Source organism: Lathyrus oleraceus, chromosome 5 (assembly GCF_024323335.1).
Source record: "Lathyrus oleraceus cultivar Zhongwan6 chromosome 5, CAAS_Psat_ZW6_1.0, whole genome shotgun sequence".
Lineage (NCBI taxonomy): Eukaryota > Viridiplantae > Streptophyta > Magnoliopsida > Fabales > Fabaceae > Lathyrus > Lathyrus oleraceus.
The window spans coordinates 161863079-162007257 of record NC_066583.1 but is presented as its reverse complement, the minus strand read 5'-3'; the positions used below and the strand labels follow the sequence as shown (position 1 = coordinate 162007257).

General features: G+C 38.3%; 1 protein-coding gene across 1 annotated transcript; it reads right to left on the bottom strand.

The window, feature by feature from the left end:
* Nucleotides 1-13762: 13762 nt before the first annotated feature.
* Nucleotides 13763-15430, bottom strand: LOC127079423 (uncharacterized). The gene is made up of 3 exons (XM_051019805.1): nucleotides 15151-15430; nucleotides 14269-14589; nucleotides 13763-14172 (listed from the first exon to the last, which is right to left on the bottom strand). The coding sequence occupies exons 1-3, from the start codon at nucleotides 15428-15430 to the stop codon at nucleotides 13763-13765; spliced, it is 1011 nt and encodes a 336-aa protein (XP_050875762.1).
* Nucleotides 15431-144179: the final 128749 nt, after the last annotated feature.

Sequence of the window (144179 nt, the reverse complement as noted above, 5' to 3'; positions counted from 1 at the left end):
TGTTGTTGAGATTAGAACCATTATCAGTAATGATTCTTTCGGGATACCCATAGCGACAAATGATTTCTTTCTTGATGAAACGGGCAACCACATGTCTGGTGACATTCGCGAACGATGCTGCTTCGACCCACTTGGTGAAATAGTCGATGGCAACAAGGATGAAGTGATGCCCATTGGAGGCGGTTGGCTCAATCTTTCCAATCATATCGATGCCCCACATAGCAAAAGGCCACGCCGAAGACATCACAGTCAAAGGATTTGGCGGGACATGTACCTTATCAACATAAATTTGGCATTTATGACACTTCCGAGCATATTTGAAACAATCATATTCCATGGTCATCCAATAATATCCCGTTCTCAACAATTTCTTAGCCATTGCATGTCCGCCGGCATGAGTACTGAAGGAGCCTTCATGAACTTCCTGCATTAACATGTCTGCTTCGTGTCTATCCACGCATCTGAGCAAAACCATGTCGAAGTTCCTCTTATACAGCACATCGTCTTTGTTCAAGAAGAAACTGCCTTCCAATATTCTCAAAGTCTTTCTATCATTGATGGATGCCCCTGCAGAGTACTCTTCATTCTTTAGAAAGCGCTTGATGTCGTGATACCAGGGCTTGTCATCAACTACCAATTCAGCAGCAAACACATAGGCGGCCCTGTCGAGGCGCATCACATCAATCTTGGGAGCATGGTTCCACCGAATCACGTTGATCATGGAGGATAGAGTGGCAAGAGCATCTGCCATCTGGTTCTCATCACGAGGTATGTGATACAACTTTACTGTTGTGAAGAAAGTCAATAGTCTTCTCGTGTAATCTCTGTAAGGGACCAGATTGGGCTGGAGGGTGTTCCAATCACCATTCACTTGATTGATCACTAGAGCTGAATCTCCGAAGATGTCTAGAGTCTTGATTCTCAAATCAATGGCTTGCTCAATACCCAAGATACAAGCTTCATACTCAGCTTCATTATTTGTGCACTCAAAAGTCAGACGAGCGATGAAAGGTATGTGGGCACCTTTCGGAGTAGTAATGACAGCGCCAATTCCACTTCCTCTGGCATTGACAGCCCCATCAAACAACAAAGTCCACTTTTCGTCTGGATCAGGTCCCTCCTCAACAACTGGCTCTTCATAGTCTTTCATCTTGAGGAACATGATGTCTTCATCTGGAAAATCAAACTTCATTGGCTCATAATCATCAATCGGCTGCTGAGCAAGATAGTCTGACAGAATACTCCCCTTGATGGCTTTCCGGGATGTATACTGGATATTATACTCTGTCAGTACCATTTGCCAACGAGCAACCCTTCCGGTGAGAGCTGGCTTCTCGAGTATGTACTTGATTGGATCCATCTTGGAGATCAATAAGGTTGTGTGAGTCAGCATGTATTGTCTCAATCGCTTAGTAGCCCATGCAAGTGCACAACATGTCTTTTCAAGCATTGAGTATCTTGACTCGCAGTCTATGAATATTTTACTCAGGTAGTAGATGGCATGCTCTTTCCTACCTGTCTTGTCGTGTTGACCGAGAACACAACCCATGGAATTGTCTAGTATTGTCAAATACATAATCAGCGGTCTCCTTGGGACTGGAGGCATAAGGATATGAGGATTCTGTAAATACTCTTTTATCTTCTCGAAAGCCCTTTGGCAATCATCATTCCACCTGATAGCCTGATCTTTTTTCAGCAATTTGAATATTGGCTCGCACGTGGCTACTAGGTGAGAGATGAACCTTGCAATGTAGTTCAACCTCCCTAAGAAACCACGGACTTGTTTCTCTGTTCTTGGCTCAGACATTTCCTGTATCGCTTTCACTTTGGTCGGATCCACCTCAATCCCTTTTTCACTAACAATAAAACCCAACAGTTTTCCAGATCTCACCCCAAAAGTACACTTGTTCGGATTAAGCCTCAACTTGAATTTTCTCAAATGCTCAAACAATTTCTACAAATTCACCAAATGTTCCTCTTCGCTCTGAGATTTGGCAATCATATCGTCAACATAAACTCGATTTCATGATGAATCATATCATGGAAAAGAGTCACCATCGCTCGTTGATATGTTGCTCCGACATTTTTCAGACCAAACGGCATCACCTTGTAGCATAAGGTGCCCCATGGGGTTATGAATGTTGTCTTCTCCATGTCTTCTAGTGCCATCTTAATTTGATTATAGCTAGAAAAGCCATCCATGAAGGAGAATACCGAGAACTGAGTTGTGTTATCTACCAAAACGTCGATGTGAGGTAATGGGAAATCATCTTTAAGACTAGCTCTGTTCAGATCCCGGTAGTCAACACACATTCGTACCTTTCCATCCTTCTTAGGTACTGGAACGATATTTGCAACCCATGGCGGATAATTTGTGACTGCTAGAAACCCTGCATCCAACTGTTTTTGCACTTCTTCCTTTATCTTGGCAGCCATCTCTGGTCTTGTTCTTCTGAGCTTCTGCTTGACCGGAGGACAACCTTCTTTGAGAGGCAAACGGTGTACCACAATATTTGTGTCAAGCCCTGGCATGTCCTGATAAGACCAAGTGAAGATGTCAACATATTCTTGAAGTAATTCAATCAGCCCCTTCTTCACATCGTCTTCCAAAGCAGCCCCTATATTGATTTCTCTCTTGGCGTCCTCGGTGCCGAGATTAATCACTTCAACAGACTCTTGATGCGGTTGAATGACCCTTTCCTCCTGTTTTAATAACCTGGCAAGTTCTTCAGGGAGTTCACAGTCTTCATCACCCTCTTCTTCAGCTTGAAAGATTCGATTTTCAAAGTCGAAGCGAGCCATAGCAGAACTGTTATCAATAGGACCGGGTGATGTGCATCTGCATGAGTGATGGTATGTGCTTATGAGTGTGAACAAGGAATGAAAACTAAACAAAACATTTCCAAATATATTTTTTTGATTTTTGAAAACTGCAAAAATTGAAAGACAGTGAACAAAATATTTGAATGCAAAAAGACGTCATTTATTTATGATAAAAAATGCCGGTATTTGCATAAATGAGCCCTACAATGAGTCATTACGCCTTGGGCGGAACGTAAGACTTGGATATACATGAATAAACAAAGAAAATTACTCCTTCAGAAAAGTGACTTGGACAATCTCCTCAAAAGACCAATTGTTGATAACTTCACCTGGGATCCTCGGATGCACCCAGTTATCGATGTCGCAATCTCTATCCCCATCTTCATCGTTGACCGCAGAGACCTGGCCATACTGAATGATACCAGCACTGGAGAAAGTAATCGGCCCCTGACAAGTCTAAAGTGTTGAAGTTGTAGAAGTCAGAGCTGGCCGATACCCAATCCCGAACTTGTCTTCTTTCATTGGTAACATCAACAGATGTCCCCAACCGGGGGCAACGCCCGAATCTACCAAGGCGTGTGCCTGCTTGAAGGATGAGATAGAGGCACCCGCTTTAACTTCTTCCACCGGAGATGCATCCTTGATCTGAACTGCCTCAAAGGCCTGACATAGGGTCTCATAAAATTCACCTTCTACCTCTACATACTTGAATGTGGACAGGTTGCTGACTAAAATGTCCTCCTCACCACAAACGGTGATAATTCACCCGTTGGCTGGGAATTTAACCTTCTGATGTAAAGTTGAAGAGACTGCCCCAACGTTGTGGATGTTATGGGATATGCAAATGCACTGACATGTTTATCAATTCCAAAGGGCATTCTACCCCCTTGATTCCAGTCTCACATTTGATAAATAGTGTAAGAAGAAAACCCCGACTAGAATCAAGAAGAAGATATGAACCCCTAGTAATGGATGAACATGTGTTAAATGATGTGAATGCAAAATGATGTGATGCAATGATGTGAATGCAAAACGATGTGATGCAATGCAGTGACATGGGAATCAGGATTGCTGGATCCGCTTGAATATCTGTCGGGTTGCACTGTGTGAAGAGAAACCCACTGAAGAATATAATACAAGATCAAAGCTCTGCTCCAGAAAACCGGGTCGGTTGGAGGTTAAGGTTTCCTGAATTTAGCCCGCCCCTCACTAGTAGGTTCTAAGAACAGAAGTTTGTCAACTTCGGCCCTTCGGTCGAGAATAATACGTTTACCACTGAAGGTTTGGCATTATTACGGGATAAAAGACCTCCATTGACTCCCCTCAACAGGACATCCTAATAGAAAGTTCCCAGTCTCGGGGTCCTCGGATTGATCAGCGAGAATGCACCCACCAGAGCTAACATAAACGCGTCTCGAAGGAGAGGCCTCGACTGAGTTCTCGGGAAATGGTCACTAGAGTCGACGATTTCTAGAGGAACATCTACCGTTATGGAACACCCATAGGACATAACATATCCAAAAGAAACCTCGTCTGGATGTGGGTCTTCATGAACGACTTAACGTAGCAACACGCCACGCAAGCCTCATGACTATCCACTCTAAAACCTGTGTGTACACTCAAGCCTGGGTAATGGGCTTATCTCTCATAGAACACCCCATCCCAACAAACAAACCAACGGCAGAGCCAACATATACAACAATGATATGTACACAATGCAATGAAGCAGGTAAATGCTGAAAAATAAATAACTGTACAAAAGAATGAACACCCAATAAGCAAACAACCTACAAAAGCTAGGAGGGACTCGCTCAGGGAAACCAGGATCCCCAACAGAGTCGCCAGCTGTCGCAACCTGAAAAAGGAGATGCGAAAAAACAACCGGCGAGAAAGAAATGACAGAAGAGTCGCCACCGTGCGTTATTTATCCCAAAGGAGGGAAAGGAAACGCTCGAAGTAAACCTGGAAAAAGGAAAGGAAAAGACAAGGTCTCGCAACCAAATCTTGGGTTCGGGAGTCGATTATGCGAAGGGAAGGTATTAGCACCCCTACACATCCGTAGTACTCTACGGGATCCACTCTTGTTGTTCTTGTCTAAAGGGCGTGGGTTTATCTAATGTACTATCTACTAAAAGAAGGGTCAAAAGAAAATGACTCGCACGGATGTCGCATCCACTGCATACGTATCTCATATGAATATGAGAATTAGAGTCTTCGTAGCTCGGCTACCTATGGGTTAAAGAGGAGTGTGCTCGCTAAGACATCGCGTCTTATGCCTACGTATCTCATCTGGAATGAGAATCAGAGCAAACCGTAGTTCGGCTAACTACGGGTTAAGGGTTGTGTTTTTTAGATGAACAACGTTACTACGCAATCTACCGGATGCTCGACCTTTGGAGACTTACTCGCCTGTAGTAGAAGGAGTTAACGTGTTCTTAGGAGAGGAAAAATCAATGAGTTTGTTTGTGTTTTAGGAATGCTCATGCAAAAAAGGAAGTCCTAGACGAAGGAACAGTGCTACCTTAATTGACATGCAAACGAGAGACTATACGAAGCCTAGAAATCCTATGGGGAGACGATCACACCATACAAACAAACATGCATAAAGTAAAATGCCAACAAGGGGGGTCAAACATATATGGGTAGGGCTTTAGTCAAGAGGGGTCATATCAACCTCGACAAACAAGCAATGGAATAGGTAATCAAATGGGCTCTTAACCACTGACATTGAACGTCAGGGTGAGCAGATCAAAAGGGTAATGAGGATAAGACCTCATAGCTCTTAACCCTGGATAGGGTGAGCTCATGACAAAAAGTGGGGATTCAGAAAGGTGGAACCCTCTCTACTGACTGACCGGACAAAAGATCTTGGGCTTTTGTTCTGAAGCATCGACACGTAGTGCGAGCATAAAGAACGACACATTGAATAACGGGGGATTGATTACTCATCCCTTTTATCCGTCAATTGCCTCTTCAGGGAGGTCTTTAGCACTGATGCCTCTTCTTGGAAGTCTTTGGGCACAAAAGTAAACAAACAAAAGAAATCATTGCCTCCTATTGAGGTCTTCCAGCTAAGAAAGCGGTAAAATGCGGGAAAGATAAAGGATCAAGAGATCTACCACACAGATAAAGATCCGAAGTAATAATAGCTAAAGAAATAAGAAACCCAGATATCTCTCGAGCTGGCACCATCAAAGAAAGCAAGTCAATACAGGTAATCGGAATAAATCTCCAAATGGTATCCCACAAATAAAGTGGAATGCCAAGCAAGCTATCCTTTCAGGAGTCATGTGAGCCCTCACAAAAAACTCAACAAACAGGTTAGAGTGACAAGATGGGGCGTAATCAAGAGTTGCCCCAAATCAAAATGTAACCACATGAATCATGCCATTAAAATTCACAAAAAGAGCTCACAAAAAGCAACCAAGTGTAGGAGGCCTAAACCTCTGGTCAAACACATGCATCAAAAAGGTATCAAAATTCAAAGTCAGGGGGCCAGGATCCACACATCAAGACATGACATACATACTAAAACATGTGCCCACATGCAAAACCTAACGATACCCACCCTTCCAAATTCACCCATAATACCTCATACATTCAAAAATTTCAGGTTGAAAGTATAAAGTAGTGAAAATAGGGCATACCTGATTGGGGAGGACCGATTGAAATTAAATTGCACCGTTGGCTTTGCAGAACAATCTTAGGGTTTATATGAGAGGGAATTGGTTCTTTGCAGATGAGTTTCCTTCAGTCTCTGGAGGTTGCTCTGAATTACTTAGAATCTCTCTAGCTATTTCTCTTCTGGGGTTAGGTCAGGTCTTTTTTTTGAGATGGAAGTCTAGAATTTATAACCTGATTTTCGTGGCTTTGTGGGCTCAAATGAGAGAGGTCCAAGTCCAGGATTTTCTGTTATATTTTAAAACGCGTGCGCTTCTCCTAGCGAAGGATTTGCTCGCCTAGCGAGCATGACAGTTCAGATTCGCTAAGCGAACCCTACTGCTCGCCTAGCGAGCATGACAACTCAGGCACAGACTTTTTCTCCTTCAAGATTAGCGTTTTGAATGATGAATAGACCCCATTTGAACATGTCGGAAGTAACTTAAGTCGTTCCCTTGTGTTTACTGCTCACCCAGATAGAAACCACAAAGTGTCTTGGATGATATTCAAGCTTCTTGGATCTAATTCTGATTGACATGATGAAATGCAATATGAAATGTAAAATGACCTAAAAATGAATGCATGAATGAGGGCTAAAACATAATCCCATGCTTCCAGGAAAAATGAAGGGTAAATTTTGGGGTATTACACTTCTTACTAGCCCATCCACTCCTCTCTTGTATAGGAATGGGTCATCCCACAAGTAGAACCTGCAACCATGAACAAACGTTTTCTTGTTAGAATCAAAATCATTAGGGATTACACCGCCACCAAATAATTCGCGTAGTCTGCAAACCACGGGATACCGATGACAACGAGGATATGTTCATCAGCGAACTCATCCTTTATCGGTCTCTGTAAGACCCCAATTTTGACCCTAAGATCCCTAATGCAAATTCATCATAAGCATTAACATTATGATCATACCTTGGCATCCTCCTTACCCCTCCTTCATTGGGTTTGTTTTGAGAGAGATCACCAAGTACTTTGTGGTTGTATCATACTTGTAGATTGTCATTTTACTAACTAAAATACCAAAAATATGTCTTTGCATTTGCCTAACTCTTTTGTAGGTAGCGCATGATATCCATTGATCTATCAAGTTCATATCTAGGGTTTGAGACCCTCATGACAAAGAGAACAACCATGAATTGATTCAAGAATGGTTATGAGCATCATATATGAGTCCCAATGGTTACTACATGTTATATTGATCAAGTTTTCTTCAAGAGTTTGAGGGTGATTAGTCTTGGAAACCCTAGTTTGACTAGGTATCTTGAGTAACTCCTCCAACAATCTATCTCACCAATTGATCAAATTTCTTAAGGGACACTTCAAATTTCATCATCTTATGCATATATGATCTACCATGAGCCTATAAAGTCAAGATAATTGAAGATTAGCAAGTTGGTTGATGGTGGTTGTCCAGATGAATTCATCTAATCAAAACTGGGTCTCCCTACCCTATCTCCTAAACGTTTCACCATATGAATATTATTCCAAGAGAAACCTTACTCAAAATGACATTCCAAACAACTTTCATGTTGAGGTCTAGAGCTAATTTTTCTTGGAAAATCATTTTCTATGTTGAAACATTATAGGTCATTTTGTCTAAACCCTAATTTGAAACTCAACTTCCCAAGGCTATAACTTGCTCAATTTTTATGAGATGAAAGATTTCCAAGTTGAAAAATTAAATTCAAGAGGCCTAATTCAACTTTGATGTTTGGAGTGAGATCTAATTCAACATTTTTGAGAATGTGATATGAGGTTACATTATATGTCACTTTTGACCTATACCATTGATCAAGTGGTTTTTCCAAACTTCAAAAATGCATAACTATATCATTTAAAATCTAAATAACATGAAATTGGTGACCATTTTGAAGGACTTTGAGATAGCTACAACTTTTGTGAAGACACTTTTCTCATTTGAAGCCAACATGAAAAGTTAAGAAAGGTGGAATATTGAGACCTTGACACTTAGAAAAATTTCCAATATGTTAAAATTTCCAAACTTCCACCTCAAAATTCTTCAATTTCCAAGCTTCAAATGGAAAAGTCTTGAACATGAAAGTTGTTCCTCTTGATCTAGCCTTTCCTAAAAGTCCAAGTTCATCCATTATGGACAAGAAATGAATAGGCTGTGCATGGCTTGAACATGGTATCATCATTTGGCAAGATTGAACTTCAAACATCCGTGCACAATTGCCTAGCATTCCAATATGACTTCAGCCTTGCTTACACTCAATTATGGATCAGATAGAGTGATTTCATGGGTCTGTACACGCCCAAACGCTCATGCATCACACATTGCTAATTTTGGAAGTTCATTTCAAGTGTGCAAATATCAACTGAATTGGCTATAAATAGAGCTCCATATGCTTAGAATTTCACAGACATTCGCACTATCTTTGTTCCCAAACCTTTAACCCTCTCATTCCAAAGGATAATCCTGAGAATTTCACTTGAAATTGAGTTTGAATTCTCACTGTCTTGAGATTCAAAACTCCAGGGATCCAAGACCTTTTGAGCATTCAATTCTTCTTCTGCAAGCATTTGGAGTGAGATCAAGCACGAGCCAAGGCAAGAACAACTGAATCCAGACCTACATTGAAGGTATTTTCAAGAAATTTTAATCTCTTCGATTCTCTCTAAATCTTGCTCAATTCTCTTGGATCCTTGGTTGTTTGAAGTCCTACCAATGTAGACAAGAAGATTGAGTTGCTTTGAGGCCAAATCGAAGCAACTCAGTTCATGTACCTCAAATTTCAACTCCATGTATCTCTCAATATACTTGGAGTTAGGATGAATTGAGGCCAGATTCGTGCTCTACGCCATTTTTCTTTCAGATCATGTCCTCCTTTTTCATTTTTTTAATGGTGATGAGTGAACCAGTCCGACCAGGGTCGCCGGAGAAGACGACCGGCCTTTGGAACGTCGGTGATATGCTGGTTTGGTTCTGAGCCTTTGGATCGATTTGAATTGTTTTAATCACGAGTGTGCATTGTAATTACCACGCGTGCTGCTCAGTTGATTAGAGACCACATGGAACGCGCGTTGGTGGCCACTTGATCTACCACCTCAATTAATGAGGGAGATCATGTGGTCCATGTTTTTTCTGATTATTTAATTTTCATTTTAATCCTTTTATTTTCATTAATTCATATTAATTTTAATATTGATCCAAAAAATATGAGAGTTTCACCAAAAAAATTCAAATATTTTCCTCTTTCATATTCTGAATTAAAATGTTTTTTTGGATCATTATTAATATTTTTCATGATTTAATTGATTTTTCATTTGTTTTTAATTGTTTAAAAATACTTTTCAATGTCCAAAAATTGTGAAATTTTTTCTCCAAGGTCCTTTGACCTTGTTTGACCTATGATAAATCTCATTGCCATTTCTTTGGTGTTTTGATGAGCTTTTAGGAATTGGACAAACCATATGTAATTTAAATGCCTTATTTTAGTACTTTTAATATGATTAAATGCCAAATAATTTTGTTGACCAATTGTGATAAATTGTTTGTGTTTGACTATTGTTGTTGGGTTTTGGTCAAGGTTAATTTGACTTTGTTGAGTTAATATCATTGGATTTAGGGGATTTGATGGAATGTACAAAATGAATGGATGATATTAATTTGGTAAAAGTACTCCTTTGACCAATTTGTGTTTTGATCCATTCCCCTCCCACTTCATCTTATTCCCCTTCTTCATTCATTCATTCCATTTGGCCTATGATATTTCAAAATCCTAAGGCTAGTTGATTGAAAAATTAACATGAGTATGGATGAGATTAGGCCACACCTTTTGCATATTCTTTTTGTGTGTGGTATGTTTCATGAGCATAGTTCATAATACTATGTCTCTAACATGCATTAACATCAAAATTCTATTGCCCGACCTCAAATAGTTGTGACTTCTACATAAGTCCAATTACGATTGCTTAACATAGCGCTAAATTTGTGACATAAAAGACATAAGCATTCTAGTTAGTGAGATTGTAAGTCTCCCCTCTTTCATGGTATTGTGTGGAAACTTGGCCTTTTTCCTTCCTTTGGAAGATGTCTTGGTTCAAGGATCCATGCTTGTGATAAGTGGGTTGAGTGTTCGCCAAAGAATGTCTTAAAATGAAAAGAAAAAGCAAAACAATATTAACTTCTAACCTATTAACTACTAACTTCAAGCCCTTTACTTTAATGCAATTTACTTTTAGCATTTTATTTCATTTGCCATTATTCATATCATTCTAATTGTTTATGTTAATGCAATTTTCACTTTGTCCATTTGGACCATATTGTGTGATATATTTTGTGTGTGTATACTTTGCTTGTTTGTGTGGTCTTTGACCATTAATGTACATAATAACAACAAAAACCATAAAAAACTTTTGTGTGGACTGTTGGCTTGATCTTGGACAAATGGACTTAGAATCTTGGCAACCTTCCTATGCTAAAGGACTTGGCCAATGCCAACTTATTAAGAAACCAAGTGCTTTCAATTTGAAACTTCATCTGATACATCATTCAAGATCTCTCTAAGTTCATCTGCAATATAATCATTGTGAAGCTGTTATTTTGAACCTGTGACTTATGAAATTCATCTGTTACAAGGGCTATTTTGAAGAAGATCATGGAATGGATAAGCTTGGATGTGGTCTTCTTTATTTGCTGCCTTGCTCTTCAAGGTAATATAATTGTGCATTTGTGTGTTGCTTGATTCCCAAAGTCCAAGGGAATTCTGGGGTTCTATTGACATTTTTGTCTATTGGATTGCTACCCATTTGGTCAGATCTTTTCAACTCTAAAATTTTAATTTTGTACATAGGGTAGTCTCTTCATCTTCTCCCCATTTTTTTCATTTCAAAATCTCTCCCTCCTTTTTCAAAAGCCTTCTTTGATTGAACTTATTTTGTTCTAAACTTTGACCACTTTTGCAAAAAGATAGAAACTTTGGCCTTATGCCATTGCATTTTCAAACTTCTTTTATTAAATCAAACTTGTAAATAAACTTAACTATACTTGACTTAAACTTTCAAAAAGCCAAAAAGAACTAACTCAGTCAAACAATTTTCAGGCCTTTGTGCATTTCAAACTTAATTTTTGTTAAAAGCAATGCATCCACTTTGAAATTTGTATCACGAACTACGAGGTTTTGATCCCTCATTTTATGTTGGTACGTAGGCACAAGACCGAAGGTCTTGCCAAACACAAAAATATAATTAATGAATTCTTTTCTCATCCCCACAATCTGTTTGTTTGTAAACATCACTTTATGCCAATTACATATGCACACCAAAAGGGCTCCCTAGGAGTACCTAGTACACTTTGGGTGCTAACACCTTCCCTCTGTGTAACCAACCCCCTTACCTGTAATCTCTGACATTTTATTAGTTTTGATTTGAAAACTTCTTACTCTTGAATTTTGTTCGTACTTTTTCCCTTTTCCCTTGGAAACAATAAAAGCGCGGCGGCGACTCTTGTTATTTGATCTCTAGCTTATCCATAGCTTGATGATCATGAATTTACGCTACAGTCTCTTCTCTTCCGTTTCTTCAATTGGTGGCATTCGGATAAATGATCCGCTACTGTGTTTTCACATCCCCTTTTGTCCCTAATCTCTACATCAAATTCTTGGAGGAGTAAGATCCACTTGACAAGCCTCGGCTTAGAATTCTGTTTAGCAAACAAATATTTCAAAGCGGCCTGGTCAGTATAAATGGCTACCTTCGATCCTAACAAATATTGCGTGAATTTGTCAAATGCATAAACCACGACCAATAACTCTTTCTCAGTAGTTGCATAGTTCATCTGTGCAGGGTTTAGCATATGACTAGCATAATAAATGACATGTAACAAATTCTCTCTTTGTTATCCTAGAACTGCCCCCATAGCAATATCACTAGCATCGCACATGATCTCAAACGGAAGAGACCAATCCGGGGCAATAACAATCAGTGCTGAAATGAATTTGTTCTTCAATGTATCAAAGACCGTGGTGAATTCTTTGTCGAACATAAAATCCTTATCCTTAACCAATAGATTGGTCAATGGTTTTGCAATTTTTGAGAAAACAACTTATGAACCTGCGGTAAAAGCCCGCGTGTCCCAAGAAACTCCTGATACCCTTCTCATTAATAGGAGATGGAAGCTTAGATATCACTTGCACCTTTGCTTGGTCAACTTCAATTCCTTTGTAGGAAATTTTGTGACCTAATATTATCCCTTCTCGCACCATGAAGTGACATTTCTCCCAGTTCAGAATTAAATTTGTTTTCTGGCACCTGTCTTAAACAAGAGAGAGGTTAGTTAAACAATTATCAAATGAGGATCCAAAGACTGAAAAGTTATCCATGAACACTTTCATATGCTTTTCAAGCATGTCATCAAAGATGGAAGTCATGCAGCGTTGGAAGGTGGCTGGAGCATTACACAACCCGAATGGCATTCTTCGGTATGCAAACACGCCATACAGGCATTGGAATGCTATCTTCTCTTAGTCTTTCGGAGAAACTGCAATCTGATTATACCCGAAGTATCCATCTAGAAAATAGTTATAATCATGTCCAGCTAACCTTTCCAACATTTGATAAATAAATGGAAATGGGAAGTGGTCCTTCCTTGTCGCTATGTTCAACCTACTATTGTCAATGCACACGCGCCAATCGGTAATTGTCCTAGTAGGGATTAACTCATTTTTTTCATTCCTTATTATGGTGGTACCCCTTTCTTTGGGACCACATGCACCGGACTCACCCAAGGGCTGTCAGAAATAGGATATATAAGACATGCGTCTAACAATTTCACCACCTCTTTCCGAACTATTTCTTTCATTGCTGGGTTGAGTCTTCTCGACGGTTGGACCACTAGTTTGTGGTCTTCTTCCATGAGAATTTTATGCATGCACACAATAGGGATAATACCTTTCAAATCCTCAATTTCCCATCCAATAGCATTTTTTTATTTTTTTAGGACTTGGATGAGCTTCTTTTCTTGGATATTCTTTAGGCTCGAATTTATGATAGCAGGACATTTTCCTTCAGAAACGAGAAAGACATATTTGAGATTCTCAGGAAGTTGTTTCAAGTCCATTCCCTTCTTGGGCTCTTTATCCTCCTCATTAGTTTGAGGCATTCGTAAATCTTCCCATCGGTGTGGTCAAGATCCTTTCCACGAGGGTTGTGCGTCCATCAAGGCCAGCACTTAGGATTCCCCGTTGTCCACTTCTTTATCACTGTCGAAAATGGACAAACTCAGTACTCTTTCCAAAGGTAACTATGGTGCATTCAAAAGACTATCATACGTCATCACTTGATCCAGATCCTCTATAGTATGACTGGTACAAATATCATCTTTGTACTTCATGGTGTTCCGAACATCAATCTTTAATTCCTCCTCATAAACCTTCAATGTCATAGTCCCCTCTTTTATGTTAATCAAGCATCTTCCCGTCTCTAAAAAGGGTCTCCCAAGAATGAGAGGGATCTCTTCATATTCAGGCATTGCTAGAATTACTAAATTCACCGGGAATCCAAACTTGTCAATTTTCACCAGAACATCTTCAACAATACCATACGGTTTCTTGACCGAATGATTGGCGAATTGGAGTGTCATCCTGGTATCTTGCACAACCCTTATACCAAGCTTCTTGTAAAAGGATAATGGCATGAGACTCACACTAGCTCCTAGATCAATAAGAGCTTTGTTGAAAGACCTATCTCCAATGGTACAAGGAATAGTGACCGCTCCTCAATCTTTCTTCTTCATTGGAATCTTCATACCCTGCAAAATAGCACTGCAAGTTTCAGTTAGAATAATCGGGTTGGTGTCGATGGCACACTTCTTAGAAATGATGTCCTTCATGAACTTGGCATAAGTAGGCATTTGTTCAAGTGCCTCCAATAGCGGAATGTTAATCTCTAGTTTCTTGAACAACTCCAGGAACTTTTCAAATTTTTTATCATGTTGCCCCTTTTTCTTGTTTCTAGTGGGAAAAGGAAGCTTAATAACTGGTTTAGGCTCAGTGAATGTTTCTTTCACTACTGGTTTCAGTGCCACCAATTCTTCCCCCAGTGCTTCATTTTCTTTGATCTCAAGATCCACTTAGATCAATTGATCTTCCTCTTCATCCATCTCCTTAACTACTTCATCAGATTTACCACTTCTTGTTCTCACAACGCTCACATTATTATGCTCTCTAGGATTTGTCACAGTTGCACTAGGTAGAGCACCTCATGCTTTAGAACTCGAGGCTAATTGTTGTGCTATTTTCCCCATTTGGACTTCAAGATTTTTTATGGATGTTGTGGTGTTATTCTGATTGTTACGGGTTTCTTCATGGAATTGAATATTATGAGTTGCCATTCTTTCAATGGCAATCTCCCAATCAGCTTTCTTAGGGGCTTGTTGTTGCTAATGTTGTTGATATTGAGTTTGGTATTGACCGTGTTAAGGAGTGTTCCCTTTCTGGTCTGTCCATGAGAAGTTGGGATGATTCTTCCAACCCAGATTATACGTGTTGGAATAAGGATTATTCTTCTTCAAAAATTTGATTTCCTCCACTTGGTGAGGAGTTGCAAAACAATACACCGTTTGGTGCAGACCATTACAAATCTCACAACAGACAGTAGGAGTCGGTTGGACCTGTGCCACCTGTTAAGTACATATATTCACCGCCTTCAGCTTCTTCTCAACTTCAGTAGCTATAGTATCTTCGATGCGGATTTTATTAGTTTCTAGATTTAAATAGATAACCCCTTCTAGTTTACTTTGACATCTATCGTACAACTCCAAGTGCTCTATAGCAGCAATAACTTCAATGATCTTTTTGATACCGGTGGCTTTTGAGAAATTAGTAGAGCCACCGGCTGCGATATCAATCAACTGTTTGGTCTTTATGTTGAGACCATTCACAAACATCCACATCTGTTCGGTTGGATCCATATTATGAGTTGGATAGGCGACCAAGACTCTCTTGAATCTCTTGTAGATGTCTCCCAAAGTTTCCCCGTCCTTCTGCTTAAAATTCAGAATTTCTTACCTCTTCCGCATAAAAACCGATGTTGGAAAATACTCATTCAGGAAGGCTTTTTCCATCTCTTCCCAAGATGTGATGCTACCGACAAGTAGAGAATATAATCATTGTTAGGCTTCTTCCGCTAAGGTGAACGGGAACATTCTTAACTTCTTAGCTTCTTCAGTGTGACCATCAATTTTTAGAGTGTTGCTCATGGTCAGAAACCTCTGCATTGCTTGTTTGCATCTTCATTTACCTTTATAGTGAAATGCTTCATTTCCAGCTGATTAATAGTACTAGGAGGTAACTAGAAATTAGCCATGTTCACTGGTTGGTTGATAATTGTTAATCTGTCCGTTGGTGCATTTGCACCTGCGTAGTCACCCAACAGTCTTTCTGGTGGAGGTGGATTATCTGCCATTGTTTCAATCTTTGTCTCTCTAAACCTGAATTTGAACCTGAATGAATGGAAGGTTGTTCTTCGCCTGATTCCAGTCTTGCTAATCGAGCTTATCTGAGTCTTGCCCGCAAAGTTCTTTTGATTTCTGCGTAAAAAGGAAAATCAGCTGAGGCCTTACCTCGCATACAAATATCAGACACAAATTAGTTGATATTAATCGATATTAATTATTAAAATAACAAAAAATAAATTTTAGTTGCAGAGCAACAAAATTTCAATTTAAATAATTTAACCTTTATATTTGGTAGTCCTCAGCAACGACGCCTAACACTTGATCGGGAAAATAGCAAGTGTACTATTTTGCCAATGTTGTAATAATAAGAATGTTTCCCCAAAGATCGATCTCGAGGACTGCTCAACAATACAGATTTAAATTGTGACTCAACTGAACAAAAAAAATAATTGGGGTTTTGTGAAAAGTAAATGTATAAGGGAATAAGAAAAGAAAACAAAATAAATATTTTTCACAAGTTATAATAATAAGCCAAGGATGGTGTATGAATATCTCCTATAATGACCTTGAATGTATATCTCCTTAAACAATATAAAATGTGCAATTACCGGATCTTAAAATTGTTTCCTCCTAAGACCTCAAAGGGAAACTGCGCACCTCGAAAAAATGGGGATACGTCTTTAAAGCGAAGCGCAATCGCACGCTCGCAATGATGGACTGAACAGAGTCGCCACCGAACTTTATTTATTCCCAAAAATGGGAAAGGGAAAATATCGATAAAACCCCTAAAAGAAAGGGTAAGATATGGTCATCGCAACCAAATCAGGGTTCGGGAGTCGATTACGCAAGGGGAAGGTATTAGCACCCCTCACGTCCGTTGTACTCAACGGGAACCATTAGGTCAGTTGTGTGCGTTAGTGTTAATTGAAATGTTAGGCTTTTCGAATTATTAGGTGGGAAAGAAAAAAAGGATGAGAAGAGAATGTTTTTGGATTTTTGACGAAGGACTAAACCTAAGTTTTTTATTAGTGGGCCTGACAAGATTTACAAATCCTGCTCCTACGTATCTCAACAGAGAAATCAAGGCTTACATAGTTCTGGGTAGAAAAATGTTTGTTTGTTAGTGGATTTTAGCGAAAGCTATACTGTATTAATCGACGAAAACATTGTTTTACCCAAAACAGATGAGGAGTGGACGCATACCACACATCGAACGGATTTATAAATCTACATTCGGAAAAGCGTCACTTATCTCGACTCAACAATCGTGGCCGAAACATTGTTTTGTATCACTTAAGACAATATATCTTTCATTTATGAAAAAGGTTTTCTGATTAGTCGTACGGCGGCGAGAAAAGAGTTTGATTGGTTGGATGTATTTTGAATGATGGCGAGGACTTGGATGAGCGAGATATACATCTCGAATCCTAGTCTCAGGAGTGCACGGTATACACCATGTTCCATTTCCATCTTTATTGAAAAAGTATTAAGGTAGGAATTAGGTATTTTGAAGTTTGAAAGACGAGTACTTGTGACCTACAAACTCTTACAGCTTGGGTCTAATACTCGGGACTACGTCTGGACATTCCACCCAGGCAGTCTGTTTCTTTCCAATATTGCTAAGAAAATGATTCGATTATTTATGAATGTTTTGGAGGGAAGACGAATATTTATGGCTTGCAAGCTCTTAAAGCTTGAGCCTAATATTCGGGATTACAACTGGATATTCCCTCCAGGTAATCTTTTTCTTCCAACTTTATTAAGAAGATGGTTTGAGATATTTACAGGTGTTTTGGAGAGAAGACGGATATTTATGGCTTACAAGCTCTTACAACTTGAGCCTAATATTCGGGATTACGACTGGACATTCCATCCAGGTAACCTTTTTCTTCACGTTTTATTTAGAAAATGATTTGAATATTAGAGTGTTAAAGAGAAGACGAATATTAACGGCTTGCAAGCTCTTACAACTTGAGCCTAATATTCGGGATTACGACTGGACATTCCATCCAGGTAATCTTTTTCTTCCAACTTTATTAAGAAAATGGTTTAAATATTCATAACTATTTTGGAGAGAAGACGAATATTTATGGCTTACAAGATCTTACAGCTTGAGCCTAATATTCGGGATTACGACTGGACATTCCATCCAGGTAATCTTTTTCTTCCCGTTTTATTTAGAAAACAATTTGAATATTAAATTAAAACAATTAAAGTACCGAGGTTTGAAATTATTGAAAGTTAAGTTGATGTTGCTTAAGAGCTCATTGTAAGAAGGCCCAAGAGTAAGCCATGTGAGGTTGATGGCGATGCTTAAAAGCAATCGACTTACAAGGGTATGAAAATGGACTCGACATTGAATCGAGAAAAATGTGATTTTAATAGTTAAAAATGGTTTTGAATGAATGATGAAATTAAAAGAAATCAAATTTGTGCTATCAAACAATAATGAAACTATGAGTATAATAAAGCATAAACATAAAGAACAAAATGAATGCTAAGAAAAATAAAGTGCTTCATATAGGTATCGAACTCACTCCACTAAAGACCATGAAAACCAAACCCCTCTCCACCAAACCACTTATGATTAGTTATCATTTTTATGCTAATTTGGATAAATAAACCAAGGTAAATTAAAAATTAGAATTAAAATAAAAAACTAATAAAAAAGAAATCTGTTGGACTACCAATAATTAAACCCAGCCGCTTGGCTGTTGGGTTTTTCAATGGGAATATGAATTGAAAAGGAGGAAATATTTATTAACTATTTAGGAAGTTTAAACAAAAATTTTAATGGTTTCAAAAACTTATTCTGTTTAAAACAAATTAAAGAAAAAAATAAATTGGAATAGTAACAAAATCGTTCTCTCCCAATCTCACTTTTCTCTCACACTCTCAACAATCGCCTTCCCCAATCTCATGAATCTCTCTCACTCACTCTCAGCAAAGCTCACAGTCACGTCTCTCTCAATCTCACTCACACCAAACCCTCTTACGCTCCTCACCTCACGTTCCCTCAAACCTCAAGATTTTTCTCTCTCGCTCTCAACCGCTATCCCTCAACCTTTACTCTCAACAAGTCTCTCTCTCGCCCAAACAGCGTGAAAGTTTGAAAGGAAGCTCTCCTTTGCGGTGAATCGGTAGCTCAGGTAACGACCGAATCTCCTTCCTTCGCCTCTTTCAATCGATTTCTTCTCTGGTTTGGGGATTAGGGTTTACGCTTTTGAGGTTTTTCGCCGTTAATTTTTTTCGTCACACTGATTCGCTCTCTCTTATTTATGCTCTGCTGATTAGGGTTTCAAATGGTGCCCTTGTGTTCTAAAGCGTATCTCTGTAAAATCCTCTTTTATCTGCTCAGTTTGGATTGGTCTGTTTAATGCTAAAACCGAAAATGGTATTCTGAACTCAAGCTTTCTTCTTCGCTTTTGTCTCAACTCTATTTTGGGTAATCTTCTGAATTTTACTGCCTTGCTGAGTTAATGTGTCCTTTTACTGCAGTGAAACACGATCGAATGAATGGAGAGGGTGTCTTTGCAATGCATTGAGGTTGGTGTTGCTTTACGATGAGTGCAAGTCCTTGGTCGAGCTTAGCTTTGACTTTTCTTGTGTTAATGCTGTAATTTTATGTTGAAGTGATGAAGTTGCCTTGTTCGAGTAACAATTGGATTAGTTTGGGATTTTGGTCTGCTTATGGTGCTCAATGCTCTCACATCACGACTTATACGGTACGAGACTCCGTGGATCAAGCTTCTTTCTTTGGTTAGTATCTGTTCCTTATCACTTGTCTTTAACCCCGCCTTTCACGTTTATTGCCGAGTCGGTGAGCTTATGAATAATTGTTGCATCTGATGTTTGTGCAGAATTCTTCCGGATTGCAAGCCCACGAATCCTCTTCCAACATGAACATTCAAAATAAGTTCGGCAGAACTGCTATTACCCATTGCTCGGCAGCAGTCGTCGGGCATACCCAAGACTGCTCCAAGTTGTGAACATAACTCTGAAGTGTTACCAACTTTTTCTATCTAACTACGAATGTCTTCTGCACATAGGTTGAGTCTTGATTTGGCACTTCCTAAATTATGAGCATGGAATGCCCTCATGGCCTGTTGTACTAAGAAAGAAACTCTTTCCATAGACACATCTTTGTATATAACCGACTCGTTATTCTCTGTTGCTTCTTCGCCTTTGTTTAAATTAACAGACCTTTTGATCCTAGTAGGACCTTCAATAAAGCGATCGACTACATCTTGAAGGTTGTCATCGGGCTCAATCTTCTACAGTTCATTGCCATAATGTTTTTATTTCAGATTTTTTTTATGCACATTTTTTGGACCTTTTGCAGATGTGGACACAGTCACAGCAGCAACAACTAATTCTAACAAAAATGCATCAGCTATATTGCTTAAGAGGAAGCCTTGATTTGGAAGCTGGTTGATGAGCGGAGTTTCTATTTGGCATTGGTATTGTTGTTCTGCTCCCTCATTCATCCTCTAAAGCATCGTCAAAATCATCATCATTTTTGGAAAATGCTGGTTGATCATTACTACTGCTGTTTTTTCTTTGGGATTTTCTTTGATTGTGACTTTCGAAAATGTTTAAACCAGGCTTAATTTGAATATTTTGTTGTACAGGTTTTACCACATTTGCATTAGAACCTTGACTCAAGATTGCCACAGCAGGCTGAGCCATGGGAGTTGCTGGTGAAAAACCGAGCTTGCAGTTGACTCCACTAATTGATGACACCAACCTGGTTTTTTCCAGAGGAATACATTGGAGCAACAAGAAGAATTTGAACCAACGGTGAAGAAATCAGCAATTGAGTCACATTTTTGAAAGTGCTTTTGAAGCATCAGCAACATTTTGTTCGCTCTTGGAGAGTACCAAGCCAGCCTCATAGTCCCTTCTTTTACACCCAGTTGCAATCCAGCTTGATTTGAACAATAATGTATGTTTATAGAAATCTCCATGTATGAAGCACAATGAACGTGTCCCCCTCTTGTAATAAAGATTCGAGTGCCAACTGTTTTTTCTTGTAAATTAAGTATGCCTTGGACAAACTTATGTTTTGTAAAAAAATATGACATTATTGTGAATGAAAAAGTTAGCTTCTCTCGTAGCAAGTCAAAAGAAGCCTTTCCTTGTATCTTCAGGACTTCATGTATTCAAGTGGTGATGTTTAAAGGTTACGAGTTAATCCACTTGCCATGGGAACGATGGTTATGAGTGAGTGGATGTGGCAAAAATGAATGAAGTAATTAAAATATGAATGAGTATGTGTATGGATGAATGGAAGCTTTTCAATGTGAATGAAAAATGTGAATGCAAATTTGAACATGATATATAGAAATATGAGATGGAATATAGATGGAATCTCCTTGAATTAAGATCGAAAGGGAAAATGACGTAATTGAAATATGAATGATTATGTAGAATTCCTTCAATATTAATGGATTTCCTCTTTTTTTTTAAGGTGAATGAAGCAAATATGAATGTAAATTTGGAACGTGAAAAATATAAAAAATAATAAAATAAAAATAAATATGAAATAGTAAATATGATCATGAATGAAGGATATGAAGGTGAGTGAAGAAAGAATGCAAACGAGTGATTGATGGGAAGAAAATTTCAGGGCCAAAATCGGGGTATGACAGAAACCTTTGATCATTCATTCTAATCTTTAAGCCCTTAGGCGATTAAAACGAAACCATGTTGTACAAATCAACAAGATGAAACCGGTAACCATAGGGTATCCCTAGCCCTAGGTGATATCTACTACAGTTTCACTGAACAAAAACCTTAACAATTGCAATCCCACAAATTGTTAACCACGTAACAATCCTTATTTTTCTGATAAAGAAAGCATTACAAACATTGCACAGTGAAATTGACAAACAAACATAATATATTAAGGAAATTAACAATTCAGAGTCATTACACGGGCAATTCAGGGACACCCCCTGGGATTGGGGGGTTTAGCCACTCATATTATTCAAATAAGATACAATATAAGATATAGACATTACAAAAGTGAGGGAATCCCGTTGATCTTCGATCACATCTGCTCTTGAAGGACCACCGTTCTTCGCCGCTCTTGATCGCTTTAATCTTTATCGTATCAAATTTGTCTCTTTGTCAAAAGTCCCGTTCTCCGTATACAAAAATCACCTAAATAGTTCCTGATCACATTTTTGATGTAGCAAAATTCCAAAATACCCTCCAGGATCAGCCGTGCCAAAATACAGCAACAACTAGAAAATGAGGTGTCCAAGCCAACACTGGTCGTGTCAGATAACACGACCAGCCGTGTTGGCTGTCTGGAAACAAGGGCTAACACGCTCCTTCCAGGGTGTCTGACACAGGCCGTGTCAGCTGACATGGGGACCCTTGTCAGCTCCCTGTTTCTCTTCTCCTGACACGGGCCGTGTTGGGCAACACGGGTGGCCGTGTCAGGGCTACTGTATCGTCAAATTTCCTCTTTCGACGGGCCCAGAACTTCTGATTCCCTTGGCGAGTCCTTCGGTATTCTTGCTTACACCTCAAACCAGTAAACTACCATAAGGAGACATAAAATGGAGTATAATGACGCAAACCAAAGATAATCAACAAACTGAAATAAAAATGAAAACATCTAATTTACTAAACAGTACAACAAAACAGGTAGAATAATGTGTTACCGACTTTGTGAAATTGTGTCGAATGAGTGAAAGAAAACAAGTAGAATTGGAGACCGATCACCTATCAAGACATGCCTGGGTTGGATTCTGATATTGTGGAGCACAGATTGCCGTTGAAGCCAGAATGCCCACCGGTCAAGCAGAAGTTGAGAAGACCTCAGGCTGATATGGCAGTTAAGATCAAAGAGGAAGTGCAGAAGCAAATTGATGCTAGCTTTCTTGTTATCTTTGAGTATCCGCAATGGGTGGCCAATATTATACCTGTTTTTAAGAAAGATGGAAAAGTCTGCATGTGTGTCGATTATAGATGTTTGAATAAAGGTAGTCCAAAGGATGATTTTCTTATGCCACACATTGATATGTTGGTAGACAATACAACTAAATTCAAAGTCTTTTCATTTATGGACGAATTTTCCAGTTATAATCAGATCAAGATGACACCTGAAGATATGGAGAAAACCACATTCATTACACCCTGGGGAACATTTTGTTATAGAGTGATTCCTTTCGGTTTAAAGAATGCTGGTGCAACATACCAGAGAGTTATGACCACTCTTTTACATGATATGATGCATAAAGAGATTGAAGTTTATGTCGATGATATGATTTCCAAATCAAGTGATGAAGAAGAACGTGTTGAACATTTATTGAAGCTATTCCAATGTTTGAGGAAGTACAAACTCCGCTTGAATCCCAATAAGTGTACTTTTGGTGTTTGTTCTGGTAAGTTGTTGGGCTTTATTGTCAGTGAGAAGGATATTGAAGTTGATCCTGCCAAGGTCAAAGCAATACAAGAAATGCTTGCGCCCAAAACTGAGAAGCAAGTCAGAGGTTTTCTCGGCCGTTTGAACTATATCTTAAGATTTATATCGCACATGACTTCCACATGTGCGCCTATTTTCAAGCTTCTTCAGAAAGATCAGTCTTGTGATTGAACCGAAGATTGCCAGAAAGCGTTTGACAATATCAATGGGTATTTGCTTGAGCCTCTGATTTTGTCTCCGCCGATTGAAGAAAGACCTTTGATCATGTATTTGACTGTGCTTGATGAAAGTATGGGTTGTGTTCTTGGTCAGCAAGATGAATCTTGAAAGAAAGAATACGCAATTTACTACCTCAATAAGAAGTTCACCGACTGTGAGACTCGGTATTCTATGCTTGAAAAGACATGTTACGCATTGGCTTGGGCTGCTAAACGTTTGCTCCAGTATATGTTGAATCATACTACTTGGTTTATATCTAAAATGGATCCAATCAAGTACGTTTTCAAGAAGCCTGCTTTAACTGGGAGGATTGCCCATTGGCAGATGTTGTTATCCGAGTATGATATCGAGTACCGATTTCAAAAAACAATTAAGGGTAGTGTCTTGGCTGACCATTTGGCTCACCAAATAATTGAAGATTACCGGTCAGTGCAGTATGATTTTCCTGATGAAGAGATTCTGTACTTGAAGATGAAAGCTTGTGATGAACCATTGCTTGAAGAAGGGACAAGACCTGGTTCCCGTTGGGGCATGGTATTTGATGGAGCTGTTAATTCATATGGTAATGGCATTGGGGTAGTGATCATTACTCCTTTAGGAACTCATTTTCTATTTACAACTAGATTGACTTTCAAGTGTACAAACAATATGGCTGAGTATGAAGCTTGCATTATGGGGCTTGAAGAGGCCATTGATCTCAGAATATAATATCTTGACGTCTATGGAGATTCAACTTTGGTTGTGAATAAAATCAGAGGTGAATGGGAGATGAATCAAGCCGGTTTAATACCATATTGAGACTATGCGAGGAGGAATTTGACTTGTTTTACAAAGGTCATATCCCTCGAGATGAAAACCGAATGGAAGATGCTCTTGCAATGTTGGCTTTAATGATTATGGTGAAATTTTGGAATGAAGTCCCCAATCTGTCTGTGATGTGTCTTGATAGGCCAGCTCATGCATTTTCCGTTGAAGAAATTAAAGATGAAAAGCAGTGGTATTTTGATATCAAATGTTTCCTCCAAAGTCAGAGTTACCCGTCTAGGGAATCTTTGAAAGATAAGAAGACTTTGAGAAGGTTAGTTGGTAATTTCTACTTGAATAATGATGTGCTTTACAAGAGAAACTTCGATATGGTTTTGCTCAGATGCGTGGATAGACACAAAGCAGAGTTATTGATGACTGAAGACCATGAAGGTTCCTTTGGTACTCATTCCAATGGACATGCTATGGCTAAGAAGATGTTGAGAGCAAGTTATTATTGGCTGACAATGGAATATGATTATTGCAAGTTTGTGAAGAAATTCCACAAGTGTCAAATTTATGCAGATAGGATTCATGTTCCTCCAACACTGTTGAATGTCATTTTCGCTCCATGGCCCTTCTCCATGTGTGGAATTGATATGATTGAGCCCAAAGCTTCGAACGGGCTTCGTTTCATTCAACTGACTACTGATTACTTCACAAAGTGGGTTGAAGCGGCATCGTATGCAAATGTAACCATGCAAGTTGTTGTAAGGTTTATCAAGAATCAGATTATATGCCGTTATGGTGTGCCACGCAAGATCATTAGTGATAATGGATCGAACTTGAACAATAATATGGTGGAATCTCTTTACAAAGACTTCAAGATTGCACACCATAATTCTTCTCCCTACAAACCCAAGATGAACGGGGTTGTTGAAGCTCCATATAAGAACATCAAGAAAATCATTCAGAAAATGGTGGTAACCTACAAAGATTGGCATGGGATGCTCCCATTTGCTTTGCATGGGTACCGTACATCCGTCTGTACTTCAGTAGGGGCAACCCCTTTCTCTCTTATTTATGGTAGGGAAGTTGTGCTCCCCGTGGAGGTTGAGATCCCATCATTATGTGTCTTGATGGAATCCAAGTTGATAAAAGCTTAATGGTGCCAGACCAAATATAACCAACTGAATTTGATTAAAGAGAAGAGATTGAATGCCATGTGTCATGGTCAGTTGTATCAACAAAGAATGAAGAAAGTTGTTGATAAGAAGGTCATGCCTCGTGTGTTTAGAGAAGGTGACCTTGTGCTCAAGAATATTTTGTCTTTCAAACCAGATGCTAGGGGCAAATGGACTCCTAATTATGAAGGCCCATATGTTGTGAAGAGAGCCTTTTTAGGCGGTGCTTTGATTCTTACAACTATGGATGGTGAAGAGTTCACTCGTCTTGTGAATGTCGATGCAGTTAAGAAATACTCCGCCTAAAAAAAAGAAAAGAACAAATCGCTAAGTTGAAAACCCGAAAGGTTGGATTAGGTAAACATGAGTGTCTTGGTGGATTGAAAACCCGAAAGGGAAATCCAGGAAAAGTTAGAGACATAAAACAGAAAATTTATCCCGATAGATTGAGTACCGCACCTTGGGGAAATCTAGGAAAAAAATAGGGATTATGGCAAGTAACTGCCTTCGGTTGGTCCGGATCATTAGACGCAGTTTTTAGCAAGTCGTTTGGTTCTGTTTTGTCATTCTCAACCAAAACCAAGAGCACATCAGATATTGAAGTTGGTAGGAAGAGTAGTGATCATTGTATTCAATGTAGCCAGTTTCCATGTAAATTACCATTTTCAACTTTTGTAAAGATCTATGGAGTCTTGTCATTTATAGGCTACCATCCTATTAAATAAAGTTAAGCTTTTTATCCAATTGTTTCTACTCTTATTTATTTTTCAGTCAAAATAAAATCGAATTCTTATGATGATAATTTTGAAAGGGATTACTAAGTTAAAATCATTTTTTTCTTAAGAATATAAAAGCAATTACTTTAAGAACAATTGATTTCAGCAATATCAACAACAGTCTGAGAACATGTAAGCCTTGACAATGCAAAGCCTTGTTGGTCTTCCCCAAGCAGCTGGTTTGGTGTTTTTTCCCAAACAATTCATCATTTATCCCCAGTAGAATGGAGTTGTGGATCAGTCCCTTTTGAAAACCATTTCCCCTAGTTGAGTAGCAGAGTTTGAACCCTCAACAAATGGCTCAGAACTTGTACATAGTTTTATCTCCTGTATTTCTAGAAGTATTTCATTTTCAGATACCGAAGATCTCTTGTTCCCGGCAACACTTGATTTTGAGCAACGTTTGGTCCCCTGCGAAGTTGTCTCCCATTTGATATGGTTTTAACCTAAAATTCCCGTAGAGTTGAATCCTCAACAGATCTTTTCTCTCTCTCCCCCCATCCAGGATTGAGTTATTTAGAGATAGATGATTTATTTTTCATCCCCAACATTTTTCTCTAGTTGGTGTTTCCATCTTGTTGAGATTAGCCGAGCGTTGCAGCGGTGATTTAAATATGGGATATTTGTATCCTTTGTGATTGTTTTGTTAGCATAATTATAATCATATACATACATATTCATGCATAAAGAACAACATAAGATATTTTCATTATACATTTTATTGCATTTGATTTCATATTTTTGATCCCTTGCTACAGTGATATTATTCCCCATATAAGGATTGGTGTGTCTGTCCTACTTTAATTGTAGAGTGTCAGTTCTTACAAAAGAAAGAGTTTAACCTTTCTTATTTCCCCACTGAGTTATTTCCTCGTGGATGATTATTGCTTCAGTTTCCTCCCCAGTTAACTATCTGGATGAAATCACTCCCCTTGAGTTATATCCTCATTGGGTCGAGTCTTTGTTTGACCGTTTCTTGCTAGTTACTACCTAGATAGATAGTTTGGTCCCTTGAGAATATGTTACCCAATAACTGGTAATAGTCTTCTCAATTTTTGAGTATATTACTTTTTCCCAATACCCGGTAAAATGTAATCTACTTCCTTTGCTTTTTCCAGCAGATTTGTTTTCACGTTTCCCTAGGCAGTCTATCCTTGATATCTTCATCCCAACCAATGATGGATATTCTCCCTTTGTGGTTTTATACCCAATAAAAAGGTAGTTCTAATCCCTATTTCATTCCCCAGAGAGTTAATCCTTTATATTTTCATCTTAACTGATGACGAATTTTCTCCTTTTTGTGGTCTTTTGCCCAGTAACTCGCAGTTGTAAATCCTACTTTCCCCTGCTGAGTCTATCCTTGATATGTTCATCTTAACTGGTGACGGATATTCTCTCTTTGGTATTCTATCCCATGACTAATAGATATAATTCCCATTTTTCCCCGACAGTCTATCTTTGATATGTTCATCCTAACCGATGACAAATATGTTATAAACCCTATTTGATATTTTCCCCGGCGGAATATTCTTACCCAATAACGGGTAATGAATAAACCTCCTTTTTCTCAACGAGTTATCCTTGATATGTTTACCCTAATCGGTAACGACTAATCCTCTGTCAGAATATATTATCTCCCTACCCAGTAACTGGTAATAGATAATATACTTCTGGTACTCCTGTGTTGAAGTTCATTCTTCCCCAATTGAGTTTGAGTGCGTATTTCCTTAGTGAAGTCGCCAATCCCCTGTTTGGTTCAGGTATTTTAGTTTTGTTCTAGTTTACCTGTTTCCCCTGCAGATTTTCCCTTATCCCCAACCGAGTCCTTATCCCCAACCGGGTCTTCATCTGAACTATTGGACTTAGGATTGGGCAACATTCTCAATGCAAAATAGGACTTGGCCAATTCTAACATTCTGAAACCAAGTGATTGTGAACCGAGCCTTCATCTGATGTAAGCCTTGGGACCCTATATTTATCTATTGCTTTGTCTTGGTGCTAATTGTTATTTTGATCTTGTGTGTGATGCTTTCTTCTGAGTTGATCAAAGGAACATTTCATCTGATATATAAGAAGACAGAGAAGACTGATAGCTATGAGATTTGCTTGCTTGGATGTGGCTATATTTATTTGATGCCTTGATATTCTTGATGTTTGTATATTGCTATTTTCTTGTTGATTATTGCTTGCTTCGAAGTCCAAGGGAAAATGAGTTTCTATATGACATTCTTGTCTGTTGGATTGCATCCCATCGGTCAGATCTTTTCAACTCTTAACTTTTAATTTTATGATTAGGATAACCTCTTTATCACCTCCCACTTCTTAAATTTCAAAATCTCTCCCCCTTTTCAAAAAAATTCTTTGCGCTTGATTTCAAACTTAGACCTTATTTCAAGTAGAAACTTTGGCCTTATGCCATTGAATTTTTGAACTTCTTTTTCTTAAACAAAAGTTGTAAATAAATATAATCATATTGACTAAAAATTTCAACAGAAAAAAATAAATAACAACATAATTCAAACCTTTGGCCCTCTGTGCCCTCCTCAATTAATTTTTTTGTTAAAAGCAATTTACTAACTTTGAAAATTTTACCATGAACTACGAGGTTTTGATCCCTCATTTTTATGTTGGTACGTAGGCACAAGTCCGAAGGTCTTGTCAAACACAAAAATATAATCAATGAATTCTTTTATCATCCCCACATTATATTTTTCTCAAACATCTTTTATACCAAAAACACATACAAACATAAAAAAGGGCTCCCTAGGAGTACCTAGGACACTTTAGGTGCTAACACCTTCCCTCTGTGTAACCAACCCCGTTACCTATAATCTCTGGCATTTTATTAGTTTTGATTTGAAAACTTCTTATCTTTGGGTTTTGTTCGTACTTTTCCCTTTTCCCTTGGAAACGTTAAAAGCATGGTGGCGACTCTGGTTTTATTGACGTCAAGCTTATCCATAGCTTAGTGGTTATGAAATTACCGCTACAGTTTCCAGGCTCTTTGCATTCATGACATGATGCTTCCTTGCTGGGTCTGCCTCTGGAGGTTGAACTTGGACATTCTCCTTTCTGTCTGGGCCTTCTGAATTTTCTTTGTCTTATTCTCCATAGTTGTTTGATTCTCTTGGAAAGAAGAGATAGTTCTTCTTCATCATCAAAATCTTCATTCTCGGAGTCATCGTCTTCTTCTTCAGCTTGAAAGGATTTGTTCCTTTCTAGATTTCTTCTTTCTGATGTAGACTTTAGAGTAACATATTTGCTTTTCTTCTGAGGTTCATCTTCTTCTAGCTCTATTTCATGTCTTCTGAGAGAGCTGAGAAGTTCTTCAAGACTTATGTTATTCAGATCCTTGGATAACTTCAGAGCAGTAACCATAGGTCTCCACTTCTTGGGAAGACTTATGATTATCTTCTTTACATGATTTATTGTAGTGTATCCTTTGTCCAGAACCTTGAGTCCTACAACTAAGGTTTGGAACCTTGAGAACATTACTTCAACAGCTTCATCATCTTTCATTCTGAAGGCTTCATACTTATGGATTAAGGCTAGAGCCTTAGTCTCTTTAACTTGATTATTTCCTTCGTGAGTCATCTTCAAAGAATCAAAGATTTCTTTGGTAGCTTTCCTGTTGGTGACCTTCTTGTATTCATTGTAGAAATTGTGTTTATTAGAATGGTTATTGCTTTATGGTGATTCTTGAAATCACGCTGTTGATCATCACTCATTCTGCTTCTTTGAATAGAGATACCAATTGCATAAATGGGTGGTTCATAACCATTTGTGACAATATCCCAGAGATCACCATCATTGCCTAGGAAGAAACTTTCAATTTTGTCCTTCCAGAAGTCAAATTTGTCTCCATCAAAACTGGAGGTTTTGTGTTGCAGCTATCTCTATCATTTGTGTTATCCATAAACTTTTTCTCACCCTGGGTCTCTCTACACGGTTAAGTGTTTGATTCAAAAATCAAGGACAAAGTCTAAGCCTTGGTACCAATTGAAGGTAGAGAAAAACAAGAAAGGGGGTTTGAATTGTTTTCATAATAATTAAAAACTTTTTGCAACACCACACACACAAAGATAAATGCTAACAACACAAGGATTTTATCATGGTTCTCTTGAAAATCAAAGCTACTCCAGTTCAGTCGACCAAGGTGATTTCGCCTTCAATAAGGACTTAATCCAATAATCTCAACAAATTACAAAAACGTCTAAGATTTTAACAATCTCTTAGCCCTCTCAAGTCTACAAACTTAAACAAGTCACTTGAGGAATATCAACAAATTTGGAGAATTACAAGAGTTTTATCTTAACGCTTCTAGATAAGCAGTATGAAGGCAAGTTAAGAACAATGAGACAATAACCATATAATATGAGTAATAAGTCTTGTGTGATTACTGAATATTACAATGAGGGATATGAATATATGTTATGGATTGAGAGTTGTAGATCTATGTGTTATGTAGACAAGTATCTTTAGCATGTTGTGATGAGGCCTTTATATAGTACTTTGGCATGATACCGTTGGAGGGAAATCATTGGAGATTTCTTGCCAACTATGGGAATTAAAGGTATTAACTTCCTTGTACTTTCCATAGTAGTCTTCGAAAAGAATCCATAATTTACTTAAATAGAAAATATACTTAGAATGCTTATTGATTAAGTTTTCTGATCCGGTGATGTCAGATAGAGTGTTAAGCGTGAATCAGAGTGAGCGGAGTCAGAGTCTTTGAGCAGAATCTTGCAGTCTTCAGATATTCTCTTGAATAGTCTTCAGATAGATTCTCCTGAATAGTCTTTAGATGTTATCTTGAATAGTCTTCAGATGTAGAGTTAAACAGTCTTCAGATATCAGAGTTGAATTGCAGCGTCAGATTCTCTATGTGATTGCTTCTTAGAAGTGTTCTTGTTCAGAGTAAGATCTGTTTTCTTCGTGCTGGTTCTGCTTTTCTGGACTATATCAGATGCTACATATTTGTCTCCTTGTTTCCTTAGATTCATTTTACCTTAGAAACCTACACACTTAGAGAAAATTATTAAGGTACCAAATTGTTTCATTCTTTGTTATCATCAAAACTTAGAGATATATTGCAGAATCAAAATCTTGTTCTAACACTGTTGATTTTGGACGGCGGCTCCGATCTTCTATATAGAAATGTGAGGTGGACCTGCATGGTTAGTGTAAGACCTCAATTTTGACCCTAAGATCCCTCATGCTATCTCATCACATGCATTGGCTTTGGAATCACACCTTGACATCCTCCTCACCCCTCATTCATTGGGTTTATATTGGGAGATATCACCAAGTACATTTTATTGTATCATACTTTGTTTTTTATTATTTACTAACCAAAATACAAAAATATGTCAATGTATAGTTTGTTGCTTTTGTAGGTAGTGTGTATGTTCACCTATGCTCCATCAAGCTCATATCTAGGGTTTAAGACCCTCAATACAAGGAGATCAATCAAGAAATGGTTCACATTGGTTCTATACATCATATATGTATCCCTATGGTCTTCACATATCATTTTGATCAAGAATTCATCAAGAGTTTTAAGCTTGTTTGCCTTGGAAGCCTTAATTCATCTAAGTATCTTGTGTGACTTCCTCAACAAGTTTATTCACCAATTGATCAAATATTACAACGTATAATTCATATTACATCATATTAAACATATATGATCCTTCATGAGGCCCAAAAGTTGATATAATGTCAAGCTAGCAAGATGGTTTATGGTGGTTGACCAGAGAAAGTCAACTGGTCAAAACTGGGGTTCCCTAGACCCTATCTCCTACAATTTTGGTCATATGAAAATGATTCCAAGGGAAAAGTTACTCCTTATGACATTATAAACAACTTTTATGTTTAATTCAAGAGATAGTTTTTCTTGGAAGGTCATTTGTATGGTGAAAGATTATAGGTCATTTTGTCTGAACCCTAATTAGGAGGTCAACTTCCAAAACATATAACTTGCTCAGTTTTTACGATATCAAAGCCATTAAAATTCCATGATAAAATTCAAGATGTATACTTCGACTTTTATGTTTGGAGGAAGTTAAAATTCAACTTTCAAATGCATGTGCCAAGAGGAAACATTATAGGTCATTTTGGGCCACTACCATTGAACAAGTGATTTTCCTCAACTTCTAAAATGCATAACTCCTTCAGGAAAAATACAAATAAGGTCAAATTGGTGACTAAATTGAATAGGTTTGAAATATATACAACTTTTATGAAGGAACTTTTTCAATTTGAAGTACATAGCAAAAGTTATTCAAGGTGGAAGAAGTGAACATTTGACTTGGTACTTAGAAAATTTTCATTTATGTTTGATTTCCCAGACTTCCACCTCAAAGTTGATCATGATCCAAGCTTCAAATAGAAAAGTGTTCAACATGAAAGTTGTTCCCCTTGATCCCACCTTTCCAAAAAGTCTAATATCATCTCATTTGGCCAACGAATGAAGGACTTGCGCAGGGGTGTAATGCATGGTACCATTTGGAAGCATCTCATGACCAAACTCATTTCAACATTGCATGGCTTAATACATTGCTTTCAGCATGACCTATGCCAATTTTGGACCTTTTCAAATGATTCATTGGGCTTTGTACACGCCCATGCAAGCTCAGGATACAAAGTTGCTAATTTTGGATTTCAAATGGAAGTGTGTGGAAAGCATGTGATAACCCTATAAATACATCTATAATGAGCTCATAACTTTATCAACACCTTGCCGAAGCTTTTCCAGAACAATCCAAACCCTCCATTTCATAGAATTCTTGAAGATTTCAATTGAAATCGAGTTGAATTTCATCTTTTGTTTTGGAAATTCAAACTCCAAGAATTCATTTCCCTTTTTTCATTTCAGTTGATCACTGCAAGCAAGAGGAAGAGAAAGCAATCAAATCCAGATCAAGATCAAGATCAAGTGAATTTGAAGAAACTCGAAGGTGATTTTTTAGAAACTTCATCTCTTCGATTCTCTCTCAATTATTCACCAATCTTTTTGATTTTTGGTTGGCTGAAGTCCTACGAATGTAGGCAACGAGATTGAGTTACTTTGAGGCCAAATCGAAGCAACTCAGTTCTTGATCCTCAAAATTCGAATCCCTATATATTTTTCTATACTTGGAATTAGAGAAAATTGAGGCCATATTCGAGCTCTTGAGCATTTTTTTCTTTGAATCCATGTCCTTGTTTTTTATTTTCATGGTGGTTGGTGGTGGACAAGTCTGGTGATGTCCACTGGAGAAGAAGACTGGATCCCTAGCTCCGGTGGTATGTTGTCATGCCTCACAACCATCAGATACGTTTAAAATGATTTAATCCTGGCCTTCGCTTCTGATTACCATGCGTGTCCATGCATTGACTAGGCAACATGATGGAGTGAGTATTTTATCCATCATATCTGCCACCTCAATTAATGAGGGAGATCTGATGGCTCTCTGATTTTTCATTTAATTGTTTTATTTTGTTCAATTCATAATAAATTCATTTTTAATCCAAAAAATATGGGACTTTCACCAAAAATCTTTAAATATTTTTATCTTTCATTTTCTGAATTAATATTGTTTTTTGGGTTAACTTTGATATTTTTCATGAATTAAATGTTTTTGTGCATATTTTTAATTGTTTAAAAATACTTTTGACTTTTCAAAAATCATGATTTTTTTTGTCTAAGGTCCTTTGACCTTGTTTGACCTAGGATAAATCTCTTGGCCATTTATTTGGTGTTTTGAAGAGATTTTAGGTTTTAACCAAATGAAATTGAATTTAAATGCATTTTTAATTTGAATTTTTAATTGATTAATTGTGTAAAAATTATTTTGAGCCATTTTTATGGTTTTTTGATGTTTGACTATTTGTTTGGGCATTGGTCAAGGTTGATTTGACTTTTGTTGGATTAAAATCATTGGATTTAGGGAATTGATGAAATGTATATTTCATCTTCCAAAATGAATGAATGATTTTAATTTGATAAAATTCCTCCCATGACCAATTTGTGTTTCTCTCATCTCCCCTCCCTCTTCATCTTCATCCCATTATTTCCCATCCCTCTTATTGACCAATGAAATCTAAAGATCCTAAGGCTAATTGGTTCATCAATAACCTTGTGTTAGATGAACCAATACAAGTATGGATGAGATGGGTCCATCCATTTTGATCTTTTCTTTTAGTGTGTGGTATGTTTTTAGGAGTTTGGTTCATTATACCAAATCTCTAACATGCAGTAGCACCTAAATTTTTATTGCCCGATCTCAGATAGTTGTGACTTCTAAATGAATCTAATCATATTGACTTAAAATTTAATATAAAAAAAAGAACTAACACCCATGGAAACTTTTGGCCCCTTTGTGCCTCTTTTAAACTTAATTTTTGATTAAAAGAAATCCACTCATTTGAAATTTTTACCACGAACTACGAGGTTTTGATCCCTCATTTTCATGTTGGTATATAGGCACGAGTCCGAAGGTCTTGTCAAACATAAAAATATAATTAACAAATTCTTTTCTCACCCCTACACTCCATTTTTATAAAACATATTTTATACCAAAAACACATACACGCATATAAAAAGGCTCCCTAGGAGTACCTAGGATAGTTTGGGTACTAACACCTTCCCTCTGTGTAACCAACCCCCTTACCTATAATCTCTATCATTTTATTGGTTTTGATTTGAAAACTTCTTATCTTTGGGTTTTATTCGTACTTTTCCCTTTGCCTTTGGAAACAATAAAAGCACGGCGGTGACTCTGGTTTTATTGACGTTAAGTTTATCCATAACTTAATGGTCATGAATTTACCGCTATAGAAATTAAGTGGCGAACCTGCTGAGGAGTAGTCCTCAGTGGCTTTATCCTACCTTTTTATGTGTATATAATTGTATATTTGATGTTTGTATATTTGTTTGTTTGATATAATCTGTCTGTTGTGCTTGGTGATCTCTGAGTGGTGAGATATGTTCTAACCCAAACTTGAGTGCAATTAAGATAGGAGGATGGTATAATCATGTTTAACTTGTGTGGAGTAGTCCTTAACAAGTTGGATTGAGACCCATCTACTCAGTGGAGACCCTTTTGGAGTTATTAATGTCACACAAGTCATTTGTGGTAAGGCATTACTTTCTCTGATTTGGGGTCCGAGAAGTTGAGGACCATAGAACATTTTACCCAACTTTGCATATTTAATACGTAGTGCAGAGACTATTCAGGTGTAGACTTGATAACAGGTGTTACACGATACTACACTGAGACGAGTTTCTCTTGAGAATATTATGGGTTGATGAGTCAGTCATCCTAACTTGTAATATTCGATTGATGGAATTAAGACTCTGGGAACTTTTTAGGACATGATCTACAAGTTTTTTTATCCTTAGTAACTCCTTTAGGATGGTTATTAACCTGACTCCAGGCTCGTGACTCGCAACAAACCCTTTAGTTCTTGGTTGATCCGATCAAGCCTTGTCAATATCAATGGAACTTGGGTGTTAATAAGGTGAAAACCATAATCCACCAAAATGGATGATTGATCTTGACAATGACTTGATCCATCCCTTGACATTTATTTGTGTTTGCCTTATGTGTGATCCCTTATTTGTGATTGTTGCATTCATACATTCATCCGCATCATAACATTCATCACAAAAATAATTTCAAGGAACGGAGGTCTTATTTGCAAACATTTTCAGACCATGGATTATGGACGAAGGAACACTAAGAAGTACAGTTTCAGATGTCCTGATTTGAAAGATCTAAGGAAGTTATCATCTTTTGTATTAGATCCATTGGACTTCAAGAAACATCATGGGAAGCTTTTATATGTGTTGTCTGTTGATGTGGTGTAAGGACTCCTGAGTGTTGTTGTTTAGTTTTATGACCCTCTCTACCGGTGCATCAGTTTTCCTGATTATTAGCTTATGCCTAAGTTAGAGGAGTATGCCCATCTCTTGAGAATACCTGTTTCTGACAAGGTGCCTTTTAGTGGATTGGAGGAGATTATCAGATCTCATATCATAGCTGAAGCTCTTCATCTGAAGAAGTCTGAGATTGAGACTCATTGGGTAAAGAAAGGAGGATTGTTTGGGTTGACTTATGAGTTTCTCATTGGAAAAGCTACTATCTTTTCTCAAGCCGATAGTATGGATGTTTTTGAAGCCATCTTTGTGTTGTTCATCTTTGGTGTAGCTTTGTTCCCTAACATTGACGGGTTTGTTGATGTTAACGCCATTAGAATCTTCTTGATCGGGAATCCTGTGCCTACTCTGTTGGGTGATATGTATTTCTCTTTGCATTTGAGGAATTCTAAAGGTGGTGGGACTATTTTATGCTATGTTCCTCTTTTGTACAAGTGGTTTATTTCAAACTTGCCTTAGACGCCTGCTTTCTTGGAGAACAAACAATGTCTACGGTGGTCTCAGAGACTTATGTCTCTCACTAATTATGATATTGTTTGGTATGATTTTGCATTGAGTAATATGGATATTATTTATAGTTTTAGTGAATTATCTAATGTGCCCCTCATTGGTACACAAGGAGGAATCAACTATAACCCAACTTTGGCCCGTCGTCAACTTGGGTTCCCCTTGAGAGACAAACCTAATAACACTCAGTTGGAAGGTCTTTTCAATTAATAGGGTAAAGATCCCTAACATTTGAAGAAGAATATGATACATGCTTGGCATAATGTGCATAGGAAAGGAAGATAGATTTGGAACTTTGGAAGCTTACACTACTTGGGTGAAGAAGAGAGATTTGGAGCTGAAGATGTCGTACGCTTGTGAAAGACCTATGCATTTGGTTATGGATGAGCCATAAACTCTCCCTAACCAAGATGTAGAGGAGTTAGAAGACGCATTCACCAAGATGAAGCAAGAGAAAGACATGTGGGAAGAGCGGTTCCATGCTTGGAGCCGAAAACATGAGGAGTTGCAGCTTGAGTCGAAGGAAAAAGACGCGCTTATTGAACTTCTTGAAGATCGAGCGATAAAAAGATCGAGAGAGGCAGAGGGTCCATATTCCTCTAGTATGCCTTAACCTTCCGGTGCTTGGAAGAAGATTCTTGATCAGCTTGTCCTTGAGAAAGCTCAGATAAAGACATCTTTTGGGTCCGAGATTCGATGCATCCGAAGGAAGTACATGTCTGCAACCATATCATCTGAAATTGTTGCTAGGGGATCCTGTAAGACCCCAATTTTGACCCTAAGATCCCTCATAACATCATAACATTGCATTTGCATAGCCTGAAGGATCATAAGCATCTTGGCTCCTTACCTTTAAGGTGGGATCTCTCTTGTGAGTGGTTTGAGATCACTAAGCATACTTGAATTGTATATTATTGTTTTTATCATTTTATTTACTAACCAAAAGCACAAAAATATGTCACTAACATCTTTTGTTTGTAGCTTGAGCAGTCACAAGGTCTAAAGCTTCTAGGAGATCCTATGTGCATTGATATGGTCAAGAGAAGATGAAAGCAAGCATGACTATGGTTCTCAAAGCTCTCATCCATCAAATATGCCTCCCAAGTATCCCAATTCATCATTTTGATCAAATCAAATCAAAGGGTTTGAGGCTTGTTTCCCAAGGAAACCCTGATCCATCTGTTCTTCAAGTGTGCCTTGCTCATGAAGCAACCTCAACCCATGGTCAAATAAAATTAAGGGAAGTTCTTTAATTCATCATTTCATGCATATTTTAACTTATTTGAGTGCCCTCAATCATCAATTCATCAAGATATGAGTTTTGGACTTGAGAAGTTGATCAGTCAATTCATTTGACTATTTGGAAATGCACTGAGACCTAACTTTTTATATGTTGGTCAAATGGAGATGACCCCAAGAAAAATATTGTTCTTAAGGACAATATGAACAACTTTCATGTTCATTAAAAATTTATTTGAAGCTTGGAAGGTCATCATCCATTCCAAGACATTATAGGTCATTTTGACTGAAACCCTAATTTTGGGTCAACTTCCCAAGGACATAACTCATTAATTTTTCATGATTTGGAGTTGTGACCAAATGCATTGGAAATATTAAGGTGTCTAATTAAAATGTTATGTTGAGAAAAATTGCAAAATCTCAAAAGAAATACATGTGATAATGCAAAACATTATAGGTCACTTTGGACCAAATGCATTGAAATGTGAAAACATCCAACTTCAAGTGCCCATAACTGCTTCATTAAAAATCCAAATGATTCAAAATTTAAGTCCAAATTGATTGTATTGAAACGATCTACGACCTTCATGTTGAAGGTTTTATCATTTGGAGCTTGCATCATTGAGAACGAAGGGCTTGAACTTTGGCTAAATTTGAAAATTCCACATATGCATGTTTTGCACCCTACTCTTCAAGTTCATATTTCACTAATTTCCAAGGCCCAAATGGAGTTTTGATCAACATGACATTTGTTCCTTATGCAATAAGCTTTCCAACCATTACTCATAAGGTTGCATTTTGATTTTGGACATGGCATTTTCGAAGGCTTCAATGTAATAGTGCATTTTGTGAAAATCATTTCAATTGCCATGCATAAGCTCATACAGTCCAATCTGCACGTCCATTCTCATTCCCTTTTGCATAAGCTTGCAATTCCAAGTGGAATTGGGCCCTCTATGCGCCTGTACAGGCCCATGCATGGAGGCACTTTCCATCCATGCGCACGATTTTGATCATGCTTGCAGCTCCCTTCATCTATAAATACAAGGCCTTGGCTTCATAATTTCTCAACCTAAAGGCGCCCCAATTGCTGCTGAACTCAAAACTCAAACCTCACTAAAGGAACTATCTGATTTCCATTCAAATTTTTCAGATCTGAATTTTGATTTCATTGATCAATCTTCAGATCTCAAATTCCTAAACCTTCTCTACTTGATCCATAGTGCTTACTGTTTGCAAAAGAATCCAAAGATCTTGATTCACATCCTTGCAATTTAAAGGTTTTCTTCAACTGAATTTTGCTTCGAACCAGCTTGTATATTATTCCATTTGCCTTGTTATTGTGTGATCTGAAGTCCTCTGCATAGAAGCAACATTATTGTGCTTTCAATTTTTGAAAATCATGAAGTTCACTTGAACACCACATAATTTTCACTTCTGATTTCTCTCAATCTAGAGATCTAGAGTGGAATTGAGTGGTACAGGGGTGATGTACATCACCCTAACTTTCGAATGATGCTTGGATCGTGCCATTTGATTACCATTTTTTCTCTGCAACTTTTGAACGTGGCCGGAGCTTGGCAGGAGAAGACGGTGGCGCTGGCCACCGTCTGGTCTCCAGATTTAATCTGGATCGTTCATTCATTTTTCCAGATGCAATCACGTGTGTTCATTGTTATGACTTTTCATTTGGCATGGTGTGATGCGTTTGACCCGCGTGTATGGGGAACACGCGCTTCTTAGCCGTGTGATGATCCACGTCAATTAATGAATCACCATCAGACGGCTCACGCTTTTTTTTTATTTTTCATATTTCTGATTTTAATTTCTTTTATTTCTTTTAATTCCATTTTATTTCTAAAATTCATATCTCACTCATTATTGGTCCAAAAATTATGGGACCAATTTCATTCTTCTCCTTTTAATTTCTACTTTCTAAAAATGATTTTTAATATTTTTTATTTTATCATTTGATATTTTTTAGTAATTTTATCTTTTCTGGTTATTTTTAATTCATTTTAAATAGTTTTTGATACTCAAAAAATACAAAAATATTTTTCCAACCTCTTTGAAGGATGATAGATCTATGAAAAATATTCTCATCAAATGATTAATTGATTTGAGATTTATTTGAGATTTTAGTTCAATTAGGTTATTTTTATGCATTTTTTATTTATTTAAAATAGTTTCTGACTTTTAAAAATGCTGAAATTTTTTGTCAAACTTTGTTTGACCTTTTTGAACTTGGGATAATTCACTCGGACTTTTCAAAGTTGATTTGACGTGAATTTGAAGTTTGACCTTTCTTTATTATTTTAATTCAAGTTTTATTTTAAATATTAAAAATGCCAAAAATATTTTATTTGTTTCTTGACTTCTAGTCTTTATTTTGCCTCTGTTTTCTATTGTTTGACCTTGATCTTCTCTATCTTTGGTCAACACTTATTGATTAGTACACTCCATTTCCATTAATGCACTTTAAATCTTCTTCTTCTTCTTCTTCTTCTTCTTTTTTTTCTTTTTCTTTTTGATCAATGAGTTAAAGATTGGTGGTTAGCATTGATACATGGAGGTTTAATCTTCCTTCATTCAAATCTAATTCATCTTGATCATAGGTCAAGTGAATGACTTTGCATTAAGGATAGATTGCTTCCTAAATCATGCAAAGAACCTAAATCAATACAAGATCATTTCTCATCTTCTTTTGGCATGGCAAGTTGTTGGAGTTTGATTCACTAATCAAGACCTCTAACTTGTGTTGTTGCCTACATTACTATTGACCGGCCTCAGATAGTTGTGACTTCTACATAAGTCCAATTACGATTGCTTAACATAGCGCTAATTTTGCCTTATGGCACACTAACTACTAACATTAACCATTAACCATTAACATTTAATTCTTGCTCTTTACATTTATGCAATTTACTATTCTTGTACATATTATTCATTTGCTTTTCCCCTTTGCTCATTTGAGCACATGTTTATGTTAATGCAATTTGCCTTTTGCTCACTTGAGCACATAATTGTGTATATATTATTATGCTTGTATTTTGTTTTGATTGTTGTGGACCAAATGCAAAGAAATGGACAAATGGACTTAGTTTCTAGGACTTTCCCTATGCAAATTGGAGTAAAAGGACCTTAATATTGAAGATGGATTAGAAGGACCAAACCTCTAAACTCACTCTTGTCCATTCTTGATTTTCTTCATAAGACTCTTTGATGTGCTAACTAAAAATGCTTCAGTTTACACAGTTTACCTGACTTATTTACGGTTAAATAGTGGAATGTCTAGCATAAATGGTGACTGATCACAACCCCAAACTTAGCTTGTTGCTTGTCCTCAAGTAACATTTTATTACTATCAAAGATCATGTCACCCTAAACTTACTGTAAAACAGTTCTTACCACAATACTGCTGAAATCTTTCGCACTGGACCTCTTGATGTTTTTCAGTTTTTCTGATTCTTCCACATAACCAACGAGCTAGAAACTCTTTCCCTCAGAGATATGACTTTACCTGTCAGCTTATATCACACTCTCACCAAGTCTCTCTGGGTTAAAGTGTTATCACTCTCAAATCACAATATGCAATATCAAATCAGAAGTTTGAATAAATTCTCTCATCCTATCAACATGTACAATCACACACACTTTTTGAGGTCTTTTAGGGTTGTAACGGGGCTTTGGTTTAGGTAGGGTATGAAATTGGAACAACGGTTTTTGGGTCTTTTGGTTCAGAGTACATGAAATCATTCTCTCACTATGTTTCTTTCCTATTATTCCTGTAGGGTTTTGCAATCCTCTTTTCCTTTTATCTATAGTGAATGTAGCATTTTTCAAAAGCTGTTCTTTTATTGTTTTTCGCTTTTCTCTTTCTTTCTTTTCATGTTGTTGTTGTTTTTCTCTTTTTTTTTTCTCTTTTTTTTTCTTTTATACGACATTCACTTACTATTCACGTACTGCAAAGCTACCCCAAACTTAAAGGTTGCTATTCCAACAGCAACCCCAAACTTAGATAGAAACGTAGAGATGAAATCAATCCTCACATACTCTGAACAGGGTAGGATAGGTACAAGGTCATGGCTTTAGAAAAAACGGGTATATCAGAAATAAATGATTAACAGGCTCAACAGGGTAGGATAGGTACAAGGTCATGGATCTAGAAAAAAAAACGGGTATATCAAAAATAAATGATTAACAGGCTCAACAGGGTGCAACAATGGATAATAATAATAGATGGGATGGCTAGAAAGGCTCTAGGTGATAAACAAAAACATGCCTCAGTGTGTGTATTCGTACAGCTAATAATAACAAAAGAACATACGCAAACCAAGATTGATAAAGACATACCTGATATCTCTCATATGATGATAAGTGTTCTGATCTCACCAGGACGGGTTAAGCTGACTTGTTCTATCATACCTCTGAGTTCAAAGCTCATGCTCGTGGTTCTGATGTTAATCTTAACCAGTGCGTCCAATCATAAACAACAGTATCTACAGTCAGGGGACTGAAAGAGAGAACGCCCAAGTATTTGGTGTAAGTGATCAAGATAACCAATAGCCAGACATAGTCACATATCTAACGAAATAAACAGGAAACTGGAGGTAAACAAAATCAAATTCATTAGATTAGGACAACCCATAATAGGTGATCATATCAAAGAAAAAGAAAATAAAAACTGAATAAACCAAAAAGAAAAATACACAAAGAAATTTCAAACCTCCCTTGGGTTGCCTCCCAAGCAGCGCTTCGTTTAACGTCGCATGGCTCGACGGGACACCTCATACTCAGATGAGTTTAACAGTTTCAATTGGTCCCCCTTCACCGGGATCATATGGTTTCAACCTCTTACCATTAACCTTGAAGGTGTCACCATTCTTCTCATTTAAAACACCAATACCACTTTTATGTTTCTTCAGTACCTTTTCATCTTCTAATCCTGGTGAAGCTCTCAGATCCTCCCACCTGCGTGGGTTGTATTTCCTCCAAGAGGTTTGTGTATCCAGCATAGCAAGCACTTCTTTTTCTTTTTCCTCATCCTTCTCCTCCATCTCTCTGACCGACAGACTAAGAACTCTTTCTAACGGTAATTCAGGAAACTTTCTTTGAATTGTGCTAGTTACAATTTGATCAATCACTTCCACGGAGTGGTTTGTACACATGTTCTCTTTATGTTTCATAGTATCTCGGACATCAATTCTGAGCTCTTCATCATACACCTTTAGGGTCATGGTACCTTCCTCCATATCTATATTGCATCTCCCTGTTTCTAAGAAAGGTCTGCCCAGAATCAGAGGTATCTCTTCATCTTCTGGCATTTCCAAAATTACAAAATCAACAGGAAAAACAAATTTATCAACTTTGACCAGAACATCCTCAACTACCCCAAAAGGTCTCTTCACTGAGTGGTCAGCAAATTGAAGTGTCATTCTGGTATCTTGAACATTTCCAATTCCTAGCTTCCTGTAAATAGACAAAGGCATAAGGCTAACACTAGCCCCCAAATTAATCAGCGCCCTTTTAAAGGACCTATCTCCAATGGTAAACGGGATGGTCACAGAACCTCTATCTGGCTTCTTCACTGGAATCTTCATACCCTGCAAAATAGCACTACAAGTTTCAGTTAGTATAACAGGGTCAGTGTAAGTGGTGCGCTTCTTGGAGATGATGTCTTTCATGAATTTCGCATAGATAGGCATCTGCTCGAGTGCCTCAGAGAATGGAATATTGATTTCTAATTTCTTGAACAACTCCATGAATTTCTGAAAATTTTTCTCATCTTGCTTCTTCTTTTTGTTTCTTTGTGGGAATGGAAGCTTAATGATGGGTTTTGGTTCAGGGAGCTTTTGTTGTACCACCGGCGGTATTACAATTTCTTCCTCAGGTGGTGTCTTGTTTTCTAAGATTTCCAGGTCCACTTCAAGCAACTGATCTTCTTCTTCATCCTTCTTCTTACGATCTTCAACAGATCTTCCGCTTCTTGTTGTTACCGCACTCACATTATGGTGCTCCCTCGGATTTGTCACTGTTGCACTAGGTAATGCGCCCGGTGTTTGAAAATGTGTTATCTGTTGTGCTATCTGACCCAATTGAATCTCCAGATTTTTAATGGATGCATTGGTGCTCTTCTGATTATTCCTGGTCTCCTCCTGAAATTGCATATTCTGAGTTGCCATCTTCTCTATAGCAATCTCCCAATCCGCTTTCTTCGGTATTTGTTGCTGATAAGGTTGCTGTTGCGATTGATATTGTGGTTGGTAAGGTGGTTGTTGTTGTGGAGGTCCTTGGTTCTGAATATTACCTTGCTGATCTTTCCAAGAGAAATTAGGATGATTTTTCCACCCCGGATTATATGTATTTGAGTAGGGATTATTTTGCCTCAGGTAATTTATAGCTTGCACTTGTTCTGCGGTTGCAACACAATGCATGGTAAAGTGTGGTCCACTACAAATCTCACAAATCATGGTCGGAACCGGTTGAACTTGAGCAACAGTCTGGGTACCTAAATTCATCGCTTTCAATCTTCTTTCAACCTCAGCAGCAATCTGCTCTTCCATTTTCACTACCTGATTTGCTAATTTCAAGTCAATTTTTCCCTCCGGTTGATTCATAGTACGGTCATATAATTCCAAATGCTCATTCGCTGCAATAGCTTCGATGATCTTTTTGATACCGGTTGCTGTTGAAAAATTAGATGAGCCACCAGCAGCTGTATCAATGAGTTGCTTAGTTCTCATCTTCAGCCCGTTTACAAAATTCTGCATTTGTTCAGTTTCATCCAGATTATGTGTAGGACATGCAACTAAACATCTCTTGAATCTTTTGTATGCATCTCCAAGTGTCTCTTCGTCTTTCTTTTTAAAATTCACAATGTCATACCTCTTACGGATATACACAGAAGCAGGAAAATACTCGTTCAAGTATGTTGTTTCCATTTGTTGCCAAGTAGTAATGCTTTCGGCGGGTAGGGAATAGAACCATTCCTCAGCATCCTCAGATAACGTGAATGGGAACATGACCAATCTCTTTGCCTCTTCAGAATGCCCATCAATTTTTAATGATGTAGTCATAGTCAGAAACCTCTGCAGATGCTTGTTTGCATCCTCATTGATCTTTCCTGAAAAAGGTTTGCTTTCCAACTGACGGATAGTTGAGGGGTGTAACTGGAAGTGAGCAACATTAACAGGTTGGTTAACAATGGTCAACCTCACTGCTGGGTTATTCTGTCTGCCATAGTCACCTAAAAGTCTTTCCGCTGGGGGTGGGTCTGTAGCCATGTTTACAGTGTCTGGTTGTGAAGTTGTGTCTGACTCAGATTTTTCGGAGTGAGCAGAGACTGGTGTGACAGGTGTGGCCGGTTCTTCGGTGTCAGAGTTTGCCAGTTTCTTTCTTCTAGCTTCTCTGAGCTTTGCGCGCAATGTTCTCTCTGGTTCTGCGTCAAAATGAAAATTAGCTGAGGCCTTACCTCGCATACACAGATTAGACAGAAATTAGTTATAATAACAATAAAAATAAAATTAAATAGTAAACAAAATTTTGGATGCAGAGCAACAAAATTCTAATTGAAAATAAATTAATAAACTCTATTATCTTTGGCAGTCCCCGGCAACGGCGCCAAAAACTTGATTTTCAACCCCTCTGGTCATTTGCGTATGCTACGCGTACTGGTAAGGTCCATATGCGTATCATGTAAGGCCATACGCGTATGGACAGCAGGTTCTCCAAAAATTGATTTTTTCTTCCGTTTTCTTGCTCGGGCTCAATTTCGCATCTGACGTTTGATTCCCTGAGCTTCCAAACTAGTTTTTTACCTGCTAACATACCCAAAAGTGTAAAATATCCTCAAGAAACTCATAAGTAACAACACACTTTATATTATAGAATTGAGCTTATATCTAACTAAAAATGCTTCAGTTTACACAGTTTACCTGACTTATTTACGGTTAAATAGTGGAATGTCTAGCATAAATGGTGACTGATCACTTGTATTTTGTTTTGATTGTTGTGGACCAAATGCAAAGAAATGGACAAATGGACTTAGTTTCTAGGACTTTCCCTATGCAAATTGGAGTAAAAGGACCTTAATATTGAAGATGGATTAGAAGGACCAAACCTCTAAACTCACTCTTGTCCATTCTTGATTTTCTTCATAAGACTCTTTGATGTGTGTGTGCTTTTGTGCTAGGGGGTCCTATGAGGACTCAACTTGAAGAATCATTTCCATGTTCATCCAAAGTGAAAGATACAAGAGGCATTGGGGATCTTCTAAGAAGCTTGTTTGATTATGTTGATTGCTTGAGCTTACACTTATTTTGCTTGCATATTCCAAAGGATGGGAGCTACTTGGATCATCAATATGATCTCAAGAGAGGAACTCCATTTGTGGTCTTGTTTCTTATCCCTTATCTCTTGTATGATTAGGACTTTAGCCATTCTTCTTCTTCCCTCCACTCAAACCCAAGCCAAAACTTTTATGTAAACATTTAACACTTGTTTTCAAACATTAGAAACCTAAGACTTATGCTTTTGATTTTCAAACTCCTTTTCACAACACTTAATTTGAATTGAACCTTTAAATTAACTTTGACCATATTTTGTAAATACTTTTCATTGGTAAATATAACTCATTCAAATACTTTTGTGGTTTCAATGGCCACTTGTCTTAATCAAACTTTTTTTCATAACCTTTAGCTATTAGGTTTGAGTTATCCTTGAGGTAGATATAATACTCACCTATATCCTTAGTGATGGACAATGAGTCTTCCATGCTTATTATAGGGTTAATCCCTCACTAGCATGTTGAAGTTATCCTCACATGGTGGATTTGTAGTTTTAGGTTGAGTTTTCTCCCTTGGATAACAAAAGACCTTAAGGCTTTTGGACCAATCAATTCACCAACTCATTTTGAGATTTTTACCCCGAACTACGAGGTTTTGATCCTAATCTTTTTTAAGATGGTACGTAGGCAATGGGTTTATCCATCCAAACACAAAATGTAAATAACTTGTATATTCTCTTCTCATATCTTCAATCATGTTTGCATAAATAAATTTTCACAAAATACCAACCTTACAACAAATGTGAAAAGGGCTCCCTAGGAGTACCTAGGATGTTTTGGGTTCTTAAAACCTTCCCATTGCATAACCAACCCCCTTACCCCGAACTCTGACATTTTTACTAGTTTTTGATTCGATAAAACTTTTAGGTTTTTGTTCGCTTTCTAACCATTGCTTTGGATAAATAGAAGTGCGGTGGCGAACCGACTTGTATGGTTTACCTTAGATTTAGTCAATATTTATAATGGTAATGAATACCCCACTACAGATCCTTAGGATGATTAGTTTCCTTTTCTCTTGTATTTGTACTTTGGTTTCTGAAATTGTACTCAGTATAATCCTTCAAAATTTTATGAATAAAAAGTGATTCTATAGTCAATCAAATTGTCATTGCTATTATTATTTGAATATATTTTCAAATAAGAACTTCATGTGTTCCTTGAAAATCAAAAAAATCAAAAACATTGCATTTCATGCATCATTTGCATATCAGGTTTTCTTTTGCCAGATTGTCTTATTGGTTATTCTTCTATGCTTTAGCCAACTTGACTCACCGATACAACACTCGAGCCAATCAACCTAAGATCATGGAACATTTAGAACAAGAGAATAGAGAACTAAAGGATGAGATTTCACGGTTAACTACCATGATGGAGTTTGTTCTTGCTGCGTAGAATCAGTCTTCACCAACTCTCGTAACTCCTCCCAGAGGACTGTCATTTCTGAGGTTGCTACCTCAACTGTTCCCGTTGCTGCTGGACAACCTGGTCCTTCCATGCCTGCTGGATTCCCGTGGGGAATGCCACCAAAATTTATGCTTGAAGGGTTTGCACCCACCTTTGTTCCTATGCCGACATCTAGCTCGGTCATGTATGTGCCGCCACCAGTTGTTTAAACTTTGCCTCGTGTTGAGGACACCATCTACCATTCTGAGTCGTCTGAGGGCCCAAATGTATATGAGAAGATGGATGAAATAAAGGATCAGTTCCTTGAGCTGCTAAAGGAGTTGAAAACATTGAGAGGAAAGGACCTGTTTGGTAAGAGTGTTGCTGAGCTCTGCCTAGTGTGGAATGTAAAGATCCCGATGAAGTTCAATGTCCTTGACTTTGAAACGTATAAGGGAAATACTTGTCTGTTAAGTCGCCTTGTCATGTATGCCAGAAAGATGTCAACTCAAACTGATAACGATCAGTTATTTATTCACTACTTTCAAGAAAGTTTGACTAGTGCTGCTCTGAGATGGTATATGGGACTAGACAGTGCAAGTATTCGTACGTTCAATGATCTGGGTGAAGCTTTTGTTAAGCCGTACAAATACAATGTTGACATGGCGCCTGATGGAGATCAGCTGAGGTCTATGTCTCAGAAAGATAAAGAGATATTTAAAGGGTATGCTCAGAGATGGAGAGAACTTGCTGCTCAGATTAATCCTTCGTTGGAAGAGAAAGAGATGACAAAGATTTTCCTGAAGATGCTGAGTTTGTTTTATTACGAACATATGATTGCCAGTGCCCCCAGTGACTTACTAAAAGGGTAAACATGGGGATGCGGTTAGAAGAAGGATTTCGTGAAGGACGTCTGCTCAAGGAAGAAGCGTCGTCCAATAAGAAGTATGGGAGTGGTTTCTCTGGCAGAAGAGGCCTCATGTCAGAATGAGTTCTCAACTACGTCAGCAATAACATCAAGTTTCTTCAGTGATTCCTGTATTTTCTAACAATTCCAATAATGAATCTATTCCAATTCAACAACAACAACGTCAACAACAACCGTAACAAAGAACCAACTACAACAACAACAACAATAAACCACAAAACTTTGAGACGAAGAAGGTCTCTTTTGACCCCATTCCTACGTCCTACACAAAATTATATCCATAATTGGTTCTCAAGAACCTATTTAAACCCAACAATCCACCTCAAATTCCTGAGCCACTTCCATGGTGGTTCAAATTTGAACTCCTTTGTGCCTTTCACCAGGGAGCCTCTGGCCATGACATTATGAAGAGTGGGATGGTGTCCTTTGAGGACCATGCACGTAATGTGAAAGCCAATCCATTACTTGCTCATGGTAATGCTACTGTCAACATGGTGGATGGTTGTCCGGGAAATTTTCGAGTCTTTGATGTATGACATGTCCGTAGGTCTCTGGTGGAGATGCATAGAACACTATGTTTGATCAGTGATTATGAGCACGACCATGATGGTTGTGCAATCTGTAGTGTGAACCCTCGTGGGTGTATGATCATCAAGACGGATATCCAGAGGTTGATGGATAAGAATGTAATCCAGATTCAACAGTCGAGGGATATAGATGATGTGAATGTGATTGTTCCTATATTCAAGACACCTGAGCGGGTAGTGATTCAGTTTGATAGTAGCAACAACAACAATGTTTTTAGATCGATATCGCCATTAGTAATACGGTTAGCGAGCCCTATCTCGTATGCATCCGATAAAGTTGTGCCTTATCAGTATAATGAAACGATAATGGAGAATGGCCAAGAAATTTCGTTACCCGTAGAAAATTTTATGGTAAATATAACTGATATTGCAAAGGTGACCCGTAGTGGTCGTGTCTTCGGTTCGATATTTCTGAGGGAGGTAGAGGATATTTCAATCAGTAAGAAGGTGGATGTGCCTGTGGTAAATCCAGTTAGTGCTCCAGTATGTCAGTCTGTTGAATCCAGCAAGCTGAAGCCTAATGATGATTGTAGCGGGAAATTCATGATCATCAAGCTATTGACAAACTAGAGATCAATTAACAAGAGTCGCCATCGCGCTTTTGTTGTTTCCAAGGGAAAAGGGAAAAAGTACGAACAAAACCCAAAAAGTAAGAAGTTTTCAAATAAAAACTAATGAAAGTCGGAGATCACAGGTAAGGGGGTTGGTTACACAGAGGGAAGGTGTTAGAACCCAAAGTGTCCTAGGTACTCCTAGGGAGCCCTTTTTGTGTGCATATGTATTTTGTACAAAGTGATTTTTACAAACAAATAGAATGGGGGGGTGAGAAAAGAATTCATTAATTATATTTTTTGTGTTTGACAAGACCTTCAGACTTGTGCCTACGTACCAACATAAAAATGATGGATCAAAACCTCGTAGTTCGTGATACAAATTTCAAAATGGATGCATTACTTTAAATAAAATTTAAGTTTGAAAGGCACAAAGGCCTAAAAATGGTTTGAATGAGTTAGTTTTTTTTGGATTTTTGAAAGTTTAAGTCAAGTATAGTTAAGTTTATTTATAAGTTTGATTTAAGAAAATAAGTTTGAAAATGCAATGGCATAAGGCCAAAGTTTCTATCCTTTTTTGCAAAAGCAGTCAAAGTTTAGAACAAGAGTAGTTCACACAAAGAAGATTTTGAAAAATGGAGGGAGAGATTTTGTAATTAAAGAAAATGGGAGAAGATGAAAAGACTACCCTATGTACCAAATTAAAAGTTTATAGTTGAAAAGATCTGACCAAATGGGTAGCAACCCAATAGACAAGAATATCAATAGAAACCCAGAATTTCCTTGGGCTTTTAGAATCAAGCAATATACAAATGCACAATTATATTATCTTGAAGAGAAAGGTCATCAAATAAAGATGGCCTCATCCAAGCTTGTCTATTCCATGATCTTCCTCCAAAATAACCCATGTAACAGATGAATTCCACAAGTCACCGGTTTAAAATAACAGCTTCACGATGATCATGTTGCAGATGAATCTTAGAGAGATCTTCAAAGATGTATCAGATGAATTTCAAATTGCAAGCACTTTGGAGAACTCTCAATCCACTTATCACAAGCATGGATCCTTGAACCAACACATCTTCCAAGGGAAGGAAAGAAGGCCAAGTTTCCACACAATACCATGAAAGAGGGGAGGCTTACAATCTCACTAACTAGAATGCTTATGCCTTTTGTGTCACAAATTTAGTGTTATGTTAAGCAATCGTAATTGGACTTATGTAGAAGTCACAACTATTTGAGGTTGGGCAATAGAATTTTGGTGTTAATGCATGTTAGAGACATAATATAATGGATTATGCTCATGAAACATACCACACACAAAAAGAATATGCAAAAGGTGTGGCCTAATCTCATCCATACTCATGTCAATTTTTCAATCAACTAGCATTAGGACTTTGAGATGTCATATTCCAAATGGAATGAATGAATTAAGAAGAGGAATGAGATGAAGTGGGAAGGGGATGAATGAAATCACAAATTGGTCAAAGGAGGACTTTTACCAAATTAATATCATTCATTTATTTTGGGAGATGGAATGTACATTCCATCAATCCCCTAAATCCAATGATATTAATTTGACAAAGTCAAATCAACTTTGACCAAGGTCCAACAACAACAAGTAAACATAAACAAATTCATCACAATTGGTCAACAAATTTATTTGACATTTATTCAAATTAAAAATATTAAAATAGTGCATGTAAATCAAATAAGGTTTGTCCAATTCCTAAAATTTCATCAAAACACCAAAGAAATGGTCATGAGATTTATCATAGGTCAAAGGACCTTGGAGAAAAAAATTCATAATTTTTGGACATTTAAAAATATTTTTAAACAATTAAAAACAAATGCAAAATCAATTAATTCATGAAAAATATTAATAATGATCCAAAAAATAATTTTAATTCAGAATATGAAAGAGAAAAATATTTGAAAATATTTGGAGAAAGTCCCATATTTTTTGGATCAATATTGAATTTAATATGAATTATTGAAAATAATGCAATAAAAATGAAAATTCAGAAAATCAAAAATACGTGGACCATCTGATCTCCCTCGTTAATTGAGGTGGCAGATCAGATGGTCCCTAACATGCATTCCACATGGTCTTGAGTCAACAGCGCTGCACAAGTGGTAATTAAAACCAACGCTAAAGATTAACACAAAAGGAATGGATCATGTGGTTTAGAGTCTTGCCAACGCATCGCCGGAGCCAGAGCTCCGGTCATCTTCTCTGGTGGACCTCACCGGACTGCTCCACCATAAACCATCACCAAAATGAAAACAAGGACATGATCTTAAATAAAAAATGAACTCCAAGTATATTGAGAGATACATGGAGCTGAAATTTGAGGTACATGAACTGAGTTGCTTCGATTTGGCCTCAAAGCAACTCAATCTTCTTACCTACATTGGTAGGACTTCAGACAACCAAAGAATCAATAGAACTGAGCAAGAATTTGAGGGAATCAAAGAGTTCAAAATTTCTGGAAAATACCTTCAATGTATGTCTGGATTCAATTGATCTTGATCTTGCTTGTGCTTGATCTCACTCCACTTGCTTGTAGAAGAAGGATTAGATGCTCGAAAGGCTATGGATTCCTGGAGAACTGAATTTTAAAACATTGGAAATTCAATCTCAAATTCAAGATAATTTTTCAGGCTTATCCTTTACAAAGTGAGGGTTTGAGATGAGGGATCAAAGTCGGCACGAATGTGTGTGAATTTCTGAGCAATTGAAGCTCTATTTATAGCTGAAACAATTGATAATTGCACACTTCAAATCACTTTCCAATTTTGGCAAATGGTGATGCAAGGGTGCATGGGCGTGCACAGGCCCATTAAATGATTGCTTGAGATCCACAAATGAATATTAGATATTCTAAATTGAGCTTGGATTGCAAGGCAAGTTTGTATTGATGTTTGAAGTTTGATCCTTGCCAAGTGATATCACCCTGTTTATGCCATGCTCAGCCTATGCATTTCTTGTCCAAAATGAATGAATTTAAGCTCTTTTGAAAGGTGAAATCAAGAGGAACAACTTTCATGTTCAAAAATTTTTCATTTGGAGCTTGGAACTTGGAGAAATTTGAGGTGGAAGTTTGGAAATTTTTGACATATCAAAAGTTTTCTAAGTGTCAAGCCATATGTCTCAATATTCCACCTTGCATAAATTTTTATATGAGCTTAAAATGAGAAAAATGTCTTCATAAAAATTGTAGCTATCTCAATGAACTTAAAAATGGTCACCAGTTTCATGTCATTTGGATTTGAAATGATAGAGTTATGCATTTTTGAAGTTTGGAAAAATCACTTGGTCAATGGTATAGGTCAAAAGTGACCTATAATGTAACTTCATATCACATGCTCAAAAAAGTTGATTTAGCTCCCACCCCAAACTTAAAAGTTTAAGTAGACACAATGAATTTGATTTTTCAACTTGGAAATATTTCATCTCATGAAAATTGAGCATGCTATGGCCTTTGGAAGTTGACTTTCAAATTAGGGTTTAGACAAAATAACCTATAATGTTTCAACAAAGAAAATGATTTTCCAAGCAAAACTAGCTCTAGGTCTCAACACAAAAGTTGTTTCGAATGTCATTTAGAGTAAGTTTTCTCTTGTAATAATTTTCATATGGTGAAAATTGTAGGAGATAGGGTCTAGGGAGACCCAGTTTTGATTAGATGAATTCATCTGGCTAACCACCATCAACCAACTTGCTAACTTCCAATTCTCTTGACTTTCTTGGCTCATGGTAGATCATATATGCATAATATGATGAAATTTGAAGTGGCCCTTAAGAAATTTGATCAATTGGTGAGATAGCTTGTTGGAGAAGTTACTCAAGATACCCAATCAAACTAGGGTTTCCAAGGCAAATCACCCTCAAACTCTTGAAGAAAACTTGATCAATATAGGAGGTATAGATCATTAGGACTCATATATGATGTTCATTACCATTCTTGAATCAATTCTTGGTTGTTCTCTTTGTTCATGAGGGTCTTAAACCCTAGATGTGATCTTGATGAATCAATGAGATCATGCTCTTCCTACAAAAGAGTTAGACAAATACAAAGACATATTTATGGTATTTTGGTTAGTGAAATGATAAAATAAAAGTATGATATAATCACAAAGTGCTTGGTGATCTCTCCCAAAACAAACCCTATGAAAAAGGGGTAAGGAATATGCCAAGACATGATCCCAATGCTAATGATTATGATGAAATTGGGGTATTACAGCTGCCCCTATTTAAGGACATTCTAACTGAGGAGGTGAAGGTTAAAATCTCGGCTCGACTCAGTAGAATGGGCTTAAATAACAACATAGAGAAACAAATTTTGGTCCCTGAGAGACCTCATGATGCATATGATGTGAATGCAAAAGGTCAATTCTTTGTGGGGGAATATTGCCACAAAGGAAAAGAAATCTGAGAGACCGAAAGTCTGCAAGAGTATAATGCATTCCATAAGGAAAACTCACTGGGGAGACAGAGACTCTGGGGGATGAAAAAGGAGTTATGCGTAGGCCAGGCTACGACTTAAAACTACTGGGGGACTCGAGGGATTTCACAAAAATATGGAAAAGACTCAGTTGGGGAAACAACATCATCTGCAGGGGATACGAATAAGTCAGGATAAAACTGAGGTACTTGAATCATTAAAGGGAAATCGATTTCACTAAGGAAATGCGCACTCAACTCAACTGGGGAAGAAATAAACTTCAACACAGGAGGAACATAAATCTACTCTGTTACTGGGTATGGAGATAATAAAGATATGACAGAGAGAACATCTGTCATCGGTTAGGATGAACATATCAAGGATGACTCGCTGAGGTTTTTAGGAGAGGGAATTCATTACTGGTTACTGGGTAAGAATAACCTTGCTGGGGACAACTGCAGAAAAATAGGATTTACAACTACCAGTTACTGGGTAGAAGACCAAGGGTGAGAGTATCCGTCATCGGTTAGGATGAACATATCAAGGATAAACTCGACAGGGAAGAAAATCCATCATCGGTTAGGATGAACATATCAAGGATAGACTTGCCTGGAAAATGTCAAGGAGGATATCCGTCATCGGTTAGGATGAACATATCAAGGATATACCAACTGAACAAAAGGGGAGGAATTACATCAATCGAAAGCTGGATTGAAAACCATCGGAGAGAGAATCTGTCACCGATTAGGAGGAAGATATCAAGGATTATCTCTGCGAGGGGACAAAGTAGGATTTACAACTACCGGTTACTAGGTAGAAGACCAATCAAAGAGAAAATCTGTCACTGGATAAAGTGAACATATCAAGGATAGACATTGAAAAGGGGAGCAAAAATAGGGATTACATCTATCAGTTACTGGATAGAATACCAAATAAGAGAAATTCCGTTACTGGTTAAAGTGAACATATCAAGGATAGACTCCGCACAGGGGAAAAAGTAGGATTTACAACTACCGGTTACTGGGTAGAAGACCGAAAGTGAGAATATCTGTCACTGGTTAAAGTGAACATATCAAGGATAGACTCCTACGGGGGAAGGAAAGATATCCGTTACCAGTTAAGATGAACATATCAAGGATATACTTCCTGGGAACTCTACTGAGGAGAAAAAGAGTACTTTTGTCGGGTATTGGGCAAGAAGTGGAAAACTGCAAACTAAGAAGAATATTACTAGTTACTGGGTAATAGACTCTTAGGGGACCAAAATATTTATCTAGGTAAGAGCTAGAAAGAAAACGGTCAATTAAGACTCAACCCAATGAGGATATAACTCAAGGGGAGTAATTCCATCCAGAAAATCTACTGGAGAGGAAACTGAAATAATAGTCATCCACGAGGAGACAAACTCGATGGGGAAACAGAGAAATGTTAAAGTCTTTCTGCTTAAGAGGCTGACACTCTACAATTGAAGGAGGACAGACACCAGATTTGGTATGGGGATAAAGTATCGCCATAACAGAGAATGAGAGTCTCAAACAAATCAAATATGAAGATGCAGTATATGCAAATTATGAAATTATATGAATGTATATGTATATGTATGTATGATGATTATGCTGACAAAACGATCGCAAAGGATACAGAGGTGTCGCAAAGAAATTGAACCACCGGTACAATCTTCGGTCAATCCACAAAATATGGAGACAACTATTGGAGAAGAGAGAGATCAACATCCAAAAGGCTCAACCCTAGCTGAGGATGGGGGAGATCTGCTGGGGAAAGAACATCCAATATGTGGGGAATTTTAGGTCAACACCATAAAACAACGGGAGACAACCCTTCAGAGAAACAATCAACAAAGTTGCACACAAACCAGGAGGAAACTCTGACTGGGAGCAAAATGAGTGGTGAATAGTGGAGACCCCAAAACGATCTCTTGGGGAAGATCAACCATCTCTGAAGATCTAACCTGCTGAGGAGATACGAACTTTGCTGGGGATGTACAAACTCCGCTGGGGATGGCAGAATTTTTATCGGGGAAAACGACACGTCGCAGGGTATCTGGATCAACCAAATCAGCTGGGGATAAAGAAATTCCACCGAGGGTCAACATCATCGAGGAATTGAATCAACACTAATGTCTAGGGATACCCAAAGGATCAACTGCTTCGGGCACCTTTGATGCTTCGCACTTAAGGACTCGTTATCCATTGAAATGCTGTTGATATTCCTTTTACTTGCTTTGGAAAAATTCTTACTTTTATATTTTTAAGAAAAAAACTTGATTTTTATTTAGGAATTTAATTTCAAAATGATCATAAAAAAATTTAAAACTATTGGCTAAAGTAAATAAGAGTAGAAATAATTGGACAAAAGCTCAACTTTATTTAATAAAATGGTAGTCTGTAAATGACAAGACTCCATAGATTTTTATAAAAGTTAAATATGGTAATTTACATGGAAAAGTCTAAATTGAATACAAATGACCGTTAATCCTTCTACCAACTCTTGACATCCACTGTGCTCTTGACCGCTGCCGGAGATGAACTGATGTCAACCCTTGTGCTTAAACAAACCTTCAAAACACTAAAGACCAGCAGAATGCAGTTACTTGCCAAAATCCCTAATTTTTGCATAAGTTCCCCCAAGGTGAGGTACTCAAATTATCGGGAAATTCTTTCTATTTTATGTCTCTAATTTTTTCCTGGATCGGCCTTTCGGGTTTTCAATCCACCGAGACGCTCATTTTTTTGCCTGAGCCGCCCTTTCGGGTTTTCAACTTAGCGAGATGTTCTTTTCTTTTTTTAGGAGAAGTATTTCTTGAATACATCTGCATTCACAGGACGAGTATACTCTTCACCATCCATAGTTGTAAGAATCAAAGCACCACCTGAAAAGGCTCTCTTAACAACATATGGGCCTTCATAGTTAGGAGTCCATTTTCCTCTGGAATCGTGCTTGAATGTCAAAATCTTCTTGACCACAAGGTCACCTTCTTTGAACACTTGAGGTTTGACCTTCTTATCAAAAGCTTTCTTCATTCTCTACTGATACAATTGACCATGACACATGGCAGTTAACCTCTTCTCTTCAATCAAATTCAACTGATCAAACCTGGTCTGACACCATTCAGCTTTAGTTAACTTGGCTTCCATAAGCACACGCAATGAAGGAATCTTAACCTCTATGGGGAGCACTACTTCCATACCATACACAAGAGGGAAAGGGGTTGCCCCTGCTGAAGAGCGGACGGACGTATGATACCCATGCAAAGCAAATGGGAGCATCTCATGCCAATCCTTATATGTTACAACCATCTTCTGGATGATCTTCTTGATGTTCTGATTCGCAGCTTCAACAGCCCCATTCATTTTGGGTCTGTAGGGAGAAGAATTATGATGTACAATCTTGAAGTCTTTTTAAAGAGCTTCCACCATATTGTTATTCATGTTTGATCCATTATCAGTAGATACTACCTTTAATCGCCTTCTGAGCTCGATACTCAATATCATACTCAGATAACAACATCTGCCAACGGGCAATCCTCCCAGTTAGAGAAGGCTTCTCAAATATGTACTTGATTGGATCCATTTTGGATATCAACCAAGTCGTATGATTCAACATATACTGGCGTAAGCGCTTAGCAACCCAAGCCAAAGCACAACATGTCTTCTCAAGCATTGAGTATCGGGACTCATAATCAGTGAACTTCTTACTCAGGTAGTAAATAGCATATTCTTTCTTCCATGACTCATCTTGCTGACCAAGGACACAACCCATTGAGTCTTTAAGAACTGTCAGATACATAATCAATGGTCTTCCTTCCACCGGCGGAGATAGAATCGGAGGTTCAGATAAATACTCTTTAATGCTATCAAAAGCCTTTTGGCAAGCCTCGGTCCAATCATGAGACTAATCTTTCCGGAGGAGCTTAAATATTGGTGCACATGTGGCAGTCATGTGGGATATAAATCTGGAAATGTAATTCAAGAGGCCAAGAAAACCTCGGACTTGCTTCTCAGTTTTGGGCGCAGGCATCTCTTGTGTTGCTTTGACCTTTGCAGGATCAACCTCAATACCTCTTTCACTGACGATAAAGCCCAATAACTTGACAGAACGGACTCCAAATGTACACTTGTTAGGATTCAGACGAAGCTTATACTTCCTCAACCGCTGAAAAAGCTTCAACAAGTGCTCTACATGTTCAACTTTCGTTCTTGACTTAGCAATCATATCATCAACATACACTTCAATCTCCTTGTGCATCATATCATGAAACAAGGTAGTCATAGCTCGTTGATACGTGGCTCCGGTGTTCTTCAAACCGAAGGGCATCACTCGATAACAGAATGTTCCCCAAGGTGTGATGAATGTTGTCTTCTCCATATCCTCGTGTGCCATTTTGATCTGATTATATCCGGAAAATCCGTCCATAAATGAGAAGACCTTGAATTTAGTTGTATTATCTACCAACATATCAATATGCGGTAGAGGGAAATCATCTTTCGGGCTAGCTTTATTCAAGTCTCTATAGTCCACACACATCCGGACTTTTCCATCTTTCTTAGGCACTGGCACAATATTGGTCACCCACTGAGGATACGTAGAAGTCACCAGAAACCCCACATCAATTTGCTTCTGAACTTCTTCTTTGATCTTCACTGCTATATCGGGATGAGTTCTTCTGAGCTTCTGCTTCACAGGCACGCACTCAGGCTTCAGAGGCAGAAAATGTTGCACAATATCTGTATCTATACCAGGCATGTCTTCATATGACCAGGCAAAGACGTCGACATATTCTCGTAGTAACTCAATCAACCCCTTCTTAACAGACTCTTCCAGGAGTGCCCCAATCTTCACTTCTCGCACACAATCTTCAGACCCCAAGTTGATTGTTTCTAGATTCTCAAAATGCGGCTGAATGATCTTCTCTTCATGCTCAAGTAGACGAGTAATCTCGTTAGGAATCTCTTCAACATCATCTTCTTCCGCCTCAAATACAGGGAATTCAAAGTTAGGAGATGGTGTTGGATCATTATGTTCAATGGGTTTGATTAACCTGCGTAATAATTTCGAATATAAAAGAGACTTTAGAATTCAAACAAAGAAAATCATTATGCAAATGAAAAGATTGATTTTATTCCTATTTTTGGGGTTTTATGTGATCACAAATTTCATGCAAAAGTGAAAAGGCAAAATAATTGGAAAAACAAACATTTAACATGAATTTATTGAATGAAAATATCGTTGTATTTATGCGCCAACAATGTCATCACTTCTCCTTTTGGCATGGGAGAAGGGTCTTTAAACATAATGAACATTACTTTGACTTATGGATAATTGTCGGAATATCAACAACGACGCAATTATTGCAGATCCCTCCAAGGATGATGAAATTTCCAGAATCCTCTTCTGCATCCTCTTCCAGAATGGCAGCAGCCTCTTCAACTTGACCGGTGTGGATGAAACCTCCCCTTTTGAACAGCCCTTGCTTGTTGAAGACCCCAGAAGAATATCCTATGCTAGCCCGGGACTTGTTGTCTTCCTACTCAATCATTTGCCCCAAACCAGCAGTTGCGCCCTGCTCAATGGCCAACTTTGCATCTTTATAGGAAGCAAATGAAAGAGTCCTCTTCTTAATAGGTTCAGCAATAGATAAAGCTTGGAAGGGAGTTCAAACTTCATCCTCAGCATCTATATAAGAGAATGAAGACAGATGGCTAACCAGGAGAGCTTTCTCTCCCCCTGCCACTACCAACTTCTTATTCTTCACAAACTTCAATTTCTGGTGTAGGGTGGATGTCACAGCGCCTGCCTCGTGAATCCATGGTCTGCCTAAGAGACATATATATGATGGGTGAATGTCCATAACTTGGAAGGTAATCTGGAAATCACTTGGTCGGATTTTGACTGGGAGATCAACCTCACCAATCACAGTTTTGCGAGACCCATCGAAAGCTTTCACAACCACTCCACTTTGCCTCATGGGAGGCCCCTGATATGATAACTTCGTAAGAGTGGACTTTGGCAATACATTCAATAATGACCCAGTGTCCACCAGCATATTCGACATGGCATCATCCTTGCAGCTCATGGATATGTGTAATGCCAGGTTGTGGTCTCTTCCCTCCTCGGGGAGATCAACGTCACAAAAACTCAAATTGTTACAAGCGGTGATGTTTGCAACAATACTGTCAAATTGCTCAATCGTGACGTCATGATCCACATATGCCATATCCAACACTTTCTGTAAAGCTTCTCGGTGTGGTTCTGAATTCATCAGCAAAGATAATACAGAGATTTTGGATGGCGTTTGTAGAAGCTGATCTACCACGTTGTACTCACTTCTCTTGATGAGCCTCAGCATCTCATCGCAGTCTTCTTTTTCCTTGCCACTCGGGCCAGCAGAAATAGGAGTTCTCAACGTAGAGGCAGGGTTAGCAATAAGTGCCGGATTCGGAGCGTTCACAGCATTCCCAATCAGGTTTTCAGTATAATCAGCATTGTCATTTCTTCGAGCGTCAGCTTGCGGCTTCGGCGGAGCCGAGAAAACACGACCGCTGCGGGTTAGGCCGCTGACATCGGCAATATTAACAACTGATGAAGAGGGAAAGGGCACCTCTTTCCCATTCTCCAATGCCACAACATTATAGCGATAGGGGACCGCCTTCTCAGAAGAGTACGGTATAGGGCCGGCTGGCTTAATAGCCAGAGCAGGAGAAACCTTCTGCTTGCTACCATCATACTTGATGACAACAGGCTCAGGTATCCGGAATACCGGAGAAAGTATGTTGACTTCGACAGCATCTTCATCAACATTTATGTTTTGAAGGATCTCAATGACTCCTTCATCCAACATTTCCTAAACATCTTTGCGCACCTGGCGACAACCTCTCTGATTGACAGAACAGACTCGACATCTATCATGGTCGTGCTCATAATGGCTATAATCACATAGCAAACGATGCATCTCAACTAGAGATTGTCGAATATGACTGACATATTTGACTTTATACTTGCCAGGACAGCCCTGGACCATATTGACAGATTTCCCATGCTCGGGCAACAGATTTTTCTTCACATTCGGACCTACGTCCTCGAAAAATAAAATCCCGCTTCTCACAAGGTCTTGCACCTTGGTCTTCAAGGGATAACAATTCTCCACGTCATGTCCGGGAGCACCAGTATGATATACACAGTGAAGCTAAGGTTTGTACAACCACTGGGGGTTAGCAGGTACGGAGGGAGGGTCTCGCGGAGTAATTAACTTTCAATCAATCAAAGAAGGATAGAGTTCAGCATAAGTCACCGGAATTGGATCAAAGGTGATCCTCTTCCTCTCGTAGTTGGTGCTGGTGTTGTTGTTATTGCGAGGTTGGTAGGCCTGTTGTTGTGGACGTTGCTGTTGTTGCTGATATTGTTGAGATTGTTGTTATTGGTATTGTTGGGCTTCTCTAAAAATAGGTGTTATATGAGCCACCTAATGTTGGTTGTTAATGGAGCGGGCAATCTTCCTCTTCACAGAGGGTTTTCTCTTGATATGGGAAGACACGACATGTGCCTCTCCCTCTTTCTTCTTTGCAAAGCTTCCATATATCTTTGCTGAAGAGCCTTCATCTCGAGTTAAACATCCTTCACGGACCCCCTCTTCCAGTCGCATTCCCATATTCACCATCTCGGTGAAGTCTGAGGGAGCACTGGCTATCATCCTCTCATAGTAGAATGAACTCAAGGTCTTTAAAAAGATCTTGGTCATCTCTTTCTCTTCAAGGGGTGGCACTATCTGAGCTGCCAACTTGCGCCACCTCTGGGCGTACTCTTTGAAGGTCTCTTTCTCTTTCTGGGACATTGCCCTCAGCTGGTCCCTATCAGGAGCCATATCCACATTATATTTATATTGCTTGACGAAGGCCTCGCCAAGATCATTGAAAGAGCGGATGTTCGAACTTTCCAGACCCATGTACCACCGGAGAGCGGCACCGGACAGACTGTCTTGGAAATAGTGGAGGAGCAATTGGTCATTATCAGTTTGCGTCGACATCTTGCGAGCATACATCACAAGATGGCTGAGAGGGCATGTGTTTCCCTTATACTTCTCAAAGTCAGGTACTTTGAATTTAATAAGGATCTTCACGTTGGGCACAAGGCACAACTCAGCAGCACTTTTACCAAAGAGGTCTTTCCCCCTTAGAGTCTTCAGTTCCTTGCGAAGCTCAAGGAATTGGTCTTTCATATCATCCATCTTCTCATAAAAATCTGGACCTTCAGATGGTTTAGAATGGTAGATGGTATCTTCAACTCTTGGTAATGTGTGCACAACGGGAGGTGGCACTGAAAGGACCGGGCTAGATGCCAGCAAAAAAGCAAGGGTAGGAGCAAAACCCTCTGGCACAAAATTGGCGGGCATTCCCCATGGGAACCCGGCTGGCATAGGTGGTACAAAATGGGTTGTTGCAGCAGGCACAGTAGAAGTCACGATCTCAGAAATGACTGTCCTCTAGGGAGGAGTTGAGGGTGTCGGAGAAGACTCGCTCTGAGCAGCCATGAATGACTCCATCAGGGCAGTTAACCTGGCTACTTCCTCCTTCAGCTCGTGGTTCTCTTGTTCCAAATGATCCATCTGTCTCGATGAGTTGGCTCTGGTGTAGTACCGGTGAGTCAGCTTGTCTTCAAAATAAATGAAGAGCACAAAGTTAGACCATAGGACAAGAAGCCTGGAACAAAAGCTGCTTATGCACATGATGCATGCAATGCTTGTGCATATGATTTGTTTTTATTTCAGAGGAACTTTAGAGTTCTATTTGCAAACGTGGAAATATCAAACATTTATCACATATGGAAATACAATGTCAATAATATCTGGGAAATGGTTTTACATTAAAGAAGTACAGATTGGTAAATATAATACAAGAGAGAAGGAAAATGATCATCCTATGGATCCCTAGAAACAATCATCTAAAGCTCGAGAGACTGGAAGATAAGATTCACGAAGCCTCTTCACCTCCTCCTCGTAGGTTGCTTCCATATCTGCCTTCTCCTTGGAGAGTCGATCGTACTTCCTCTTCCAAAACCTGGACGACTGAGGAAGTAGAGAAGTCCACGCATCATTAGGATCATCAATAACCTGATGCTCGAGGAATTCTATCAAAGCATCCTTCTCCTTAATCTGCTGAAGCAACTCCTCTCAACTCCTTTAATCCTTGGTCAGGGAGGGTTGAAGGCCCAGCCGTGACCAAAGGTGTAGGTCTCGGATACTCGTAAGGCATGAGGTACTCAGAAGCTCTCCTCCTAACCCAAGCAATATAAGGCTCCATAGCGACACAGTTCTTCGGACCTAGCTCCTTCCTTCCTTTCCTATGAATCTTGCGCCAAGCGCAGACCATCCTGCTCTTCAAGCCTTGGGGATCTTTACCCTCCTGAAAGAACACACCCTCCAACAGAATGTTATTGGGTTTATCCTTTAGGGGGAACCCAAGCTGACGACGTGCCAAAACAGGGTTGTAGTTAATCCCACCACATGTACCAAGAAGAGGCACATTGGAGAATTCACCACAAGAGTCTATAATCTGCACACCATCATACACACGGTTGTACCAAAAGATATCATCATTAGTGAGAGACATGAGTCTCGTGGACCAACGTAGACATCCTTTGTTCTCCTTGAAGGTGACCGTCTGCGGCAAGTGAGAAATAAACCACTTGTACAGCAGAGGCAAACAACACACAATGGTACCACCCCCCTTTGCATTCCTCATATGCAAAGAGAAATAAGTGTCACCCAACAGAGTAGGAACAAGATTAAGAGTAGAGAAAATCCTAATAGCGTTCACATCCACAAACTTGTTGATGTTGGAGAACAACACTACCCCATAGGTGAGAAGTACAAATATGGCTTCAAAGGCGTCCTCACTCATGGCCTTCCCATACATAGTAGCTTAACCAATGAGGAAGTCGGAAGGGAGACCTTGAATTCCACCTTTGGTAGTCATATGAGCACCAACCAGAGACTCATTTATATGCAGCATGTCAGCTATCTCTTGAGAAGCAGGAATACTCTCTAAGCCACTGAACGGCAACTGGTCTAGAATAGGTATACCCAAAAGGTAGGCATACTCCTCAAGCGTAGGCAAAAGCTGGAAATCCGGGAAAGTGAAGCAACGGTACAAGGGATCATAAAACTGCGCCAATACACTCAACAATCCTTCATCCACTTGAGTAGTCAGAAGAGAAAGAAGCTTCCCAAAACGAGCTTTGAAACCCAAGGGATCTAATACATAGGATGTCAAACTTCTTAACTCTTTCAAGTCGGGTTGTCTGAAACTGTACTTCTTCGTATTCCTTCTTTGCTTATCCATGTCTGAAAATTTGCAAATAGACCTCTTAAGTTCCTTGAACATTTTCTTATCATTGATGATATGGATGCACATGGGTGCATGAATGCATGAATGCAACAATCACACTCAAGGATCAAGCAAAGCACACCAAACAAAGGTCATGGGATGGATCATATCATCCTTAATATCAATCATCCATTTTGGTGGATTATGGTTTACACCTTATCAACACCCAAATTCCATTGATATTAAGGATGTATGAACGGATCGACCATGAATAAAGGGTTTGTTGCAAGTCACGAGCATGGAGTCTCGGTTAAGAACCACCCAAAGGGAGTGTACTAGGGTTTAAACCTGCCAAACATGTTCTACAAGAGGTTCCCATAGTCATCATCCCATCCTTCGTATATTATCGGATAAACGACTACTCGTATTCCAAAAATATTCTCAAGAGAGACTCTAATGAGTGTAGTATCGCGTAACAATCGTAACAAATCTTACACTTGAACGACTTTCGCACTACATCCTAAGAATAGGCCAAGATGGGTTTGGTAAACTAAGGTCCTTGGCTTCTAAGGTCTATATTGGAAAGAGTAATGTCTAACCACAACTACTTGTGTGACATTATTGATCCCAACATTACCTCCACCTAGTGAATGGACTTGCAAGTCAACTTGCTAAGGAATAACTCCACACAAGTCAACAAGACTATGCCATTCTCCTATCCTAAGTGCACTCGAGTTCGGGTATAGAACTCATCTCACAAAGATCACCAAGCATACAAAGAATTAATATTCAAGCAATTCAATTATTACATACAATACAGTAATCCCAAATTGCACAAAAAATATGTCACAAAACAATACACAATACAATACAACAAATATGAAAAGTAGGCAAAACCCACTAGGCAAATGTCTCCCCAGAAGAGTCGCCACTTTTCTGTAGTGGGGTATTCGTTACCATTAGAGATAGTGGGGTACCTAAGGTAAATCATACAAGTCGAGTCGCCACCGCACTTCTATTTATCCAAAGGAATGGTTAGAAAGCGAACAAAAACCTAAAAGTTTTATCGAATCAAAAACTAGTAAAAATGTCAGAGATCGGGGTAAGGGGGTTGGTTATGCAATGAGAAGGTTTTAAGCACCCAAAACATCCTAGGTACTCCTAGGGAGCCCTTTTCACATTTGTTGTAAGGTTGGTATTTTTGTGAAAATTTGTTTGTGCAAACAGGATTGAAGAGATGAGAAGAGAATATACAAGTTTATTTACATTTTGTGTTTGGATGGATAAACCCATTGCCTACGTACCATCTTAAAAAAGATTAGGATCAAAACCTCGTAGTTCGGGGTAAAAATCTCAAAATGAATTGGTGAATTGATTGATCCAAAAGCCTTAAGGTCTTTTGTTATCCAAGGGAGAAAACTCAACCTAAAACCACAAATCCACCATGTGAGGATAGCTTCAACATGCTAGTGAGGGGTTAACCCTATAATAAGCATGGAAGACTCATTGTCCATCACTAAGGATATAGGTGAGTATTATATCTACCACAAGGATAACTCAAACCTAATAGCTAAAGGTTATGAAAAAGTTTTGATTAAGAGAGTGGCCATTGAAACCACAAAAGACATTTGAATGGGTTATATTTACTAATGGAAAGTATGTACAAAATATGGTCAAAGTTGACTTAGAGATTCAATTCAAAATGAGTATTAAGAAAAGAGAGTTTGAAAATCAAAAGCATAAGGCTTAGGTTTCTAATGTTGAAAACAAGTATTAAATGTTTGCACAAAAGCTTTGGCTTGGGTTAGAGTGGAGGGAAGAAGAAGAATGGCTAAGATCCTAAGAAATGCAAAAGGTGAGGGATAAGAAACAAAACCAGAAAAGGAGTTCCTCTCTTGAGATCATATGGATGATCCAAGTAGCTCCCATCCTTTGGAATAAGCAATCACATAAGCATAAACTCAAGCAATCAACAATCAAATGAACTCTTGGAAGGTTCCTCAATGTATCTTGAATCTCTCTCTCTTAGGAGCTCATGTAATGGTTCCTCAATTTGGCTCAAATGGCAATCCCTAGCACAAAGAAACACACACATCAAAAGGTTCTATTAATAATCAAAGAATGGACAAGAGGGTGTTTAGAATATGGTCCTTTCAATGTTCATCTTCAAGCTTTAAACATTCTAAAGGCATGAGGCCTAGTTGCTCTTTGACATTTAAGCATTCTAAAGGCATGAGGCCTAGTTGCTCTTCAAACTCCATTAGCTTGGGTAAAGTCCTAAGATCTAAACTCCATTACCTCGTAGTTCGGGGTAAAAATCTCAAAATAAGTTGGTGAATTGATTGGTCCAAAAGCCTTAAGGTATTTTGTTATCCAAGGGAGAAAACTCAACCTAAAAATCACAAATCCACCATGTGAGGATAGCTTCAACATGTTAGTGAGGGGTTAACCCTATAATAAGCATGGAAGACTCATTGTCCATCACTAATGATACAGTTGAGTATTACATCTACCTCAAGGATAACTCAAACCTAATAGCTAAAGGTTATGAAAGGTTTTGATTAAGAAAGTGGCCATTGAAACCACAAAAGCATTTGAATGAGTTATATTTACCAATGAAGAGTATTTACAAAATATGGTCAAAGTTGACTTAGAGATTCAACTCAAAATAAGTGTCATAAAAAGAAAGTATGAAAATCAAAAGCATACGGCTTAGGTTTCTATTGTTTGAAAACAAAGGTTAAATATTTGCACAAAAGTTTTGGCTTGGGTTAGAGTGGAGGGAAGAAGAAGAATGGCTAAAGTCCTAATCATACAGGAGATAAGGGATAAGAAACAAGACCACAAATGGAGTTCCTCACTTGAGATCATATTGATGATCCAAGTAGCTCCCATCCTTTGGAATATGCAAGCAAAATAATAGTAAGCTCAAGCAACAATCAAACAGGTCTCTTAAGAGATCCTCAATACATCTTGTATCTTTCACTTTGGATGAACATGGCAATGGTTCTTCCATTTCAGCTCTCATAGAATTCCCTAGCATAAAAGCACACACATATCAAAGAGTCTTATGAAACAAATCAAGAATGGACAAGAGTGAGTTTAGAGGTTTGGTCCTTCTAATCCATCTTCACATCAAGATCCTTTTACTCTCATTTGCATAGGGAAAAGTCCTAGAAACTAAGTCCATTTGTCCATTTCTTTGCATTGGTCCAGAACAATCCAAACAAAAGCACAAGCACAATAATATATATATACACAAACTTCACATCATCCTCGGAATCCAAGTTGACTAACTCAATCTGCTCTTCGAACGGCTGAATGGTCTTTTCATCTTGCTCAAGAAGACGAGATAATTCATCATTCACTTCTACATCACTTTCCTCCTCGGCTTCAAACACAGGGAATTCAAAATTTGGAGAAGGAGAAGGATCATCGTATTCAATGGGGTTAGTAACCAACCTGCATAATGATTTGATATTTTGATTTTAGAGAAGTGAATTTGTGACCAAATATTATGCAGATGGACAATATTATTGTTTATTTATGTTTTTTTGTGATTACCATTTTCAGAATAAAGCAAAAAGTAAAATAAAACATCATAGATGTAGATGAATAGAATTAATTTTATTAATGATCAATTTGAAAATGCCCAAACAATGTTCCCTTCTCCCTTAGGCATAGGAGAAGGATTTTTTTAAACATGTAAAAGCAATTATTTAGATCGATGCAAAATAACATGAATATCAACAACGGTCCAATTGTTGCAAGCCTTTCAATACGTCACAAAATTGGTGCAGTCTTCCTCTTCGTCATCCTCTAGCACAATAGCTAAGTGTTGTTCCTTGCCATGAATGAACCCTCCGCTACGGAAGCTAAGTTGCATATCTTCAGACCTTGTGGTTGACGAACCTTTCTAGAACCCTAAACCGGTTCTGCCTTTGTTGTCGGAGACCTCTACCATGCGCCCCCACTGATCAACATTGCCTTCTTCCATAATCTTCTTAGCATCTTTCAATGAGGACATAGGTGCCCCAACTCTCTTTTCAACACCAATAGATAAGGCTTGGAACGGAGTCCCAACCTCATCCTCAGCCTCAACATAAGATAAAGATGACAGGTGGCTAACCAACAGTGCCTTCTCCCCGCCAACAATCACAAGCTTCCCATTCTTCACAAATTTGAGCTTCTGGTGTAAAGTTGAAGTAACGGCTCCTGCCTCATAGATCCATGGCCTTCCCAACAAGCAACTGTAGGCCGGGTGGATATCCATTACTTGAAAAGTAATATGAAAATCATTCGGACCTATCTTAACTGGAAGGTCCACTTCACCAATAACTATTTTGCGTGAACCGTCAAAAGCTTTGACAATTACACCGCTAAACCTCATAGGCGACCCTTGGTATGATAGCTTTGACAGAGTTGACTTCGGCAGCATATTCAGCGACAACCCGATGTCAACAAGCACATTTGACAAAGCATCCTCTTTGCAATTCATGGGGATCTGCAAAGCCAGATTATGATTTTTGCCCTCTTCAGGGAGTTCTTCATCACAAAAACTGAGATTATTGCAAGAAGTGATGTTAGCCATGATATGATAGAATTGATCCACTATAACATCATGTTCCACAAAAGCTTGTTCCAGAACTCTCTGTAGTGCTTCTCTGTGCGCTTCAGAATTCATGAGCAGAGACAACACTGAGATTTTTGAGGGGGTTTGGACTAGCTGCTCCACCACATTGAACTCACTTCTCTTTATCAACCGAAGTACCTCATCATCATTGTTAGCTTTCACATCGCTGGATTCACTAGACTTACCCTTTGAAGTACTAACTGGATCTACAACAGGCGCTTCCACCTTCTTTCCAACAACTAATTCTTCTTTATCCTTTGGGAACACCAACCCAAACACACGACGACTACGGGTCACCTTGGTAACATCAGTAATGCTCACCACTGAAATAGTCGTAGGCAACGGGACCTCTTGACCACCTTCTATCTTTGTAGCATTACATTGATGCGACACAGCTTTATCAGATGAATACGGGACTGGACCCGCTAACCGTATAACCAACAGCGATATTGATCTATTGCTGACATTGTTACCATTACTGTTGTCGTACTGTATTACCAATCTCTCTGGTTGCTTGAAAATGGGCATTATGACATTCACATCATCATCTACATGACGGGATTGAACAATTTGAATCATGCCTTCATCCATCAGTCGCTGGATGTCCCTTTTCATAACTTCACAATCCCTCGGGTTAACACTACAGATAACACAACCGTCATGTTTACAATCACTCACCAAACAAACATCCTTATGCATCTGCACCAAGGATCTTCGGATAAACCGCACATCAAAAACTTTAAACTCTCCAGGAAAACCATCCACCATATTCACAGAAGAGTTCCCATGAGCGGGCAATGGATTTTCTTTCACATTCGGCGCACGGTCCTCGAAGGAAACCATTCCACTCTTCATCAGCTTCTGAACCTCATACTTGAGTGGGTAACAGTTCTCTATATCATGTCTGGGTACTCCTTAATGAAAAGCACAATGGAGCTCTAGCTTGTACCACCATGGAAGTGGTTCTGGAATCTGCGGCGGGTTTCTTGGTTGGATTAGGTTCTTGAAAACCAAAGATGGGTACAAATTTGCATAAGTCATAGGAAATGGGTCCAAGAGACCTTCTTCCTCTCAAAGTTTTGTTGATGATGATTGTTGTTATTATTGTTGTTGTTGTAGGTGTTTGTTCATTGTTGCGGTTGTTGTTGTTGACGTTGTGGTTGTTGAATTGGTGTTGATTGTTGATTAGAAAATACAGGGATAACTGAGGATACTTGATGATGATGTTGACGGGAGGTGGCATAGACATGACCGGGCTAGATTCCGGCATGGAAGCAAAAGTAGGCGCAAAGCCTTTAGGCATAAAGCTGGATGGCATTCCCCACGGGAATCCGGCAGGCATAGTGGGTGCAAAATGAGCGGTAACAGCAGGCATGATAGAAGTAGCCACCTCTGAAATAACCGTCCTCATAGGAGGAGTTGCAGGCATTGGAGAAGCTTGACTCTGAGCAGCAAGAACTAACTCCATCATGGCAGTCAGGCGGGCGATCTCGTCCTTCAGCTTTCTATTTTCTTGCTCTAGATGCTCCATAATTCTGAGATGATTGGCGCGGGTGTTGTACCGATGATTCAACTTGGCTAAAGCACAGAAGAAACACCAATGAGACATTTGGCGAAAAGGAAACCTGCTTATGAAAATGATGCATGAAATGCAATGCTTGTTCATTTATTATTTTTTTATTTTCAAGGAACTTACTATATCATTTGCAAATACATATATATATCAACAATTTCAATTTTTATATGACCCAAAATCTCTTCTCATTTATCTAATTGGAAGGAATGCACTGAGTACAATTTCAGAAACCAAATGAAAAATACAAGAGAAAAGGAGACTAGTCATCCTAAGGATCCCTAACAACAATGTTAGAAGCCCTAGCTGAAGGCGTGTACTTCCTTCGAATGCGAAGGATCTCGGTCTCAAAAGAAGCTTTCATCTGAGTCTTCTCGAGGACAAGCTGATCAACAATCTTCTTCCATGCAACGGAAGGCTGAGGCATGCTAGAAGATGAAACCTCTGGCTCTCTCTGTCTCTTCGTCACTCGGTCTTCAAGTAGCTCAATAAGTGCACCTTTGTCCTTAGACTCCAACTGCAACTCTTCATGTTTCTTGCTCAAAGCATGAAAACGCTTTTCCCACATATCTTTCTCTTACTTCATCTTGACGAGCGCGTCTTCCAACTCATCTATATCTTGGTTAGAGAGAGTTAATGGCTCAACCACAACCATAGACATAGGTCTTTCACAAGGATAAGGCATCTTCAACTCCAAAGCTCTCTTCTTCACCCGAAGAGTGCAAGCTTCCAAAGCTACACAATTGCACGGACCAAGCTCAGATCTTCCCTTCCTATGCACATTATGCCAAGCATGCACAATCTTCTGCTTCAAATGTTGGGGATCTTTACCCTCTTGATAGAAAATACCTTGTAACAAAGTGTTATTAGGTTTTTCTCTCAAGTGGAACCCAAGTTGACGACGAGCCAAAGCAAGGTTGTAGTTAATTCCTCCTTGTGTACCAACGAGAGGCACATTAGAGAGTTCACCACAACTATCAATAATCTCCAAACTGCTCAAAGAAGGATCATACCAAACTATATCATCATTAGTTAGAGACATAAGTCTTTGAGACCACCTTAGACATTGTTTGTTATCCACAAAAGCAGGTGTCTTAGGCAAGTGCGAAATAAACCACTTGTACATAAGAGGAATGCAACAGACAATAGTTCCACCATCCTTAGAATTCCTTATATGCAAAGAGAAATATATATCACCCAACAAAGTAGGCACAAGATTCCCAATCAAGAAAAGTCTAATGATGTTAACATCAATAAAATCGTCAATAATAGGGAACAAAGCCAATACATAAATTAGCAACACAAAGATAGCTTCAAAAGCGTCCACACTACCAGCTTGAGCAAAGGCAGTGGCTTCCTTGATGAAGAAATCAGATGGAAACCCAAATAACCCTTATTTCTTCACCCAATGAGCCTCTATCTTAGACTTCTTCAAGTGAAGAGCTTCAGCAATAATACTAGATTGGGGAATCTCCTCCAATCCACTAAAAGGCACTCTACTAGAAACAGGTATCCCCAAAAGATGAGAATACTCCTCCAAGGTAGGTACAAGCTGAAAATCTGGGAAAGTGAAACAGCGGTAGAGAGGATCATAGAACTGCACTAGCACACTCAAAAGTCCATCAACCACATCAGCATACAAGATAGATAGAAGCTTCCCATGACGTTGTTTGAAGTCCAAGGGATCTAATACAAAATATGCTAGCTTCCTTAACTCTTTCAAGTCGGGACATCTGAAACTGTACTTCTTAGTGTTCCTTCGTCCACAATCCATGGTCTGAAAATATTTGCAAATAATACGTCAATCCCTTGAAATTTTTCGTGTGATGAATGTTATGATGTGCATGAATGCATGAATGCAAAAATCACAAATAAGGGATCACACACAAGGAAAACAAAGGTCAAGGGATGAATCAAGTCATTGTCAAGATCAATCATCCATTTTGGTGAATTATGGTTTTCACCTTATCAACACCCAAGTTCCATTGATATTGACAAGACTTGATTGGATCAACCATGAATCATGGGTTTGTTGTAAGTCACGAGCATGGAGTCTGGGTAAGAACCATCCCAAGGGAGTGAACTACGGATAAAAACCTATAGATCATGTTCTAAAAAGTTCCCAGAGTCTTAATTCCATCTATCGGGTATTACAGGTTAAGATGACTGACTCATCGATCCATAATATTCTCAAGAAAAACTTGTCTGAGTGTAGTATCACGTAACAACTGTTATCAAGTCTACACTTGAACAGTCTCTACACTACGCCCTAAATAGGCTAAGAGGGGAAAATGTCCTACGGTCCTCAGCTTCTCGGACCCAAATTAGAGATAGTAATGCCTAACCACAAATACTTGTGTGACATTTCCAAATCCAAAAGAGTCTCCACTGAGTAGATGGGTCTCAAGCCAACTTGTTAAGGACTACTCCACACAAGTCGAACATGACTATACCATCCTCCTATCTTAATTGCACTCAAGTTCGGGCTAGCACTTATCTCACCATTCATTGATCACCAAGCACAACAAGCAGATTATATCACACATACATATATACAAACATCACATATATACAAATATATACACACAAAAAGTAGGCTAAACCCACTGGAGACTACTCCCCAGCAAAGTCGGCACTTAATTTCTGTAGCGGTAAATTCATGATCATCAAGCTATGGATAAGCTAGACATCAAATAACAAGAGTCACCACCGCGGTTTTATTGTTTCCAAGGGAAAGGGGAAAAAGTACGAACAAAACCCAGAATTAAGGAGTTTTCAAATCAAAACTAATAAAATGTCAGAGATTACAGGTAAGGCGGTTGGTTATAGAGAGGGAAGGTGTTAGCACCCAAAGTGTCCTAGGTACTCCTAGGGAGCCCTTTTTGTGTGCATACGAATTTGGTAGAAAATGATGTTAACAAACAAATAGATTGGGGGGATGAGCAAAGAATTCATTAATTATATTTTTGTGTTTGACAAGACCTTCGGACTTGTGCCTATATACCAACATAAAAATGAGGGATCAAAACCTCATAGTTCGTGATACAAATTTCAAAGTGGATGCATTTCTTTTAACAAAAATTAAGTTTGAAAGGCACAAAGGACTAAAAATGGTCTGAATGAGTTAGTTCTTTTTGGATTTTTTTTAAAGATTAAGTCAAGTATAGTTAAGTTTATTTACAAGTTCGATTTAAGAAATGAAGTTTGAAAATACAATGGCATAAGGCCAAAGTTTCTATCTTTTTGCAAAGTGGTCAAAGTTTAGAACAAAATAAGTTCGATCAAAAAGGATTTTGAAAAGGAAGGAGGGATATATTTTGAAATTGAAGAAATGGGGAGGAGATGAAGAGACTAATCCTATGCACAAAATTAAAAGTTAAGAGTTGAAAAGATCTTACCAATGGGTAGCAATCCAGTAGACAAGAATGTCAATAGAAACCCAGAATTCCCTTGGACATTTAGAATCAAGCAACACACAAATGCACAATTATATTATCTTGAAGAGCAAAGGCATCAAATAAAGATAGGCACATCCAAGCTTTAGCCATTCCATGATCTTCTTCAAATTAGCCCATGTAACAGATGAATTTCACAAGTCACAGGTTGAAAATAACAGCTTCATAATGATCATGTTGCATATGAACTCAGGAGGATCTTGAATGATGTATTAGATGGAGTTTCAAATTGCAAGTACTTGGTTTCACAAAAATTGGCATTGGCCAAGTCCTTTAGCATAGGAATGTTGCGTAAGTTCTAATTTGATTTATCTAAGATCAAGCCAACAGTCTACACAAAAGTTTTTAGGGTTTTTATTGTTATTATGTACATTAATGATCAAAGACCACACAAACAAGCAAAGTATATACAAACAAAATATATCACACAATATGGTCCAAGTGGACAAAGTGAAAATTGCATTAACATAAACAATTAGAATGGTATGAATAATGGCAAATGGATAAAGACAAAAATTAAATGACATTAAGGTAAATGACTTGAAATTAAAAGTTAGTTGTTAATGAGTTAGAAGTTAGTATTGTTTTGCTTTTGCTTTTCATTTTTTAAGACATTCTTTGGAGAACACTTAACCCACTTATCACAAGCATGGATCCTTGAACCAAGACATCTTCCAAAGGAAGGGAAAAAGGCCATGTTTCCACACAATACCATGAAAGAGGGGAGACTTACAATCTCACTAACTAGAATGTTATGTCGTTTGTGTCACAAATTTAGCGCTATGTTAAGCAATCATAATTGGACTTATGTAGAAGTCACAACTATTTGAGGTTGGGCAACAGAATTTGGGTGTTAATGCATGTTTGAGACATAGTATAATGGATTATTCTCATGAATCATACCACACACTAAAAGAATATGCAAAAGAGGTGGCATAATCCCATCCATACTCACGTTAATTTTTCAATCAACTAGCCTTAGGACTTTGAGATATCATAGGCCAAATGAGATGAATGCATAAAGATTAGGAATGAGATGAAGAGGGAATGGAATGGATCAAAACTCAAATTGGTCAAAGGAAGACTTTTACCAAATTAATATCATCCATTCATTTTGGGAGATGGAATGTATATTTCATCAATCCCCTAAATCCAATGACATTAACTTTACAAAATCAAACCAACCTTGACCAAGGCCCAACAACAAGAGTTAAACTCAAACAAATCATCACAAATGGTCAACACAATTAATTGGCATTTATTCAAATTAAAAATACTAAAATAAGGCATTTAAATTAAATGTGGTTTGTCAAATTCCTAAAACCTCATCAAAACATCAAAGAAATGGCCATGAGATTTATCATAGGTCAAACAAGGTCAAAGGACCTTGGAGAAAAAATTTCAGAATTTTTAATGACTTAAAAGTATTTTTAAACAATTAAAAATAATCACAAAATCAATTAAATCATGAGAAATAGTAATAATGATCCAAAAAATAATTTTAATTTAGAATATGAAAGACGAAATTATTTGAAATTTTTTGGTGAAACTCTCATAGTTTTTGGATGAATATTAAAATTAATATGAATTAATGAAAATAAAAGAATTAAAATGAAAATAAAAAAATAGCAAAAAACGTGAGCCACTTGATCTCCCTCATTAATTAAGGTGGCAGATCAAGTGGCCTAGAACGCGCGTACCATGATGCACGCTAGTCAACTCATCCACACGCCTGGTATTCACAATAGAAGCATGAGATTAAAACGTTTTGGAATGATCATGTGGCTCAGAACCTATCCAGCACACCACCGGCGTTGGAACTCCGGTCACCTTCTCATGCGAGGCTCACCGGACTGGTTCAGTCATCACCATCACATAAATGAAAAAGGAGGACATGATCTGAAAGAAAAAATGGCGTAGAGCTCGAATCTGACCTTAATTTTAACTAACTCCACATATATAGAAAGATATGAGGAGTTGAATTTTGAGGTGTGTCAACTGAGTTGCTTCGATTTGACCTCTAAGCAACTCAATCTTCTTGCCTACATTGGTAGGACTTCGGACAACGAAAGATCCAAGAGAATTGAGTAGAATTGAGAGAGAATCGAAGAGATGAAGTTTTCTGAAAATTACCTTAAATGCTCTGCAGTTCTTGATGTTTCTTGCTCCAAACACGATCTGATCACACTTGAGAAGCTAGCTGGAAGTGATTAGAGAGGTTGCAAGGCTTTGGATCCTGGAGTTCTTGAATCTCCAACAGTTGAGATTCAAACTCAAATTTCAAATTGAAATTTATCAAGTTTTCCTTTGGAATGTGAGGGTTTCAATGGAGGGAAAAGCTGGCGCGCAAGGTGTGATTCAAATGAGCACAGAGGTCATGTATTTATAGCATGAATGAATGATATTTGCACACTTCAAGTTTTGTCTAATTTTATCAATGTTGATGGCACGAGCGCATGGGAATATGCAGGCCCATGATGCAATGCGAAAAGGTCCAAAAAGATTCCAAATGAAGTCTGAATGGAAGCTTGATTGGAAAGGCAAAGTGAACTGGAGTTTTGAAGTTTGATTCTTTCCAATTATGCAGCCATGTTAAAGCCATGTGCAGACCTAGCAAACCTCATCCAAAATGCATGAACTTAGGTTATTTGGAAATCTTGGATCAATGGGAACAAGTTTTATGTTCAACACTTTTTCATTTGGAGCTTGGAACATGGAGAATTTTGAGGTGGAAGTTTGGAAATTTCAACATCTTTTAAAAAATTTTAAGTGTCAAGCCATATATCTCAATATTCCACATTTCTTAACTTTTTATGTGAGCTTCAAATGAGAAGAGTGTCTTCATCAAAGTTGTATATCCTTCAAATACCTTTAAAATGGTCACCAATTTCATGTCATTTGGATTTGGAATGATAGAGTTATGCATTTTTGAAGTTTGGAAAAATCATTTGTTCAATGGTATAGGTCAAAAATGACCTATAATGTTTCAACATAGAAAATGATTTTACAAGAAAAACTAGATCTAGGTATCAACATGAAAGTTGTTTGGAATGTCATTTAGAGTAACTTTTCTCTTGGAATCATTTTCATATGGTGAAAATTGTAGGAGATAAGGTCTAGGGAGACGCAGTTTTGATCAGATGAATTCATCTGGCCAACCACCATCAACCAACTTGCTAACCTTCAGTTATTTGGACTTTCATGGCTCATGGTATATCATATATGCATAAGATTATTAATTTTTAAGTTTCCCTTGAGAAATTGGATCAATTGGTAAGATAGCTTGTTGGAGAAGTTACTCAAGATACCTAGTCAAACTAGGGTTTCCAAGGCAAATCACCCTCAAACTCTTGAAGAAAATTTGATCAATATAACATGTAGGAATAAATGTAACTCATATATGATGCTCATTACCATTCTTGTATCAATTCATGGTTGTGCTCTTTGTCATGAGGGTCTCAAACCCTAGATATGGACTTGATAAATCAATGTGATCATTACAAAAGAGTTAGGCAAATGAAAAGACATATTTTTGGTATTTTGATTAGTAAAAAATGATAATATACAAGTATGATACAATCACATAGTGCTTGGAGATCTCTCCCAAAACAAAACCCAATGAAAGAGGGGTAAGGATGATGCCAAGGTATGATCCCAATGCCAATGCTTATGATGAAATTGCATGAGGGATCTTGGGGTTAAAATTGGGGTCTTACACCCGACCTCTGATAGTTGTGACTTCTACATAAGTCCAATTACGATTGCTTAACATACTGCTAAATTTTGACCCAAAAGTATGGAATTCTAGTAAGTGAGATTGTCATTCTCCCCCCTTTCATGGTATTGTATGGAAACTTGGCCTTTTTTCCTTCCTTTGGAAGATGTATTTGTTTAAGGATCCATACTTGTGAATAGAGGGTTGAGTGTTATCCAAAGAATGACTTAATCAATTGAAAAGCAAAAACTCCACTAACATTTAATCAACTAACATTTGACTAACCCTTAGTATAATTGCTTTAAATCTCAATTCATTTACTTTATGCAATTTAAATTCAAGCCATTTATCATTTCATTTGCCATTTACATATCATTTAACTTGTTTTGTGTTTATGTCATTCTTACTTTGATCACTTGAGCCATATATTGTGATCGTGTATATTTGTTTGTGTATCATGTTTGTGTTTGTGTTTGTGTTCTTAGGACCTTAAAGTACATAATAAACAACAATAAAAACCTAAAACATGTTTGTGTGGACTGTTAGATTTGATTTGAGCATTGGACATAGAATTAGGCAACATTCCCTATGCAAAAGGACTTGGCCAATGACAACATTTCTAAAACCAAGTTATTGTGAATTGGATTTTCATCTGATACGAGTATTGAGATCCACATGAGTTCATCTGCTACATGTTCTTGATGAAAATGTTACTTTGAACCTGTGTCTAATGCCTTATACTAAGCCATTGAAGGAGTATGTCATCTGATGCAAGGGAGGATTAAGAAGAAGACTATGAAGTTGATTGCTTGGATGTGGCTATCTTTATTTGATGCCTTGCTGTTCATCTTGCTACTTGTTTATTGATATTGCTTGATTCTAAAGTCCAAAGGAAAAGTGCGCTTCTATATGACATTCTTGTCTATTGGATTGCATCCCATTGGTCAGATCTTTTCAACTCTTAACTTTTAAATTTTTGCTTAGGATTAGTCTCTTCATCTCCTCCATTTATTAAACTTTAAATCTCTCCCCCATTTCAAAATCTTCTTTGCTTGTGATTTCTAAAACTTAGACTTTATTGCAAATTAGAAACTTTGGCCTTATGCCATTGCTGTTTTTTACACTCTTTTCTTAATCAAACTTGTAAATAAACTTAACCATATTGAATTAAATTTTCAAAATACAAAAAGAACTAACACTCATCCAAACTCTTTTAGGGCCTTTGTGCCTCCTTTAAAATTAAATTTTTGTTAAAAGCAATTCACTCACTTTGAAATTGTTACCACGAACTACGAGGTTTTGATGCCTCATTTTATGTTGGTACGTAGGCACAAGTCTGAAGGTCTTGTAAAACACAAAAATATAATTAATGAATTCTTTTCTCATCCCCACACTCTATTTATTGCAAACATCTTTTATACCAAAACAGATACACACATAAAAAAGGGCTCCCTAAGAGTATCTAGGACACTTTGGGTGCTAACACCCTCCCTCTCTGTAACCTACCCTCTTTTACAAACATCTTTTAGGTTTTGTTTGTACTATTCTCTTTTCCTTTGGAAACAATAAAAGTGAGGTGGAGACTCTGGTTTTATTGATGTTAAGTTTATCCATAGCTTAATGGTCATGAATTTACCTCTACAGAGCCGAAAGCATGAGGAGTTGCAGCTTGAGTCAAAGGACAATGACGCACATATTGAGCTTTTTGAAGACCGAGAAATGAAGAGACAGAGAGATCCAAAGGGTCCATCTTTCTCTAGTATGCCTCAACCTTTCGGTGCTTGGAAGAAGATTGTTAATCAGCTTGTCCTTGAGAAGGCTCAGATGAAGACATCCTTTGAGTCCGAGATTCGACGCATCCGAAGGAAGTACGCGCCAGCAGCCAGATCATCTGACACTTTTGCTAGGAATCCTTAGGATGATCAGTTTCCTTTTCTCTTGTATTTGTTCTTTGGTTTCTGAAATTGTACTCAGTGTAATCCTTCCAAATTTTATGAATAAAAGAGATTTTTTATGGTCAATCAAATTGTTATTATTATTTAATATTTGCAAATATAAATTTGTATGTTCCTTGATATCAAATAAACAAAAACGTTTCATTCCATGCATCATTTGTATAACAGGTTTTCTTCCGCCAGATACCTTATTGGTTATTCTTCTGTGCTTCAGCCAAGCTGACGCACTGATACAACACCCGCGCCAATCAACCCAAAATCATGGAGCATTTGAAACAAGAGAATAGAGAATTGAAAGATGAGATTGCTCGTCTGACTCCTATGATAGATTCTGTTCTTGCTACGCAGAATCAATCTTCACCAACTCTTGCAACTCCTCCTCCTCAGAGGACTGTCATCTCAGAGATTACTACTTCAACCATGCATATGGCTGCTACTCAATCTGGTCCAACTATGCCTGTTGGATTCCCGTGGGGAATGCCACCAAATTTCATGCATGAAGGGTTTGCACCCATGTTTGCTTCTATGCCGGCATCTAGCCCGGTCATGTCTGTGTCACTTCCAGTTGTTCATACCTTGCCTCGTGTTAAGGACACCTATTACCATTCTGAGCCGTCTGAGGGCCCAGATGTTTACGAGAAAATAGACGAGATGAAGGATCAGTTACTTGAGATGCGTAAGGAATTGAAAACATTGAGAGGAAATGACATGTTTGGTAAAAGTGTTGTTGAACTTTGCTTGGTACCAAATGTGAAGATCCCGATGAAGTTTAAAGTCCCTGACTTTGAAAAGTATAAGGGAAATACCTGTCCTCTTAGCCACCTTGTTATGTACGCTAGAAAAATATCAACTCAAACTGATAATGATCAGTTACTTATTCACTACTTTCAAGACAGTTTGACCAGTGCCACCCTGAGATGGTATATGGGGATAGACAATGCAAGTATTCATACGTTCAATGATTTGGGGGAAGCTTGTGTGAAGCAGTATAAATATAATGTGGACATGGCGCCAGATAGAGACCAACTGAGGTTTATGTCTTAGAAGGATAAAGAGACATTCAAAGAGTATGCCCGGAGGTGGAGAGAGCTTGCCGCTCAGATTAATCCTCTGTTGGAAGAGAAAGAGATGACAAAGATTTTCCTGAAGACCCTGAGTTCATTTTATTACGAGCGCATGATTTCTAGTGCTCCCAGTGACTTTACCAAAATGGTAAACATGGGGATGAGGTTAGAGGAAGGAGTCTGTGAGGGATGTTTATCTAAACAAGAGGCGTCGTCTAGTAAGAAATATGGGAGTGGTTTTTACAGGAAGAAGGAAGGGGAAACCAATGCAGTGTATGTAGGGAGGCAGAGGAGGCCTCATGTCAGAAGAAATTTGTAACCGCGTTAGCATCAACATCAAGTTTCATCAGTAATTCCAGTGTTTTCAAACAATTCAAACAATCAATCAATGCCAATTCAACTACAACGTCAATGACAACCGCAACAAAGAGCCAACTACAACAATACCAATAATCAACAATCAAACTTCGAGAGGAAAAAGGTCTCTTTCAATCCTATTCCTATGTCATACGCCGAACTCTACCCATATTTGGTTCTCAAGAACCTACTTCAACCAAGAAATTCACCTCAAATTCCCGAACCACTTCCATGGTGGTATCATCCCGAGCTCCACTGTGCCTTTCATCAAGGAACTCCTGGCCATGATATCGAGAACTGCTACCCATTGAAATATGAGGTCTAGGAACTTGTGAAGAGTATGATGGTGTCCTTTGAGGATCTTGTGCCGAATGTGAAAGCCAATTTGTTGTCTGCTCATGGTAACTCCTCTGTCAACATGGTATAAGGTTTCCTAAGAAATTTTCGAGTCTTCGATGTACGATGTATCCGTAGGTGCTTGGTGGAGATGCATAGGACCTTGTGTACAATCAGTGATTCTGAGCACGACCATGATGGATGTGAAATTTGTAGTGTGAACCCCCGAGGGTGTTGAATTGTCAAGAGGGATATCCAAAAGTTGATGTATGAGAATGTTTTCCAGATTCAATAGTCAATGGATATAGATGGTGTCAATGTAATAGTACCAGTGTTCAAAACCCTTGAGCGGGTAGTCATTCAATTTGATAGCAGCAGTAGTAACAACGTCAACAAATCAGACCGTTAGTAATATGGTTAGCGGGCCCCGTCCCGTATGCCTCCGATAGATTTGTTCCTTATCAGTATAACGCTACAATAGTGGAGAATGGTCAAGAGCTTCCATTACCTACGACAAATTCTATTGTGACTATAGCTGATATTATGAAGGTGACCCGTAGCGGTCGTGTTTTTAGTCCCGTGTTTTCAAAAGAGGTGGTAGAAGATGTTTCAGTTGGTAAGAAGGTTGATATGCCTACAGTAAACCCAGTTAGTGCTCAGGCGTGTTAGTCTAGTGAATCTAGCAAGCTAAATCCTAACAATGATGATGAAGTGCTACGTTAGATCAAGAAGAGTGAATTTAATATGGTGGAGCAGCTACTCCAAACTCCTTCAAAGATTTCAGTGTTGCCTATGCTGATGAATTCTGAAGTGCACAGAGAAGCATTGCCAAGAGTGTTGGAGCAAGCCTAGTTGAACATGACGTGATTGTGGATCAGTTTGACCATATTGTGGCTAACATTACTTCCTGTAACAATCTGAGATTTTGTGATGAAGAACTTCCCGAGGAAGGAAGAAATCACAATTTGGCACTTCATATATGAATGAATTGCAAGGAGGATGCGTTGTCCAATGTGCTAGTTGATACCGGTTCTTCTTTTAATGTACTCCCAAAATCAATTTTTTCCAGATTATCCTATCAAGGCGCCCCGATGACGTATAGTGTCGTAATTGTCAAAGCGTTTAATGGTTCTCGCATAACCGTCATTGGAGAAGTGGACCTTCCAATGAAGATAGGTCTGAGTGATTTTCAAATTACTTTTCAAGTAATGGATATCCACATGGCCTATAGTTGCTTGTTCGGAAGGCCATGGATTTAAGAGGCTGGAGTTGTAACGTCTACTCTACACCAGAAGTTTAAATTTGTGAAGAATGGTAAGCTTGTCATCATTGGTAGGGAGAAAGCACTTTTGGTAAGCCATCTGTCATCTTTTACATATGTAGAAGCTAAAGAGGAGGTTGGAACTCCATTCCAAGCCTTGTCCATTGTTGAAGTGAAGAAAAGTAGGGCACCCATGTCTTCTTTCAAAGATGCTCAGAAAGCTATTGAGGCAGGCAGTACATATCAGTGGGGCCGCATGGTAGAAATCTGCGAAAACAAGAATAAGGTCGGATTGTCATTTCAGCAAGGGCTATTTAACATCAAAGCTGAAGATGTACAACCGAGTTTCCGTAGCGGAGGGTTCATCCACGGTAATGAACAACATTCAACTGCCGTGATTGAGGATGATGAAGATGAAGATTGTGCCAACTTTGTGACGCATGGCAAGACTTGCAACAATTGGGTTGTTGTTAATGTTCCTGTTATTGTTCATCGCTCTAAGTAATTTGTTTTTCATTTGTTTTAAGAAAAATCCTTCTCTTATGCCTAAGGGATAAGTGAACATTGTTAGGCATTTTTCAAATATCATCAATAAAATGCAATTCTATTCATCCACATCTATGATGTTTTATTTTTACTTTTTGCTCTTCTGAAAATGGTAATCATAAAAAGCATAAATAAATAAATAATTGTCCATCTGCATAATATTTGGTCACAATTCACTTCTCTAAAATTAAAATATCAAATCATTATGCATGTTGGTTTCCAAACCCATTGAATACAATGATCCTACGCCCTCTCCACACTTTGATTTCCCTGTGTTTAAGGCTGAGGAAGAGATTGATGAAGAAGTATCTCATGAATGATCTCGTCTACTTGATCATGAGGAAAAAGCCATTCAACCATTCGAAGAGCAGATTGAGTTAGTCAACTTGGGTTCCGAAGATGATGTGAAGGAAGTCAAGATTGGGTCTCAACTGTGTCCAGGGGATAAGAAGAGGTTGATCGATCTTCTTCGAGAGTATTCAGATGTGTTTGCTTGATCCTATCAAGACATGTCTGGTTTGGATTCTGAGATTGTGGAGCATAGATTGTCGTTGAAGCCAGAATGCCCGCCAGTCAAGTAGAAATTGAGGAGAACTCATCCTGATATGGCAGTAAAGATCAAATAAGAGGTGTAGAAGCAAATTGATGTTGGTTTTCTTGTTACCGCCGAATATCCGCAATGGGTGGCCAATATTGTGCTTGTTCCAAAGAAGGATGGAAAAGTCCGTATGTGCATCGATTATAGAGATTTGAACAAAGCTAGTCCGAAAGATGATTTCCCTCTTCCCCACATTGATATGTTGGTATACAATACAACGAAATTCAAAGTCTTTTCGTTTATGGAAAGATTTTCCGGTTATAATCAAATCAAAATGGCACCCGAAGTTATGGAGAAGACCATATTCATTACACCTTGGGGAACATTCTATTATAGAGTGATGCCTTTCGGTTTAAAGAATGTTGGTGCAACATACCAGAGAGCCATGACCACTCTTTTTCATGATATGATGCACAAAATGATCGAAGTCTATGTTGATGATATGATTGCCAAATCAAGTGATGAAGAAGAGCATGTTTAGCCTTTGTTGAAGTTATTCCAGCGTTTGAGGAAGTACAAACTCAGCTTGAATCCCAATAAGTGTACTTTTGGTGTTCGTTTTGGTAAGTTGTTGGGCTTTATTGTCAGCAAGAAAGGTATTGAAGTTGATCCTGCCAAAGTCAAAGCAGTACAAGAAATGCATGCGCCCAAAATTGAGAAGTAAGTCAGGGGTTATCTCGGCCACTTGAATTACATCTCAAGATTCATATCGCGTATGAATGCTACATGTGCGCCTATATTCAAGCTTCTTCGGAAAGATCAGTCGTGTGATTGGACCGAAGATTTCCAGAAAGCTTTTGACAGTATCAAAGAATATCTGCTTGAGCCTTCGATTCTGTCTCCGCCATTTGAAGGAAGACCATTGATAATGTATTTGACTGTACTTGAAGAAAGTATGGGTTATGTTCTAGGTCAGCAAGACGAAACTGGAAAGAAATAATATGCAATTTACTACCTAAGTAAGAAATTCACCGACTGTGAGATTTTGTATTCTATGCTTGAAAAGACTTGTTGTGCATTGGCTGGGGCTACTAAGCGTTTGCGTCAGTATATGTTGAATCATACCACTTGGTTGATATCCAAAATGGATCCAATCAAGTATTTTTTGAGAAGCCTATTTTAACTAGGAGAATTACTGAAGGTGAGAAAAACAAGAAAGGGGGGTTTGAATTGTTTTGGAAAATACGCGCTTTTTCAGACAAAGACCACACAAGGAATTTATACTGGTTCGCTTATAACACAAAGCTACTCCAGTCCACCCGGCCAAGGTGATTTCGCCTTTAATAAGGACTTAATCCACTAATCTTGAAAGATTATTACAACCAACGTCTCAGAGAATGATCTCTTAGTCCTCTCAAGTATACAGACTGCGCAGAGTCACTTGAGGAAATAAAGTAATAGATAAAAAGGACTTTATAATCTAGAGTGCTTCTAGGATAAAGCAAATATTACAACAGTAAGAACAAAAGAATGTTTCACGTTCTAAGCAAAAGCTTCGTGAAAGATTGAGAGAGAGAGAGGAAAAGGTTTATGTGCGTTGGTGTGTCTCTCAATGCTTATTGCTGTCCTTTATATAGAGGTGAACGGATCGTTGAACTTGATGGCAAATATTTTGTTTTGAATGGAAATTAATGCCATAACTTCTGTTGTTTCTTGCCAAAACACTTTTGTCTCCCTGAATAACTTCTTTCCAATAATAGATTCTTTCCATTTGAGTTTGAAGGTGCCGTTACTCATTTTGAATAAGGAAATCCATTATTAGAGTCTGTGTTGCTCTGTTAATCCGAGATTCTTAGAGAGGTGACTTTAGAGCTTCTGATAGACTGATATCTCGTTGCTCAGAGTCAGAACTTCTAGAGCGCGCTTCTTCTTCAGATGCTTCTGATATTCTGATCCGCTATTGCTTGGACTCAGAACTTCTAGAGCGCGTTTCCACTTCAGATACTTCTGATATTCTGATAATTTGTATCTGATTTTATTTTGTATCTGATGATGCAATCAGATTCCTTTCTTCTTGTCTTAGAATCCTGCACACTTAGAAACTTTTCGTTAGAGTGCCATTTTTGGTTTCATCCTTTGTTATCATCAAAATCCTGGAATCTGTTGTAGAACAATTTTTGTTCTTACAATCTCCCCCTTTTTGATGATAACAAAACAAAACTTAAATGACAGATGAAACATAAAAAAAAGAGTTTATCAGATCAGATAGAAAGGAGCTCCCCCTGAGATAGGCTAGGGAGTTCAGAAGTTCTTACCAGAGCTTCCCAGAAATGAAGTTTCTTGATACCTTCTGCAATTTTCTTTAAGTCCAGTGTTAGATGAATTTATTTTAGATAATAGTATGTTTGCAGAGTGCTTAAGGTAGTAGGCAATTTTCATCAGAGCTATTTGATTTCTCCCCCTTTTTGTCAGAATCAAAAAGACTTAAAAAAAACAGGAAGGAAATATGGATATATTCAGATAGGAGCAAAATATCAGAGACAAAGAAATAAGCAACAAGCAAAAAAAAATATCCTAAGTGCCTAAGGGTTGGGAGGTGGAGGCATTCTCTGAAGCAGTTGATTCAGCAGATTCTGGATGTTGGCGTTGACTGTGTCCTGTTGATCCAGTCTGGCTCGGACTTCCTTCTGCTCTTTCTGAAGTTCTTCCAGCGTCCTGAGAACCAGGGGGGCAAAAGACGACGACTCCCCCTGAGTCAGAGCATGTTGTTCTTCAGCGGCTTTGGCGTCAGCTTCAGCAGCAGCCTTTGCTTCAGCTTCAGCAGCAGCCTTTGCTTCAGATGGAGTGATGGTTGGTTGTTCTGTGGGTGGTGAAGTTACTTCAGGTTCAGGTTGTGGTTGTTGGGAGTTACGGTTTAGAGATTGAAGTTGTGCTAGAGTGGGTGAAGCGGGGTTAGAGGGTTCTGTGTCAGAGGAAAGGATAAAGTAGGGAGGTGATTCTGGAGCTGAGGATGAGGAAGTGGTTTGGTTTAATTCTTCAGCTTCGAATAATGGTAAGGAGGTGTTGGCAAGATTAAATTTTGGTAGGGTTTGTTGTGTTCTGGTTGTGGAAGGAGGGGTTTCAGATGTGGTATAGATGGGTGTTGGTAGAGGAGTAGAAGAAGCCAATGGCTGCACAGAGGGAACAGTAGAGGCAGACTTACCAGAAGATTCTTGCAGAGGCGCTGGAGGTCTTGATTCAGAAGATTCTCCTAGCTTTGCTCTCTTCGCTTTTGAAGACTTCTCAGATGGACCTCTTTTGAACTTCACGAAGTCTGGGGCTGAATCTGGCAGATCGTCTAATCTGAAGTCTGAGATGTCCACTCCTTCATCCTTCAGACGTTGGAGATAATGGAGGATTGCCTCTTTGGGTTCATTCTTGTAGAACCTTGCGAGACCATTTGGCATATCCCTCTGATCTTTTAAAGCTTCCCAAGAGGTGTCCAGAGTAGGTTTGACTTGAATCTTCTTCAGAATCCCCATGCTCTTCAGATTTCTGGAGTTCAGAGGCCTTCCAGTTTCTATTGCCATATCTTCCATGAGTTTATGTTTTTCCAGATGATCTACGAGCCTATTTTCTATCAGTACATCTGATAGAAGTCTTCCTAGAGGGATGTAGGTTCTGGGTTTCATGTTGTTCCTGGTCACCCATACGGAGTCTCTGAGGTATTTGAAGAGGAGGGTTGGGAGGAAAAGCTTCAGACCCTTATGAATACAGTACAGAATACAATTCTGATCTGTATTGATGTAATCTGATGATTTGGATGCTGGGCGATGATGAATAGTTCCCAGAATGATCTTGAGCCACACTTGGAGATTCTGATGTAGTTCTTTGTTCTTTGAGGGATTGTCTTCTGTGTTGAGTTTGAAGATGGTGGGGTTGATTTCATAAGCAATGTACTTTGCCCTAGGATTGATGTTGTAAATCCTTCTTCCTCCAGCTTTCACCATGTTCAGCAATGAGGCTATTGATTTTTCAGTAATCACGATTTTTACCCCCAAAACGTAGGAGACGATGAAATGGTCGTCAGCATCAGCAAACCTCCAGAATTCCTTGATGAGGTATGGGTAAACAGGACCATAAAGGCGTTGAAAATAGTTTTCCCAACCTTGTTGATGAAGTTCTTCAGTAAGATCTACCCCATTCCTCTTCATGTAGTTGAAATCCACAAGTGATTCACACAAAACATCCAGTTTCTCGAAAGGAGTTGCAAGATTGATATGAGGCTCACGGTCAAGAATATGAGGCTCCTTGTACACTGGTGTTATAGTTACGCCTGTAACTGTTGAAGTAGGAATGCTTGTGCTTTGAGCTGCGTTGCTGGAGTCCATTTGTTGAGAATAGTTGAACACGGATTGTTGTTGAGAATCCATTGTTGTTGAAGAACGAGATGAAGATGAACTGCTTGCATAAATGCCTGAGAGAGCTGGTTTGAGAAAGTGAGTGAGAGTGAAGTGTGTGCACAATGTGAGAGAAGTGTTTATATACTAAAACGAACTGCATGCAAAACGACACAAAAAACAGAGTTTAGCACAAAAATCAAGTTAGCACGCTTAGAGGGAGAAATGATTATGGCTCATTAATGAATGTCTAATCCCAACAGTATGCACACTGCTCGAGGAGATCTCAAACGTCTGTCCTTTGAATTTCTTCTGGATAGTTGTCTAGAAGTTCCAAGGTTAGACGCAATTCACTCCACGTGTTGATGTATCTGATCTTCAGGAATACCAAAGGATTGGTTCTTGGAGATTTCTAACTCAGATATCTTCTTAACTTGGTAGAAGTATCAGAGTCAGAGGCAGAAGCTCATTTGTTTTATGTCAGAGTCTCATTTTACATCTTCAGAGGCACAATTTATTCAGGGCAATTTTGAATGTTCAGATTCTCTAAGATAAAAAGAAACCTATCTTCAGCTAAAGGTTTAGTAAATATATCTGCCCATTGATGATCTGTATCAATGAACTTCAATGTTACTATCCCTTTCTAAACATAGTCTCTGAAAAAATGATGTTTTATTTCAATGTGCTTAGCTCTGGAGTGTAAGATGGGATTCTTACTTAAACAAATGGCAGCAGTATTATCATAAAAGATAGGAATGTTACTCTCGAAGATTTGCAGATCTTCTAACTGATTCTTCATCCAGAGCATCTGAGTTGTGCATAGTGATGCAGAGATGTATTCAGCTTCTGCAGTTGATAGAGCGGTAGTTGACTGTCTTTTGTTGACCCAGGATATGAGATTGTTTCCTAGGAGCTGACAATTTCTAGATGTGCTTTTTCGTTCCAATCTATCTCCTGCGTAATTTGCATCACAGTAACCCGAAAGTCTATACTCTGATGTTTTCTCATACATCAGGCCCAGGTTAGAAGTTCCTTTCAGATATTTGAAAATTCTCTTAACTGCTGTTAAGTGAGTTTCTCTAGGATCTGATTGGAATCTGGCACAAAGACAGACACTAAAGAGAATGTCAGGTCGAGTAGCGGTCAGATAGAGAAGAGAGCCTATAATACCACGATAGAGCTTCTGACAAACCTTTTTGCTGACTTCTTCCTTTTCAAGAATGCATGTTGGATGCATGGGAGTCTTTGCAGAGTTGCATTCAGCCATGTCAAATTTCTTCAGAACATCTTTTATGTATTTGCTTTGATGAACGTACGTGACTTCTGAAGTTTGGTTAATTTGAATTCCCAGAAAGAACTTTAGTTCTTGCATTAGGCTCATTTCAATCTGCCTGCATTAACTCAGAAAATTCTTGACAAACAGAGGCATTAGTTGAACCAAAAACAATATCATCGACATATATCTGGCATATCATGAGATCATTGTTAAGGTTCTTACAGAAGAGTGTGGAGTCAACTTTCCCTCTGATAAAATTGTGTTCCAGAAGAAAGTTACTTAGACGTTCATACCAAGCTCTAGGAGCTTGTTTAAGTCCATATAAGGATTTTTTGAGTTTAAAAACATGTTCTGGAAAATTTGGTTGGTTGACATACACTTCTTCTGATATATAACCATTAAGAAATGCGCTCTTGACATCCATTTGATATAATTTAATAGAATGGTTAATAGCAAAAGATACAAGAAGACGAATAGATTCTAACCTTGCGACTAGAGCAAAGGTTTCATTGTAGTCAATACCTTCTTGTTGACTGTAACCTTGAGCTACCAGTCGAGCTTTGTTTCTGACGACTTCTCCTTTCTCATTCAGTTTGTTTCTGAATACCCATCTGGTTCCAATAACGTGAGTGCTTCTGGGCTTGTGAACAAGATCCCAGACATCATTCTTTGTGAATTGATCTAACTCTTCTTGCATAGCTGAAACCCAGTCGTTATCTTGAAGTGCTTCATCACAGGACGTAGGCTCGATCAGAGACACTAGTCCCAGAGGCGTCTCTTCAGAAGTCCTGAAGGTAGATCTGGTTCTGACAGGTTCGTCTTTGTTGCCCAGAATCAAATCTTCAGATACGTTGATGCGACTTTTAGCTTTCTTTGGGATTACTGGGGAATTAATTTCCTCAGAGTTCTGAGTGACAGTTGCTTCTGGAGCTTTATCAGATCCTGCAAGAGTGATTTCTAAATCTGCAAAAAATTTCAACTAGCTTTGACTTTTCAGGGTCAAGCTTATCGTCAAATCTGACATGAATTGATTCTTCCACAATTTTGGTTTTTGTATTGTATACTCTGTAGCCTTTAGAGCGTTCTGAGTATCCTAACATAATACCTTTCTGTGCTTTGGAATCAAACTTGTTCAGATGTTCTTTAGTGTTTAAAATAAAGCAAGAACATCCAAATGGATGGAAATATGAAATGTTTGGTTTCCTTCCTTTACACAGTTCATAGGGAGTCTTTTCCAGAATAGGACTTATGGAGATTCTATTCTGAATATAACACGCTGTATTTACAGCTTCGGCCCAAAAGTGCTTAGCCACATTCGTTTCATTGATCATGGTTCTGGCCATCTCTTGGAGTGTTCTATTCTTCCTCTCTACAACTCCATTTTGTTGTGGAGTTCTAGGGCAGGAGAAATCATGGGATATTCAATTAAAGTCAAATAATTCCTCAAAATTTTTGTTTTCAAATTCCCCACCATGATCACTTCTGACTCTAATAATTTTAGAGTCAAATTCTTTTTGCACTTTGGAGCAGAAACTAGTGAATACAGAGTGTGACTCATTCTTGTGCTTTAGGAATTTCACCCATGTCCAGCGACAGAAATCATCAACAATGACTAGTCCATAATTCTTTCCATTGACTGATGCTGTTTTCACAGGACCGAATAAATCAATGTGAAGAAGTTCCAGAGGTTTAGAGGTGGTAACAATAGTTTTCTTTTTGAAAGAAGTTTTTTGAAAATTTTCCTTTCTGACATGCTTCACATAGAGCATCTGAAGAAAACTTCAGTTTAGGTAGGCCTCTGACTAACTCGAGTTTATTTAGCTGAGATAGTTTTCTCATGCTAATGTGGCCCAAGCGTCTATGCCATACCCATTGCTCTTCGTGAACAGACATCAGACATTTCACATTTTGTTCTTTTAAATCAGAAAGATTAATTTTATAAATATTGTTTTTCCTCTTGCCTGTGAATAGGACAAAACCATTGTTTTGATTTATGGCTTTACATGTTTTTTGATTAAAGATCACGTCATAACCGTTATCACTTAATTGACTTATGGATAACAAATTATGCATTAATCCTTCCATGTAAAGGACATCAGATATAGAGGGAAGAGTACCATTACCAATAGTTTCGGAGCCTCTGATCCTTCCTTTCTGATCTCCTCTGAAGCCTACAAATCCAGCGTCTTTAAGTTCCAGGCTTTGGAACATAGACTTTCTTCCCGTCATGTGTCGCGAGCATCCAGAGTCCAGGTATCATGACTGGTGTTTGAACTTTGCTGCATAGGATATCTGCAACATAAACAATCTTATCTTTTGGTACCCAGAGTCTCTTGGGTCCTTTCTGATTAGTTTTCCCAGAGTTTCTTATAACTTTGGGTTTTCTAACATTTTCAAATTTTTGTTCTTGTGTGTGTGTGTAGTGATATGAAAAGGGAGATTTAAGTTGGTCACTAGTAGAAGTTTTATCTTTCGTAGGATCATACCCAATTCCCTTTTTATTGTTTTGACTGACTCCATAAATCATGGATGCCATAACGCTCCTTCCTATCCCATTTTTCAGAAATTCTTGAAAGGCTTCTTCGTATTTCTAAATTATTGTATTTGAAGTCTGTGGAGCTTGAGATAACGCTTATTCCAGTTCTAAACGATTTTTATTTGCTGCATCTCTTTGTAATGTTAAAGATCTGATTTCATCTTCTCGTTTTAGAATTGTCATCTCAAGTTTGCCACATTCTTCAAATTTTTCTTCAAGACAGCCTTTTATTGCTTTAAACTTTTGTTTTAGTTTCTGATATGAGCTAAGAGTTTCAGACAAGCATGATTCAAGATCAGATCGAGAGAGTTCAGAAAATACCTCTTCAGATTCTTCATCTGAACTGTTATTAGATGTGGTAGCCATGAATGCTACATTGGCCTGTTCATCAGAGTCAGATTCTGATGAGTCAGATTCTCTATCATCCCAGGTAGCCATTAGTCCCTTCTTGGTTCTGAGGGGATTTTTCTTGAAGCTCTCTTTTCTGGAATTGTCTTTCTTTAGCTTGGGGCATTCATTCTTGTAGTGACCTGTTTCTTTACAATCATAACAAGTAACATCTTTGTTAGTTTTACCTTTTGAGGTTGATTCTGATTGATCCCCTTTGGGTCTTGGTCTTCTGAAGTTGTTGTTCCTCTTTTTCCAGAGTTGTTTAACTCTTCTGGTCAGGAGGGACAATTCTTCTTCCTCATCAGAATCTTCTTGTTCAGAGTCATTTGCATCTTCTGTCTCGGCCTGGAATGCTTTGGTTCTGTCAGATTTGCGTCTTTCAGATCTAGACTTTAATGCTACAGACTTGTTCTTCTTCTGAGGTTCATCTTCCTCTAGTTCTATCTCATGGCTTCTGAGGGAACTGACAAGCTCTTCAAGATTGATATTCTTCAGATCCTTAGACAGCTTCAGAGCAGTGACCATGGGTCTCCATTTCTTTGGCAAGCTTCTGACTATCTTTTTTACGTGGTCTGCAGTTGTGTACCCTTTGTCTAGAACTTTGAGACCTGCAATAAGAGTTTGGAATCTAGAGAACATTACCTCTATGGCTTCGTCATCCTCCATTTTGAAGGCTTCATATTTCTGGATAAGCGCCAGAGCCTTTGTCTCTTTGACCTGAGAGTTTCCTTCATGAGTCATCCTCAGAGAGTCAAGTATGTCTTTGGCTGTTTCTCTGTTGGTGATCTTTTCATACTCGTTGTAAGATATAGCATTGAGAAGTATGGTTCTGGCCTTGTGATGATTTTTGAAAACTCGCTTCTGATCATCTGACATCTTACTTCTGGGAACTTCAACTCCATCCTCTGTGACAGGAGGTTTGTATCCATCTGTGACAATGTCCCAGAGATCAGCATCATAGCCTAGAAAGAAGCTCTCAATCCTATCTTTCTAGTAGTCGAATTTTTCTCCATCAAAGACAGGAGGCTTAGCATTGTATCTATCTCTTTCATTTGTGTGGGCCATGGTTTTTCTCGTTCTGGATCTCTCTACACTGTTAAGTGTTTGATTAGAAAATCAATAACATAGCCGAAGCTCTGATACCAATTGAAGGTGAGAAAAACAAGAAAGGGGGGTTTGAATTGTTTTGGAAAATACGCGCTTTTTCAGACAAAGACCACACAAGGAATTTATACTAGTTCGCTTATAACACAAAGCTACTCCAGTCCACCCGGCCAAGGTGATTTCGCCTTCAATAAGGACTTAATCCACTAATCTTGAAAGATTATTACAACCAACGTCTAAGAGAAAGATCTCTTAGTCCTCTCAAGTATACAGACTGCGCAGAGTCACTTGAGGAAATAAAGTAATAGATAAAAAGGACTTTGTAATCTAGAGTGCTTCTAGGATAAAGCAAATATTACACCAGTAAGAACAAAAGAATGTTTCACGTTCTAAGCAAAAGCTTCGTGAAAGATTGAGAGAGAGAGAGGAAAAGGTTTATGTGCGTTGGTGTGTCTCTCAATGTTGTTTGTTGTCCTTTATATAGAGGTGAACGGATCGGTTAACTTGATGGCAAATATTTTGTTTTGAATGGAAATTAATGCCATAACTTTTGTTGTTTCTTGCCAAAACACTTTTGTCTCCCTGAATAACTTCTTTCCAATAATAGATTCTTTCCATTTGAGTTTGAAGGTGCCGTTACTCATTTTGAATAAGGAAATCCATTATTAGAGTCTGTGTTGCTCTGTTAATCCGAGATTCTTAGAGAGGTGACTTTAGAGCTTCTGATAGACTGATATCTCGTTGCTCAGAGTTAGAACTTCTAGAGCGCGCTTCTTCTTCAGATGCTTCTGATATTCTGATCCGCTGTTGCTTGGACTCAGAACTTCTAGAGCGCGTTTCCACTTCAGATACTTCTGATATTCTGATAATTTGTATCTGATTTTATTCTGTATCTGATGACGCAATCAGATTCCTTTCTTCTTATCTTAGAATACTGCACACTTAGAAACTTTTCGTTAGAGTGCCATTTTTGGTTTCATCCTTTGTTATCATCAAAATCCTGGAATCTGTTGTAGAACAATTTTTGTTCTTACAATTGCGTGTTGGCAGATGTTGTTATCCGAGTATGATATTGAATACCGATCTCAAAAAGCAATTAAAGGTAGTGTCTCGGCTGACCATTCGGCTCACCAACTAATTGAAGATTATCAGTCAGTACAGTATGATTTTCTTGATGAAGAGATTTTGAGCTTAAAACCTGGTTTCCATTGGGGTATGGTATTCGATGGAGCTGTTAATCAATATGGTAATGGCATTGGGGCGGTGATTATTACTCCTCAAGGCACTCATTTCCCATTTACAGCTAGATTTACTTTCAAACGTACAAACAATATGGATGAGTATGAAGCTTGCATTATGGGGCTTGAAGAGGCCATTGATCTCAGAATCAACTATCTTGGTGTGTATGGAGATTCAGCTTTGGTTATGAATCAGATCAAAGGTGAATGGGAGACAAATCAACCCGGTTTGATACCGTATAGAGATTATGCGAGGAGGATTTCAAGTTTCTTTACAAAGGTTGGCTTTCATCATACCCCTCGAGATGAAAATCGGATGGCAGATGCTCTTGCAACGTTGGCTTCAACGATCGTGGTGAAATTTTGGAATGAAGTTCCAAATTTGACTATGACGCGTCTTGATAAGCCAGCTCATTTATTTGCTATTAAAGAATTCAAAGATGAAAAGCCATGGTATTTTGATATCAAGTGCTTTCTCCAAAGTCAGATTTACCCGCCTAGGGCATATTTGAATGATAAGAATACTTTGAGGAGAAAAGGTTGACTGTCAAGTGCCAAACCAGATATGACCAGCTAAATTTGATTGAAGAGAAAAGGTTGACTGTCATGTGTCACGGACAGTTATATCAGCTGAAAATGAAGAAAGATTTTGATAAGAAGGTCAGGCCTCGTGTGTTTAGAGAAGGTGACCTTATGCTCAAGAAGATTTTATCTTTCAAACCATATGCTAGGGGAAAATGGACTCCTAATTATGAAGGCCCATATGTTGTTAAGAGAGCCTTTTCAAGCAATGCTTTGATTCTTACAACTATGGATGGTGAAAAATTCACTCGTCCTGTGAATGCCGATGCAGTCAAGAAATACTTCGCCTAAAAAGAAAAGAATAGCTCGCTAAGTTGAAAACCCGAAAGGGCGGCTTAGGCAGAAATGAGCGTCTCGGTGGATTGAAAACTCGAAAGGGTGATCCAGGCAAAAATTAGAGACATTAAAACAGAAAATTTATCCCGATAAATTAAGTACCCCACCTTGGAGAAATTTATGCAAAATTAGGGATTTTGGCAAGTAACTGCATTCGGTTGGTCCTGATATTTGTAGCATTCTTGAGCAAGTCATCTGATTCTGATTCATCATCTTCAACCAAAGCCAAGAGCACAGTGGACATTGAAGTTTGTAGAAGGATTAGTGATCATTGTATTAAATTTAGCCTTTTTGCATGTAAATTACTATTTTTCAAATTTTGTAAAGATCTATGGAGTCTTTTCATTTACTGACTACCATTCTATTTAAATAAAGTTGAGCTTTTTATCCAATTGTTTCTACTCTTATTTATCTTTCAGCTAAATAGAATTAAATTTTTGCGATGATAATTTTGAAAAAAAAATTTGAATCAATAAATCATTTTTTATTAAAATAATAAAAGCAAATACTTTTAAATGCAGTCGATTTTAGTAAGGAATATCAATAGCAGCCTGAGAACAGGTGAGTTCTAAAATGTGAAGCATTGTTGGTCTTCCCCAAGCAGTTAGTTGAGTCACTTTTTCCTTCCCATCGACAAATCAGCTTCCCCGGCCGAGTCGGTTATTTGCCTCCCCAGCTGAGTTGTTGGCGTGTGTACTCAACGTTTTGTGTAGATTCAGTACAAATTTTATTCCCCTCGAGTCGCTAGCAAAGTTCACTCATGAACCTCGCCAGCACTGTTTCTTGAGCAGTATTTTTTTGTTCCTCTACAAGATTGTCTCTCATTTTGGTATGGTGTTGACCTAAAATTCCCCGCAGAGTTGATGATGCAGATCCTTAGCAAATCTTTTTCCCCAGTCGGGGTCGAGCTATTTTGTGATAGTTGATTCATGTTCATCCCTAGCTTTTCCTCTAGTTGATGCCTCCATCCTGTCGAGATTGACCGAGTGTTGTAGTGATGGCTCAGATCAGTGACATTTATATCCCTTGTGATCATTTTGTCAGCATAATCATCATATATACATATACATATATATTCATACATCATATATTTCATCACCTTGTTTAAAGACAAGTTATGAAAAATTCACTTTTTCAAAACAATGATATTTTCTCAATTAAAGCATGCAAAACATTTCTTGAATAGAAACAAATAAGAGTGCAAATAATTGGATAAAAGGCTCAAATTTATTTGATGGAATGGTAGTCTTTAAATGGAAAGACTCCATAGATCTTTACAAGTTTGAAATTGGTGATATATATTGGAAGAGGGCTACATTGAACATAATGACCATTTCTCCACCAATTCTGAATTCGATGTATTTGAAGCTTCGGTTGATAACGAATGAACAAGAATCCCCCGACGGATGACAATTGTAGAACAAAGACTTGTCAGGATGCAGTTACTTGCCAAATCCCTAATTTTTGCCTAGATTGCCTCAGGATGAGGTATTCAATCTAGCGGGATACAAATATTCATTTTTTATGTCTCTTACTTTTGCCTGGATCGCCCTTTCGGGTTTTCAATCCACCGAGACGCTCATTTTTGCCTAAGCCGCCCTTTTGGGTTTTCAACTTAGCGAGCTATTCTGTTTTTATTTTTAGGCGAAGTATTTCTTGACGGCATCTGAATTCACAGGACGAGTGAAATCCTCTCGATCCATAGTTGCAAGTATCAACGCACCGCCTGAAAAGGCTCTCTTAACAACATATGGACCTTCATAGTTTGGAGTCCACTTGCCCCTGGAATCGGGCGCGAAAGACAAGACTTTCTTGAGAACAAGGTCACCTTCTTGAAACATACGGGGCTTGACCTTCTTATCAAAAGTGTAGCGGTGTATTCGTCACTTTATGATTTATTGATTAAACCAAAAGCAAAGCATACAAAGAAATCGAGTCGCCACCGCACTTCTATTTATCCAAAGGAATGGCTAAAAAGCGAACAAAAGCCTAAGAAGTTTTACACATAGAAAACTAATGAAAAGATCAGAGATCCGGGTAAGGGGTAAATTACGCAATGGGAAGGTGTTAGGCACCCAAAACGTCCTAGGTACTCCTAGGGAGCCCTTTTCACACTTGTTGTACGAAATGTTATTTGTTTATGAAATATTTATTGTGCAAACATGAATGGAGGGATGAGAAAAGAATATACAAGTTATTATTTTTGTGTTTGAACGGATGAACCCGTTGCCTACATACCTTTCCATGGAAGGTAAGGATCAAAACGCCGTAGTTCGGCTAAAAGATTTCCAAAAGATGAGTGGATTCATTTTAAAACAAAAGCCCTAAGGTCTTTCGTTATCCACGGGAGAAAACTCAACCTTATACAAACAACAAGTCCACCATGTGAGAAAAGCTTCAACTTGCTAGTGAGGGGTTAACCCTATAATAAGCAAGGAAGTCTTACAATTCAATCACTAAGGACCAAGGTGAGGTTAACATCAACCAACTAGGATAAATCAAACCTATGGCTAATGTATGAAAACTTAACAAGAATGGACAAAGCCATAAAACAATTGAATGAGTTGGATTAACCAATTAGGATTTATTCACAAAAGAGTGGTCAAGGTATGATTAGGATTCAATTCAAAGAAGTATTATGAAATGGAGTTTGAGAAAAATCAAAGGCCTAAAGCCTAGGTTTCTAATTTGAAAAGAAATGAAAATGTTTGCACAATATTTTTCAAGTTTTGGATTAACATGCAAATGGAGGTTCAAAGAAACAAAAGGATGGGAGGGTGAGGGAGTGTAAAACTTCTTAGATGTTCACCTCTCGAGATCATATGTAGATGATTCAAGTGATTCCTTTGGAATAAGGCAACAATGCAAATAAGCAAATGGATACCGGATGCCTATATATGGACTTATACCAATCTCACAAACAAAGGTGGATACCGGATACCAATCAATGGATTTACACCAATCTCCTAAAACAAAACAAATGATACCAGACGCCGATCAATGGACTTATACTAGTCTCACAAACAAAGGTGGATACCGGATACCAATCAATGGATTTACACCAATCTCCTAAAACAAAACAAGTGATACCAGATGCCAATCAATGGACTTATACTAGTCTCACACCATATCATAGGAACAACTGCCAAGTAATGGACTTATGCTTGTCTCCTCCATGGACAAAGCAAAAATGCAATAAAGCAAAGTTTATGAAATGATATACAAATGATGATGATAAATGCACAAAGGCAAACTCAAGCAGATATACACAGATGAATCAAGTAAGCAGACAAACAAGTCAATTAGCACACACTATATACAAGCAATTAGGCTCAAACAAGGTTAGACTTTAAAGTCAACTGGAATAGGGTAAGTTGTGCTCTTAACCTTAACATTGAGAGTTAAGGTGAAGCAGATGAAAAGGAGATGAGGGGTGTGCCTCATGGCTCTTATCCCTGGCCTGGGAGAGCTTTAAACAATAGAATGTGTGGGAGTTCAGAAAGTTGGAACTCTTCTCCACAAGTGGACTCTATAAGATCTTGGGTTAATATCCACAATGCATCAACATGTTATGTGAGCAAAGGGATGACACACTGAATAGTAGGAGATGGACTGCACATCTCTTTTATCTACCAATTGCCTCATAAGAGGACTTTTCCTGCTTGGCACAAAGAGTAAACAATCACAAGCATCGCCTCTTAAGGAGGACTTCAGACAGGTGCCTGCCCCCATAACAGGACAGGTCTTCCAGACTACATGAAGAAGAGAGGTTATACCCAAGTGGTTAAGCAACCAAGCAAAAGCAAGTTCAAAATGAACTTAAGCAACTAATGTACCTATGGAAACATCAAACAAATCAGTACAACTATACAGACAAACAAACCACAGTTAATATCAACAGTCAAACCCAATAAGCAAAGGCATAAGCCACAAGTCAAGCTCAAATGAGTTAACAACCCTACAAAACACACAATGTTAGTAGACAAAGGCAAACATCAAATGCTCAAGTGTTGAAGCATAATGAACCATATAACTTGAATGTTCAACCTGAAATCAAAGCTTAAACATGAGAAGCCAACCACTAGGTCAAAGCCTAGGGTCAAAGATGGAGAAAAAATTTAAAACAGAAGCTGAAAATTAACAAGAATCAACTTCAAACACATCTTAAGACAATCCAAAAGGGCTCACATCAAGATCATATACCAAAAGTATTTCCCAAACCAAACATGGCAAGGTATGCAAGTTGTGAGCACATTGAGACATCAGAATGAACAAATGCACATAAATTCAAAAATGATTCAAATAGTCTTGAGAAAATTCATGGATGAACAGAACACACGACATGATCAACATACCAAAAATTAGAGGTATTGGACAAGATTAGGCATGGTAATCAAATTGTATAAGGCAAGGCAATCAAAACAAGCTCACATATGACACCAAATGACACATCAACTTAGCACAAGCCTAAAACATAAATGAAACATGGTAAAAACCTCAAATAAAAGCCAAAACAATCTTCAACATGTCTAGAAAAAATGTGTGAAATTTCACATCCATTGGATAAACCACAGGCATTTCATGATCAAATGAAAACCAAGACTACTCAAAAGCTCCCAAATGACTATCCTGAAAGAAAAATCTCAATCAAATCAGAAATCAACGCAAAATTTCCAAGAAAATCATGAGCATTCACAACATCCACAAGGAACATCATACAAAAAATCACATAAATTGGAATTTACTTGGCATGACAAACAAATTAATCAAGTTGGACATCACAAGGTGTGACACCAATTGTCACACCTACCTTAACATGATCATAAAACAGCAATGGTGCAAGATAAAAATACAAACTCAACACCATAATTTCAAGCAACATGTCTAGTTTCATCATGTCAAATTTCAAAACCATTGGATCAAAACTCAGCATTTCACAAAAGATATGGCAAGCAAGGTACAAAAGGCATGCATGTTCCCAATCCCTAGCACCAATTAATTTCCAGCCATGCACAATTTGTGGAAAAATAACCAAAAAATAATAGACAGAAAATGTGACATAATGCAAAAAACCACACATTTTTTGGAGCATTTTTCAAATTAATATGAATTTTAGAAGGTGATGAAAAATTAAAAAATATGATGTGAAGCATGTATGAATAATATGGAGGGAAAACAAATAATCATGAAGCAATTTGAATTCTGCAGCAAGCTAGAATCGAAGTGAGGAAATATTTGATAAGCCAAGCGCGCCAAATGAAACGACACCGTTTTGTGTCCAAACCCTAAATACATGCAAGGCCATAATCCGCAGGAAACAAAGAAGAACACGCATCAAATTCCGCAGGAAAAGGTATGAAGGTCCTAAGAAAATTCGCAGGAAAAACGCAGGCAGTCATGAACATGATGAAGATCTTCAAGATCTTCATCTTCAAATTTCCAGAAAAAATCAACATGTCCAGAATTACAAATCAAGCATGGCAACATGTAGATCTAACATCATACAACAAGAATCAACACGCATTTCATCCAAAAACATCACAACACGCATGAATTGAATGAAAGAAAAATCATCATCAAAACTTTAAACAGCCAGTTCTCACTCAATTTAACACGAAATTGCACGATTCAAAGCCTAAATTACTCAGCATCATCAGATCTATCATAATATGGCATTGAAAATCAAAATTATGAGATGCGATTTTATGACCTCTTGTAGAACAGTGCTGGAATTGGTGTTGTTCAAGCCTTGCAGTGCTCAATATCTCCTCTATAACTCTTGTATGGATGATTGGAAGAGGAATTACAGCTCAATTGCACACGAACTTGCAAGAATTTGGATTCACCATTGATGTTCAAAGCTTCGAGTATTCCACAAAACAACACTAATTGCTATGGATCTTCCTTCAATCTTGCTCAAGAACTCTCCAGAAGCATGAATCAACCAAAGGAAATGCAAATTGTTGAAGAATTGGAGAGAAAATTTTGAGAGAAAAAAATGTGAAAAAATTCTAGATCTGAAAAATGAAGTGTTGTTAGCAGAAAATCTGTTAGGGTTTGTTTTATATACTCCCTCCTAATCAAGTTCTTAATCATACTTAAGCTCATGCCAATCGTAATTAGTGAAATGAGGTGTGAATGCAAATTAGCAATTTCACCTCATGTGTAATACCCCAAAATTTACCCTTCATTTTTCCTGGAAGCATACGCTTTACACCTCATGCATGCATTCATTTTTAGGTCATTTAACATTAGATACATTGCATTTCATCATTAAAAAAAAAAAAAAACGAAAAAAAAAACGAAAAATAAATAAATAAATAAATAAATAAATAATAAATAAAATCAATTAAATAAATAAATAAAATATAATAAAAAATTTTGGACTTGGGTCTCTCTCATTTGAGCCCACAAAACCATGAAATTCAGTCTATAAATACCAAGGCTTCACTTGAGAAAAAGGAGGAGAAGCAAAATCACTCTGAGGTTTTCTTGGAACAAAACCCTGAGGAAAAAGATAGTGAGAGAAGAGCTAACAGAGTTCAGAGCAGCCTCCAAACCCTGAAGGGAACTCAACTGCACAGAATCACCTCTGCCTCACATAAACCCTAAAGATTGTTTTGTAAACCTCACGGGTGCAACTCAATTTCAATCAAGCTCTCCAATCAGGTTTGCCTTTATTCCCATTACCTTTTTCTTTGAAGTTGAATACTCTGAATGTTTGAGGTATGATGGATGAATTTCATTAGGTTTTTGCCCACGGGTTCATAATTATGTATGAATGTATAAATAATGCCTTGAATGCTTAATCGTTTAATTTCTGAAGTGTATGCCACAGGGTTTGAGGTTTCTGAAACCATACTGTTATCCATGAAAAAAATGCTTATGGTGTTTCACTAACCCTTTTGTTGAGTTTTTGTGAAGGCTCACATGACTTTTGCAGGGATAACTTGCGTGGTTTTCCACTTTATTTGTGGGATACCCCCTGGAGGTTTCATTCCGATTACCTGTACTGACTCACTTTCTTTGATGGCATTAGCTTGGGAGATCCCTGGGTTTCTTACTCCTTTAATTGCTGTAACTTCGGATCTTTATCCGTGTGGTAATTTTTTCCTTTTCTCGTACTTTATCACTTTCTTAGCTGGAAGACCTTGATAGGAGGCAATGTTTGAGCCCCTTTGTGGCATTTTACTTTGAGATACATGTTTTGTGTTTTGTATTCATATCCCCACATGTAGCGCGGTTCCTTCGTCAAGGACTGCCTGTTTGCCGTCGAGCATCCCAAACCCTAAAACCCAAAGCAACATGTTTACTCCTTCTACTACAGGCGAGTGAGTCTCCAAAGGTCGAGCATCCGGTAGATTGCGTAGTGACGTCGTTCGTCCAAAACCCAATCCACAACCCCGTAGTTAGCCGAACTACGGCTTGCTCTGATTCTCATTCCAGATGAGATACGTAGTCATAAGACGCGATGTCTTGGCGAGCACACCCCCCCCCCTAACCCATAGGTCAGCCGAGCTACGAAGACTCTGATTCTCATATTCAGATGAGATACGTATGCAGTGGATGCGACATCCGTGCGAGTCATTTCTCTTAACCTTTTTAGTAAATAAACACATTAGGTAAACCCACACCCTTTAGACAAAAACCACAAAAGTGGATCCCGTAGAGTACTACGGATGCGTAGGGGTGCTAATACCTTCCCTTCGCATAACCGACTCCCGAACCCAAGATTTGGTTGCTAGACCCCGTCTTGTCCTTTCCTTTTTCAGGTTTACTTCGAGCGTTTCCTTTCCCTCCTTTGGGATGAATAACGCACGGTGGCGACTCTTCTGTCTTTTTCTTTCGCCGATTTTTTTTTTCGCGCACTGTATTTTTCAGGTTGCGACATCATGCATGATAATCATGGGTGAACAGTGCACGTGAATTACTTGAATTTCACTTAAAACATCATTTTGGAGCTAAATGTATTGGTGTAATATTCAAATGATGCACCAATTTCAAACTATAATTTTTCCCTCCAAAAATTCAAGTGAAATGAAAATAATTATATGATGAGAATTGATGTAATGCAATGCATGTTTTGGTAAGTAGGAGTCAAGAGAAGAATGTACAAAAAAGAGCCACTTGAATTGGACATTTGGTTGAGAAGTTATGCACATTTGAAGTTCAATGTACACCTTGCCATGTTTTGATCATATCTCCTTAACCACACATGAGAAATTGATGATCTTGGGCTTTTTGGAAATGGGAGAGAAAGATATACAACTTTCATGTTCAACAAAATTTCATTTGAAGCATTTTTGATGATGTAATTTGAAGTTGAAGTTAGGTTAAAACCATTCCATTTTTGGCAATTTTGAATTATAGGTCACTTTCTATTTTTGGAAAGTTTTGACCTGACTTTATTTTCTTCAATGTTGATGTTTGAAATGTCAAATGAGACTTGTTTGAGAATGAATGAAGTATTTCTAGGCTCTTCCCACCTCCAAATCCAACAGTTGACCTGACAGTTGGCTTTCTAGGCCTTCAGATGACCTGACAATGTTCTGATGAAATTCAAGCCTCTACCACTTGGGATTTTGCTTCAAAATGATATCATAGCTCATGTAAGCTCTTGTGGATGATTGTGGTGTCCAAATTCTCAAGAATGGCCACCATTTATGGCTCAATGACTGCCTTTGACTGTCTTGACTGTGATTGCTTCATCTGGAAGACAAAGGTTAGATGACATATTTTTGTACTTTTGGTTAGTGATAAAAAGAAAAGCAATGATATACAAATGCAAAACATGCTTGGTGATTAAGAATCACTCTCAAGAAGAATAACCAACCCACAAGGAAGCAAGCAAGGTGCACAATGATCCTTGAGGCAATGATATGATATGATATGATGCCATGAGGGATCTTAGGGACAAAATTGGGGTCTTACAGATGCCCCTATTTAAGGTCATTCTAGCCGGAGAAGTGAAGTTTAGAAATCTTCATCTCGACGCGGTAGAATGGGTTTAAATAACAGTAATGAGACAATTTTTGGTCCCTAAGAGACCTCATGATGCAAATGTATGCATGCAAAGACAAGCAAAACTCTGTGGGGAATGTGGGTCCACAAAGAAGAAAAGACGATCCATCGGAGTAATACACTCACCAGGAACAGAGACCCTAACAGGACTCTCATGGGGATAATAAAAAGAGAAAAGAATGCGTGAGCAGGACACAACTCTGAATTAGGGAACAAACTGACACTGCATGAACAAAACACGACTGGACTGGAGACCTCATTGGGGAGTGAAGGACTCACACTGGGGAAGGAAGAATTCCAAAGGAAAACACATCCATTGGAAAGACACAAGCTGACTCAAACTATCCACAAAGGATACTTCGGATAAAAATCCGGACTTGGACTGGGGAAAAGATTCACAAAGAACCTCCCTGCCGGGGAAAATGCATATATTGGGGAAAACGCCAATACAGCAAAAGGGGAAAAATCACAACAAGAAACTCCACTGGAGAAGGTCTAACAAAAAGAATCTCCTGGAGCAGCAACAAGGAACGAGGTGTTACCGGTATAAGGGTAACAAACTCAGGAAGAATGAATATCTAAGACCGGTATAAGGGTGAGAGATATCCATCAACCAAACATCTGAGAAAGACCTAAAAAAAGGTACATCAACTCAGGAAAATCTGACTCCACAGGGGACCAAGGTCATAATAGGGAGCAGAAAGGAAGGAACACCAGGGATACCGGTTACTGGGTATATAATAGGTGACCGACCGAAGCGTGAATTGGTATATATGCCAAAACACTCATCATCCAAAAGGAGGGCTTGAAAAAGCAAATCGACTTACAGGATGGACATTCGAATCCACAACAGGAAAACGAATCTTACTCAGCTGGGAACACAAACCCAGAGAGCGCATGAGATATAATATCCATTACCGTCATAACGTGGATAGAATACTCGCATGGAAGGAAACACCAGAGATACCGGTTACTGGGCATATAATAGGTGACCTACCGAACACGTGAATTGTTATATATGCCAAAACACTCATCATCCAAAAGGATGGATATTCGATTCTGCAAAGAATACGAATCTTACTCCGCTGGGGGAAAATCAACAAAGGATTCCAACCAAAGAGCGAAAGAGATATATCATTCATTACTGTCAGAACGTGAATAATGTACTCGAAAAGGAAGAGACACCAGAGATACCGGTTACTAGGTATATAATAGGTGGCCAACCAAAAAGAGAGACAATCGTTACCAACAACAACAGGGTAAACGAAAGACAACTCACAGGGGATAAATTGCAAGCATCCGGGAATTATCCAAGAAAACAACAAAGAATATTCGATTCCGCAATAAGGAATAATGAATCTTACTCGACTGGGGAAACACAACAGGCTTCGACTGAAGAGTGCATGAGATATATTATCCATTACCGTCAGAACGTGGATAACATACTCGCATGGAAGATTATCCACAACCAGTTACTGGGTTAATAAAGGATAAATCGACCGAAAAGAAAGGCATCAGGATACCAAAACTAGGTATATAATGATGACCAATCAAAGGGAGCAACAATCATTACCAAGCAAACAGGTAAATGAAAGAAGACTCACCGGGGATAAATTGCATAAACATCCGGCAATTATCCACAAAAAGACTTACTGGCGACTTCAAAGGGGATAAAATTGCAGACAAACGACAATTATCCAGAAGAAGATTTGCTAGGGATACAATTGCTAGCAAAAGGCAATTATCCAGAAGCAAGGGAGGAGAATCAACATCGAATACTGGATGAAGATAACCACAAAGAGTAACGATCATCGGTTAGGATGAACAACAAGGTTAACTTTGCAAAGGGGAGAAATTAGGGTTTACATCTACCGAATACGGGGTAGAAGACCAAAACTCTGGCTGAGGATAGGGTTGCTAGCATTCGGCAACTATCCACAAAAAGCACAGACTCCGTTGGGAATAAAACCACAACAACATAGGATTTACAACTACCGAATACTGGGTAGAAGACCACAAAATCCACCATCAACCAGAACGAACGACAAAGGTTACCTCTGCTAGGGGAAAAGATAGGGTTTACATCTACCGAAAACGGGGTAGAAAACCAACAACTCTGCGTGGGGATGAAAGAATCACAATTCCGCACGGGCACAAAAATAGGGTTTATAACAAACCACCAACTGCTGAAGAGCAGAAAAACTAGGATTTACGACTACCGACTATTGGGTAGAAAACCATCGACTCTTGCTGAGGAATAAAAGGTATATAACCACAAATTCCGCCAAGAAGAGGGAACATAGGACTTACAACTATCGGTATGAGGGTAGAGGCCCAAAAGATTCTGCTGGGGATACAAAGAATTATTGCCGGTTACTGGGCAATTCATTCATTTATTCCACAGGGAAGCCCGAGAAACAGTTGACAAATAGCCAATTCGGGATTGATCCGAAAAGACAGACTGAATTAAGACTCGTCCTATGAGGATATAACTCAATAGGAAAATCTATCCCAATATATGTGTTGGGAGGAAACGGAAGAAACCGTCATCCACGAGGATATATCTCAGTGGGGAACTGCAGAAGGAAAGACAGACACTTTCTGCTTATGGGACGGACTCTATATGGAGAGATTTAACACCAGACATCTGCTTGGGAAGATCTATTGGAGATCTATAACACCATTAACAGGAGACAACAAACAAGGGATATATGGCAAAAATGCAACATGAATATCTGAATGTTTATGATTATGCATGAATATGCGTGATTTATGTTTGATGAATGCTGACAAAACAGACATATCTAACACAAACAGGCCCAGGAATCAAACACCCGGTACTACACTTCCAGAGGAAAAACCAACTGGAAAGCCAATCTGCTGGAGATCTACATGCTGAAAAGCAAAGATCTGCGGGGAGGCAAAAGATCAGAGGATATCACACAATCTCTAAGTGATGGATCAACAATCATCCCAACTAGGGGGACAGAAAGTCACAACAGGCAACAACGGCCACAAAGACAAATCTGTTGGGGAAATGGAGAAATCTCAAGATATCTGCAGGGGGATCCTCAGTATCAAGTGGAAAACAAGAGTGCACTGCACAGGCGAAAACTGCCACGAAAACAACTCCAAATAACTCCATTGGGGAACAACCCCCAAAGGGAGAACAGATCATCCATGTAGAATCTAACTGCACAAGCAACTCTACTGGGAATAACGTCAGCCATTCCATTGGGGATACACCCATTGAGGAAAAAAATAGATCACACAAGTAGATTCTGCGACAAGCCACTCTACTTGGGATCAAAAGCATCAGGGAATCAACCAAATTTATGGATGATAGATCACCAACCGGTCCCACTAGGGAAAACAACTCTGGCGGGGACTCTGGCTCTGTTGGGGATACCAACTCCATTGAGGATTCTGCAGGGAAAGCACAAAACTTCTGCAGGAAACTTCTCAGATATAATCCACAATACCACAAATCTACTGGCGGGGACTCTGGGGAAATCACAGCTAAGATCCACCATACCACAAATACTGACGGCTTCACTGGGGAATCCACTGGGGAATTCACCGGAGATGAGGAGGAGAGTTGGGGATCAACCACCAAAAGCTGCACCTTCTAAGAATAAACCCACAACTACCGAGGAGGAACATAAACACTGCTCTGCTGAAGGGATAAGAGGTAAAAACCTCAACAAGCACTCCGATGGGGAGATGTAGTATCAAATGCAATATATCATATCAACAATCCTGGCGACAGAGCTGAGGAGAGAAGTAACAACTCCGTTGGCGACTGCACTGGGGAGAGTGACGGGGGTACCGTGGTCTCAAACCACCTACTACCGAATCTTCCAAAGGAAAGCACCCATGCTGGGGAGAAAACTGTTGGAGAAGAAAACGATGTCTTCAACAAGCACTCTGCTTGGGGAACAAGATCTCCACAGAGGCTCTGCTTGGGGGACAATCCCAATAACAATCTGAAGAAAGAGGATACAACCATGCCAGGAATATGAACAAATGTCTTACCTGTTGGCAATCATGCCACCCTCGGGAGAGCACTGAGAAATTCTTGGGTATCCTTTCATCATTGTGAATATTCACTTTGTTCAAAACAACAATTTGAAAAATTTTATTTGTTTAAAATAATGACATTTTATCAATTAAAACATGCAAATCATTTGTTGAATTGAAACAAATAAGAATGCAAATAATTGGATAAAAGTTCAAATTGATTTGATGGAATGGTAGCCTGCAAATGGCAAGACTCCATAGATCTGTACAAATTTGAAATCAGTGATATATATTGGAAGAGGGCTACATTGAACATAATGATCCTTTCTCTACCAATTTGAATCTCGATGTATTCGAAGCTTCAATCGACGACGAATCGAGAATCTCCGACGAACAGACAGCTGCGGAACAGAAAGTCCTTTCGGGTTATCCACCGAGACGCTCATTTTTGCCTAAGCCGCCCTTTCGGGTTTTCAACTTAGCGAGCTATTCTGTTTTTCTTTTGCATATACTTTTTTTTTAGGCAAAGTATTTCTTGACTGCATCTGAATTCACAGGACGAGTGAAATCCTCCCCATCCATTGTTGTAAGCATCAATGCACCGCCTGAAAAGGCTCTCTTAACAACATATGGACCCTCATAGTTTGGAGTCCACTTGCCCCTGGAATCGGGCGCGAAAGACAAAACTTTCTTGAGCACGAGGTCACCTTCTCGGAACACACGAGGCTTGACCTTCTTATCGAATGCTTTCTTCATTCTCTGCTGATATAACTGACCATGGCACATGGCAGTCAATCGCTTCTCTTCAATCAAATTCAGCTGGTCATAACGACTCTGAATCCATTCAGCATCAGTCAACTAGGAGTTTGAGGGTATACTTTTCTTTTATTTTTTTTTTTATTTTTTTTTTATTTTATTCTTTTATTATTTTTTTTTTTCACCTCTCTCTCTCTTTTTTTTTTTTTGATTGCACTTGCAATGCCCCAGTTTGAATGTTTTGCTGATTCTCATGATACAGCTGAATGAGCTTCTTCTCGTGCTCAAGAAGACGGGTAATCTCATCAGGAATCCCCTTCAACATCATCTTCCTCTGCTTCAAATACAGGGAATTCAAAATTGGGAGATGGCGTTGGATCATTATGTTCAATGGGTTTAAGAATCAACCTGCATAATGATTTTGGATAATAAAACTTTAGAATTTAAACAAGCAAATCATTATGTAGATGAAAAATATTGCTTTTATTCTTGTTTTTTAGGGTTTTTGTGATCACTGATTTCATGCAAAAAGCAAAAAGTGAAAACAAATGGAAAAACAAATGTTTAACAATGCATTAATTGAATGAAATATCATTGTATAAATGCTGCCAACAATGTCATCACTTCTCCTTTTGGCATGGGAGAAGGGTTTTGAACAAAGTGAACCATTACTCTGATCTATAAATGACTGTAGGAACATCTACAGCGACCCAATTGTGGCAAATCCCGCCAGGGATAACAAAGTTGCTCAAATCCTCTGCATCCTCTTCCAGAATAGCAGCAACTTCCTCAGTTTGATCAGCATGGATGAAACCTCCACTCTTGAACAAACCTTGCTCGTTGAATGCCCCAGAAGAATAGCCAATGCCAGCCCGGGATTTGTTGTCTTCAAGCTCAATCATCTTCCCCAAACCAGCAACTGCACCATATTCAATGGCCAGTTTCGCATCACGGTAGGAAGCAAATGAAGGAGACCTCTTCTCAATTGGCTCAGCAATAGACAAAGCTTGGAAAGGCGTTCCAACTTCATCCTCAACATCAATGTATGAGAAAGAAGACAGGTGGCTAACCAGGAATAAATCCATCAAAAGCACTTAGTCTGGTGATTTCCTTTTCGAGTTCACAGCTCTCTTGCTCAACATGATCCATCAATCTTGCAGAGATGGCTCTGGTGTAGTACCGGCGAAGTGCGTCTTCAAAATAAATGAAGAGCAACAGGGATTAGACCACAAGACGAGAAACCGGAACAAAACACCTGCTTATGCATATGATGCATGAAATGTTTGTGCATATGCTTTGTTTTTATTTCAAAGGAACTCGAGGGTTTTATTTGCAAACTTTGAAAATATTAAGCACTTATCGCATCTAGAAATATCTCATTGGATAATTCTTTGTCTTTCCATATCTGAAAATTTTGCAAAGAAACCCCTTAAGTTCCTTGAAAAAAAATTCTCATTTTTTGATGATATGGATGCAGATGAATGCACAATGCATGAATGCAACAATCACACTCAAGGATCAAGCAAATCACACCAGACAAAGGTCATGGGAAAGCTCATAGTATCCTTAATATCAATCATCCATTTTGGTGGATTATGGTTTATACCTTATCGACACCCAAGTTCCATTGATATTAACGGTACATGAACCGGCTCAATCATCCTTAATATCAATCATCCATTTTGGTGGATTATGGTTTTCACCTTATCAACACCCAAGTTCCATTGATATTAAGGATGTCTGAACGACTCAACCATGAATCACGGGTTTGTTGAGAGTCACGAGCATGGAGTCTCGGTTAAGAACCACCCAAAGGGAGTGTACTAGGGTTTAAACCTGCCGAGCATGTTCTACTAGAGGTTCCCATAGTCATCATCCCATCTTTCGAATATTATCGGAGGAACGAATACTCGTATTCCAAAAATATTCTCAAGAGAGACTCTTATGAGTGTAGTATCGCATAACAATCGCATCAGATCTGACATCTGAACGACCTCCGCACTACGTCCTAAAAATAGGCCAAGATGGGCTTGGTAAACTAAGGTCCTTGGCTTCTAAGGCACATGATTGAAAGAATAATGCCTAACCACAAATAACTTGTGTGACATTATTAATCCAACATGACCTCCACCAAGTGAATGGACTCGCAAGTCAACTGGCTAAGGAATACTCCACACCAATCGACAAGACTACGCCATTCTCCTATCCTAAGGTGCACACGAGTTCGGGTATAGAACTCATCTCACAGAGATCACCAAAGCAAACAACAATTGTATATCAAGCAATTCAAACATTACAATCAATATAGTTATCCCAAATTGTACAAAAATATGTCATATAACAAATAAACAAATATCATACAACAAGGGTGAAAAGTAGGCAATACCCACTAAGGAGATTCATCCCCAGCAGAGTCTCCACTTTTCTGTAGCGGTGTATTCGTCACCTTATGATTTATTGATTAAACCAAAAGCAAAGCATACAAAGAAATCGAGTCGCCACCGCACTTCTATTTATCCAAAGGAATGGCTAAAAAGCGAACAAAAGCCTAAGAAGTTTTACACATAGAAAACTAATGAAAAGATCAGAGATCCGGGTAAGGGGTAAATTACGCAATGGGAAGGTGTTAGGCACCCAAAACGTCCTAGGTACTCCTAGGGAGCCCTTTTCACACTTGTTGTACGAAATGTTATTTGTTTATGAAATATTTATTGTGCAAACATGAATGGAGGGATGAGAAAAGAATATACAAGTTGTTATTTTTGTGTTTGAACGGATGAACCCGTTGCCTACGTACCTTTCCATGGAAGGTAAGGATCAAAACGCCGTAGTTCGGCTAAAAGATTTCCAAAAGATGAGTGGATTCATTTTAAAACAAAAGCCCTAAGGTCTTTCGTTATCCACGGGAGAAAACTCAACCTTATACAAACAACAAGTCCACCATGTGAGAAAAGCTTCAACTTGCTAGTGAGGGGTTAACCCTATAATAAGCAAGGAAGTCTTACAATTCAATCACTAAGGACCAAGGTGAGGTTAACATCAACCAACTAGGATAAATCAAACCTATGGCTAATGTATGAAAACTTAACAAGAATGGACAAAGCCACAAAACAATTGAATGAGTTGGATTAACCAATTAGGATTTATTCACAAAAGAGTGGTCAAGGTATGATTAGGATTCAATTCAAAGAAGTATTATGAAATGGAGTTTGAGAAAAATCAAAGGCCTAAAGCCTAGGTTTCTAATTTGAAAAGAAATGAAAATATTTGCACAATATTTTTCAAGTTTTGGATTAACATGCAAATGGAGGTTCAAAGAAACAAAAGGATGGGAGGGTGAGGGAGTGTAAAACTTCTTAGATGTTCACCTCTCGAGATCATATGTAGATGATTCAAGTGATTCCTTTGGAATAAGGCAACAATGCAAATAAGCAAATGAATAAAGCAAATGGATACCGGATGCCTATATATGGACTTATACCAATCTCACAAACAAAGGTGGATACCGGATACCAATCAATGGATTTACACCAATCTCCTAAAACAAAACAAATGATACCAGATGCCGATCAATGGACTTATACTAGTCTCACAAACAAAGGTGGATACCGGATACCAATCAATGGATTTACACCAATCTCCTAAAACAAAACAAGTGATACTAGATGCCTATCAATGGACTTATACTAGTCTCACACCATATCATAGGAACAACTGCCAAGTAATGGACTTATGCTTGTCTCCTCCACGGACAAAGCAAAAATGCTATAAAGCAAAGTTTATGAAATGATATACAAATGATGATGATAAATGCACAAAGGCAAACTCAAGCAGATATGCACAGATGAATCAAGTAAGCAGACAAACAAGTCAATTAGCACACACTATATACAAGCAATTAGGCTCAAACAAGGTTAGACTTTAAAGTCAACTGGAATAGGGTAAGTTGTGCTCTTAACCTTAACATTGAGAGTTAAGGTGAAGCAGATGAAAAGGAGATGAGGGGTGTGCCTCATGGCTCTTATCCCTGGCCTGGGAGAGCTTTAAACAATAGAATGTGTGGGAGTTCAGAAAGTTGGAACTCTTCTCCACAAGTGGACTCTATAAGATCTTGGGTTAATATCCACAATGCATCAACATGTTATGTGAGCAAAGGGATGACACACTGAACAGTAGGAGATGGACTACACATCTCTTTTATCTACCAATTGCCTCATAAGAGGACTTTTCCTGCTTGGCACAAAGAGTAAACAATCACAAGCATCGCCTCTTAAGGAGGACTTCAGACAGGTGCCTGCCCCCATAACAGGACGGGTCTTCTAGACTACATGAAGAAGAGAGGTTATACCTAAGTGGTTAAGCAACCAAGCAAAAGCAAGTTCAAAATGAACTTAAGCAACTAATGTACCTGTGGAAACATCAAACAAATCAGTACAACTATACAGATAAACAAACCACAGTTAATATCAACAGTCAAACCCAATAAGCAAAGGCATAAGCCACAAGTCAAGCTCAAATGAGTTAACAACCCTACAAAACACACAATGTTAGTAGACAAAGGCAACCATCAAATGCTCAAGTGTTGAATCATAATGAACCATATAACTTGGATGTTCAACCTGAAATCAAAGCTCAAACATGAGAAGCAAACCACTAGGTCAAAGCCTAGGGTCAAAGATGGAGAAAAAATTTAAAACAGAAGCTGAAAATTAACATGAATCAACTTCAAACACATCTTAAGGCAATCCAAAAGGTCTCACATCAAGATCATATACCAAAAGTATTTCCCAAACCAAACATGGCAAGGTATGCAAGTTGTGAGCACATTGAGACATCATAATGAACAAATGCACATAAATTCAAAAATGATTCCAATAATCTTGAGAAAATTCATGGCTGAACAGAACATACAACATGATCAACATACCAAAAATTAGAGGTAGTGGACAAGATTAGGCATGGTAATCAAATTGTATAAGGCAAGGCAATCAAAACAAGCTCAAATATGACACCAAATGACACATCAACTTAGCACAAGCCTAAAACAGAAATGAAACATGGTAAAAACCTCAATTTAAAGCCAAAACAATCTTCAACATGTCTAGAAACAATGTGTAAAATTTCACATCCATTGGATAAACCACAAGCATTTCATGATCAAATGAAAACCAAGACTATTCAAAAGCTCACAAATGACTGTCCTGAAAGAAAAATCTCAATCAAATCAGAAATCAATCCAAAAATTCCAGAAAAAATCATGAGCATTCACAACATCCACAAGGAACATCATACAAAAAATCACATCAATTGGAATTTACTTGGCATGACAAACAAATTAATCAAGTTGGACATCACAAGGTGTGACACCAATTGTCACACCTACCTTAAAATGACCATAAAACAACAATGGTGCAAGATAAAAATACAAACTCAACACCATAATTTCAAGCAACATGTGTAGTTTCATCATGTCAAATTTCAAAAGCATTGGATCAAAACTCAGCATTTTACAAAAGATATGGCAAGCAAGGTACAAAAGGCATGCATGTTCCCAATCCCTAGCACCAATTAATTTCCAGCCATGCACAATTTGTGGAAAAATAACCAAAACATAATAGACAGAAAATATGACATAATGCAAAAAACCACACATTTTTTGGAGCATTTTTCAAATTAATATGAATTTTAGAAGGTGATGAAAAATTAAAAAATATGATGTGAAGCATGTATGAATAATATGGAGGGAAAACAAATAATCATGAAGCAATTTGAATTCTGCAGCAAGCTAGAATCGAAGTGAGGAAATATTTGAAAAGCCAAGCGCGCCAAATGAAACGACACCGTTTTGTGTCCAAACCCTAAATACATGCAAGGCCATAATCCGCAAGAAACAAAGAAGAACACGCATCAAATTCCGCAGGAAAAGGTATGAAGGTCCTAAGAAAATTCGCAGGAAAAACGCAGGCAGTCATGAACATGATGAAGATCTTCAAGTTCTTCATCTTCAAATTTCCAGAAAAAATCAACATGTCCAGAATAACAAATCAAGCATGGCAACATGTAGATCTAACATCATACAACAAGAATCAACACGCATTTCATCCAAAAACATCACAACACGCATGAATTGAATGAAAGAAAAATCATCATCAAAACTTTAAACAGCCAGTTCTCACTCAATTTAACACGAAATTGCACGATTCAAAGCCTAAATTACTCAGCATCATCAGATCTATCATAATATGGCAATGAAAATCAAAATTATGAGGTGCGATTTTATGACCTCTTGTAGAACAGTGTTGGAATTGGTGTTTTGATTCAAGCCTTGCAGTGCTCAATATCTCCTCTATAACTCTTGTATGGATGATTGGAAGAGGAATTAGAACTCAATTGCACACGAACTTGCAAGAATTTGGATTCACCATTGATGTTCAAAGCTTCGAGTATTCCACAAAACAGCACCAATTGCTATGGATCTTCCTTCAATCTTGCTCAAGAACTCTCTAGAAGCATGAATCAACCAAAGGAAATGCAAATTGTTGAAGAATTGGAGAGAAAATTTTGAGAGAAAAAAAATGTGAAAAAATTCTAGATCTGAAAAATGAAGTGTTGTTAGCAGAAAATCTGTTAGGGTTTGTCTTATATACTCCCTCCTAATCAAGTTCTTAATCATACTTAAGCTCATGCCAATGGTAATTAGTGAAATGAGGTGTGAATGCAAATTAGCAATTTCACCTCATGCATGATAATCATGGGTGAACAGTGCACGTGAATTACTTGAATTTCACTTAAAACATCATTTTGGAGCTAAATGTATTGGTGTAATATTCAAATGATGCACCAATTTCAAACTATAATTTTTCCCTCCAAAAATTCAAGTGAAATGCAAATAATTATATGATGAGAATTGATGTAATGCAATGCATGTTTTGGTAAGTAGAAGTCGAGAGAAGAATGTACAAAAAAGAGCCACTTGAATTGGACATTTGGTTGAGAAGTTATGCACATTTGAAGTTCAATGTACACCTTGCCATGTTTTGATCATATCTCCTTAACCACACATGAGAAATTGTTGATCATGGACTTTTTGGAAATGGGAGAGAAATATCTAAAACTTTCATGTTCAACAAAATTTCATTTGAAGCATTTTTGATGATGTAATTTGAAGTTGAAGTTAGGTTAAAACCTTTCCATTTTTGGCAATTTTGAATTATAGGTCACTTTCTATTTTTGGAAAGTTTTGACCTGACTTTATTTTCTTCAATGTTGATGTTTGAAATGTCAAATGTGACTTGTCTGAGCATGAATGAAGTATTTCTAGGCTCTTCCCACCTCCAAATCCAACAGTTGACCTGGTAGTTGGCTTTCTAGGCCTTCAAATGACCTGGCAATGTTCTGATGAAATTCAAGCCTCTACCACTTGGGATTTTGATTCAAAATGATATCATAGCTCATGTAAGCTCTTGTGGATGATTGTGGTGTCCAAATTCTCAAGAATGGCCACCATTTATGGCTCAATGACTGCCTTTGACTGTCTTGACTGTTGATTGCTTCATCTGCAAGACAAAGGTTAGATGACATATTTTTGTACTTTTGGTTAGTGATAAAAAGAAAAGCAATGATATACAAATGCAAAACATGCTTGGTGACAAGAATCACTCTCAAGAAGAATAACCAACCCACAAGGAAGCAAGCAAGGTGCACAATGATCCTTGAGGCAATGATATGATATGATATGATGCCATGAGGGATCTTAGGGACAAAATAGGGGTCTTATAAAAAGCTTTCTTCATTTTCTTCTGATACAACTGACCATGGGACGTGGTAGTCAATCTCTTCTCTTCTATCAAATTCAACTGGTCATAACGACTCTGAACCCATTCAACATCAGTCAACTTGGCTTCCATCAAGACTCTCATTGATGGGATCTCCACCTCTACTGGGAGTACAACCTCAATGCCATAAACAAGAGAGAAAGGGGTTGCCCCTGTTGAAGTGCGGACAGACGTGCGATATCCATGTAAAGCAAGTGGCAGCATCTCACGCCAATCTTTATACGTAACAACCATTTTCTGGATAATCTTCTTGATATTCTTGTTAGCAGCTTCAACAGCCCCATTCATCTTGGGTCTGTAAGGAGAAGAATTATGGTGTGCAATCTTGAACTCACTACACAGCTCCTTCATCATTTTGTTATTCAAGTTAGATCCATTATCAGTAATGATCTTATCTGGCACACCATAACGGCATATGAGTTGATTCTTGATAAACTTCACGACCACCTGCCTGGTCACATTTGCATACGACGCCGCTTCAACCCACTTGGTGAAGTAATCAATTGCTACGAGAATAAATTTGTGTCCGTTAGACGCTTTCGGCTCTATCATGCCAATCATGTCGATTCCCTACATGGAGAAAGGCCATGGTGATGAAATCACATTTGGAAGTGTCGGAGGAATATGAATCTTATCCGCGTAAATCTGACACTTGTGGCATTTCTTCACATATTTGCAACAGTCAGACTCCATTGTCAGCCAATAGTAGCCTGCTCTCAACATCTTTCTAGCCATGGCATGTCCATTGGAATGAGTACCAAATGAACCCTCATGGACCTCAGCCATCAACAGGTATGCTTCGTGTCTATCCACGCATCTGAGCAGAACCATGTCAAAATTTCTCTTGTAAAGCACATTGCCATTGAGGTAGAAACTGCCTGACAATCTCCTCAAAGTTTTCCTATCTTTCACAGATGCCTCTGGTGCGTAAATCTGGCTCTGAAGGAAACACTTGATGTCATAATACCATGGCTTGTCATCTTTCACCTCTTCTACTGCAAATACATGAGTTGGTCTGTCCAAGCGCATCACGGTGATATTGGGGACTTCATTCCAAAGTTTTACCACAATCATCAAAGCTAGCGTGGCAAGAGCATCTGCCATCCGATTCTCATCTCGAGGAATATGATGGAAGTCAACCTTAGTAAAGAACGTTGAAATCCGCCTCGCATAGTCTCTATCTGGAATGAGACCAGGTTGATTCGTTTCCCATTCACCCTTAATCTGATTGACAATGAGGGACGAATCACCATAGACATCAAGGTGCTTGATCCTTAGATCAATGCATTCCTCCAATCCCATAATGCAGGCCTCATACTCAACCATGTTATTCGTGCATTTGAAAGTTAGCCTTGCTGTAAAAGGAATATGTGTACCCTGAGGAGTAATAATCACTGCCCTAATACCATTCCCATACTGATTTACAGCACCATCAAATACCATACTCCATCTGGAACCAGGCTCTGGCCCTTCATCGAGCGTAGGCTCATCACAATCTTTCATTTTCAAATAGAGAATTTCCTCATCTGGGAACTCATACTGAACTGACTGATAATCTTCAATAGGCTGGTGTGCCAAATGGTCAGCCAAGATACTACCTTTAATAGACTTCTGAGCTCGATACTCAATATCATACTCAGACAACAACATCTGCCAACGGGCAATCCTCCCAGTTAAAGCAGGCTTCTAAAAAATGTACTTAATTGGATCCATTCGGGATATCAACCAAGTCGTATGATTTATCAAATACTGGCGTAGGCGCTTAGCAGCCCAAGCAAAAGCGCAACATGTCTTCTCAAGCATTGAGTATCGAGACTCACAATCAGTGAACTTCTTACTCAGGTAGTAAATAGCATACTCCTTCTCCCCTGATTCGTCTTGCTGAACGAGGACACAACCCATTGAGTCTTCAAGAACAGTGAGATACATGATCAGCGGTCTTCCTTCCACGGGCGGAGATAGGATTGGAGGTTCAGATAGATACTCTTTGATACTGTCGAAAGCTTTCTGGAAATCTTCGGTCCAATCATGAGACTGATCTTTCCGGAGGAGCTTGAATATCGGCGCACATGTGACAGTCATGTGGGATATAAATCTGGAAATATAATTCAAGCGGCCAAGAAAACCTCGGACTTGCTTCTCAGTTTTGGGCGCAGGCATCTCTTGTATTGCTTTGACCTTTGCAGGATCAACCTCAATACCTCTTTCACTGATGATAAAGCCCAATAACTTGCCGGAACGGACTCCAAATGTACACTTGTTGGGATTCAGACGAAGCTTGTACTTCCTCAAACGCTGAAAAAGCTTTAACAAGTGCTCTACATGTTCAACTTCTGTTCTTGACTTAACAATCATATCATCAACATATACCTCGATCTCTTTGTGCATCATATCATGAAACAAAGTAGTCATAGCTTGTTGATACGTGGCTCCGGCGTTCTTCAAACCGAAGGGCATCACATGATAACAGAATGTTCCCCAAGGTGTGATGAATGTTGTCTTCTCCATATCCTCGGGTGCCATCTTGATCTGGTTATATCCGGAAAATCCATCCATAAATGAGAAGACACTGAATTTATCGTATTATCTACCAACATATCAATATGTGGTAGAGGAAAATCATCTTTCGGACTAGCTTTATTCAAGTCTCTATAGTCCACACACATCCGGACTTTTCCATCTTTCTTAGGCACGGGCACAATATTGGCCACCCATTGAGGATATGTAGAAGTCACCAGAAACCCCGCATTAATTTGCTTCTGAACCTCCTCTTTGATTTTCATTGCCATATCAGGATGAGTTCTTCTGAGCTTCTGCTTCACAGGCACGCACTCAGGCTTCAAAGGTAGGAAATGTTGCACAATATCTATATCTAGACCGGGCATGTCTTCATATGACCAGGCAAAGACGTCAACATATTCTCGTAGCAATTCAATCAACCCCTTCTTAACAGATTCTTCAAGGAGTGCCCCAATCTTCACCTCTCGCACACAATCCTCAGACCCCAAGTTGACTGTTTCCAGATTCTCAAGATGTGGCTGAATGATCTTCTCTTCATGCTCAAGCAAACGGGTAATCTCGTCAGGAATCTCTTCAACATCATCCTCTTCCGCTTCAAATACAGGGAACTCAAAATTGGGAGATGGTGTTGGATCATTATGTTAAATGGGTTTGATCAACCTGCATAATGATTTTGGATATGAAAATCTTTAGAAATCAAACAAGGCAATCATTATGCAGATGAAAAGATTGATTTGTTTTTCAGGGTTTTATGTGATCACAAATTTCATGCAAAAACGAAAAGGGAACATAAATGGAAAAACAAACATTTAACATGAATTTATTGAATGAAAATATCATCGTATTAATGCGCCAACAATGTCATCACTCCTCCTTTTGGCATGGGAGAAGGGTTTTTAAACAACGTGATTATTACGCTGACTTGTGGATAACTGTAGGAATATCCACAGCGACCCAATTGTTGCAGACCCCTCCAGGGATAATGAAATTGCCAGAATCCTCTGTATCTTCTTCCAAGACGGAAACAACTTCTTCATCCGGACCAGCGTGGATGAAACCTCCACTCTTGAATAGCCCCTTCTCGTTGAACGCCCCAAAAGAAAAGCCTATGCCAGCCCGAGACTTATTTTCTTTTAGCTCAATCATTTTTCCTAAACCAGCAGTTGCACCACACTCAATGGCCAACTTTGCATCCTTATAGGAAGTAAATGAAGGAGCTCTCTTCTCAATAAGCTCAGTTATAGATATAGCTTGGAAAGGAGTTTCAACTTCATCCTCAGTATCTATATATGAGAAGTAAGACAAGTGGCTAACCAGGAGAGCCTTTTCTCCCCCTACAACTACCAATTTCTTGTTCTTCACAAATTTCAGTTTCTGGTGTAGGGTGGATGTCACGGCGCCCGCCTCGTGAATCCATGGTCTGCCTAAGAGACAGCTATACGATGGGTGAATATCCATAACCTGGAAGGTAATCTGGAAATCACTCGGTCCGATTTTGACTGGGATATCAACTTCCCCAATCACAGTTTTACACGACCCATCGAAAGCTTTCACAACAATTCCACTCTGCCTCATGGGAGGCCCTTGATAAGACAGTTTTGAAAGAGTGGTTTTTGGCAATACATTTAGTGATGACCCAGTGTCCACCAGCACATTGGACATGGCGTCGTCTCTGCAGTTCATAGATATGTGTAAAGCCAAGTTGTGGTCTCTTCCCTCCTCAGGGAGATCGGAGTCAGAGAAACTCAAATTGTTACAAGCAGTAATGTTTGCAATAATGCTATCGAACTGTTCTATTGTGACGTCATGATCTACATATGCTACATCCAAAACTTTCTGCGGAGCCTCTCTATGTGGTTCTGAATTCAGAAGCAATGATAATACGAATATCTTGGATGGCGTTTGTAGAAGCTGGTCTACAATATTGTACTCACTTTTCTTGACGAGCCTCAGCATCTCATCGCAATCTTCTTTCACATTTCCGCTTGGGCCAACAGAAGTAGGAGTTATCAATGTAGAGGAGGACTTAGTAACAAGTGTCGGATTCGGAGTGCTCACAGCATTCCCACTCGGGCGTTCAACAGAATCAGCATTAGCCTGGGCCTTGGGAGGTGTTGAAAACACACGACCGCTTCGGGTCAAACCACTTACATCTGCGATATTAATAACAGAGGAAGATGGAAATGACACTTCTTTCCCATCTTCCACAGCAACAGCGTTGTAGCGAAAGGGAATTGCTTTTCCGGAAGAGTACGGTACCGGACCGACAGACTTAATGATAAGAACAGGAGAAGCCTTCTTCTTGCTACCATCATACTTGATGATAACAGGCTCGGGCATCCAGAATACTGGGGAAATTACGTTGACCCCAGGCTCATCTTCGTCAACATTCCTATTCTGAAGAATCTCAATGACTCCTTCATCCAGCATTTCTTGAATATCCTTGCGCACCTGGCGACAACCCAATCGGTTAACAGAGCATACTCGGCATCTATCATGGTCGTGCTCATAATGACTGTACTCGCATAGCACACGATGCATCTCAACAAGAGTCTGTCGAATATGGCTGACATATTTGACTTTGTACTTGCCAGGGCAACCCTGGACCATGTTGACAGATTTACCATGCTCGGGCAATGGGTTCTTCTTCACATTAGGACCTACGTCCTTGAAACACAGAATGCCACACCTCACAAGGTCTTGAACCTTGGTCTTCAAAGGGTAACAACTCTCCACGTCGTGGCCGGGAGCACCAGAATGGTAAGCACAATGTAACTCGGGTTTATACCACCACTAGGGGTTGGCAGGTATAGCCGGTGTGTCTCTTGGAGTAATCAGCTTCCTCTCTATCAAAGAGGGATATAATTCTGCATACGTCATTTGAATAGGATCAAAGGTGACCCTTTTCCTCTCGTAACTCATGCTGGTTTGATTACTGTTTCGAGGCTGGTAGGCCTGCTGCTGCGGTCATTGCTGTTGTTGCTGATATTGCGGATGTGGTTGCTGATTGTTGCTATGTTGCTGATACTGTTGATTATCTCTGAAAAAAGGTGCTATGTGAGCCACCTTGTGCTGGTTACCGGCGGGACGCACGGTCTTCCTCCTCACAGAGGGTCTTCTTGATTTCACATGGGATGTCACAGCGTGGGCCTCTCCATCTTTCTTCTTTGCAAACGCCCCATAACGTTTGGCAGAAGGGCCTTCCTCTCTGGCTAGACGTCCTTCTCTAACCCCTTCTTCTAGACGCATCCCCATATTCACCATCTCGGTGAAGTCAGAAGGAGCGTAGAAATCATCCGCTCATAATAGAATGAACTCAAGGTCTTCAAAAAGATCTTGGTCATTTCCTTCTCTTCTAGCGGAGGCACGATCTGTGCTGCCAACTCTCGCCACCTCTGGGCGTATTCTTTGAACGTTTCCTTGTCCTTCTGGGACATGGCCCTCAATTGATCCCTATCGGGAGCCATATCCATGTTGTACTTGTATTGCTTGAAGAAGGCCTCGCCAAGGCCATTGAAGGATCGGATGTTCGCGCTGTCTAAACCCATATACCAACGCAGAGCGGCGCCGGACAAATTGTCCTGAAAATAGTGGATGAGCAACTGATCATTATCGGTTTGAGTTGACATTTTTTTGGCATACATGACCAGGTGGCTGAGAGGACAAGTGTTTCCCTTGTAACTTTCAAAGTCAGGGACCTTGAATTTCACAGGGATCTTCACATTGGGAACCAAGCACAATTCGGCAGCAGACTTGCCAAAATGATCCTTTCCTCTAAGAGTTTTCAATTCCTTGTGAAGCTCAAGAAATTGATCATTCATAGCGTCCATCTTCTCATAGACATCCGGTCCTTCAAACAGCTCAGAATGATAGATGGTGTCGTCTACCCTGGGTATGGTATGTACGACAAGAGGAGGAACAGCAAGGACCGGGCTAGATGCCGGCATAGAAGCAAAGGTAGGAGCAGGACCCTCAGGCATGAAATTGGGAGGCATCCCCCTTGGGAATCCGGCTGGCATGGCCGTTGGAACAAAGTGTGCACTGGCTGCAGGCACCGTCGAGGAGACAATCTCAGAGATGAATGTCCTCTGGGGAGGAGTTGAAGGTATCGGAGAAGACTAGCTCTGGGCAGCCAAGAATGATTCCATCAAACCGCTCAATCTAGCCACTTCCTCCTTGAGTTCACGGTTCTCTTGCTCTAGATGATCCATCAGTCTTGAAATGTTGGCTTTGGTGTAGTATCGGTGAGTCAGCTTGTCTTCAAAATAAATGAAGAACACAAAGTTAAACCACAGGACAAGAAGCCGAGAACAAAACCTGCTTATGCACATGATGCATGCAATGTTGTGCATATGATTTGTTTTTATTTCAAAGGAACTCTAGGGTTTTATTTGCAAATTTTGGAAATATTAAACATTTATCGCATATGGAAATGTCTCATCAAATAATATCAGGGAAAAGAAGTACAACATTGTCAATCATATACAAGAGAAAAGGAAAATAATCATCCTATGGATCCCTAGAAACAATCATCTAAAGCTCAGGACACAGGAAGATCAGATGCGCGAAGCCTCTTCACCTCCCTCTCATAAGCTGCCTCCATATTCGCCTTCTCTTTGGCGAGTCGATCATACTTCCTCTTCCAAAACTTGGAAGACTGAGGAAGTAGAGAAGTCCATGCATCATTAGGATCATCAATAACCTGGTGTTCGAGGAACTCTATCAAAGCATCCTTCTCCTTAATCTGCTGAAGCAACTCTTCCCTTTCACGGATCCAGGCACGTGATAAGTCTTCGTCTCTCAACTCCTCTACTCCTTGGTTAGGGAGGGTTGAAGGCCCAACCATAACCAAAGGTGTAGGTCTTGGATACTCGTAAGGCATGAGATACTCAGATGCTCTCTTCCTAACCCAAGCAGTGTACGGCTCCATAGCAACACAATTCTTAGGACTCAACTCCTTCCTGCCTTTCCTATGAATCTTGCGCCAAGCGCGGACCATTCTGCTCTTCAAGCCTTAGGGATCTTTACCCTCCTGAAAGAACACACCCTCCAACAGAATGTTATTAGGTTTATCCTTTAGGGGGAACCCAAGCTGACGACGCGCCAAAACAGGGTTGTAGTTAATCCCACCACATGTACCAAGAAGAGGTACATTGGAGAATTCACCACAAGAGTCGATAATCTGCACGCCATCATACACACGGTTGTACCAAGAGATATCATCATTAGTGAGAGACATAAGTCTCGTGGACCACCGTAGACATCCTTTGTTCTCCTTGAAGGCGACCGTCTGCGGTAAGTGAGAAATAAACCACTTATACAACAGAGGCAAACAGCACACAATGGCACCACCACCCTTTGCATTCCTCATATGCAAAGAGAAATAAGCATCACCCAACAGAGTCGGAACGGGATTAAGAGTAGAAAAGATCCTAATAGCGTTCACATCCACAAGCTTGTCGATGTTGGGGAACAATACCAATCCATAGATGAGAAGTACAAATATGGCTTCAAAGGCATCCTCACTCATGGCCTTCCCTTTACATAGTAGCTTGAGCAATGAGGAACTCAGAGAGGAGACCTTGAATTCCACCTTTGGTAGTCATATGAGCGCCAACCAGAGATTCATCTATGTGTAACATGTCAGTTATCTCTTGAGAAGCAGGAATACTCTCTAAGCCACTGAACGGCAACTGGTCTAGAATAGGTATACCCACAAGATAGGCATACTCCTTAAGGGTAGGCAAAAGCTGGAAATCCGGAAACATGAAGAAACGGTACAAGGGATCATAAAACTGCACCAATACACTCATCAATCCTTCATCCACCTGAGTAGTCAGAAGAGGAAGAAGTTTCCCAAAACGAGCTTTGAAACCCAAAGGATCTAATACATAGGATGTCAGATTCCTTAACTCTTTCAGATCTGGTTGCCTGAAGTTGTACTTCTTTGTATTCCTTCTTTGTCTTTCCATGTCTGAAAATTTGCAAATAAACCCCTTAAGTTCCTCGAAAATTTTCTTATTTATTGATGATATGGATGCAAATGGGTGCATGAATGCATGAACGCAACAATCACACTCAAGGATCAAGCAAAGCACACCAAACAAAGGTCATGGGATGGATCATGTTATCCTTAATATCAATCATCCATTTTGGTGGATTATGGTTTACACCTTATCAACACCCAAGTTCCATTGATATTAAGGATTCATGAACGGATCAACCATGAATCAAGGGTTGTCGTAAGTCACGAGCATGAAGTTAGGTTAAGAACCACCCAAAAGGGAGTGTACTAGGGTTTAAACCTGCCAAGCATGTTCTACAAGAGGTTCCCATAGTCATCATCCCATCTTTCGGATATTATCGGAGAAGCGACTACTCGTATTCCAAAAATATTCTCAAGAGAGACTCTTATGAGTGTAGTATCGCGTAAGAGTCGTATCAAATCTTACACTTGAACGACTTTCGCACTACATCCTAAAAATAGGCCAAGATGGGCTTGGTAAACTAAGGTCCTTGGCTTCTAAGGCCTATATTGGAAAGAGTAATATCTAACCACGACTTACTTGTGTGACATTATTGATCCCAATATGTCCTCCACCAAGTGAATGGACTTGCAAGTCAACTTGCTAAGGAATAACACCACACAAGTCAACAAGACTACGCCATTCTCCTATCCTAAGTGCACTCGAGTCCGGGTATAGAACTCATCTCACAAAGATCACCAAGCATACAAGGAATTAATATCAAGCAATTCAATCATTACATACAATACAGTAATCCCAAATTGCGCAAAAATATGTCACAAAACAATATACAATACAATACAACACAATATGAAAAGTAGGCAACACCCACTAGGCAAGATATCCCCAGCAGAGTCGCCACTTTTTTGTAGCGGAGTATTCATTACCATTAGAGATATTGACTAAATCCAAGGTAAATCATACAAAGTCTAGTCGCCACCACACTTCTATTTATCCAAAGGAATGGTTAGAAAGCGAACAAAAACCTAAAAGTTTTAACAAAAACTAGTAAAAGAAACAGAGATCTGGGTAAGGGGGTTGGTTATGCAATGGGAAGGTGTTAGGCACCCAAAACATCCTAGGTACTCCTAGGGAGCCCTTTTCATACTTGTTGCAAAGGTTGTTGTTTTGTGAAAGTTTGTTTGTGCAAACATGATTGAAGAGATGAGAAGAGAATATACAAGTTATTTACATTTTTGTTTGGATGGATAAACCCATTGCCTACGTACCATCCTATAAAAAGATTGGGATCAAAACCTCGTAGTTCGGGGTAAAAATCTCAAAATGAGTTGGTGAATTGATTGGTCCAAAAGCCTTAAGGTCTTTTGTTATCAAAGGGAGAAAACTCAACCAAACCACAAATCCACCATGTGAGGATAACTTCAACATGCTAGTGAGGGGTTAACCCTATAATAAGCATGGAAGAGTCATTGTCCATCACTAAGGATATAGGTGAGTATTATATCTACCACAAGGATAACTCAAACCTAATAGCTAAAGGTTATGGAAAATTTTGATTAAGAAAATGGCCATTGGAACCACAAAAGACATTTGAATGGGTTATATTTACCAATTAGAAGTATATACAAAGATGGTCAAAGTTAACTTAAAGATTCAATTCAAAATAAGTATTATGAAAAGAAAGTTTGAAAATCAAAAGCATAAGGCTTAGGTTTCTAATGTTGAAAACAAATGTTAAATGTTTGCACAAAGAGTTTTGGCTTGGGTTAGAATGGAGAGAAGAAGAAGAAGGGCTAAATCCTAAGTAAAACAGAAGGTGAGGGATAAGAAATGAAACCACACTAGGAGTTCCTCTCTTGAGATCATATTGATGATCCAAGTAGCTCCCATCCTTTGGAATAAGCAATCACAAAGCATAAGCAATCAAACAAGTCTCATAAGAGATCCTCAATGTGTCTTGTATCTTTCACTTTGGATGAACATGGCAATGGTCCTCCAATTAAGCTCAAATGGAAACCCCTAGCACAAAAGCACACACATCAAAAGTTCCATGGAGTAAAACAAGAATGGACAAAAGTGAGTTTAGAGATTTGGGTCCTCTAACCCATCTCCATCATTAAGATCCCTTTACTCCAATTTTGCATAAGGAAGGTCCTAGAAACTAAGTCCATTTCTCCATTTCTTTTGCATAGGGAAGGTCCTAGAAACTAAGTCCATTTCTTTGCATTTGGTCCACAACAATCAAAACAAAAACACAAGCACAATAATATATACAATTATGTGCTCAAGTGAGCAAAAAACAAATGACATTAACATAAGAATGTGCTCAAGTGAGCAAAGAGAAAAGCAAATGGATAATATGTGCAAGAATAGTAAATTGCATAAAAGTAAAGAGCAAGAAGTAAATGTTAATTGTCAATAGTTAGTGTTAGTAGTTAGTGTGCCATAAGGCAAATTTAGCGCTATGTTAAGCAATCGTAATTGGACTTATGTAGAAGTCACAACTATCTGAGGCCGGTCAATAATAATGTAGGCAACAAACACAAGTTAGGAGTCTTGATTAGTGAACCAAGTCCCAAAAACTTGCCATGCCAAAAAGAAATGAGAATTGATCTTGTATTGGTTTAAGTCTTTTGCATGATTTAGAAGACAACCTATCCTTAATGCAAAGCCATTCACTTGATCAATTGATCAAGATGAATTAGATTTGAATCAAGGAAGATTAAATCTCCCTAACCAATGTTAACTTATCAACCTTTAACTCATTGATCAAGAAGAAAAGAAGTAGAAGAAGAAGAAGGAGAAGATGGACAAGAGAAATGGAAATGACAAAATTAAAGTGCATTAAATGAAATACAATGTACCAATCTTCATATGTTGACCAATAACATTGAAAGTCAAGGTCAAACAATCAAAAACAGAAGTGAGATGAAGATTGGGAGTCAAGAAATGAATAAACTATTTTTGGCATTTTTTAATATTTAATTAAACTTGAATTAAAAATAAATGGAAAGGTCAAACTTCAAAATTACTTCAAATCAACCTTGAAAGGTCCAAGTAATTTATCCTAAGTTCAACAAGGTCAAACAAAGTTTGACAAAAAAAATCAGCATTTTTAAAAGTTAGAAACTATTTTAAATCAATTAAAAATGAATAAAAAATATCCTAATTGAACTAAAATCTCAAATAAATCTCAAATCAATTCAAAAATTGATGAGAATATTTTTCATAGATCCATCATCATTCAAATAGGTTAGGAAAATATTTTTGCATTTTTTTGAATATCAAAAACTATTTAAAATGAATTAAAATAACCAGAAAAGAGAAAATTCACAAAAAATATCAAATGACCAAATAAAAAATATTAAAAATCAGAAATAGAAACTAGAAATTATTTGGGAAATAATGCAATTGGTCCCATAATTTTTGGATAAAAAATGAAAGAGATATTGATTTAAAAATAATTTGAATTAAAAAAATTAAAATCAGAAAATAAAAATGCAAAAAAACGTGGAGCTTTAGATCTGAGCTCATTAATTGAGCTGGCAGATCACACGCTCCTAAGGCGCACGCCTATGGTGATCCACGGTCAATGCACGCACATGGAAAACAAATGAAAGTCATAACAAGCAATGCTCCTGATTGCATCTGGAAATTAGATCACACGGCCAGGATTTAAACTGGAGATGATGAAGCCACCGGAGCCACCGTCTTCTCCGGTGAGCTCGGATTATCCGACCAAAGTTGCAGAACTTCAAATCTTAATGAAAACACAAGATCTACACATCTTTAGAAAGCTGGGATGATGTACATCATCCCTGTACCATCCATTTTCTCTCTAGATCTCCATAGTGTGAGAAATTAGAGATGGAAAAATCTGGTGTTCATCATGAACTCAATGGATTTCAAAAATTGAATGCATAAACATGATGCCTCTATTGAGAGGACTTCAGCCAACACAAAATCTAAGCCAAAAGGTCAATGGATGAGGAGAATCGAAGAAAATACCAGTTGGAGTGTAAGCTTGAGTTCTGGTGATTGGAACACGATGCCTTGCTTGCTTTGTTAAAACAGAAGTTCTATGAGACAAATGATGAAGGTTTAGAAGCACTAGATCTGAGAATTCAACCAGATGAAGTTGAATTTCAGATCTGAAAAAAATGAGAAAAGTGAACTTGCTTCTTTAGTGATGGTTAGGGAGAGAATTCTGTAGCATTTCAGGTTGAATTGGGTGTCTCAAATGAGTGGAATGAAGTCTCTATTTATATGGGAAGTGGCAAGGAGAGTGTGAAATCATCCGTGTGCATGGCATGTGAAGCTTCATTGCATGGGCTTGCATGATCATGCCCAAGGCCCAAAAAAAATGCCAAATGAGTTCTGAGCACCAGCCAGATGGAATTGGACGTGTAACTTGCAAGGCAATTGCTTATGCACCAAGATTTCAAGTGAATTCCTCATTTGTACCTAAACAATCACCTCTTCAAAAGTACCTTTTAGAAAATCCAAACATGATCAAGTGAGTAATGGTTGGAAAGGTCTTTGTATAAGGATCAAATGTTATGTTGGACAAAAACTCATTTGGAATGTGGAAATTTATGGAATTTGAGTTTAAAGTGTGATGTGCAAAACATGTCAATGCAAGGTTTCTAAAATTGGCCAATTTTCAAGCCCCTCTATTTTGACGATGAAGGCTTCAAATGAAACAACCTCCAACATAAAAGTTGTAGATCTTTTCAAGATAATCAAAATGGACTTAAATTTTGCATCATTTGGATTTTTGATGAAGACGTTATGGGCACTTGAAGTTGGACTTTTTTGACTTTCAATGCATTTGACCCAAAAGGACCTATAATGTCTTGCATTATCACATGTATTTACTTTGAGATTTTGAAATTTTGTTCAACATATCATTTGAAGTAGACATCTTAATATTTCCAATTCATTTGATCCCACCTTAAAATCATAAAAAATGAATGAGTTATGTCTTTGGGAAATTGACCCACAATTAGGGTTTCAGTCAAAATGACCTATAATGTCTTGGAATGGCCGATGGTTTTCCAAGCTTCAAATCAAATTTTGATGAACATTAAAGTTGTTCATATTGTCCGTAAGAACATTGTTTCTTTTGGAACCATCTTCATTTGACCAACACATTAAAAGTTAGGTCTCAGTGCATTTCAAAATAGTTAGATGAATTGACTGATCAACTTCTCAAGTCCACAAGTCATATCTTGATGAATTGATGATTGGGGAAACTCAAATAAGTTCAAACATGTATGAAATGAAGAATTAAATAACTTCCCTTGATTGTATTTGACCATGGGTTGAGGTTGCTTCATGAGCAAGGCATTGTGATGCACAGATGAATTAGGGTTTCTCTGAAGAACAAGACCTCAAACCCTTTGACTGGCTTTGACCAAAATGATGAATTCAGGTACTAGGGAGGCATATTTTATGGATTAGAGCTTAGGGAACCATTTCCATGCTTTCTATCATCTCCTCTTGACCATGTCTTTGTACCAATGATCTCCTAGAAGCTTTGGACCTTGTGATTGCTCAAGCTACAAACAAAAGGTGTTAGTGACATATTTTTGTGCTTTTGGTTAGTAAATAAAATGAGAAAAGCAATGATATACAATTCAAACATGCTTGGTGATCTCAAACCAACTCACAGAAGGTCCCACCCAAAGGCAAAGGGAACCAAGATGCTAATGATCCTTGAGGCTATGCAAATGAAATGTTATGATGCCATGAGGGATCTTAGGGACAAAATTGGGGTCTTACAACTGGTAATGAATACACCTCCTGTTTCCCTCAGCGAGTCATCCTTGATATGTTTACCTTAACCAGTAACGGGTGTCCTCTTTGACTGATTACATTATCTTCCTACCTAGTAACCGGTAATAGATAATGTACTTCTGGTACTACTGTATTGAAGTTCATTCTTCCCCAGTTGAGCTTGAGCGCGTATTTCCTCAGTGAAATCTCCATTACCTATTTGGTTCGAGCATTTCAATTTTGTTCTGATTTACTCGCCCACCCCTGCGGATTTTCCCTTTATCCCCGGCTGAGTCTTTCCGTTGATTTATTTTTTATGGAATTACCCTCGTGTCTCCAGTAGTTTTTTAGTCGTAGCCTGTCCTACGCACAACTTTTTACTCCCCAAAGTCTCTATCTCCCCAGTGAGTTTTCCTTACGGAATGCATTATTCTCCTATGGACTTTCAGTCTCTCTGAACTCTTTTCCTTTGTGGCAACATTTTCCCCATAAAGATTATTTTTAACATTTCATATCTAATGCATCATGAGGCCTATTAGAGACCAAAATTTGTTTCTATTGTTGTTATTTAAGTCCATTCTAGTGAGTCGATACAAATATTTTAACCTTCATCTCCTCAGAAAGAACGTCCTTAAATAGGGGCAGCTGTAAGACCCCAATTTTGACCCTAAGATCCCTCATGTGATTGGGTTTGCATTGTGAGAGATCACCAAGAAAATTTGATTGTATCATACTTTGTTTTTCATTATTTACTAACAATATACCAAATATATGTCAATGTATAGTTTTTTGCTTTTGGACGTAGTGTGTATGCTCACCTATGCTCTATCAAGCTCATATCTAGTATTTAAGACCCTCAATAAAAGGAGGTAAATCAAGAATTGGTTTACATTGGTTCTAAGCATCCTATATGGATCCCCGTGATATTCACATGTTATTTTGATCAAGAAATCATCAAGAGTTTGGAGTTTGTTTTCCTTGGAAACCCTAATTCATCTGGGTATCTTGTGTGACTTCTTCAACAAGTTTCTTCAACAATTAATCAAATATATCAATGGAGACTTCACATTACATCATATTATGCATATATGACCCTCCATGAGTCCCAAAATTCAAGATAATGTGAAGCTAGCAAGATGGTTCATGGTGGCGGACCAGAGAAAGTCAACTGGTCAAAACTGGGGTCCCTAGACCCTATCTCCTACAATTTGTGTCACATGAAAATCATTCTAAGAGAAACGTTACTCAAAATTACATTCCAAACAACTTTAATGTTGAATTCAAGAGCTGTTTTTTTTTTGGAAAGTCATTTTTCATAGTGAAAGATTAGAGGTGATTTTGTCTGAACCCTAGTTTGGAGGTCGAATTCCCAAGACCATAACTTGCTCAATTTTTATGATATGATATCCATTAAAATTACATGATTAAATTAAAGGTGTCTACTTCAACTTTTATGTTTAGAGGAAGTTCAAATTCAACTTTCTAATGCATGTTCCAAGAGGAAAAATTATAGGTCATTTTGGGCCAATACCATTGAACGAGTGATTTTCCTCAACTTCTAAAATGCATAACTCCTCCATGACAAATCCAAATTAGGTCAAATTGGTGACAAAATTGAAGAGGCGTGAAAGACCTACAACCTAGGTGAATGAACTTTTCTCATTTGAAGTCCATAGAAAAAGTTATTCAAGGTGGAAGAAGTGAACATTTGACTTGGGACTTAGAAACTTTTCAAATATGTTTGATTTCCCAAACTTCCACCTAAGAATTCATCATGATCCAAGCTTCAAATGAAAAGGTGTTCAACCTGAAAGTTGTTCCTCTTGATCTCACCTTTCCAAAAGGTCCAAGATCATCTTATTTGGCCAAAGTATGAAGGACTTGCGCATAGGTGCAACATGAAGAACCATTTGGATGATTTCCACTTCCACTTTTCATACACGATTGCATGGCTTGCCAGCATGAATTCAACATGACTCTCACTCATTTCTGGATCAGATTACATCACTTGATGGGCCTATCACACGCCCGTGCAACCATGCAAAGAAATTTCTCAAAAAATTTCCAAATTTGAAACTGTGTGGAAATGAATCTCATGGCCTATAAATAAGAGCCTCATTGCTCCGAATTAAGGACCTCATGCCCAAGCTTCGAACCTGCAATCCCAAACCCTCATCATTGAAGGATAATCTTGAAAGTTTTCTTTGAAAATCGAGTTTCAAATCTCCATCTGTTTTGAGATTGAAACTCCAAGAGTCCAGACCTTTTCTTGATCCTAATCACTTAAAATAAGCATCTGAAGCAAGGCCAAGCACAATTGGAATCAAGATCATGCCAATCTGAAGCTCATTCAAAGATGAATTTTCAGAATTTTCTTCGCTTCGATTCTCCCTCAATTCTTCACCATTCTTTCTGATTTTTGGTTGTCTGATGTCATATCAATATAGGTAAGAATATTGAGTTTCTTTGAGGTCAAATGGAAGTAACTCAAACCATGACCCTCAAAATTCAAATCCATGTATCTTTTTATATACTTGGAATTGGATAAAATTGAGGTCAGATTCGAGATCCTGAGCATTTTTTCTTTAAATCCATGTATTTCTTTTTCATTTTGGTGATGGTTCATGGTGGACCAGTCCGATGAGGTCCACTGGAGAAGAACACCGGAGCCCTAGCTCCGGTGATGTGTTGTCACACATCTCAGTCACATGATCCGTTTGAATTGTTTTAATCTCACACGTCCAATTTGATTACCAAACTTGTATGCGCGTTGACTGTGGACTATGGTGGATGATGCGCGCTTGGCCATCAGATCTGCCACCTCAATTGATGAGGGAGATCTGATGACCCTCATTTTTTTGTAATTTCCTTTTATTTTCTAAATTTTAATTTAATTGCTTCATTTTAATTAATTCATATCAATTTCATTTTTAATCCAAAAAATATGGGACTTTCACCAAATATTTTCAAATACTTTCCTCTTTCATTTTCTGAATTAAAAATATTTTTTGGATTAATTTTGATATTTTTCATGGATTAATTGTTTTTGTGCATATTTTTAATTGTTTAAAAATACTTTTGACTTTTCAAAAATTATGAACTTTTTTGTCTATGGTCCTTTGACCTTATTTAACCTAGGATAAATCTCTTGACCATTTATTTGGTGTTTTGAAGAGGTTTTAGGTTTTGACCAAACTAAATTTAATTTAAATGCATTTTTACTTTGATTTTTAATTGATTAATTGTGTAGAAATTATGTTGAGCCATTTTTATTGACTTGTGAAGTTTGAATATGTGTTTGGGCCTTGGTCAAGGTTGATTTGACTTTTGTTGGATTAAAATCATTGGATTTAGTGGATTGATGAAATGTACATTTCATCTCCCAAAATGAATGAATGATTTTAATTTGATAAATTTCCTCCCATGACCAATACAAGTATGGATGAGATAGGTCCATGCTTTGATCTTTTCTTTTAGTGTGTGGTATGTTTTAGGAGTATGGTCATTATACCATATCTCTAACATGCATTAACACCAAAATTTCGATTTCCCGACCTCATATAGTTGTGACTTCTGCATAAGTCCAATTACGATTGCTTAACATAGAGTTAAATTTTGACCCCAAAGGCATAGCATTCTAGTAAGTGAGAATGTAAGTCTTCCCGCTTTCATGGTATTGTTTGAAAACTTGGCCTTTTCTCCTTCCTTTAGAAGATTTCTTGGTTCAAGGATCCATGCCTGTGAATAGAGGGTTGAGTTTTCTCCAAACAATGACTTAATCAATTGAAAAGCAAAACATCACTAACATCTAATCAACTAACATTTGACTAACCTTTATTAATCTTGCTTTTATTTCCAAGTCATTTACTTTAAGAAATTTAAAATTCAAGTCATTTACCATTTCATTTGTCATTTACATATCATTTAACTTGTTTATGTTTATGTCATTTTCACTTTGCTCATTTGAGCCATATATTGTGATTGTATATATGTTTGTGTATTTTGTTTGTGTTTGTGGTCTTAGGACCTTAAAATACTTAATAAATAACAAAAACCCTAAAAAAAATTATGTGGACTGTTGGATTTGATATGAGCTTTTGGACTTAGAATTAGCCAACCTTCCATATGCAAAAGGACTTGACCAATGCCAACATTTTTGAGACCAAGTTATTGTGATTTGAGCTTTGATTTGATGCAAGTATAGGGATCTATATGAATTCATCTACTACATGGTCTTCATGTAACTGTTACTTTAAACCTGTGTCTAATGCCTTATTTTGAACTAATCAAGGAGTATGTCATCTGATACAAAGAAGACTGTCAGCTGTGAAGTTACTTGCTTGGATGTGGTTATCTTTATTTGATGTCTTGCTCTTCATATTTGTATTTTCTTGTTGATTTTTGCTTGATTCAAAGTCCAAATGTAAAGTGGGTTTTCTATATGACACTCTTGTATGTTGGATTGCATCCCATTGGTCAGATCTTTTCAACTCTTAACTTTTAATTTTATGCTTAGGATTAGTCACTTCATCTTCTTCCACTTCTTAAATTTCAAAATCTCTCCCCTCTTTCAGAAAAATATTCTTGGCTTGTGATTTCAAACTTAGACTCTCTTTGAAATTAGAAACTTTGGCCTTATGCCATTGCATTTTTTAAACTCTTTTCTTAATCAAATTTGTAAATGAACTTAACCATATTGTCTTAAAATTTCAAAAGACAAAAAGAACTAACAGTCATTCAAACTCTTTTGGGCCTTTGTGTCACTTTTAAATTTAAATTTTGATTAAAAGCAATCCACTCATTTTGAAATTGATACCATGAACTACGAGGTTTTGATCCCTCATTTTTATGTTGGTACGTAGGCACAAGTACAAAGGTCTTGTCAAACACAAAAATATAATTAATGAATTCTTTTCTCATCCCCACACTCTATTTATTGCGAACATCTTGTATACCAAAACACATACACACATAAAAAAGGGCTCCCTAGGAGTGCCTAGGACACTTTGGATGCTAACACCTTCCCTCTGTTTACCCAACCCCCTTACCTGTAATCTCTGGCATTTTATTAGTTTTGATTTGAACACTTCTTATCTTTGTGTTTTGTTAGTACTTTTCCCTTTTCCTTTGGAAACAATAAAAGTGCAATGGCAACTCTAGTTTTACTAACGTTAAGTTTATCCGTAGCTTAATGGTCATGAATTTCTGCTACACTGTGTTCTTTGTCAACAAGACGAATTTGGAAAGAAAGAATATGCAATTTACTACCTCAGTAAGAAATTCACCGACTCTAAGACTCAGTATTCTATGCTTGAAAAGACTTGTTGCGCATTGGCTTGGGCTGCTAAGCATCTGCGCCAGTATATGTTGAATCATACTACTTGGTTGATATCTAAAATGGATCCTATCAAGTACACTTTCGAGAAACCTGCTTTAACTGGGAGAATTTCCCGTTGGCAGATGTTGTTATCCGAGTATGATATCGAATACCGATCTCAAAACGCTATTAAGGGTAGTGTCTTGGTTGACCACTTGGCTCACCAACCCATTGAAGACTACCAGTCAGTGAAGTATGATTTTCCTAACGAAGAAATCTTGTACCTGAAGATGAAAGATTGTGAGGAACCACTGCTTGAAGAAGGTCCAAAACCTGGTTCCCGTTGGGCATGGTATTTGATGGAGCTATTAATCATTACGGTAATGGCATTGGGGCAGTGATTATTACTCCTCAAGGCACTCATTTTCCATTTACAGCTAGATTGACTTTCAAATGTACAAATAATATGGCTGAGTATGAAGCTTAAATTATAGGGCATGAAGAGGCCATTGATCTAACAATCAAGTATCTGGACATCTATGGAGATTCAACTTCGGTTGTGAATCAAATCAAAGACGAATGGGAGACGAATCAACCCAGTTTATTACCATATAGAGACTATGCGAGGAGGATTTCAACTTTGTTTTCAAATGTTGAGTTTCATCATATTCCTCGAGATGAAAACCGGATGGCAGATACTCTTGCAACGTTGGCTTATATGATCATGGTGAAATTCTGGAATGAGGTTTCCAATTTGATTTTGATGCGTCTTGATAGACCAACTCACGTGTTTGTTGGTGAAGAGGTCAAAGACGAGAAGTCATGGTATTTTGATATTATGTGTTTCCTCCAAAGTCAGATTTACCCACCTAAGGCATCTTTGAAAGATAAGAAGACTTTGAGGATATTAGCTGGCAATTTCTACTTGAATGGTGATGTGATTTACAAGAGGAACTTCAATATGGTTCAACTCAAATGCGTGGATCGACACGAAGGAGACTTATTGATGACAGAAGTCCACGAATGTTCCTTTGGTGCTCATTTCAATGGACATGCTATGGCTAAAAAGATATTGAGAGCAGGTTACTATTGGCTGACAATGGAATCTGACTGTTGCAAGTTTGTCAAGAAATTCCACAAGTGTCAAATTTATGCAGATAAGATTCATGTTCCTCCAACGCTATTGAATGTCATTTCCTCTCCATGGCCCTTCTCCATTTGGGGAATTCATATGATTGGCATGATTGAGCCTAAAGCTTCGAACGAACATCATTTCATTTTGGTGGCTATTGACTACTTCACAAAGTGGGTTTAAGCGACATCGTATGCGAATGTAACCAAGCAAGTTATTGTAAGGTTTATCATGAATGAGATTATATACCGGTATGGTGTGCCAAGTAAGATCATTACTGATAATGGATCTACCTTGAACAACAATATGGTAGAAGCTTTTTCCAAAGACTTCAAAATTGCACTTCATAATTCTTCTCCCTACAAACCTAAGATGAATGGGGATGTTGAAGCTACAAATAAGAACATTAATAAGATCATTCAGAAAATGGAGGTAACCTATAAAGATTGGCATGAGATACTCCCATTTTCTTTGCATGGGTACCGTACATCCATTCACACTTCAACAGGGGCAACCCCTTTCTCGCTTGTTTATGGTATGTAAATTGTGCTCATAGTAGAGGTTGAGATCCCATCATTGTGTGTCTTCATGGAAGCCAAGTTGGCAGAAGCTGAATGGTGCCAAACCATATATGATCAACTGAACTTAATTGAAGAGAAGAGATTGATTGCCATGTGTCATGGCCGATTATATCAGAAAAGAATGAAGAAAGCCTTTGATAAGAAAGTCGGGCTTCGTGTGTTAAGAGAAGGAGACCTTGTGCTCAAGAAGATTCTATCTTTCAAACCAGATGCTAGGGGAAAGTGGACTCCTAATTACGAAGGCCCATATGTTTTGAAGAGAGCCTTTTCATGCGGTGCTTTGATTCTTACAACTATGGATGGTGAAGAGTTCGCTCGTCCTGTGAATGCCGATGTAGTTAAGAAATACTTCACCTATAAAAGAAAAGAACATCTCGCTAAGTTGAAAACGTGAAAGGGCAGCTTAGGCAAAAATGAGCATCTCGGTGGATTGAAAACTCGAAAGGGCGATCCAGGAAAAAATTAGAGACATAAAACAGAAAATTCATCCCGATAGATTGAGTACCCCCCCCCCCCCCTCGGGCAATCTATGTAAAAATTAGGGATTATGGAAAATAATTGTAATTGGTTGTTTCCCCAATCATGAGAGCAATTTTGAGCAAGACAGTCAGTTCTGATTCATCATTCACAACCAAAGCCAAGAGCACAATGGATATTGAAGTTGGTAGAAGGATTAGTAATCCTTGTATTCAATGTAGCCCTTTTCCATGTAAATTACCATTTTTCAACTTTTGTAAAAGATTTATGGAGTCTTGTCATTTACAGACTACCATTCTATTAAATAAAGTTGGGATTTTTATCCAATTGTTTCTACTCTTATTTATTTTTCAGCTAAATATAATTGAATTTTATGATGATAATTTAGAAATTGAATTAATAAGTAAAAATTATTTTTCTTAAATAATAATTACTTTGAAAAAGTAATCAATTATAGTAAGGAATATCAACAGCAATATAAGAACAAGTAAGTCCTAAAGTGTGAAGCATTATTGGTTTCTCCCAATCGGTTAGTTTGGTAATCTTTTCCTCCCCAACAGTAAGTGAGTTTCCCCAACTGAGTTTGTAATCACCTCCCTAGTTGAGTTATAGGCACACATACTCAACAGTTTGCATGGACCCAGCCCAGAGTTTTATCTCCTGTAAGTCCCTAGTAGAGTTTATTTCTGATTCCATGCGTTGTTGACTCATGAGCAGTATTTGATTTGATCCCCTGTGAGGTTGTCTCATTTGATATGATGTTTACCTAAATTTCCCACAGAGTTGACAGTTTAGGTCCTCGGCAGATCCTCTCTCTCTATCCTCAGCCTTGTTTGGGATGTTCAGATCCTGTTGATTTTCATCCATCCTCAACATGTTTCTCTAGTTGGTGTTTCCATCTTGTCGAGAATAGCCGAGTGTTGTAACGATGATTCAAATTGGTGACATTTATATCCTTTGTGATTATTTTATCGGCATGATCATCAATCATATATATACACAGTCATACATCAGATATTACATTATGCATTTTATTGCATTTGATTATTTACTTTTGATCCTCTGCTACGGTAATATTATTTCCCTATGCAAATTTGGTGCGTCTTTCACTTTCAATGGTAGAGTGTCAACCTCTTAAGCAGAAACAATTTAACCTTTCTCATTCCCCACTAAGTCATTTCCCCGTGGATGATTATTATTTCAATTTCCTCTCCATTTGATTATCTGGATGGAATCACTCCCCTTGAGTTATATTCTCATTTGGGCTGAGTCCTTGTTTGGCAGTTTCTTTCAAGCTCCTACCTAGATAGATACTTTTGGGTCTCTTGAGAATCTATTACCCAATAACTGGTAATATTCTTTTCGATTTTTGAGTACTTTACTTTTACCCAATACCCAATGAAAGTAATCTACTTCCTTTGTTTTCCCCAGCGATTTCGTTTTCACGTTTCCCCAGGCAGTCTATCCTTGATATGTTCATCTTAATTGATGACAGATATTCTCCATTTTTGGTTTTCTACCCAGTAAAATAGTAGTTGTAATCCCTATTTCATTCCCCAGAGAGTTAATCCTTGATATGTTCATCCTAACCGATGACGAGTTTTCTCCTCTTTACGGTCTTCTTCCCAGTAACAAGTAGTTGTAAATCCTACTTTCCCCTCTGATTCTATCCTTGATATGTTCACTATAACTGGTTATGGATATTCTCTATTTGGTATTCTATCCAGTAACTGATAGATATAATTCCTATTTCTACCTAGGCGATCTATCCTTGATATGTTCATCTTAATCGATGACGAATATTCTTCCCTTGAGTCTACCCAAGTTCCATTGATATTAAGGATTCATGAACGGATCAACCATGAATCAAGGGTTGTCGTAAGTCAAGAGCATGAAGTTAGGTTAAGAACCACCCAAAAGGGAGTGTACTAGGGTTTAAACCTGCCAAGCATGTTCTACAAGAGGTTCCCATAGTCATCATCCCATCTTTCGGATATTATCGGAGAAGCGACTACTCGTATTCCAAAAATATTCTCAAGAGAGACTCTTATGAGTGTAGTATCGCGTAAGAGTCGTATCAAATCTTACACTTGAACGACTTTCGCACTACATCCTAAAAATAGGCCAAGATGGGCTTGGTAAACTAAGGTCCTTGGCTTCTAAGGCCTATATTGGAAAGAGTAATATCTAACCACGACTTACTTGTGTGACATTATTGATCCCAATATGTCCTCCACCAAGTGAATGGACTTGCAAGTCAACTTGCTAAGGAATAACACCACACAAGTCAACAAGACTACGCCATTCTCCTATCCTAAGTGCACTCGAGTCCGGGTATAGAACTCATCTCACAAAGATCACCAAGCATACAAGGAATTAATATCAAGCAATTCAATCATTACATACAATACAGTAATCCCAAATTGCGCAAAAATATGTCACAAAACAATATACAATACAATACAACACAATATGAAAAGTAGGCAACACCCACTAGGCAAGATATCCCCAGCAGAGTCGCCACTTTTTTGTAGCGGAGTATTCATTACCATTAGAGATATTGACTAAATCCAAGGTAAATCATACAAAGTCTAGTCGCCACCACACTTCTATTTATCCAAAGGAATGGTTAGAAAGCGAACAAAAACCTAAAAGTTTTAACAAAAACTAGTAAAAGAAACAGCGATCTGGGTAAGGGGGTTGGTTATGCAATGGGAAGGTGTTAGGCACCCAAAACATCCTAGGTACTCCTAGGGAGCCCTTTTCATACTTGTTGCAAAGGTTGTTGTTTTGTGAAAGTTTGTTTGTGCAAACATGATTGAAGAGATGAGAAGAGAATATACAAGTTATTTACATTTTTTGTTTGGATGGATAAACCCATTGCCTACGTACCATCCTATAAAAAGATTGGGATCAAAACCTCGTAGTTCGGGGTAAAAATCTCAAAATGAGTTGGTGAATTGATTGGTCCAAAAGCCTTAAGGTCTTTTGTTATCAAAGGGAGAAAACTCAACCAAACCACAAATCCACCATGTGAGGATAACTTCAACATGCTAGTGAGGGGTTAACCCTATAATAAGCATGGAAGAGTCATTGTCCATCACTAAGGATATAGGTGAGTATTATATCTACCACAAGGATAACTCAAACCTAATAGCTAAAGGTTATGGAAAATTTTGATTAAGAAAATGGCCATTGGAACCACAAAAGACATTTGAATGGGTTATATTTACCAATTAGAAGTATATACAAAGATGGTCAAAGTTAACTTAAAGATTCAATTCAAAATAAGTATTATGAAAAGAAAGTTTGAAAATCAAAAGCATAAGGCTTAGGTTTCTAATGTTGAAAACAAATGTTAAATGTTTGCACAAAGAGTTTTGGCTTGGGTTAGAATGGAGAGAAGAAGAAGAAGGGCTAAATCCTAAGTAAAACAGAAGGTGAGGGATAAGAAATGAAACCACACTAGGAGTTCCTCTCTTGAGATCATATTGATGATCCAAGTAGCTCCCATCCTTTGGAATAAGCAATCACAAAGCATAAGCAATCAAACAAGTCTCATAAGAGATCCTCAATGTGTCTTGTATCTTTCACTTTGGATGAACATGGCAATGGTCCTCCAATTAAGCTCAAATGGAAACCCCTAGCACAAAAGCACACACATCAAAAGTTCCATGGAGTAAAACAAGAATGGACAAAAGTGAGTTTAGAGATTTGGGTCCTCTAACCCATCTCCATCATTAAGATCCCTTTACTCCAATTTTGCATAAGGAAGGTCCTAGAAACTAAGTCCATTTCTCCATTTCTTTTGCATAGGGAAGGTCCTAGAAACTAAGTCCATTTCTTTGCATTTGGTCCACAACAATCAAAACAAAAACACAAGCACAATAATATATATACAATTATGTGCTCAAGTGAGCAAAAAACAAATGACATTAACATAAGAATGTGCTCAAGTGAGCAAAGAGAAAAGCAAATGGATAATATGTGCAAGAATAGTAAATTGCATAAAAGTAAAGAGCAAGAAGTAAATGTTAATTGTCAATAGTTAGTGTTAGTAGTTAGTGTGCCATAAGGCAAATTTAGCGCTATGTTAAGCAATCGTAATTGGACTTATGTAGAAGTCACAACTATCTGAGGCCGGTCAATAATAATGTAGGCAACAAACACAAGTTAGGAGTCTTGATTAGTGAACCAAGTCCCAAAAACTTGCCATGCCAAAAAGAAAATGAGAATTGATCTTGTATTGGTTTAAGTCTTTTGCATGATTTAGAAGACAACCTATCCTTAATGCAAAGCCATTCACTTGATCAATTGATCAAGATGAATTAGATTTGAATCAAGGAAGATTAAATCTCCCTAACCAATGTTAACTTATCAACCTTTAACTCATTGATCAAGAAGAAAAGAAGTAGAAGAAGAAGAAGGAGAAGATGGACAAGAGAAATGGAAATGACAAAATTAAAGTGCATTAAATGAAATACAATGTACCAATCTTCATATGTTGACCAATAACATTGAAAGTCAAGGTCAAACAATCAAAAACAGAAGTGAGATGAAGATTGGGAGTCAAGAAATGAATAAACTATTTTTGGCATTTTTTAATATTTAATTAAACTTGAATTAAAAATAAATGGAAAGGTCAAACTTCAAAATTACTTCAAATCAACCTTGAAAGGTCCAAGTAATTTATCCTAAGTTCAACAAGGTCAAACAAAGTTTGACAAAAAAAATCAGCATTTTTAAAAGTTAGAAACTATTTTAAATCAATTAAAAATGAATAAAAAATATCCTAATTGAACTAAAATCTCAAATAAATCTCAAATCAATTCAAAAATTGATGAGAATATTTTTCATAGATCCATCATCATTCAAATAGGTTAGGAAAATATTTTTGCATTTTTTTGAATATCAAAAACTATTTAAAATGAATTAAAAATAACCAGAAAAGAGAAAAT

Bases quoted from the DNA above. Each gene is read 5' to 3' on its own strand.
- LOC127079423 (XM_051019805.1), bottom strand. From the start codon at position 15,430: ATGGATCCAACCGAACAGATGTGGATGTTTGTGAATGGTCTCAACATA. The intron at 14,590-15,150 runs GTACTTAACAGG...AATTGATCTAAG, and splicing joins GCTGAAGGCGGTGAATATAT to TGGATCTTGAGATCAAAGAA. The intron at 14,173-14,268 runs GTATGAAGATTC...TTATTGATCTAG, and splicing joins TTGCAGTGCTATTTTGCAGG to GAGCTAGTGTGAGTCTCATG.